Source organism: Oncorhynchus kisutch, linkage group LG14 (genome assembly GCF_002021735.2).
Source record: "Oncorhynchus kisutch isolate 150728-3 linkage group LG14, Okis_V2, whole genome shotgun sequence".
Classification (NCBI taxonomy): Eukaryota; Metazoa; Chordata; class Actinopteri; order Salmoniformes; family Salmonidae; genus Oncorhynchus; species Oncorhynchus kisutch.
This window is the reverse complement of record NC_034187.2, coordinates 53835694-53978717: the sequence shown is the minus strand read 5'-3', so window position 1 is coordinate 53978717 and position 143024 is coordinate 53835694. Positions and strand designations below refer to the sequence as shown.

General features: G+C 42.4%; 8 protein-coding genes and 1 pseudogene across 10 annotated transcripts; 2 read left to right on the top strand and 7 right to left on the bottom strand.

Moving 5' to 3' along the window:
* The first annotated feature begins 3832 nt into the window (after window positions 1-3832).
* On the top strand, window positions 3833-36255 carry si:ch211-250g4.3 (nuclear anchorage protein 1). Its single transcript, XM_031789384.1, is given in 6 exon segments — window positions 3833-4003; window positions 4496-4569; window positions 5014-5262; window positions 8756-14790; window positions 16557-21930; window positions 21933-36255. Coding segments are annotated over 5 exon segments (24540 nt in total). The 5' UTR covers window positions 3833-4003; window positions 4496-4547; the 3' UTR covers window positions 34793-36255.
* A 905-nt stretch (window positions 36256-37160) lies between these two features.
* LOC109903675 (acyl-protein thioesterase 2-like) lies at window positions 37161-51784 on the bottom strand. 2 transcript variants are annotated; one of them, XM_031789311.1, is made up of 10 exons: window positions 51664-51784; window positions 49397-49489; window positions 41914-41945; window positions 41135-41200; window positions 40886-40933; window positions 40271-40341; window positions 40001-40074; window positions 39715-39816; window positions 39299-39475; window positions 37161-39165 (listed from the first exon to the last, which is right to left on the bottom strand). In XM_031789311.1, exons 2-10 carry the CDS (start codon window positions 49472-49474, stop codon window positions 39115-39117), a joined length of 699 nt encoding a protein of 232 aa, XP_031645171.1. In that variant the 5' UTR covers window positions 49475-49489; window positions 51664-51784; the 3' UTR covers window positions 37161-39114. The 2 variants fall into 2 exon arrangements, with proteins under 2 accessions (XP_031645171.1, XP_031645172.1); XM_031789312.1 differs by having other exon boundaries at window positions 51279-51664.
* A 911-nt stretch (window positions 51785-52695) lies between these two features.
* LOC109904465 (PITH domain-containing protein 1-like) lies at window positions 52696-55437 on the bottom strand (annotated as a pseudogene).
* An 8469-nt stretch (window positions 55438-63906) lies between these two features.
* LOC109903676 (elongin-A-like) lies at window positions 63907-79763 on the bottom strand. Its single transcript, XM_020500539.2, has 12 exons — window positions 79615-79763; window positions 78531-78587; window positions 77816-77931; window positions 77156-77688; window positions 76487-76812; window positions 76186-76297; window positions 75807-75962; window positions 75341-75438; window positions 72058-72238; window positions 67680-67809; window positions 66068-66213; window positions 63907-64731 (listed from the first exon to the last, which is right to left on the bottom strand). The coding sequence occupies exons 1-12, from the start codon at window positions 79723-79725 to the stop codon at window positions 64670-64672; spliced, it is 2028 nt and encodes a 675-aa protein (XP_020356128.1). The 5' UTR covers window positions 79726-79763; the 3' UTR covers window positions 63907-64669.
* A 2329-nt stretch (window positions 79764-82092) lies between these two features.
* Window positions 82093-92390, top strand: LOC109903677 (kelch-like protein 31). Its single transcript, XM_020500540.2, has 6 exons — window positions 82093-82253; window positions 86489-86993; window positions 87140-87486; window positions 87847-88146; window positions 88313-88488; window positions 90204-92390. Exons 2-6 carry the CDS (start codon window positions 86549-86551, stop codon window positions 90988-90990), a joined length of 2055 nt encoding a protein of 684 aa, XP_020356129.1. The 5' UTR covers window positions 82093-82253; window positions 86489-86548; the 3' UTR covers window positions 90991-92390.
* A 2702-nt stretch (window positions 92391-95092) lies between these two features.
* LOC109903678 (60S ribosomal protein L11) lies at window positions 95093-97404 on the bottom strand. Its single transcript, XM_031789310.1, has 5 exons — window positions 96519-97404; window positions 96288-96394; window positions 95776-95907; window positions 95541-95651; window positions 95093-95175 (listed from the first exon to the last, which is right to left on the bottom strand). Exons 1-5 carry the CDS (start codon window positions 96640-96642, stop codon window positions 95146-95148), a joined length of 504 nt encoding a protein of 167 aa, XP_031645170.1. The 5' UTR covers window positions 96643-97404; the 3' UTR covers window positions 95093-95145.
* Window positions 97405-103934: 6530 nt separating this feature from the next.
* Window positions 103935-110669, bottom strand: LOC109903121 (cyclic GMP-AMP synthase). Of its 2 annotated transcripts, none has more exons than XM_031789309.1 (7): window positions 110573-110669; window positions 109850-110148; window positions 109324-109556; window positions 105705-105933; window positions 105175-105459; window positions 104929-105028; window positions 103935-104802 (listed from the first exon to the last, which is right to left on the bottom strand). In XM_031789309.1, exons 2-7 carry the CDS (start codon window positions 110142-110144, stop codon window positions 104265-104267), a joined length of 1680 nt encoding a protein of 559 aa, XP_031645169.1. In that variant the 5' UTR covers window positions 110145-110148; window positions 110573-110669; the 3' UTR covers window positions 103935-104264. The 2 variants fall into 2 exon arrangements, with proteins under 2 accessions (XP_031645169.1, XP_020355335.1); XM_020499746.2 differs by having other exon boundaries at window positions 109850-110151; window positions 110573-110660.
* A 605-nt stretch (window positions 110670-111274) lies between these two features.
* LOC109903680 (elongation factor 1-alpha) lies at window positions 111275-115227 on the bottom strand. Its single transcript, XM_020500542.2, has 8 exons — window positions 115042-115227; window positions 114328-114477; window positions 113547-113726; window positions 113140-113436; window positions 112828-112978; window positions 112471-112727; window positions 112064-112298; window positions 111275-111754 (listed from the first exon to the last, which is right to left on the bottom strand). Exons 2-8 carry the CDS (start codon window positions 114469-114471, stop codon window positions 111630-111632), a joined length of 1389 nt encoding a protein of 462 aa, XP_020356131.1. The 5' UTR covers window positions 114472-114477; window positions 115042-115227; the 3' UTR covers window positions 111275-111629.
* Window positions 115228-115380: 153 nt separating this feature from the next.
* LOC109903681 (elongation factor 1-alpha, oocyte form) lies at window positions 115381-119225 on the bottom strand. The gene is made up of 8 exons (XM_020500543.2): window positions 118891-119225; window positions 117961-118121; window positions 117237-117416; window positions 116828-117124; window positions 116576-116726; window positions 116225-116481; window positions 115893-116127; window positions 115381-115792 (listed from the first exon to the last, which is right to left on the bottom strand). The coding sequence occupies exons 2-8, from the start codon at window positions 118102-118104 to the stop codon at window positions 115671-115673; spliced, it is 1386 nt and encodes a 461-aa protein (XP_020356132.1). The 5' UTR covers window positions 118105-118121; window positions 118891-119225; the 3' UTR covers window positions 115381-115670.
* Window positions 119226-143024: the final 23799 nt, after the last annotated feature.

Here is a 143024-nt window from a genome sequence, read left to right as displayed (position 1 = left end):
GCAAAAAAGTATTTAGTCAGCCCCAATTGTGCAAGTTCTCCCACTTAAAAATATGAGAGAGGCCTGTAATTTCATCATAGGTACACTTCAACTATGACAGACAAAATTTGAAAAACAAATCCAGAAAATCACATTGTAGGATTTGTAATGAATTGATTTGCAAATTATGGTGGAAAATAAGTATTTGGTCAATAACAAAAGTTTATCTCAATAATTTGTTATATACCCTTTGTTGGCAATGACAGAGGTCAAATGTTTTCTGTAAGTCTTCACAAGGTTTTCACACACTGTTGCTGTTATTTTGTCCCATTCCTCCATGCAGATCTCCTCTAGAGCAGTGATGTTTTGGGGCTGTTGCTGGGCAACACGGACTTTCAACTCCCTCCAAATATTTTCTATGGGGTTGAGATCTGGAGACTGGTTAGGCCACTCCAGGACCTTGAAAAGCAAAAACAGGTTTAGAAATGTTTGCTAATTTCTATATATATAAATTAGCATAAATTAGCAAACATTTCTAAACCTGTTTTTGCTTTGTAATTATGGGGTATTGTGTGTAGATTGATGAGTGGGGAAAAAAACCCATTTAATACTGTAACGGCGTTCTTCGTTTGTCGAAAGAGAGTCGGACCGAAATGCAGCGTGGTGGTTAATCATGATCTTTAATGAGGAAATGGTGACGATACACGAAATAACTATAATAAATACAAAACAACAAACGGAACGTGAAACCTAATTACAGCCTATCTGGTGAAACTACACAGAGACAGGAACAATCACCCACGAAATACAAAGCGAACTCAGGCTACCTAAATACGGTTCCCAATCAGAGGCAACGAGAAGCACCTGACTGCTGATTGAGAACCGCCTCAGGCAGCCAAGCCTACACTCGACACACCCCTAATCAACCACAATCCCAATGCCTACAAAAAAAAACAATACGACAACACAATAACCCATGTCACACCCTGGCCTGAACAAATAATTAAAGAAAACACAAAATACTAAGACCAAGGCGTGACAAATACATTTTAAAACAAGGCTGTACGTAACGAAATGTGGAAATAGTCAAGAGCTCTGAATTCAAATGCACTGTAAATGTCAATGGAAAACAGCTTATTTAAAGGGACTGTTCGCTGTCATTTCAGAGTTTGATGTGACTGGGTTAGCGTTTGTTAGCTATTCAATTCTAAAATCCCTATTACACTCTGGGGTAGGGATAGAACCCTCACGGTTCTTTGCCTTCACTGGGTATATATAGTGTATATATAGCCTTTTTTAGTAAATGGTCCTTTAATCTTGTCCAAAGAACCCAACGATTATATAGAACCCTAAAAAAAATGGGTAAGCACTTCACGATCAAGGGATACTACAGTGTGGAGTAGAGGATACTACAGAATTCTATGGTAAACTAGTATTTGTGGGTAGTGATTCAGTTAAGTCTGTCCCTTATTTTAATGTCAACCCTGTTACGTGATTGAACTGAAATCTCATTTTAATATGGTGAAACATAAAAAATATATATTTTACAATGAAACATTGAACATCTAATAGTAAAAATAATGTAAAAGCAGGTGAGCTGGTTATACTATTTTCGGCCATTATCTGTTTTTTTTTTGTGGTTGATAACTGAGCAGGTCGAACATAATCCTTTAGATAGACAGGCTAGAATGTTTTAACAATACAAATGTTTTGTGAAGCTTGCATTCAATTGCCGCTTCCTGTTGCACACAAGTTTCCATTCACCCTGTCACAATGGGATTTATGGCTGATTTAAGAATTGTCAACCCTGTTACGTTATATGGCACTTAATCGGCACTTACTATGGTATTTTTTTATTTAACCTCTTTAGATGGGAAAACATCTTTTTTTATGAAGTTGAACATGTGCTTATGAAAAGAATGTTAAAATCCACCCCCCCCCAATCGAATTGGTGGAACGACCCATCACTGGAAGCATTTTCAGGTGTCCTCTATTCAATGATAATAAGTGCTGTCCTTCTGCTGAATACCCTTAACAGCATGGCTCAGCTAGAGCTCCTCTACACATTTGATATTTCAACAGTGATACCTGATGATTGGAGCTGCTTTACACAAGAAAGCAAAAAAGAGACCATGTTTATATGCAGCTTTATTAACTCAATGATAATGAGCTTTCATTGTCTTCTTATATGCCCCCTTTATTTATCCTACAGTTCAGACTTGGTGTACAGGGAGAATACTGTAAGAATGGCCCATTTTCTGAAATCTATATTGTACATTTAGTTACAGTTGAAGTCGGAAGTTTACATACACCTTAGCCAAAGATAATTAAACTCAGTTTTCACAATTCTTGACATTTAATCCTAGTAAAAATCCCTGTCTTAGGTCAGTTAGGATCACCACTTTATTTTAAGAATGTGAAATGTCAGAATAATAGTAGAGAGAATTATTTATTTCCACTTTTATTTATTTATTCACATTCCCAGTGGGTCAGAAGTTTACACACTCAATTAGTATTTGCCTTTAAATTGTTTAACTTGTGTTCAACGTTTCGGGTAGCCTTCCACAAGCATCCTACAACAAGTTGGGTGCATTTTGGCCCATTCATCCTGACAGAGCTGGTGTAACTGAGTCAGGTTTGTAGGCCTCCTTGCTCGCACACTCTTTTTCAGTTCTGCCCACAAATGTTCTATAGGATTGAGGTCAGGGCTTTGTGATGGCCACTCCAATTACCTTGACTGTGTTGTCTTTAAATAATTTTGCCACAACTTTGGAAGTATGCTTGGGGTCATTGTCCATTTAGAAGACCCATTTGCGACCAGGTTTTAACTGATGTCTTGAGATGTTGCTTCAATATATCCACATAATTTCCCTACCTAATGATGCCATCTATTTTGTGAAGTGCACCAGTCCCATCCATAGGTACACCTCTAATTGACTCAAATTATGTAAACAGAAGCTTCTAAAGCCATTAAATAATTTTCTGGAATTTTCCAAGCTGTTTAAAGGCACAGTCAACTTAGTGTATGTAAACTTATGACCCGCTGGAATTGTGATACAGTGAATTATGAGTGAAATAATCTGTCTGTAAACAATTGTTGGAGAAATTACCTGTGTCATGCAGAAAGTTGATGTCCTAACCGACTTGCCAAAACTATAGTTGTTTAACAAGAACTTTGTGCAGTGGTTGAAAAACGAGTTTTAATGACTCCAACCTAAGTGTATGTAAACTTACGACTTCAACTGTATATTGACTACATCCGTCTTAGCTCGTTCATTAATGTCTTAATTGAAATTACAGATATAGCCTCTTATCTGCTCGTCTTCCCCTTATGTCATAGTCAGTACATCGCAATTGTCAGTAGAAACCACATTTTTAAGCAAGTCAGCCATATCAGCTATGTTTTTTTAAAGGCAGCAACTTAGTCTGAATGAACTGTTTTGCTACCAGACAAGTCTCCGCTGATAACCAGGTGTAGCGGTGGTAAGGATTCACTCCATGGTGCTGAAAAGAAAGACAGCTTTATGTATTGCCCTAACAGTTTCTGTGCACCGTTGTTTACCGTTATAGTGCAATTAATTTAATGTTTAGTGTTGTGTTGTGGCTTTGCTGGCATGCCTCTAAAAAAGAAATGATGAGTTTGTCCCACCATTACATTCACATGATTATTTTGCAAGTTCTGGGTTGGGGACTTCGGGTTGTCTGGCACCATGCCAATCAAAGGGCAGAGATGGACCCCACCCTTATCAGAGAGGGCCAGACTAAGGGCAAGGTGCGTATTAAGATATTTTACCACCCCTGCGTTGCCTTCCAACCAATCAAACGGAAGCTCACTTTCTGTTACATTTATCCACCTTCAAATTAAGTGGACACCAATGGTGTGGAAAGAGAGGATATCAAATGTATATGAAACCTCTGCCTATTTGCTTTCTCTACTGATCTGGTATGACTGCAAAACATACACCAACACCACATCGGACAAGTAAACGGAATAAATTCTACTCACAAATCGGTGACTACTAAGGTGAGTTGTTGTTTTAATTGACTCAGATAAGATACTATATACTTTATTGGTACATTCTAGATGGAAAAGTGTCTTCTGCTTTTTCCCCAACTCCTCTGATATGACATACTGTAGATTATCTACCAATACACCAATATATTAAATATTATTTTCTATAAAAAATGTGTACTACAAAAAAAACTGAATCAAAACCTTATAGAGAAAATTCAGGGACATACAGTAGGAGGACAGAAGTGAGAAAGTTGTTCTTTGAAAAAAAGAAACAGTCGAAAACGCCAGGTCTCTAAAGGTGTTATTTTTTGGCATATCAATATGTTTTGTAAATGTGAAATTTGAAACCTATTTCTCATCTTGTCGTGATATTTTTGTGTGAATCATACTTATTTATATATGAGTATACATATTTGGGGTGTATGCACGCGCGCGCGCCTGCCTGCGTGCGTGTTCAAACTGAGTTTGATAACATAAAGCCACCTTATCCATTTCAACCAGGCCAGTGATCTCATGGACAGCAGCCCTCTAAGGAACATTGGAAGAGACAAACATGGCAAAATCAAGAAACCACGGTACAATTTGCGTTCTGCAAAACAGTATATACTCTTTTGCTCTTCAGGATTGAGTTCTTATTATTATTTATATATATATATATATATATATATATAAAATAATTCAGCCATCATTTTCTAGTGAGTGATAAATTATAGTATTATATTATTTTCAATGATTAAAAATGAAACTATAATTCTATTTTGTGACATCTTTCGATATGTGTTTGTGATTAACAGTTCACCCTTGGCATGTGTGTGCATTGAATCATATAATAATGACATCTAGAGCAAGTAAAAATGACAATTTATTCAGTTTGTACTTATCAGGAGTCGCCTGTAACTATAAAAAATTGTATACAATCTTACAAAAATCTTAACCAGTTAGACTTCAAATAAAGCTACATGATAATTAATTAATTAATACATTCAGCAACTCATTGAAATTCATTTATTGAATCCTAGTGGGGGACTTCTTGGAGGAGTTCAGAGAGCAGATCATTGCGCAGGTGAGATTATCTGGGCCTATAGTAGACGCTGTGATCTCACAACATCTTATCCCAGAAGAGCTGGCACACCGCGTCCGTGCAGCCCAGACCACACAAGACCAGATGAGGGCTCTGTTTGAAGCCGTAGAGAGAGAGACACCACAAACCAAACTTGCATTCCATCTGATATTGAGACTGAAAGAGCCTGAACTCATGGACAAGCTAGGTAAGATTAATTCATTTTTAATCTTCGGTCCACTTTATTATAAAATTGTTGGAACATTCTAGGCATGCTCTTCACCATAAATGTATCCGCCATAAAGTTGTTATTAAACGAACAAACAACACTGTTTTTTTTTAAAGAAGACGAGCAAGATTTTGTTGACGGCGGTTTTTAAGTTAATTTCCAGCAATTCTAAACTTTTTATCATGAGGTGTAAAGAAAATATTGCTGTTTTAAAGAATGTTTCTGAAAATTCTGAAATGTTTATACAAATTTCATGCAATTCTACAAATTTTGCCATGGATCAGTGATCTTTTTTGTTGTTGTTGCTGTTTTACAGCTAATCTCCTGCAATTCTACCCATTTTGCCATAGGGTGTAGAGAAATCTTTGCAAATTTAAACAGGGGTTGGAACCGGTTCAGGGAACAAAACCTAAAACCGGAAAATAGTAAACATTTTCGAGGAACGAAACAGAAGCGGGCATGAAAGAGATCTCTAGTGTTCCGGAACAGAAACATTATTTTAAAAGCATAGGAACTGGTTAATAATGTTCCAAGCATTTTTTTTTCAGTCCCTCAAAAAACTAAATCAAAGCCCATAAACAAGCACTCATTCTGTCACTCAGAAACGTCTCCTTCCAGTTTCGGCCTACTCGTTTTCTAGGCTAGCTAAGGATACTATAGTTATCACGTTTCACGTTGGATGTATTACCTACAAAAAGGTAAGACGTGTTTTAAATTCCAGCGTTGCTGGGAACACAAACCTGTTAGCTATCTCTGGTCCAGGGCGTTGATTTAGCCTTAGCGTTGAGCCAACTCTCAGACGTTCAAAGTTCCTCCATATTAGCTGCTCCTCCGTAGGTATCTAGCTAGTATATATAATTATATATATATAATTCAGTGAAGTAATGATAGGCCGACTAATATCGTAAACACATTATAATGCACGTCAAATCATGATGCCCAGCACTTCAAACCAAGCCTCAACCATTCCAGTTACATCTCGCGCCCTACACTTGTCTGTCCATCAAGCATGTTAAGAACTACCTTGCCCGTCCATGGAACGCTGCTCTATCTGCACTGATTAGTGGACTAATAATGAGCTAAATGTAAAAACAATGTCAATTTCACAAATACTGGTTCCTTGTCAGAATGAAATGATAAGGAAAATTATTTTGGTTCCAGCCCCTGGACAATTTCCTGCAATTCTACACATTTTTCCATGACTTATGCCATGTAATATTACATCTGTATTGGAGTGACAAACAAAATCAATGACCTCCCTGGAGGTGGGGGTCCTTGGTCACCTGCCCTGCATGCCTGGTCAGTATTTGGCCATGATTACTACAAGTTTCGATAGCTGGCTAGACTAACTTAGGAATAAAGAAATTGTTAGCTGACATGGCTAATTGAGTAACTGTCAGTGACTGATATAACAAGATAAAAACTTCTCATAAACAACCATATTTCGAAATTGCACCTTATATTCTACTATGCTAACTCTAAATAGTAAGTTGAGACTTCAATATGTCCCCGCCCCAAAAAATAAAGTACATTTTTGCATGTCTACTTTGGGTCACGACCCATACTTTAAAGGAGCTATATGTAGAGTTTTTGAATTGTAACTGCAGAAAATGTCCATAATATATCTGCAGTAATACTGGAAGGATAGTGTGGAGAGGGGAGGGGGGGGGGGCAATGCAAAATCACATTCTAAAATGCAGACTTTCTATTTGACAAGATGGGAAAACTGCACTTTCTCTCTTCCATCGGCATCGCTAAGAGGCGTGGTGGTCATGTCCTCCTCGAGCACAACGAACAATGGCAGCCTGTGGAAAGTGGCCAATGTAGAAATAGTTTCCTGGTTGCAAAAATGTCCTGCTTGCTAAAATTCTACACTCTTCATATACATACATTTCAGTTTATGTGAGAAAACAATACACACTGTTCAATACATACCATCCAAGAAGGCTCAAGGTCATTACCCACTGATAAAATGACGTCAAATCACGTTATATCTACAGTTGCTTTGATTGGACTCAACATCATACTTTCAAAATCTTAGCTAGCTGTTATCATCATGAATCAAGCTAACAATCTACTGGCAAATCCTTTTCAAGCCTTGTCATATGGAGAGAAATTGGACATAAACATACACAACAAGACGGAAATCGCAAATTCAACAATGAGTAGTTTGGAAGGAATCAGTGGCTAACTGCAAGCATTGCAATGCAATCACTAGCCTTAACGGTCTTTTTTCCAAGCTTAAATTATAAACATTCAACATTGGCCATGCTCTCAAATCTGACTTCAGTGAGTTCAAGACAACTGGGAAATCGGGGGAAAAACGCAATCCGACTGGGAAAATACATTTCCAACTCGGAATTGTAAGTCGGGAACTCGGGCCTCTTTCTACAGCCAATACTTGTTTTTTTCCCAGTTCCCAGTTGTCTTGAAAGCATCATAAATCCAGAGAATGCCAGACTTTGATGACAAAGTTTCATGACAAAATTTGTCCACGAAGGACCGTCGCGCAACCTTCCTGTTCAAGTGAGTCCAAAAATGTATTTGTATGCTGCTGCTATAATGATGTAATATGCCAGAGAGATACTGTATGAATACTGTAGCTAAGAAAGTAATACTAAATGTATGTTGTGTAGTAAGCTGATAGTAGCCCATGTGCCTCACCCTAATAATTTGGCCTATTTTCCCCTCTTAATTTCGCCTACTGTTCTGACTTGGTGGTGCACATGTAGTCTAGAACCACTTTTAGAGAAATGTAATCATCGAATATTTTAAGAGCTTTCATTGTCTTCTTTATACCCCCGTTATTTATCCCACGGTTCTGACTTGGTGTACAGGGAGAATGCTATAAGACCAGCCCATGTTCTGAATTCTGTCACTGTACATTTCAAAAGTGCTGAACAAATACTTATATTGACTACATCCGTCCTAGCTCGCTCATTAATGTCTTAATCGATATTGCGTATTGCCTCTTATCCACTTGTCGTCCCCTTATGCCATAGTTTGTACATCTCAATTGTCAGTAGAAACAACATTTGTTTAAGAAAGTCAGCCATATCAGATATGTTTTTTTTAAGGCAGTAAATGAGGCTGAATGAACTGTTTCGCTGCCAGAAAACGCTTGGCTGGTGTAGCAGTGGTAAGGTATTGGGACTCCTGTTGGGGCTCTGCGGTTGGGACAGCTTAAGGCCCTAACAGTTTGTGGGCACTGTTTGCCACCGTTATAGTAGAATTAATGTATTGTTTAGTGTTGTGTTGTGTGTGTGTGTGGGGGGGGGGGCTAGTTGTTGTTGCAATTCATCTAGCTTCCACATGGGTGAGACATTCTGCATGTAGCACCTTTAAGATAGGCTGCTTTAAAGTATGGCCAGGTGTTCTTTATCTGAAAAAGTGCTCACCTTTTTATAAATGCTATGCTCACTGGTTTGCTTTGAGAAAACTCTGATGTATTGCTCTTCCTCACCCACAACAGAGCAGAGACAACGAAACAGTAAGATGACACAGACAGGATTGGATCAAAGGTATGGCGATACCACAACATTAGAGGATAAGACCACACCAAAACTTGGCATACAGACAAAAAAGGAATCTCTTAAGAGACGAAGACAAGAAACAATGCAAGCAATTGAGGAGATTGAAAAACTTTGGGAGGGGTCAAGAAGGGAGAGAAATGAAACTAACTACATGAAAGCAAAGATTAAGCAACAACAAGAGGAAATAGAAAGGCTAATGGCTGAGAAACAAGAGCAAAACACAAAGATGGAGCTGATGAGGATGGAGATCCAGAATGTGAATGAAAAACTGAAACAGAACATGGAGGAAATAAATATAGAGAAAGACGAAATACGACAAATGTGGGCTGATGTCCAAACAGAGAAAGACATTCTGGAGAGAAGACACAATGAGACCATTAACGAGAGACAGAGTTTGGAATTGATCAAGTATGAGACATTGAGAGCAAAAGAGGAGATGGAGCACTGCAAGGAAACAACAAAACAAGAGCAGGAGAAAATGGAACAGATTAAGGCTGACATTCAGGGACAGATAGAGGACATGGAAATAAGAATTGCAGAAACCAATCAAGTGAAAGAAAAAATGGAAGCGATGAAGGCCGATGTACACAGGGAGCAAGGTCAGCTGGAGACAAAAAGAGATGACATTAAAAGACAAAAAGAACAGTTTGAGCAGATTAAATGTGAGATAAACAAAGTAAAAGAAGAGATGGATCGAAGGTGGTATGAAACGGAGAAAGAAGAGCTTGAGCAGAGAGTTAGGATCCAGCATGAGAAAGAGGAACTTGCCAACGTAAAAGCTGAGCTGCAGAGAGCTAAAGAGGAGGTTGATCAAAACAGGGAGAAGACGAAGCAAGAGAAGGACCTGGTCAACAAAATGAAAGCAGAGATTCTTCTAGAAAAGGATTCACTTGAGAAGGACAAACAAGAAACATTACGAAAACAAAAGGAGTTGGAGCAGATCAAGTATGCAATTCAAATGGACAAAGAGGAGATTGAGCAAAACAGAGAGGAAGCAAAGCGAGAGAATGATAAGATGGAACAGAGGGAAGCTGAACTGCAGAGACAAGTGGAAACGATTGAGAGAAACATTGAGGAGACAAAGCAAGAAAATGACAGAATGGAAAACGTAAAAGCAGAGATACAGAGAACGAAAGAAGCACTGGAGAAACAAAAAGATGACACCAGGCGAGTGAAGGAGGAAATGGAGAAAAGAAGGTATGAGACTGTCAAGGAGGAGCTGGAGCAGAGAGCTGAAATACAGAGACAGAGAGAAGAAGTGGAAATGCTCAAGTCTGAAATGCAGAAAGCCAAGGACGTTGAAAAAACAAGAGGAAACCGAGAGAGAGAGGAAGCCAAAAAGTGGAGTGAAGAAGTAAAGCGACAGAGAGATGGGATCAAACAGTTGAGAGCTGAAGTTCAGAAGGAAAAAGACAACGTGGAGAGGAAAAAGCAAGAGACAATGAGAGAGAGACAAGAATTGGAGAGGATTCATTTTGAAACGCTGAGAATGAAAGAGGAGAATGAGCAAAGCAGGGAGATCACAAGAAGAGAAAAGGAGCAAATGGAGCAGATGAAAGCTAATATACAGAGACAGATAGAAGATATAGAAGAACAAGTTACAGAGACAAAACAAGCAAAAGACAAAATGGAAGAAATGAAAGCAGAGATACAGAGACAACGTGAAGATTTGGAGAGTAGAAGGGAAAAGACAGAGAAAGAGCGAGAGCATTATGAAGAGGTTAAGTGTGAGATAATTCAATTGAAAGAGGAAATGGAAAGGAAATGGTGTGAAACAGAGAAAGACGAGGTGGAACAGAGAGCAAGAGCGCAGCAAGAGACGGAAACACTTGAAAGGTTGAAGGAGGAAAAACAGAAAGTGCGAGAGGAAATAGAAAGAAACAAGGTGGAAACGCAACGAGAAAGAGAGAACCTAGAAAAAATTCAAGCCCGTGTGAAAGACGAGAAGAACATTGCAGAGAAAATATCAGAAGAGGCCAAAATAAAGAATGAGGACTTAACGGAAATGGAGCGTAACCTTCAGGAAGAAAGGGAAGAGATCGAGAGGAGCAAGCAAGTCACAAAGCAAGAGAAGGAAGAGATCGTAGAGATGAAGGCTGAACTCCAAAGACAGATGACAGAAATAGAGAACCGTGTGAAGGAGACAAACAGAGCAAAATATGAGGTGGATCAGGCAAAGCTGGTCATACATAAAGTGGAGTCCCAGCTGAAAAAGCAAAGAGATGAGGCTGGAAGAGTAAAAGATGAAATTGAGAAACAGAGATATGAAGCAGTGAAAGAAGAGCTTGAGCAACGAGCTGAAATCCAACGAGAAAGAGAAATGTTGGAGAAAGTAAGAGACGAGATACGGAGAGCCGAAGAAGACTCCGAAGAAACGCAGCTTCGGAGCAAAAGAGGGGACTTACAAAAGAAGATGGATGAAACAAAGCAAGAGAGGGAGATGCTTGAGCAAATTAAAACAGAGGTTTTGTCAGAAAGGGCCATGTTGAAAAGACAAATCCATGAAACTGCAAGAGAAAGAGAGGACTTGGAATTGCTTCGGTGTGAGACCCTGAAGAAAAAGCAGGAGCTTGAGAAAAAGCAGGAGGAAGCTGTCAAGGAAGAGCTTGAACTGAGAGCTGAAATGCAGAGAGATAGAGAGGAGATAGAGAGAACCAAGAAGAAAATAGAGAGGGAGTTAAAACAAAGCAGGGATGCCACAAGTCTAGAGAGAGGCGAAGTGGAACGGATGAAGGTTGAAGTACAGAACCAGCATGAGGAAATGACTAGATCCATTGAGAGGACAAGGCAAGCCAGAGACGTGATGGAACAGATGAAGGATGAAATTCAGAGAGAAAAACAACTTTTGGAGAGAATAAGGGAAGAAACAATAAGAGAGAAAGAACCCTATGAAACGGTCAAGGATGAGCTAAACAGAGTTAAAGAAGAGATGGAAAAACTCTGGGACGAGGTACAGAGGGACGAGCAGGAAGAGAGAGCCAAACTGCATCGAGAAAATGTGGAGCTGAGTAAGAGAATGGAGGAAATTAAGACAGAGATTAACCAGATAGAAACAATTAAATTTGACCTAGAGAGACAGAGAGATGAGATTGAAGCAAGGATGGAGAAGACAAAGAGAGAGATGGACAAGCTGGAACAAACGAAGGCTGAAATACAAAGACAGAAAGAGGACATTGAAAACAAGATGACAGAAACAAAGAGTGAGAAAGAGGAGATGGAAAGGATCAAATCTGAGATACAGAAGCAGAAAGAGGAAATTGAAAACAAAATGCAACAAGCAGAGACAGAAATGGATGAGCTGAAAAGTGTGAGGGAAGATATTCAGAGGCAGAGACAAGAGGTCGAGAACATGATGCAGAAGGCCAAGAGAGAGATTGGAGAGATGGAACTAGTGAAGACTGAGATGCAAAGGAAGAAAAAGGACCTTGAACAGACGATGAGAAAGACTAAGAGGAAAAAGGAAGAAATGGAAAAGATGAAGGATGAAATAGAGAGAGCGGAAGAAGAGATGGAACAAAGAAGGGAAGAGACCAAAAGGGAGAGAGATGCAATTGCACAGGCGAAGGCTGAAATAGAAAGAGCAAAAGAGGAACTGGAGATTCGTCTGGAAGAGGGCTTTAGAGATATTGATGAGAAGGAACAGATGAATGCTGAGATACAGAGATTAATCCAAGAGGTAGAGCGAACCAGAGAAATGGTACGACAAACAAAAGTGGCAATGGAAAACAGGATGGAAGAAAGCAATATGGAGATGGGTGACAAAGACAGAGTGAATGCTGTAATCCAGAGGTTGATTCTAGAGGTGGAACAAACCAGAGAGGTGTTAAGAAGGGTGAAAGAAGAAATGGAACTGAGCAAGGGGGAGTTAAAAGGGGAAAAGGACAAAATCAGACTGATGAAGACGGAGACACAAAAAAGAAAAAAAGAGCTGGAGCAAAGGATGGAGAAGATCATGCGAGAGAGGGATGAGTTAGAACTGGTGAAGTCAAAGATACAGAGACAACGGGAAGAGCTGAAACAGAAGATGGAAGATGGAAAGACTGAGAGTGAAAAGATGGAACAGATGAAAGATGAAATTGAGAAACAGAGATATGAACAACGAGCTGAAATCCAAAGAGAAAGAGAAATGTTGGAGAAAGTAAGAGACCAGATACGGAGAGCCGAAGACAATTCCGAAGAAATACAGTTTCAGAGCGAAAAAGGGGACTTACAAAAGAAGATGGATGAAACAAAGCAAGAGAGGGAGATGCTTGAGCAAATTAAAACAGAGGTTTTGTCAGAAAGGGCCATGTTGAAAAGCCAAATCCATGAAACCGCAAGAGAAAGAGAGGACTTGGAATTGCTTCGGTGTGAAACCCTGAAGAAAAAGCAGGAGCTTGAGAAAAAGCAGGAGGAAGCTGTCAAGGAAGAGCTTGAACTGAGAGCTGAAATGCAGAGAGATAGAGAGGAGATAGAGAGAACCAAGAAGAAAATAGAGAGGGAGTTAAAACAAAGCAGGGATGCCACAAGTCTAGAGAGAGGCGAAGTGGAACGGATGAAGGTTGAAGTACAGAACCAGCATGAGGAAATGACTAGATCCATTGAGAGGACAAGGCAAGCCAGAGACGTGATGGAACAGATGAAGGATGAAATTCAGAGAGAAAAACAACTTTTGGAGAGAATAAGGGAAGAAACAATAAGAGAGAAAGAACCCTATGAAACGGTCAAGGATGAGCTAAACAGAGTTAAAGAAGAGATGGAAAAACTCTGGGACGAGGTACAGAGGGACGAGCAGGAAGAGAGAGCCAAACTGCATCGAGAAAATGTGGAGCTGAGTAAGAGAATGGAGGAAATTAAGACAGAGATTAACCAGATAGAAACAATTAAATTTGACCTAGAGAGACAGAGAGATGAGATTGAAGCAAGGATGGAGAAGACAAAGAGAGAGATGGACAAGCTGGAACAAACGAAGGCTGAAATACAAAGACAGAAAGAGGACATTGAAAACAAGATGACAGAAACAAAGAGTGAGAAAGAGGAGATGGAAAGGATCAAATCTGAGATACAGAAGCAGAAAGAGGAAATTGAAAACAAAATGCAACAAGCAGAGACAGAAATGGATGAGCTGAAAAGTGTGAGGGAAGATATTCAGAGGCAGAGACAAGAGGTCGAGAACATGATGCAGAAGGCCAAGAGAGAGATTGGAGAGATGGAACTAGTGAAGACTGAGATGCAAAGGAAGAAAAAGGACCTTGAACAGATGATGAGAAAGACTAAGAGAAAAAAGGAAGAAATGGAAAAGATGAAGGATGAAATAGAGAGAGCGGAAGAAGAGATGGAACAAAGAAGGGAAGAGACCAAAAGGGAGAGAGATGCAATTGAACAGGCGAAGGCTGAAATAGAAAGAGCAAAAGAGGAACTGGAGTTTCGTCTGGAAGAGGGCTTTAGAGATATTGATGAGAAGGAACAGATGAACGCTGAGATACAGAGATTAATCCAAGAGGTAGAGCGAACCAGAGAAATGGTACGACAAACAAAAGTGGCAATGGAAAACAGGATGGAAGAAAGCAATATGGAGATGGGTGACAAAGACAGAGTGAATGCTGTAATCCAGAGGTTGATTCTAGAGGTGGAACAAACCAGAGAGGTGTTAAGAAGGGTGAAAGAAGAAATGGAACTGAGCAAGGGGGAGTTAAAAGGGGAAAAGGACAAAATCAGACTGATGAAGACGGAGACACAAAAAAGAAAAAAAGAGCTGGAGCAAAGGATGGAGAAGATCATGCGAGAGAGGGATGAGTTAGAACTGGTGAAGTCAAAGATACAGAGACAACGGGAAGAGCTGAAACAGAAGATGGAAGATGGAAAGACTGAGAGTGAAAAGATGGAACAGATGAAAGATGAAATACAGAGAGCGGTTGCAGAGATAGACCTGGCAAGGGAGGAGATACAAAGGGAAAAAAGGAAGATTAAAGAGGACAATGCAAGGAAAGAGAAGGTATGTACCGAATTATTGTGTTGCATATTTTTTACAAGATTTATAGGGCCAACATCCCAAAGATTGGTTGTCAAATTTGTTGTGGAAAAGTCTCTGATTCACACACAAAAATCTCTGATTCATTCACAAAAAATGCAGGCCTGCTAATTACAAGTCCAACCTCAAAATAAATCAGAACAGGAATTGAAGTAAACAGAGTGCCATCAATAAAATATACTGGAAAAAGATATGAACGCAACATGTGAAGTAAAAAACATATTTCTCTCAAATGTTGTTTACATCCCTGTTTGTGAGCATTTATCTTTTGCCAAGTTAATCCAAGAAGTTGATTAAACAGCATGATCATTACATAGGTGCACCTTGTGCTGAGGACAATAAAAGGCCACTCTAAAATGTGCAGTTTTGTCACACAAGACAATGCCACAGATGTCTCAGGATTTGAGGGAGCGTGCAATTGGCATGCTCACTGCACGAGTGTCCATCAGAGTTGTTGCCAGATAATTTAATGTTAATATCTCATACGCTGCATCCAACGTCATTTTAGAGAATTTGGCAGTACATCCAACCGGCCTCACAACTGCAGACCACGTGTAACCACGCCACCACGTGTAATCCGGCTATTCACCTGCGGGTTGGTCGGACAGCCATCCGGACAGCTGATGAAATTGTGGGTTTGCACAACCAAAGAATTTCTGCCCAAATTGTCAGAAACCGCATCAGGGAAGCTAACCTGCGTGCTCGTCATCCTCTCCAGAGTCTTGACTTGACTGCAATTTGGCGTCATAACCAACTTCAGTGTGCAAAGGCTCACCGTTGATGGACACTGGCACGCTGGAGAAGTGTGCTCTTTACGGATTAATCCCGGTTTTAACTGTACCAGGCAGATGGCAGATGGCATTGTGTGGGTGAGCGGTTTGCTGAGGTCAATGTTGTGAACAAAGTGGTCCATGGTGGCGATGGGGTTATGGTATGGGCAGGCAAACACAATTGCATTTTATCGATGGCAATTTGAATGCACAGAGATACCGTGCCAAAATCCTGAGGCCCATTGTCATGCCATTCATCCGCCACCATCACCTCATGTTTCAGCATGATAATGCACGGCCCCATGTTGCAAGGATCTGTAAAAACAAATCCTGGAAGTTGAAAATGTCCCAGTTCTTCCATGGCCTGCATACTCACAAAATATGTCGCCCATTGAAACATGTTTGGGATGCTCTGGATCGACGTGTACGACAGCGTTTTCCAGTTTATGCTAATATCCAGAAACTTTGCACAGCCATTAAATAGGAGTGGGACAACATTCCACAGGCCACAATCAACAGCCTGATCAAGTCTATGTGAAGGAGATGTGTCGCACTGCATGAGGCAAATCGTGGTCACACCAGATACTGCCTGGTTTTCTGATCCACACCCCTACTTTTTTTAAGGTATCTTTGACCAACAGATGCAAATCTGTATTCCCAGTCATGTGAAATCCAAAGATTAGGACCTAATGAATTGATTTAAATTGACTAATTTCCTAATATGAACTGAACTGAAATTGTTGCATGTTGCTTTTATATTTTTGTTCAATGTATATTTCAAAATGAATCAGAGAAGTAACTTTAAGTAACTATGTATATGGAGCTCTCCATCCTCATTACCGTTATCCTCAGGGTGAATGTCAAACTGTGAAATTGATTCATTAAGACATAATGTAGTTTCTATGTAAAGTGCCCAAAAGGCAAGTTTCTATGCTCAAATCAATTTTCTGCTTTGGAAAGGATATGATGGAGTCTATGAAAGCTGAGCTTGACAGACAGACAGAGGGAAAAAACGGAAGGAAAAAAGAAATGCCAATGATGAAGACCACGGTCCAGAGGCCACAGGATGAAACAGAGAAAACCTACCTTGGAGATACGACAACTGAGATACCATTTGAGTCACAAGAGCTAAGAACCGCCATTGAAAAAGAAAGAAGAGACTTGGAACGCAGAGAGAAAATGATTATGAGAGAGAAGTATGACCTGGAAAAGTCAAAAGCCGAGTTTGAGAAGGAAAAGGCAGAGATGGAGAACATGATCACAAAACAACGAGAGGAGGGCAGACAAATTATTGAGGACATAGAAAAGAAAAAAGAAATTCTCGAGCAAATGGATGCAGAGATGCAAAGGAAAAGACTGGTCATTGTAAGGGATATGCAATATAAAACACAAAAGATGCAGGACTTTAAAAAAGCAAAAGATAAATTTAAACAAACGCAAGTTAAATTTAGCAAAGAGAAAATTGAAATGGGAAACATCAAAAAGGCTACCGTGGCGGAAAGAAATAAACTAGCAGTAGAGCAAGCTTACATAGAGAAACGCAAGGAGGAGATGGAAGCTATCCTGGAACTGACAAAGAAGGAGAATGAAGATCTGCTGAACTTAAAAGCTCAAATAGAGGGATGGAAAGAAGACAAAGATGAACGGGGTGAACGCCTGAACAGGGAAAGAAAGGAACTTGAATATCTGAAAAGTAAGATGCAAAAAGAAAAAGAGGATACGATAAGAAACAGGAACATTTCGGAAAAAGAGAAAAAGGACTTGGAGCTGATGAGATCTGAAACGCAGAAAGAAAAGGGGAAGATGGAACAAGAGAAGCTTAAGGTACAAGCTGGGAGAGAAAAGCTTGAACAAATGAAACTGGAGTTACAGAGAAAGTCCAACGACCTAGATATGATCATAGAAGACACAAAGAGGGAGAAAGTCAGTGCATCACAAATTCCTGTCCAAATACAACAACAAAAGAACCAAATTGATTGTTTTGTGGAAGAGACAAAGAGGAGTAAAATCGAAGAAGAATTGATGAGCGCTGAAATAAAAAGACAGAAAGAGGACATAGACAGCAAACAAGACATTCTATCAAAGGAGAGAGAAGATCTGAATAAACTCAGAACAGAGGTAAACAATCAGAGAGAAGAGATTGAAAATATCACGCAAGAGCAAATTAAAGAAACATTTCAAATTAATCAGACAAAGACAGAGATGGAAAAAGAGAGATGTGAGATGGACAGAAAAAAGAAAATGATAGAGCAGAATATGGATGAGCTAGAGCAGAGAAAGTGTGAGATGAGAAAAGTAGAAAACATAATTATCGAACTGAGAAAAGAAGAAGAGAGTATAACGAATGAGATGAACAGGATGAGAAAGAACACAGAGCAGAAAAGTTTTGAAATGCAGAGACGGTCTGAAGACATGAATCAGCTAATGGAAGAGACAAGACGGGAGATGGGGAAGGTTGAAGAACTGGCTATCCAAACTCAAAAAGAAAGAGAAGAAATGGTGGGTTTTATGGAAAAGAACAAACAAAAGCAGAACGAACTGGAACTCATGAATGACAAGATTGAAAGAGAGAAACAAGACATTGAAGAAAGTCGGAATGTGCTAACAAAGGAGAGAGAGGAGCTGGAACAAATGAGGAGTGAGATACAGCAACAGAGAGAGGAGACAGAATCTCACATGGAAGACCAAAGGAAAGAGAAAGAACATTTGGAACAAATGACGACAGACATGAAAAAACAGTTGCTAGAGGTGGATAATGACAAGGAAATGATAGAAAGCTCAATGGGTGAACTGAGAGTGAAAGAGGCAGAAATAGTGAGAGAAAAAGACAACATGGATAACAAGATGGCTAGGCTCAAAGAGGAAGAGGATGGAATGCGGGAAGAAATAGGAAGGAAGATGGACATCTTAAAGAAGGAAAGTTGTGAAATCAAAAGACTTAGAGATGAAATTGACAGTGAAAATGACCAGCTGAATGCAACATTGCTTGAGTTGGAAAAAATGCGTGAAGAACTTGATAGAGAGAAGAAGGAAGTGAAAGACAGGAAGGATGAAACACTGAAAGAGAAAGATCAGTTGGAAGAGAGGCGAGGTAAGATGAGCAAGGAGAAAGAGGAATTGGATATCAGTCTTGAACTGATGAAAAGACAAATGGAAGACTTGACGAACTTGAAGGCTGAAGCAGAAGCACAGACCGAGCCTATGGAAATAGACTGGAAGGAAAAGCTCACGAGGGAAAGACAACAACTTGAAGATGTAAAGGAGGAGATACAGAAGGAAAAAGAAGCCTTTGAGAGAAAGAAGGGATTGACCATGAAAGAAAGAGATGAGTTTGATCTGATGAAGTCTGAAACCCAGGGACAATTGGAGGAAATAGAACAAAACAAACAAGACATTCGTGTGGAGAAGGAAAAGCTGGATCAGATCAAAGCTGAGTTAGAAAGACGGTCTGAAGACGTAAATCAGGTCATGGATGAGACAAGACGGGAGAGGGGGAAGGTTGAAGAACTGGCTATCCAAACTCAAAAAGAAAGAGAAGAAATGGTGGGTTTTATGGAGAAGAACAAACAAAAGCAGAACGAACTGGAACTCATGAATGACAAGATTGAAAGAGAGAAACAAGACATTGAAGAAAGTCAGGATGTGCTAACGAAGGAGAGAGAGGAGCTGGAACAAATGAGGAGTGAGATACAGCAACAGAGAGAGGAGACAGAATCTCACATGGAAGACCAAAGGAAAGAGAAAGAACATTTGGAACAAATGACGACGGACATGAAAAAACAGTTGCTAGAGGTGGATAATGACAAGGAAATGATAGAAAGCTCAATGGGGGAACTGAGAGTGAAAGAGGCAGAAATGGTGAGAGAAAAAGACAACATGGATAACAAGATGGCTAGGCTCAAAGAGGAAGAGGATGGAATGCGGGAAGAAATAGGAAGGAAGATGGACATCTTAAAGAAGGAAAGTTGTGAAATCAAAAGACTTAGAGATGAAATTGACAGTGAAAAGGACCAGCTGAATGCAAAATTGCTTGAGTTGGAAAAAATGCGTGAAGAACTAGATAGAGAGAAGAAGGAAGTGAAAGACAGGAAGGAAGAAACACTGAAAGAGAAAGATCAGTTGGAAGAGAGGCGAGGTAAGATGAGCAAGGAGAAAGAGGAATTGGATATCAGTCTTGAACTGATGAAAAGACAAAGGGAAGACTTGACAAGCTTGAAGGCTGAAGCAGAAGCACAGACCGAGGCTATGGAAAAAGACTGGAAGGAAAAGCTCACGAGGGAAAGACAACAACTTGAAGATGTAAAGGAGGAGATACAGAAGGAAAAAGAAGCCTTTGAGAGAAAGAAGGGATTGACCATGAAAGAAAGAGATGAGTTTGATCTGATGAAGTCTGAAACCCAGGGACAATTGGAGGAAATAGAACAAAACAAACAAGACATTCGTGTGGAGAAGGAAAAGCTGGATCAGATCAAAGCTGAGTTAGAAAGACGGTCTGAAGACGTAAATCAGGTCATGGATGAGACAAGACGGGAGAGGGGGAAGGTTGAAGAACTGGCTATCCAAACTCAAAAAGAAAGAGAAGAAATGGTGGGTTTTATGGAAAAGAACAAACAAAAGCAGAACGAACTGGAACTCATGAATGACAAGATTGAAAGAGAGAAACAAGACATTGAAGAAAGTCGGGATGTGCTAACAAAGGAGAGAGAGGAGCTGGAACAAATGAGGAGTGAGATACAGCAACAGAGAGAGGAGACAGAATCTCACATGGAAGACCAAAGGAAAGAGAAAGAACATTTGGAACAAATGACGACGGACATGAAAAAACAGTTGCTAGAGGTGGATAATGACAAGGAAATGATAGAAAGCTCAATGGGTGAACTGAGAGTGAAAGAGGCAGAAATAGTGAGAGAAAAAGACAACATGGATAACAAGATGGCTAGGCTCAAAGAGGAAGAGGATGGAATGCGGGAAGAAATAGGAAGGAAGATGGACATCTTAAAGAAGGAAAGTTGTGAAATCAAAAGACTTAGAGATGAAATTGACAGTGAAAATGACCAGCTGAATGCAACATTGCTTGAGTTGGAAAAAATGCGTGAAGAACTAGATAGAGAGAAGAAGGAAGTGAAAGACAGGAAGGATGAAACACTGAAAGAGAAAGATCAGTTGGAAGAGAGGCGAGGTAAGATGAGCAAGGAGAAAGAGGAATTGGATATCAGTCTTGAACTGATGAAAAGACAAAGGGAAGACTTGACAAGCTTGAAGGCTGAAGCAGAAGCACAGACCGAGGCTATGGAAAAAGACTGGAAGGAAAAGCTCACGAGGGAAAGACAACAACTTGAAGATGTAAAGGAGGAGATACAGAAGGAAAAAGAAGCCTTTGAGAGAAAGAAGGGATTGACCATGAAAGAAAGAGATGAGTTTGATCTGATGAAGTCTGAAACCCAGGGACAATTGGAGGAAATAGAACAAAACAAACAAGACATTCGTGTGGAGAAGGAAAAGCTGGATCAGATCAAAGCTGAGTTAGAAAGACGGTCTGAAGACGTAAATCAGGTCATGGATGAGACAAGACGGGAGAGGGGGAAGGTTGAAGAACTGGCTATCCAAACTCAAAAAGAAAGAGAAGAAATGGTGGGTTTTATGGAAAAGAACAAACAAAAGCAGAACGAACTGGAACTCATGAATGACAAGATTGAAAGAGAGAAACAAGACATTGAAGAAAGTCGGGATGTGCTAACAAAGGAGAGAGAGGAGCTGGAACAAATGAGGAGTGAGATACAGCAACAGAGAGAGGAGACAGAATCTCACATGGAAGACCAAAGGAAAGAGAAAGAACATTTGGAACAAATGACGACGGACATGAAAAAACAGTTGCTAGAGGTGGATAATGACAAGGAAATGATAGAAAGCTCAATGGGTGAACTGAGAGTGAAAGAGGCAGAAATAGTGAGAGAAAAAGACAACATGGATAACAAGATGGCTAGGCTCAAAGAGGAAGAGGATGGAATGCGGGAAGAAATAGGAAGGAAGATGGACATCTTAAAGAAGGAAAGTTGTGAAATCAAAAGACTTAGAGATGAAATTGACAGTGAAAAGGACCAGCTGAATGCAAAATTGCTTGAGTTGGAAAAAATGCGTGAAGAACTAGATAGAGAGAAGAAGGAAGTGAAAGACAGGAAGGATGAAACACTGAAAGAGAAAGATCAGTTGGAAGAGAGGCGAGGTAAGATGAGCAAGGAGAAAGAGGAATTGGATATCAGTCTTGAACTGATGAAAAGACAAATGGAAGACTTGACAAGCTTGAAGGCTGAAGCAGAAGCACAGACCGAGGCCTATGGAAAATAGACTGGAAGGAAAAGCTCACGAGGGAAAGACAACAACTTGAAGATGTAAAGGAGGAGATACAGAAGGAAAAAGAAGCCTTTGAGAGAAAGAAGGGATTGACCATGAAAGAAAGAGATGAGTTTGATCTGATGAAGTCTGAAACCCAGGGACAATTGGAGGAAATAGAACAAAACAAACAAGACATTCGTGTGGAGAAGGAAAAGCTGGATCAGATCAAAGCTGAGTTAGAAAGACGGTCTGAAGACGTAAATCAGGTCATGGATGAGACAAGACGGGAGAGGGGGAAGGTTGAAGAACTGGCTATCCAAACTCAAAAAGAAAGAGAAGAAATGGTGGGTTTTATGGAAAAGAACAAACAAAAGCAGAACGAACTGGAACTCATGAATGACAAGATTGAAAGAGAGAAACAAGACATTGAAGAAAGTCGGGATGTGCTAACAAAGGAGAGAGAGGAGCTGGAACAAATGAGGAGTGAGATACAGCAACAGAGAGAGGAGACAGAATCTCACATGGAAGACCAAAGGAAAGAGAAAGAACATTTGGAACAAATGACGACGGACATGAAAAAACAGTTGCTAGAGGTGGATAATGACAAGGAAATGATAGAAAGCTCAATGGGTGAACTGAGAGTGAAAGAGGCAGAAATAGTGAGAGAAAAAGACAACATGGATAACAAGATGGCTAGGCTCAAAGAGGAAGAGGATGGAATGCGGGAAGAAATAGGAAGGAAGATGGACATCTTAAAGAAGGAAAGTTGTGAAATCAAAAGACTTAGAGATGAAATTGACAGTGAAAAGGACCAGCTGAATGCAACATTGCTTGAGTTGGAAAAAATGCGTGAAGAACTAGATAGAGAGAAGAAGGAAGTGAAAGACAGGAAGGATGAAACACTGAAAGAGAAAGATCAGTTGGAAGAGAGGCGAGGTAAGATGAGCAAGGTGAAAGAGGAATTGGATATCAGTCTTGAACTGATGAAAAGACAAATGGAAGACTTGACAAGCTTGAAGGCTGAAGCAGAAGCACAGACCGAGCCTATGGAAATAGACTGGAAGGAAAAGCTCACGAGGGAAAGACAACAACTTGAAGATGTAAAGGAGGAGATACAGAAGGAAAAAGAAGCCTTTGAGAGAAAGAAGGGATTGACCATGAAAGAAAGAGATGAGTTTGATCTGATGAAGTCTGAAACCCAGGGACAATTGGAGGAAATAGAACAAAACAAACAAGACATTCGTGTGGAGAAGGAAAAGCTGGATCAGATCAAAGCTGAGTTAGAAAGACGGTCTGAAGACGTAAATCAGGTCATGGATGAGACAAGACGGGAGAGGGGGAAGGTTGAAGAACTGGCTATCCAAACTCAAAAAGAAAGAGAAGAAATGGTGGGTTTTATGGAAAAGAACAAACAAAAGCAGAACGAACTGGAACTCATGAATGACAAGATTGAAAGAGAGAAACAAGACATTGAAGAAAGTCGGGATGTGCTAACAAAGGAGAGAGAGGAGCTGGAACAAATGAGGAGTGAGATACAGCAACAGAGAGAGGAGACAGAATCTCACATGGAAGACCAAAGGAAAGAGAAAGAACATTTGGAACAAATGACGACGGACATGAAAAAACAGTTGCTAGAGGTGGATAATGACAAGGAAATGATAGAAAGCTCAATGGGTGAACTGAGAGTGAAAGAGGCAGAAATAGTGAGAGAAAAAGACAACATGGATAACAAGATGGCTAGGCTCAAAGAGGAAGAGGATGGAATGCGGGAAGAAATAGGAAGGAAGATGGACATCTTAAAGAAGGAAAGTTGTGAAATCAAAAGACTTAGAGATGAAATTGACAGTGAAAAGGACCAGCTGAATGCAAAATTGCTTGAGTTGGAAAAAATGCGCGAAGAACTAGATAGAGAGAAGAAGGAAGTGAAAGACAGGAAGGATGAAACACTGAAAGAGAAAGATCAGTTGGAAGAGAGGCGAGGTAAGATGAGCAAGGTGAAAGAGGAATTGGATATCAGTCTTGAACTGATGAAAAGACAAATGGAAGACTTGACAAGCTTGAAGGCTGAAGCAGAAGCACAGACCGAGCCTATGGAAATAGACTGGAAGGAAAAGCTCACGAGGGAAAGACAACAACTTGAAGATGTAAAGGAGGAGATACAGAAGGAAAAAGAAGCCTTTGAGAGAAAGAAGGGATTGACCATGAAAGAAAGAGATGAGTTTGATCTGATGAAGTCTGAAACCCAGGGACAATTGGAGGAAATAGAACAAAACAAACAAGACATTCGTGTGGAGAAGGAAAAGCTGGATCAGATCAAAGCTGAGTTAGAAAGACGGTCTGAAGACGTAAATCAGGTCATGGATGAGACAAGACGGGAGAGGGGGAAGGTTGAAGAACTGGCTATCCAAACTCAAAAAGAAAGAGAAGGAATGGTGTGTTTTATGGAAAAGAACAAACAAAAGCAGAACGACCTGGAACTCATGAATGACAAGATTGAAAGAGAGAAACAAGACATCGAAGAAAGTCGGGATGTGCTAACAAAGGAGAGAGAGGAGCTGGAACAAATGAGGAGTGAGATACAGCAACAGAGAGAGGAGACAGAATCTCACATGGAAGACCAAAGGAAAGAGAAAGAACGTTTGGAACAAATGACGACGCACATGAAAAAACAGTTGCTAGAGGTGGAAAATGATAAGGAAATGATAGAAAGCTCAATGGGTGAACTGAGAGTGAAAGAGGCAGAAATAGTGAGAGAAAAAGACAACATGGATAACAAGATGGCTAGGCTCAAAGAGGAAGAGGATGGAATGCGGGAAGAAATAGGAAGGAAGATGGACATCTTAAAGAAGGAAAGTTGTGAAATCAAAAGACTTAGAGATGAAATTGACAGTGAAAAGGACCAGCTGAATGCAACATTGCTTGAGTTGGAAAAAATGCGTGAAGAACTTGATAGAGAGAAGAAGGAAGTGAAAGACAGGAAGGATGAAACACTGAAAGAGAAAGATCAGTTGGAAGAGAGGCGAGGTAAGATGAGCAAGGTGAAAGAGGAATTGGATATCAGTCTTGAACTGATGAAAAGACAAATGGAAGACTTGACAAGCTTGAAGGCTGAAGCAGAAGCACAGACCGAGCCTATGGAAAAAGACTGGAAGGAAAAGCTCACGAGGGAAAGACAACAACTTGAAGATGTAAAGGAGGAGATACAGAAGGAAAAAGAAGCCTTTGAGAGAAAGAAGGGATTGACCATGAAAGAAAGAGATGAGTTTGATCTGATGAAGTCTGAAACCCAGGGACAATTGGAGGAAATAGAACAAAACAAACAAGACATTCGTGTGGAGAAGGAAAAGCTGGATCAGATCAAAGCTGAGTTAGAAAGACGGTCTGAAGACGTAAATCAGGTCATGGATGAGACAAGACGGGAGAGGGGGAAGGTTGAAGAACTGGCTATCCAAACTCAAAAAGAAAGAGAAGAAATGGTGGGTTTTATGGAAAAGAACAAACAAAAGCAGAACGAACTGGAACTCATGAATGACAAGATTGAAAGAGAGAAACAAGACATTGAAGAAAGTCGGGATGTGCTAACAAAGGAGAGAGAGGAGCTGGAACAAATGAGGAGTGAGATACAGCAACAGAGAGAGGAGACAGAATCTCACATGGAAGACCAAAGGAAAGAGAAAGAACATTTGGAACAAATGACGACGGACATGAAAAAACAGTTGCTAGAGGTGGATAATGACAAGGAAATGATAGAAAGCTCAATGGGTGAACTGAGAGTGAAAGAGGCAGAAATAGTGAGAGAAAAAGACAACATGGATAACAAGATGGCTAGGCTCAAAGAGGAAGAGGATGGAATGCGGGAAGAAATAGGAAGGAAGATGGACATCTTAAAGAAGGAAAGTTGTGAAATCAAAAGACTTAGAGATGAAATTGACAGTGAAAAGGACCAGCTGAATGCAAAATTGCTTGAGTTGGAAAAAATGCGCGAAGAACTAGATAGAGAGAAGAAGGAAGTGAAAGACAGGAAGGATGAAACACTGAAAGAGAAAGATCAGTTGGAAGAGAGGCGAGGTAAGATGAGCAAGGTGAAAGAGGAATTGGATATCAGTCTTGAACTGATGAAAAGACAAATGGAAGACTTGACAAGCTTGAAGGCTGAAGCAGAAGCACAGACCGAGCCTATGGAAATAGACTGGAAGGAAAAGCTCACGAGGGAAAGACAACAACTTGAAGATGTAAAGGAGGAGATACAGAAGGAAAAAGAAGCCTTTGAGAGAAAGAAGGGATTGACCATGAAAGAAAGAGATGAGTTTGATCTGATGAAGTCTGAAACCCAGGGACAATTGGAGGAAATAGAACAAAACAAACAAGACATTCGTGTGGAGAAGGAAAAGCTGGATCAGATCAAAGCTGAGTTAGAAAGACGGTCTGAAGACGTAAATCAGGTCATGGATGAGACAAGACGGGAGAGGGGGAAGGTTGAAGAACTGGCTATCCAAACTCAAAAAGAAAGAGAAGAAATGGTGGGTTTTATGGAAAAGAACAAACAAAAGCAGAACGAACTGGAACTCATGAATGACAAGATTGAAAGAGAGAAACAAGACATTGAAGAAAGTCGGGATGTGCTAACAAAGGAGAGAGAGGAGCTGGAACAAATGAGGAGTGAGATACAGCAACAGAGAGAGGAGACAGAATCTCACATGGAAGACCAAAGGAAAGAGAAAGAACATTTGGAACAAATGACGACGGACATGAAAAAACAGTTGCTAGAGGTGGATAATGACAAGGAAATGATAGAAAGCTCAATGGGTGAACTGAGAGTGAAAGAGGCAGAAATAGTGAGAGAAAAAGACAACATGGATAACAAGATGGCTAGGCTCAAAGAGGAAGAGGATGGAATGCGGGAAGAAATAGGAAGGAAGATGGACATCTTAAAGAAGGAAAGTTGTGAAATCAAAAGACTTAGAGATGAAATTGACAGTGAAAAGGACCAGCTGAATGCAAAATTGCTTGAGTTGGAAAAAATGCGCGAAGAACTAGATAGAGAGAAGAAGGAAGTGAAAGACAGGAAGGATGAAACACTGAAAGAGAAAGATCAGTTGGAAGAGAGGCGAGGTAAGATGAGCAAGGTGAAAGAGGAATTGGATATCAGTCTTGAACTGATGAAAAGACAAATGGAAGACTTGACAAGCTTGAAGGCTGAAGCAGAAGCACAGACCGAGCCTATGGAAATAGACTGGAAGGAAAAGCTCACGAGGGAAAGACAACAACTTGAAGATGTAAAGGAGATACAGAAGGAAAAAGAAGCCTTTGAGAGAAAGAAGGGATTGACCATGAAAGAAAGAGATGAGTTTGATCTGATGAAGTCTGAAACCCAGGGACAATTGGAGGAAATAGAACAAAACAAACAAGACATTCGTGTGGAGAAGGAAAAGCTGGATCAGATCAAAGCTGAGTTAGAAAGACGGTCTGAAGACGTAAATCAGGTCATGGATGAGACAAGACGGGAGAGGGGGAAGGTTGAAGAACTGGCTATCCAAACTCAAAAAGAAAGAGAAGGAATGGTGGGTTTTATGGAAAAGAACAAACAAAAGCAGAACGAACTGGAACTCATGAATGACAAGATTGAAAGAGAGAAACAAGACATCGAAGAAAGTCGGGATGTGCTAACAAAGGAGAGAGAGGAGCTGGAACAAATGAGGAGTGAGATACAGCAACAGAGAGAGGAGACAGAATCTCACATGGAAGACCAAAGGAAAGAGAAAGAACGTTTGGAACAAATGACGACGCACATGAAAAAACAGTTGCTAGAGGTGGAAAATGATAAGGAAATGATAGAAAGCTCAATGGGTGAACTGAGAGTGAAAGAGGCAGAAATAGTGAGAGAAAAAGACAACATGGATAACAAGATGGCTAGGCTCAAAGAGGAAGAGGATGGAATGCGGGAAGAAATAGGAAGGAAGATGGACATCTTAAAGAAGGAAAGTTGTGAAATCAAAAGACTTAGAGATGAAATTGACAGTGAAAAGGACCAACTGAATGCAACATTGCTTGAGTTGGAAAGAATGCGTGAAGAACTTGATAGAGAGAAGAAGGAAGTGAAAGACAGGAAGGATGAAACACTGAAAGAGAAAGATCAGTTGGAAGAGAGGCGAGGTAAGATGAGCAAGGAGAAAGAGGAATTGGATATCAATCTTGAACTGATGAAAAGACAAAGGGAAGACTTGACAAGCTTGAAGGCTGAAGCAGAAGCACAGACCGAGCCTATGGAAAAAGACTGGAAGGAAAAGCTCACGAGGGAAAGACAACAACTTGAAGATGTAAAGGAGGAGATACAGAAGGAAAAAGAAGCCTTTGAGAGAAAGAAGGGATTGACCACGAAAGAAAGAGATGAGTTTGATCTGATGAAGTCTGAAACCCAGGGACAATTGGAGGAAATAGAACAAAACAAACAAGACATTCGTGTGGAGAAGGAAAAGCTGGATCAGATCAAAGCTGAGTTAGAAAGACGGTCTGAAGACGTAAATCAGGTCATGGATGAGACAAGACGGGAGAGGGGGAAGGTTGAAGAACTGGCTATCCAAACTCAAAAAGAAAGAGAAGGAATGGTGGGTTTTATGGAAAAGAACAAACAAAAGCAGAACGACCTGGAACTCATGAATGACAAGATTGAAAGAGAGAAACAAGACATCGAAGAAAGTCGGGATGTGCTAACAAAGGAGAGAGAGGAGCTGGAACAAATGAGGAGTGAGATACAGCAACAGAGAGAGGAGACAGAATCTCACATGGAAGACCAAAGGAAAGAGAAAGAACGTTTGGAACAAATGACGACGCACATGAAAAAACAGTTGCTAGAGATGGAAAATGATAAGGAAATGATAGAATGCTCAATTGGTGAACTGAGAGTGAAAGAGGCAGAAATTGTGAGAGAAAAAGACAACATGGATAACAAGATGGCTAGGCTCAAAGAGGAAGAGGATGGAATGCGGGAAGAAATAGGAAGGAAGATGGACATCTTAAAGAAGGAAAGTTGTGAAATCAAAAGACTTAGAGATGAAATTGACAGTGAAAAGGACCAACTGAATGCAACATTGCTTGAGTTGGAAAGAATGCGTGAAGAACTTGATAGAGAGAAGAAGGAAGTGAAAGACAGGAAGGATGAAACACTGAAAGAGAAAGATCAGTTGGAAGAGAGGCGAGGTAAGATGAGCAAGGAGAAAGAGGAATTGGATATCAGTCTTGAACTGATGAAAAGACAAAGGGAAGACTTGACAAGCTTGAAGGCTGAAGCAGAAGCACAGACCGAGCCTATGGAAAAAGACTGGAAGGAAAAGCTCACGAGGGAAAGACAACAACTTGAAGATGTAAAGGAGGAGATACAGAAGGAAAAAGAAGCCTTTGAGAGAAAGAAGGGATTGACCACGAAAGAAAGAGATGAGTTTGATCTGATGAAGTCTGAAACCCAGGGACAATTGGAGGAAATAGAACAAAACAAACAAGACATTCGTGTGGAGAAGGAAAAGCTGGATCAGATCAAAGCTGAGTTAGAAAGACGGTCTGAAGACGTAAATCAGGTCATGGATGAGACAAGACGGGAGAGGGGGAAGGTTGAAGAACTGGCTATCCAAACTCAAAAAGAAAGAGAAGGAATGGTGGGTTTTATGGAAAAGAACAAACAAAAGCAGAACGACCTGGAACTCATGAATGACAAGATTGAAAGAGAGAAACAAGACATCGAAGAAAGTCGGGATGTGCTAACAAAGGAGAGAGAGGAGCTGGAACAAATGAGGAGTGAGATACAGCAACAGAGAGAGGAGACAGAATCTCACATGGAAGACCAAAGGAAAGAGAAAGAACGTTTGGAACAAATGACGACGCACATGAAAAAACAGTTGCTAGAGATGGAAAATGATAAGGAAATGATAGAATGCTCAATTGGTGAACTGAGAGTGAAAGAGGCAGAAATTGTGAGAGAAAAAGACAACATGGATAACAAGATGGCTAGGCTCAAAGAGGAAGAGGATGGAATGCGGGAAGAAATAGGAAGGAAGATGGACATCTTAAAGAAGGAAAGTTGTGAAATCAAAAGACTTAGAGATGAAATTGACAGTGAAAAGGACCAGCTGAATGCAACATTGCTTGAGTTGGAAAAAATGCGTGAAGAACTTGATAGAGAGAAGAAGGAAGTGAAAGACAGGAAGGATGAAACACTGAAAGAGAAAGATCAGTTGGAAGAGAGGCGAGGTAAGATGAGCAAGGAGAAAGAGGAATTGGATATCAGTCTTGAACTGATGAAAAGACAAAGGGAAGACTTGACAAGCTTGAAGGCTGAAGCAGAAGCACAGACCGAGCCTATGGAAAAAGACTGGAAGGAAAAGCTCACGAGGGAAAGACAACAACTTGAAGATGTAAAGGAGGAGATACAGAAGGAAAAAGAAGCCTTTGAGAGAAAGAAGGGATTGACCATGAAAGAAAGAGATGAGTTTGATCTGATGAAGTCTGAAACCCAGGGACAATTGGAGGAAATAGAACAACTCCAGAAAGAAAGGGAGGAAATGAAAAGTGTTATTGAAGATATCAAGAGAGCAAAAGCTAATCAGGAAGTGATGGAATCTGAGATTGTGACAAAGAAACGAGAAACAGATAATATCATGGAAATGATCTCAAAAGAAAAAGACAACATGGACAAAATTAAGATTGAAATGGAAAGAGAGAGGGGCGAATTTGAGATCACCAAGGGCAAGATGGTGACGGAGATGGATGAGCTGGGACAGAGAAAAGCTGAGATCGAGAATGATAAATATGAAGCCAAAATGTTGATGGCTGAACTGAAAGAGGAAGAGGAAAGAATGAAGGAAGAAATTTGCAAGATGAAAGACAGTCTCGAGCAGATCAAAGCTGAAATACAACCACAGAGAGAAGACATTGAAAGCAAGATGGAGGAGCTGAATGTCCAAAAGGCTGAGATGGAAAGTGCTATGACCGATATCGACAGACAAAAAAAGGACATGCAAAACCAAAGACAGCAAATTGAACAAGACAAACAAAAGATGATCAAGGAAAAGGATGATCTGGAACAGATCAAGATGGAGTTACAAACACGATCAGATTTCCTGGAAAACCTCATTGAGGAGAGAATGGGGAAGAAGGAGAACATTGAAAGTATGGCTTTCCAGATTCAGAAGGAAAGGGAGGAAGTTGAAAGTATTGTTGAGGATATCAAGACAAGGAAAGCTGATCTGGAATTGATGAAAGCAACGGCTGAAGTAGAGAAGCAAGAAACAGAAAACATCAAGGAAATGATCTCCAGGGAAAAAGACAAACTAGAACAAATGACGATTGAGATTGAAAGAGAGAAGGAAGAAATATATATCACCAAGGGCAAAATTGAAATGGATATGGATGAGCTGGAAAGTAGAAAGGCTGAGGTAGAGAATGGAAAACATCAATCTGAAAAACTGATTGCTGAATTGAAGGAGGAACACCAAAGAATGAGGGAGGATATCAGGAAGATGAAAGAAAACCTAGACACTGAAATACAGCTGAAGAGAGATGATATTGAAAGTAAAATGGAAGAGTTGGATGTCAAAAAGAGAGAGCTGGAAAACATGTGGACTGATATTTACATAGAAAAGGAGGAACTACAAAACCAGAGAAAGGAAATAGAAGAAGACAAACAAAATATACTAGATGAAAAGGGTGGGCTGGAACACATCAAGGCTGATTTACAGATGAAGAGCAAAAAGGAGAATGTTGAGGGCATGGCTGTCCAATTCCAGATGGAAAAGGAGGAAATTCAAAGTGTCATGGTAGAACCTGAGATAAGAAGACAAGTACTGGAATTTACAAAAGTGGAGGTAGAGAAGGAAGAAACAGAGAATATCAAGGACATTGTATTAAAGGATCAGAAATATCTGGAACAAATGAAGATTGAGATGGAAAGAGAAAGAGAAGAAATTGATCATACCAAGATCAAGATAGCAATCGATATGGAAAGGCTGGAAGCGACAAAGGTTGTAATAGAGAGACAACTGAAAGAAGAACAACAACAAATGAGGGAGGATATCGAGAAGATGAAAGACAACCAAGAGCAGATCAATGCTGAAATACAATTACAGCGAGAGGACATTGCAGCCCAAATGGCTGAGTTAAATGTCAAAAAAGCAGAGTTGGAAAACATTCAGGCTGATCTAGACAGACAGAAAGTAGAACATGATGACATGAGAAAATACATATTTGTGGGAAAGAATCAACTGGACGAGAGGAATGCTGCCTTGCAAAAACAAAGGGAGGAGATGGATAAAATCATGGAACCAACAGCTGTGATAAAGGCTGAAGTACAAACACAGACAGAGCCCATGGAAGACAGCTTGGAGGAACAGCTCAAAGGGGACATGGAAGAAGTTGAAGGTCATGACATAGACAAAGAGAAAGAGGACCTGGGACAAACCAACAGGCTGGCAATGATAGAGAGGGAGGAGTTGGAATCCATGAAGTCTGAAATAGGAAAACAAAGACAGGAAATAAAGGAGAACAATCAAAAGATACAGGATGAGAAGGCTGAGATTGAAAAGATCAAGAATGATTTACAGAAACGGTCAGAGAATCTAGACAACCTCGTGGAAGAGACAAAGAGGGAAAAGGAGAATGTTAAGGACAGGGCTGCTCAAATCCAGAAGGGCCAGGAGGGAATGGAACGTGTTATTGAGGATACCAAGACAAAGAGCCCTGAACTGGATATGTTGAAAGCTGAGATAAAGACAGAGAAACAAGAAACATTCAACCTGAAGGACATGACATCAAAGGAGAAACGTGACTTGGAACAAATTAAGGTGAAAATGGAGAAAGAAATACAAGAACTGGAGAACACCAAGGACACGACAGAAATTGATATTAGTCAGCTGGAACAAAGAAGGGTTCAGTTAGAAGGAGAAGAAGATGGAATGAAAAATCTGATGGCTTCACTGAAAGAGGAAGAGCAGAGTATGAAAGAGAATATTGGGAAGATGAAAGAAAATTTAGAGCAGATTAATGCTGAAATACAAGTACAGAGAGATGACATTGCAACACAAATGGAAGAGTTAAATGTCAAGAAAGAAGAGCTGGAAAACATTCAAATGGATATCGACAGACAAATAGAACAGATGGGCAAAACACAAAATGCTATGATCATGGAAAAGAATGAACTGGAAGAGAAGCTTGCTGGTGTGCAAAAACAAACGGAGGAGGTGGAAGCCATCATTGAAATGACAAAGAGGGAGAGGGAGGATGTGACGAGGATAAAGGCTGAAACAGAGGAACAGAAAGATCAAATGGAAGACAACCTGATGGAAACTCTGAAACACGACAGAGAGGAACTTGAACGCCTGAAAGAAACAGAAAGAAAGGAGGAAACTAAGGGCATTAAAGAGAAGACAGGGAGGGAGACGGAGGGGTTAGAACGGGTTAACATAGAGTCCCAGAGAGTGCTGCAAGATCTGGAGAACGTTGTGGAGGAAACCATGGAGAACGAGGGTGCAGAGGAAATGGCTATCCAAATACAAAAGCAAATGGAGGACAATGTGAGAATCATTGAGGAGATGGAGCAAGAGAAGGCACATTTAGAGCTGATGAACGTTAAGATGCAAAGTGAGAGAGAAGAAATATACTCTAACAAGGCCATGATTGAAAGGGAGAAGGATGACCTGCTACAAATGAAATCTATGATTACACGGCAGAGATGCGAAATTGAACAAATTACAGCCGTCTTAAGGGACGAGAGGGACACTCTTGAGCAATTTAAGACTGATATGGAAAGACAGCGACAAGAGATGATGAACAATATGGACTTGGTGGAAAGAGAGAGAGATGAACTGGGAAAGACGAGGTCGGAGATGGATGAGTTGGAACACATGGCAGCTGAAACAGAAAGACCGAAGGAGAAGATGGACAAAAGAAAGGGTGCAGCAATGATGGAGGCGCCTCCGCTGGAGGAAAGAGAAGACAGCGTTCAGAAACAGAGTGTTGAAGTTCTCTTCATCTCAGATACAACACAGACAGAAAAAATAAAGGATGAACCCGAACAAAGCGCGGTTGAGACACTTCAGACACAGGGCGAAACAATGGACTCAGTCAAGAAGGACAGAGATGATCTCGAACAAATGAGAGCAACAGATGAAAGGCTCCCAAAGAGAGATCATTTGGAGAAAATCCGTCAGGAGGCTCAGGCAGAAAAGGAGGAGATTGAGAAGATTAAGCACAGAGTTCATGAGATGAAAGAACATCTAGAGGGAAGACTAGCAGTGATTCAGAGACACGAGTTGGTACAGAGAACAAGGATACAAAGAGAGAAAGAAGAGCTAAAGAAGATGAAGGAAGAGTTGGAGAGAGACAGCCAAGCTCGGCAAACAGAGTGGGACAGAGGCAGGAGGAAACTTCAGGAGAAGGACCAGGAGCTTGAGATGCTAAAAGTGGAGATGTTCCGAGAGATCGAAAGACTGCAGGTTCATATGGAAAAAGAGATGGAGACACTGGAGACAAGTGACAAAGGTGTCCAAACCTCAGACGTGGTATTAACCATAGAAGAAGAGAGAATGTGGTTGATGGAGGACTCAACGACAGAGGAGTACAGTATGCTGGCAGAAATAAGTCAAGAAACAGAGCAAACCACAGTGGATATGACATTCGCCAGTTCATCACTGGAGCTCCAGGGTCAATCAGAGGAGCACACAGTGATAGAGGATTCTCAGATGAGCGTAGTAAGAGCAGAGGCTTCTCCATTCAGCAGGTTGCTACGGTGGCTTTGGCGCTACTGCTGTGGCTGCTGCCGCTGTTGTGACTGCTGCGGAAGGGAGTGTGAAGAAGAAGAGGAGGAGAACATAGTCTAGTCCCAACTATATCAGTGGGGCTTTAAAATAAATGAATTTGCTATGTAAAGGCTGTGTGGGAAAAAATCTGGTTCAGTAATATGAATTGTGAAACAACACCATCAGTTATCATTCATTCAGTTACATCACGTATGATCTCTATTCTACTATGCCCAAGTGAAGTGATAAGAAATCATGTCAAGATGATGTTATGCAATAACCTGATTTATATGCCGTGTAGTAAGGGTTGTGCAGTATTGCAGTGCTATGTATTTACAATGAAGGTGAACTAAGTTTGCACTGAATATTAGATCTAGAGAGAGCAACATGTACCTTTATTTATTTGTTATATTTATAATGAAATATGTATTTCTTATATCTCTTTACAGCTTTTGTTAAAGGTGCACTGGATACTGAATGGACTCTTATCAAGATTTGTCAAAACAAGTTATTTCTATTTACTTTTAGTTTTCTTATTTTTATACACACAGAATTTGCAGTAAACTTAGCGCTATTCTATCATTTTCTCAGGGACAGCTGTTGTTCTTTAAGCCAGTATTTTGTAAGTGTAAAAGCCTTGTAAATTCATTTATAAGCGTGTCATTCTAATGTATTTAATTTGGTTATTTCTGCATCTCTTTCTCTATACATCCACAATTACAACAAACATGTGCTATTATGTTCTCAGATGGGATGAATTCACAGTGCAGTAATGGATACTAGCAGTGACTGAAGAAGTACAAAATACACTTGATTATTTTGATATGAGCAATGGTTCCCTTCATGAACTTCTGTGGGGTCTGGGATTCACTCAGTCAAGCATTTACATTGCAAGGTTGGGTCAATAATCAGCAATGACAGTAACCCAGACACAGTGGGTTAGGTTGGCCTCAGCAGACCTAAACCATTGTTGCCGGAGGCAGCTGAAAGGGGACACTAATAAAGTAGTCATTACCCAGGAAATTACTTATAACCTGTTCCTTGTCGTGAATGGCAAGGAAAGTTACTCAAAGTTGGCACAGGAACTTGGCAGTTCACACTTGCCCCACAACAGTGGTCTATGAGAGCTGAGTTTGAAGTTTTGCAAAAGCTTCATGTCAAAAGAATCAATGCACTATGGGCCGGTTTCCTGGACTTAAAAGGATACTCTATGGAGACTATCCATACTTGAGTTTTTTAGTTCAGGAATAGGTTTAACTAAATGATTTTCTCAAGAATAATTTTGACCCAAAGACTGATGGTGGAGATGCAGGAATAAAAAGCAATTCTCACTCACAATTTGACAGACACTATTAAAAGTGCGAGAATACGCCAATACAAAAAGTACGTTTCTGACATTGGATGGAACATTCATATTCCTGTGGAAAAGCACAGCTGCAATGCCTGGGAAATCGACCAATCACTCATGTACCTGGATACTATTTACCATTGTTGTCAAAGTACTGTTTGCCTGTAACCCAATAAAGACACCATTAATAAATGTGTTCTGTTTCTTTCATCAATCCCTCATACTGGTCCCTCACATCATCATAGCCTATCTGTGAATTTATGCTTCGCATTATCGAATGTAATTAAGCACCCCCATGTCTGGTAAAAGGACTAACAATTGCATCGGTGGCAAGAATGCATCTATGGTAGGCTATCTCCTAGCCTACATATTATATTTTGAGAGATTTGCAGGCAGTGGTTAACTGTATGTGCCTGGTTAACTACAATGCAGTGCTGCAAACAGATGCCATTTCCTGACTTTCTGAACTCACCTCACTCCTCTGGGGTACAGGTCGACTTTTGTTGACACAACTCAAAGGCAAAAAGAAAAAGGACATTCGAGAAGGCGAAGGAGAAACTATTATATAGCTAAATGTCTCAAGAAACATTACGTTTACCTTTCTGATGCCATTACAGTAGTAGATCAGTTCATGCATGTCATTAGGCTACACTTAAGTGACAGACTCCTTTCAAACAGACTCGATCATTTCAATCCCTGAAACATTGATGTTATATGGCTTGTCCTGTTCATTTAGCGTGGTAACTACCACTTAACTTCCCAAATACATACATGTCTTAGTCTGCAACATAGAACTAGAGGACTCAACTTTATATCGGTGCCATTATAGCGTCTGTGATAGCATGGGCAGCGGCCATTGAGGCTGCAACCCATAGGAAGTCCCAACCAATTGGCTACTTTAAAAGGGGTGGAAGCCCTCAATGGCCCTTTGGGCCACTAGAGGCCTCTATCATTCTCTATGGTCTGCACTGCAGAAGTCTGCACAAGAGACGTACACATGCACGCTTTGGATGTCCCCAATTTCTTGAACGATGTGATGCACAGTTCACAGACCAGAATATTACTACCATAACCATTCCACAAAAACACTCAACTCAAATGCACTGTTGTTATTTGAATCATTTATTCCACACATACAGGTGTCTTGGAAAAATAAAATAACCTGAGGGACAAACAGTCGCTCAACATGTTTTAGCCAGTCAAATTAACAGACACAAAGATGAGATGACAAAGTGACCAAACACACTGAGACAAAATGACAGATCAAAATGAGTCACAACCGTAAAACTTCAAACAAAGACAAAGTACAACTCAGGAGAACATATGAGACACTTTATCCAACCTTCTCCCACATGGAATTAGGTGATAGGATGGGACTAGAAGGCAAAAAAAGGGATGGAAGACAAATAAAAGAGAAAGTACAAAATGTAGCCCACTTGTACAAGTGAAAAGTAACAACAGATGTGTTGGGTCAAGGAAGGTGACATGGGGAAAGATGTCATAAGAGACAAATTAGGGAGTAAGAGACATTCATTAAATAGCAGAACAATCAATACAGATTTTTTTATTCTCCAATGTCCACCATTTTAAATGAGGTTTCAGTAACACAGAATAGGTCATCATAAAGAGAGAAAACATTGACAAAAGGAAAAGACAGAACATCTTATTTTAGCACACTAACTCTGTTAAAAGTCATACACCCAAGAGCCACAAGTTGTTCAAGATTAATGCTTTTTAAAAATCACCCTTCAATTAAAAAGGAACAGCTTCTTTCTATCAAAGCCTTCCCAGTGTATAACCATTTTCAGAGTTAACTCTGACCTTTTCACACTTTACTAGTGGGTGCCAGTAAGTTGTCAAATGAGTAAATGGTTTTGTTCGACAGTAAAAATGACCTGTCAGCGTGAGAGCCGAGACTGATTTGTGCTGGACACTAATGGAATGGAACTTGGCTCACTGGTCAAATGCTAGATGCTGAGAGGGAACAGCTAGGAAGAGCTGCAGTCAAGTTGTGTCTACTACACTTTACATCCTGGTCTGGTTCCATCTGGTGTGAGACATGACCAATCTAGGTTTAGCTTTCATTTCTAGGATTTTTTAAAGCCCTAAGCCATTTAAGGTGCATGTATTTCAACATTTTAATCTTTGTCAGTCAATACATTTTTATGAAATCCTGCCAATTCATTTTTGTTATCATTCCCATTCATGTCAAACAAAATCAATCATAAAATGTACACTTTATCCACATCATCAATAGCCCTAAATTGCGGCAAAGAACAGAAGATGGTGGCAAAAGTAATGATCCATAGGTTTCCTTTATTTATTTATTTTAATAATCATGTCAGATATTTGAATCAGCACAAGTAGGGGCACCCAGGAGTAACAGGGGCATCCCATGGGTAGCTGGGGTGTGACCACAACCCCACCAGTGGCCGTGAACCCGTTGGGAACAGCATGCAGAGCAGCGTGGCACCAGAGTCACTCCAGACGGCACCAGTCACTCCAGACGGCACCAGAGTCACTCCAGACGGCACCAGACCTCGGGGCCTGAGGACCAGAACCACAGGCTGCTGAACCTGAGCCAGGCTCTCTGACACCGGGTGGCATCTAGCAACAGGGCCACCTGCACACTAACTGCTTCACTGACTCACTGACACACACAGCATAGGAGGGAAACAGGAGTGGAGGTTGTGAAAGGAGGAGAGAGTGAGAGAAAGAAAGAGGGGACAATGGCGGGTTGGATAAGAGAGAAAATAATCCCAGGGGAATGTACTGTGCGAGTGTGTGATTCTCGCTCAAAAAGGTAAGACTTGTGTGTGCACTTCAGTGTGTTAACAAATGTGCGTTTATAAATGGTGTGTCCAGTATAATGTGCGTTGGTTGGATTTTTATGGAATTTATTGTGTGTATATGATGATGATGATATGTGAAAGTAAGTGTTACTGTGTATGTATGGGGAGGGAGGGGGCAGTGCTCATGGCTGTTTCCAGTGGGAGAATGGCAGGTCAGAGGTGAGAAGTCAGTGTTTAAGGGTCACAGTGGGGTTGAGGTGAGGTCAGATTCGGGGCAACTGTTTCTCAATGAATTCCTTCACTGCTGCCATCTCCTGTAAGATCAAAATAAAGAGGCTTATAAGAAACGGAACACCATGAATACTTCCACACCGATACTCATAGAGAAATATTAACACATATAGAACATTGATACTCATGCATGTTACAACCAAAATCCCCCTTTACCTGAGGACAGGAGCTGTGCATGAGTCCCGGGTAGGTCCGGAAGGTGATTTTCTGAGGGTTGACGATGACCTTGAGCTTCTCGGACGTCATGGCCCCAAACTGCACTGGGATCATGGGGTCCATCTCCCCATGACACTGCAGTATGGGCATGTCTCTGTTCCCACTGGCGCTCGCCGCCTAATGGGAACAACAGACCATTACATCCAAATAATACAAGCAAAAAGTGAAGACCAAGACCAGGTTCTAACACCAAATCACATATTCAGTTCATTCATACCTACACAGCAAAATCATCAAGACAAACAGAGAGTAACTTTTCCAGTTTGGAATCCAGCCCAGTAATAAAAGAAACAGCTCTGTGGAATGTTCAGGGGCCCCGAGAGTACCATACAAACAAGTAAGCTGTGTAGCTGTACCTGTGGGAAACTCTTGTGAAGCGGTAACCAGCAACTGAGAGCGACCACGCCCGCCAATTGCTGCTGACAGGTGAGAGCAGTATACAAGGACAGAGCCCCACCCTGGGAGAAATGGAACAATAGAGGGAAAGAGAGGTAGAATGGGTTGAGAGCTATAGAGATGTTCACATGGTTTACACAGTTTAAACAGCAATGTTGACAAAAAATAAATCACAGAGAATCAGGAACTCGAAAAAGAGGACTTCATTTGCACAACACCTCCATAGCAATTCACATTGACGCTTACCTGAGAGAACCCTCCAAGCAGCACACGATTGGCGGGTATCCCATTCTTTGCCTCATGGTCGATTATGGCCTTGACTGTGGAATAGAGTGAAAACGGAAATTGACCATCTACAGTACATAGTGGGGCTGATAATGTCTAATAATAATTTAGCTAACATGGTTATGTGAATAGGGCTTGGTATGATACCTATATGCATCTACAATGCTATTTTATATATATATATATATATATATATATATATTAGTACTGGTGTCACACTGAATGACTTACTGTTCTCCGCTGCCCTCTTGATGCCAGCCTCGTCCTCTGGAGAATCTGGGCTGAGACCCATCAGGTCAAACCTACAGATCCATGGTCAGTCGATTTAATACGCATCTCATACAGTGACCTCCAAAAGTATTGGCACAGTGAAATGTTTTGTTGTTTTGGCTCTGTACTCAAGCACTTTGGATTTGAAATGATTCAATGTCGATGAGGTGAAAGTGCAGACTGTCAGCTTTAAATGTGGGGTTTTTTCATCCATATCGGATGAACCGCTTAGAAATTACAGCACTTTGTGTATATTTTAGGGGACCAAAAGCTCAAATTCCCTGAGATTAACGCTGACAGTCTGCACTTTAACCTCAATCATTGTATTATTTCAAATCCAAAATGCTGGAGTACAGAGCCAAAACAACAAAAAATATGTCACTGCCCCAATACTTTTGGAGCTCACTGTATATGTTATGTGCCCCTGGTATCCTGGTGTGTGAATCCGTCTTTGAAGGAAATCCTTGTTCAACAAATCTCTTACCAAAAGGAAATATTTTCCCACTGAAGTGTAGGTTAGAGTCAAGCCATTGGCCAATGATATATTTTTCAGATCAGGGCAAACATATGACTCACCATGAGGGCATGGTCATCTTCATATTGAGAGTGACAGGGATTCTGGGCCTGCGGACAAACAAGTGAGTCAATTTAAGTACACATGGGTGGAGGCATACAAAGTGGTTGTATGGAAAGATCAGAGATGAGACACTACCAAATATAAGACTCAACTCTCTTATTACATCCTACTCTGGAAATTGAGACAGAGGCACTTAAAAGCAGAGAAATAAACTTGCCAGAAAATGACAGATAATCATACAGACTTACGCGTGGGGGCAGATATACTTTACATGTGGCAGTTGGATAGCCGTCATGGCATCTGCCCAGCCATGCCTGACAACAGGAAGAAAAAGAGCAAATCAGAGAGAGAACGTTGTACTCTTTACAGATTAGGCTATAAGACAGAACGATTTATACAGAGTATAAAGGCGCCCGCATACTAGGTTTGGTTTCCTCATAGCAGAACTTGGCTAGGCAAAGTGAATGTCTGTGCCTCTCATACTCCCTTAAAAGACTACCGTTTTATTTATTTAAATAAGCTATTTTTACCGTTTGTCCCTCTTGAGACGCCATAGCAACAACATAGTTAGTATACACCATGACCGTATATATGAAGGTGCACACTTGCTCAAAATAGTCTGAATTAATCTAACTGTAATAAATTATCTTGATTTTCACATTTTTGCAGAGGATGTCTTAGTCGCGCAATTTTACATCTAACTAAGATGTTTGGTGCAGTATTTCTCAAGCGAAAACATTTGCATGAAAACTAGTCGTCTGTCGTTGAATGACAAGCAACACTTTAATTGAAGAATCCCGTCCATAGTACCTAATCCTACTAGGAGTAGTACGGTTGATCAATCACTGACAAAGGGGCGCAGACTTCGGCTACTGAACTTCGACTTGCCTCAAGAAAACAAAAAAAAACGTGTGCATGAACAGCCGGGAAAAAACCTGCCGAACACCAAAACGTCTCAAAATGTTGTTATAATATATGCAAAATGTTGACTGGGAAGCATGCAACAGGCTTCAGACAGAAAACTCACCCTGAGTCACCCAAACCATGAAGGAAGATCACCTGTGGTAGATTTGGGGAGATTGTAAAATGGTCAATGGTGCATTACGAACCACAAAGAACACCAATGGCTACTGCACTGTATTGCATATGAACACCATGTACAAGTGAATCAGGCCCAACAACAACAAAGGGCAAATTCCTACTCAGTTGATATTACTGCTTGCCAACGCTAAATCATATTATTTAATCAGAGGCAGCATAAGAGAAAGAAAATGAATTTGGCAAGCCAGATAGAATGTAAGAACATTTAAAAAAATAACATATCTTTTTTTTATTTTATGAATTTTAATTCTGTCAAAATCAAATATGAGCATTCACAAGTGAATTCAATAGAGTTGGTTTTGACCTTACAAGTGCTTACAGACCCAAATAACTGGTGTAATCAGTTTGTTATGCCTTCAAGCTGCAATATTTTAACATAGCACAGTTCTGATAGGGCTGTGCAACCATACCAAATAATTTCCCACAGGGCACAGACGGCAGTTCAACGTTATGTTATTTACATTTGGTTGAATTGTTAACTAACGTCAAATCAAATGTTATTTGTCACATACACATGGTTAGCAGATGTTAATGCGAGTGTAGCGAAATGCTTGTGCTTCTAGTTCTGACCATGCAGTATTATCGAACAAGTAATCTAACCTAACAATTTCACAACAACTACCTTATACACACACAAGTGTAAAGGAATGAATAAGAATATGTACATAAAAATATATGAATGAGCGAATGCCGAACGGCATAGGCAAGATGCAGTAGATGGTATAGAGTACAGAATATACATATGAGATGAGTAGTGTATGTAAACATTATATAAAGTGGCATTGTTTAAAGTGGCTAGTGATACATTTATGTAATAAATGTTTCATTATTAAAGTGGCTAGATATTTGAGTCAGTATGTTGGCAGCAGCAACTTAATGTTAGTGATGGCTGTTTAACAGTCTGATGGCTTTGAGATAGAAGCTGTTTTTCAGTCTCTCGGCCCCCGTTTTGATGCATCTGTACTAGAAGTCGACCGATTAATCGGAATGGCCGAATAATTAGGCAAGTCAGTTAAGAACACATTCTTATTTTCAATGACGGCCTAGGAACGGTGGGTTAACTGCCTCGTTCAGGGGCAGAACGACACATTTTCACCTTGTCAGCTCAGGGGATCCAATCTGGCAACCTTACAGTTAACTAGTCCAACGCAATAACGACCTGCCTCGCTCTCGTTGCACTCCACAAGGAGACTGCCTGTTACGCGAATGCAGTAAGCCAAGGTAAGTTGCTAGCTACCATTAAACATATCTTATAAAAAACAATCCTAATCACTAGTTAACTACACATGGTTGATGATATTACTAGATATTATCTTGCGTGTCCTGCGTTGCATATAATCTGACTGAGCATACAAGTATCTGACTGAGCGGTGGTAGGCAGAAGCAGGCGCCTAAACATTCATTCAAACAGCACTTTCGTGCGTTTTGCCAGAAGCTATTCATTGTGCGTCAAGCATTGCGCTGTTTATGACTTCAAGCCTATCAACTCCCGAGGTGAGGCTGGTGTAACCGAAGTGAAATGGCTAGCTAGTTAGCGCACGCTAATAGCGTTTAAAACATCACTCGCTCTGAGCCTTCTAGTAGTTGCTCTGCATGGGTAACGCTGCTTCGATGGAGGCTGTTGTCGTGTTGCTGGTTCGAGCCCAGGGAGGAGCGAGGAGAGGGACGGAAGCTATACTGTTACACTGGCAATACTAAAGTGCCTATAAGAACATCTAATAGTCAAAGGTTAATGAAATACAAAATGGTATAGAGGGAAATAGTCCTATAATAACTACAACCTAAAACTTCTTACCTGGGAATATTGAAGACTCATGTTAAAAAGGACCACGAGCTTTCATATGTTCTCATGTTCTGTGCAAGGAGCTGAAACATTAGCTTTCTTACATAGCACATATTGCACTTTTACTTTCTTCGCCAACACTTTGTTTTTGCATTATTTAAACCAAATTGAACATGTTTCATTATTTACTGGAGACTAAATTGATTTTATTGATGTATTATATGAAGTTAAAATAAGTGTTCATTCAGTATTGTTGTAATTGTCATTATTACAAATAAAAAATTAAATTATATAAAAACATTTAAAAAAATATATATATTAATAATAAAAAAAATATTTAAAAATAAAAAAAATATTTTTTAATTAAAACAAATAATAATAATAATAATAATAAAAAAATATATATTAATAATAATAATAAAATATATATAAAAATATATATATAAAAATATATATATATATATAAAAAAAATATATATATAAAAAAATATATATATATAAAAATATATATATATTAAAAATAAATAAATAAATAAAATAAAAATTCGACCGATTAATCGGTATCGGCTTTTTTGGTCCTCAATAAATCGGTATCGGCGTTGAAAAATCATAATCGGTCGACCTCTAATTTGTACTGACCTCGCCTTCTGGATGATAGCGAGGTCCTTGATGATCTTTTTGGCCTTCCTGTGACATCGGATGGTGTAGGTGTCCTGGAGGGTAGGTAGTTTGCCCCCGGTGGTGCGTTGTGCAAACTTCACTACCCTCTGGAGAGCCTTACTGTTGTGGGTGGAGCAGTTGCCGTACAAGGTGGTGATACAGCCTGACAGGATGCTCTCGATTGTGCATGTGTAGAAGCTTGTGAGTGCTTTTGGTGACAAGCCGAATTTCTTCAGCCTCCTCAGGTTGAAGAGGCGCCCTTCACCACGCTGTCTGTGTGGGTGGACCATTTCAGTTTGTCCGTGATGTGTACGCCGAGGAATTTAAAACTTGACACTTTCTCCACTACTGTCCCATCGATGTGGATAGGGGGCTGCTCCCTCTGCTGTTTCCTGAAGTCCACGATCATCTCCTTTGTTTTAATGACATTGAGTGTGAGGTTATTTTCCTGACACCACACTCCGATGGCCCTCATCTCCACCCTGTAGGCCATCTCGTCGTTGTTGGTAATCAAGCCTACCACTGTGGTGTTGTCTGCAAACTTGATGATTGAGTTGGAGGCGTGCATGGCCACACAGTCATGGGTGAACAGGGAGTACAGGAGAGGGCTGAGAACGCACCCTTGTGGGGCCCCAGTGTTGAGGATCAGCGGGGTGGAGATGTTACCTACCCTCACCACCTGGGGGCAGCCCGTCAGGAAGTCCAGGACCCAGTTGCACAGGACAGTGTCAAGACCTAGGGTCTCGAGCTTAATGACGAGTTTGGAGGGTACTATGGTGTTAAATGCTGAGCTGTAGTCGATGAACAGCATTCTTACATAGGTATTCCTCTTGTCCAGATGGGTTAGGGCAGTGTGCAGTGTGATTGCGTCATCTGTGGACCTATTGGGGCAGTAAGCAATTTGGAGTGGGTCTAGGGTGTCAGGTAGGGTGGAGGTGATATGGTCCTTGATTTGTCTCTCAAAGCACTTCATGATGACGGAAGTGAGTGCTACGGGGCGATAGTCATTTAGCTCAGTTACCTTCGCTTTCTTGGGAACAGGAACAATGGTGGCCCTCTTGAAGCATGTGGGAACAGCAGACTGGGATAAGGATTGATTGAATATGTCTGTAAACACACCAGCCAGCTGGTCTGCGCATGCTCTGAGGATGCGGCTAGGGATGCCGTCTGGGCCAGCAGCCTTGCGAGGGTTAACACGTTTAAATGTTTTACTCACGTTGGCTGCAGTGAAGGAGAGCCCGCAGGTTTTGGGCCGTGTCAGTGGCACTGTGTTGTCCTCAAAGCGAGCAAAGAAGTTTAGTTTGTCTGGGAGCAACACATCGTGGTCCGCAACGGGGCTGGTTTTCCTTTTGTAGTCCGTGATTGACTGTAGACCCGGCCACATACCTCTCGTGTCTGAGCCGTTGAATTGCGACTCTACTTTGTCTCTATACTGACGCTTAGCTTGTTTGATTGCCTTGCGGAGGAAATAGCTACACTGTTTGTATTCGGTCACCTTGCCCTGATTAAAGGCAGTGGTTCGCACTTTCAGTTTTGCGCGAATGCTGCCATCAATCCACGGTTTCTGGTTGGGGAATGTTTTAATAGATGCTGTGGGTACAACATCACCGATGCACTTGCTAATAAACTCGCTCACCGAATCAGCGTATTCATCAATGTTATTGTCCGACGCTAGACGGAACATATCCCAGTGCACGTGATCGAAGCAATCTTGAAGCGTGGAATCCGATTGGTTGGACCAGCGTTGAACAGACCTGAGCATGGACGCTTCCTGTTTTAGTTTCGGTCTATAAGCTGGGAGCAACAAAATGGAGTTGTGGTCAGATTTACCAAAACGTGGGCGGGAGAGGGCTTTATATGCGTCGCGGAAGTTAGAATAACAATGATCCAGGGTTGCCAGCCCGGGTCGCGCATTCGATATGCTGATAAAATTTGGGGAGCCTTGTTTTCAGATTAGCCTTGTTAAAATCCCCAGCTACAATTGTAAGGAATTCTAGGTCAGGTGAACAAAAGGACTTGAGTTCCTGTATGTTGTTATGATCACACCACATCTTGTTAATCATAAGGCATACACCCCCGCCCTTCTTCTTACCAGAGAGATGATTGTTTCTGTCGGCGCGATGCGTGAAGAAGCCAGGTGGCTGTACCGACTCTGATAACGTATCCAGAGTGATCCATGTTTCCATGAAACAGAGAATGTTACCATCTCTGATGTCTCTCTGGAAGGCAACCCTTGCTCGGATTTCATCTACCTTGTTGTCAAGAGACTGGACATTGGAGAGTAGTACACTCTGGAGAGTATGTGCCCGTCTACGGAGCCTGACCAGAAGACCGCTCTGTCTGCCCCTTCTGCGGCACCATTGTTTTGGGTCGCCGGCTGGGATCCGATCCATTTTCCTGGGGTGGTGGACCAAACAGAGGATCCGCTTCGGAAAAGTCTTATTCCTGGTCGTAATGTTGGTGAGTTGACATTGCTCTTATATCCAATAGTTCCTCCTGTTTGTAATAAAACCTAATATTTCCTGGGGTAACAATGTAAGAAATAACCCAAAACAAAATACTGCATATTTTCCTAGGAACGCGAAGCGAGGCGGCCATCTGTCGGCGCCGGAAGTACAATGTGAAATCAACAACAAAAAAGAACCATGTCATTGGATTTGGGTTAAAAGTTGGGTGAAAAAAGGACTAAATTCCCTTACGTTGAGGACTTTTTGCAAATCCAATCAATCTCCAACATTGATTCAACGTCACCAAATTGATTATTCTTTTTGAAATCACATGGAATAAAATGTTGATTTAAGTACTTTTTGCCCAGTAGGTTCACAGTAGGGCCGGGACGATACCAGTATCACGATACTTGTTGCTGTAAACTAGGGCCGGGACGATACCAGTATCACGATACTTGTTGCTGTAAACTAGGGCCGGGACTATACCAGTATCACGATACTTGTAAAATAGTGTTCGTTGAATTGGAAAACAAATAAATACTTGTCAGTATCTTGGCAAGTAAACAAAATACGAAGCAGATTTAACTTCTTTCGGAAAAAGTCCTACAGTGCCTTGCGAAAGTATTCGGCCCCCTTGAACTTTGCGACCTTTTGCCACATTTCAGGCTTCAAACAAATACATAACTGTATTTTTTTGTGAAGAATCAACAACAAGTGGGACACAATCATGAAGTGGAATGACATTTATTGGATATTTCAAACTTTTTTTAACAAATCAAAAACTTAAAAATTGGGCGTGCAAAATTATTCAGCCCCCTTAAGTTAATACTTTGTAGCGCCACCTTTTCCTGCGATTACAGCTGTATGTCGCTTGGGGTATGTCTCTCAGTTTTGCACATCAAGAGACTGACATTTTTTCCCATTCCTCCTTGCAAAACAGCTCGAGCTCAGTGAGGTTGGATGGAGAGCATTTGTGAACAGCAGTTTTCAGTTCTTTCCACAGATTCTCGATTGGATTCAGGTCTGGACTTTGACTTGGCCATTCTAACACCTGGATATGTTTATTTTTGAACCATTCCATTGTAGATTTTGCTTTATGTTTTGGATCATTGTCTTGTTGGAAGACAAATCTCCATCCCAGTCTCAGGTCTTTTGCAGACTCCATCAGGTTTTCTTCCAGAATGGTCCTGTATTTGGCTCCATCCATCTTCCCATCAATTTTAACCATCTTCCCTGTCCCTGCTGAAGAAAAGCAGGCCCAAACCATGATGCTGCTACCACCATGTTTGACAGTGGGGATGGTGTATTCAGGGTGATGAGCTGTGTTGCTTTTACGCCAAACATAACGTTTTGCATTGTTGCCAAAAAGTTACATTTTGGTTTCATCTGACCAGAGCACCTTCTTCCACCTGTTTGGTGTGTCTCCCAGGTGGCTTGTGGAAAACTTTAAACAACACTTTTTATGGATATCTTTAAGAAATGGCTTTCTTCTTGCCACTCTGCCATAAAGGCCAGATTTGTGCAATATACGACTGATTGTTGTCCTATGGACAGAGTCTCCCACCTCAGCTGTAGATCTCTGCAGTTCATCCAGAGTGATCATGGGCCTCTTGGCTGCATCTCTGATCAGTCTTCTCCTTGTATGAGCTGAAAGTTTAGAGGGACGGCCAGGTCTTGGTAGATTTGCAGTGGTCTGATACTCCTTCCATTTCAATAGTATCGCTTGCACAGTGCTCCTTGGAATGTTTAAAGCTTGGGAAATCTTTTTGTATCCAAATCCGGCTTTAAACTTCTTCACAACAGTATCTCGGACCTGCCTGGTGTGTTCCTTGTTCTTCATGATGCTCTCTGCGCTTTTAACGGACCTCTGAGACTATCACAGTGCAGGTGCATTTATACGGAGACTTGATTACACACAGGTGGATTGTATTTATCATCATTAGTCATTTAGGTCAACATTGGATCATTCAGAGATCCTCACTGAACTTCTGGAGAGAGTTTGCTGCACTGAAAGTAAAGGGGCTGAATAATTTTGCACGCCCAATTTTTCCGTTTTTGATTTGTTAAAAAAGTTTGAAATATCCAATAAATGTCATTCCACTTCATGATTGTGTCCCACTTGTTGTTGATTCTTCACAAAAAAATACAGTTTTATATCTTTATGTCTGAAGCCTGAAATGTGGCAAAAGGTCGCAAAGTTCAAGGGGGCCGAATACTTTCGCAAGGCACTGTAATTTTAGAAAAACATCATTGTCATCATTTATTTATTTTCCAATTCAAAGAACCCAATATTTTACCTACAGCAGGTTTAGCAGAACTAAAGACTTGTTTAAAATTTTTGCAATGGAAAAAAAATACTGCAATACTAGTATCGTCCCAACCCTAGTTTACAGTGCCTCTGAACTACAAATTAGGTTTAGCAAGGCAACTCTTCCACTTCCTTTGATACTTTGCAACAAGTGGGCAAATTTGCTGATGGATGTCATAAGTTACAGTATGGTGTTGGTGTGGTCTCTCACCGCAGCGGTCTCCTTCTCTGTCCCAGACACCGTCACAGCCTCGGCAAGCAGCGGCAGAGACATGTTGTTGCCACACATACACTGTAAGGGGTGCTAGAGAGAGGACGGGGGGGGAAAGGGCATATCAATGACGTTGGCTGGTTAGCAACGCAGCTATTCAGCATAGGGACAGACATGATGACAAAAGAACTGAACATCCCACAGATTATGGCTGCTTTGAACCAAAGAGACAGGCTGAATACTGAGAAGAATCTCTTCAGTCAGCAAGTTTTGAAACTCAACTAAATGTACTCCTCCTAACTGTATTTATGTAATTAACCAAGATGCCAATAGGCTAGGACTGATGCCACTGCCTATCCACTGATAATGGATATCGGCTAGCTAGATCATATTGTTTTCAAAGTCAACTTTTAATACACTCAAAGTCAGGTTGAGTGACATATGACAACAAAAAGATGAGGCGAGCAAGAGAGAAATAAACAATGGGAGGAGAAAATAAACGGAAAAGTAAGGAGGTTTAATCTTCAGGGAGATCATACACAGAGTTAGTTACAATTCCACCCACCTAATGACCGGCAGTTAGTGAAAGCAAAGGGAGAGACAGAAAAGAGCCAAATCAGGGGAATGATAATGACAGGCTCAATAGGGAGAAAGAACAGGGCCGTGCATCACACATCACAATAACTTTCTGAACTGCAGTGACACGCATGCTCATTGTGCCTTTGCCTCATTTCCTTGCGACCGTGTCAGCTATTGCACGCTTTAATAGACCAAACTATACGATTCCCCCAGGCAGGTAGGCCTACAGCACTTGGTCCATTGCTATCCAGAATCCTCGGGACATCCATACCAAATTGAAGTTGACATTTAAAATGGTTAAGGTTAGGTATAAGTTATGGTTACGGTAGGGACGTTCCAAGGACCCCAGATTGCATTAACCAGAGATGTGCTCTCTGATAGGCCTGTTCTGAAGCAATTGGATAGTAGCATCTAGCATCAATGACACAGAGGAGGCTTTGTTCCAGCATGCCAATGTAGTCCTTTGACTTTATACCACCACTTAATGTTAGGCAGACTATAATTGTGTTTGCAAGGCAAACATTCTCAGTCCCTTCAGAGATAACAGAAAGACCACAAATAGCTAATCGGGTGTAAATACACAGATTTCAGTCACCCCTCTCTCCCTCTGTGCAAGGATTCTGCTTGTGATACAAACAATGCCGTCCATGCACGGCTACACCATCACGAGTTCCCATCTGACTTGCATTAAACTGTCTAGGACAAACTAAACGTTGACTGGTTCAGTGGTTGGCGTAAGAAAATGTCCCGCCTTGGCTCTTTATTCACTTGCATTTACAGCAGCTAACGGCTCGATTTCCTCAGTAGTCAAGAGCAATAATTATTGGGATAAAGGCCCTGTAAGGTAAACCCGGTGCATAAATTCTATCCACCTGGCAAGCATCAAGTCATATGCGGCAGTCAGTATAGCAGTCTTTCACCAGCAACACCTGGGTGTATTCATTCCGACGATTATGTTGCAAAACGGTTCTTAAACGGAACAGGGAGGGACCTACCTGAATTTTTCCAATAGAAAAACTAGCTGTAGTTGCAAAACGGAACTGTTTGGACTAATGATTTACACCCCCTAATTTTAAAAGCCAGCTTGGTTATGCAGGCTAGCTAGTTGGTGTGGCTACTTGCAACATAAGTCAGTTATCTTTTTACATGACTTTATTTCAATAATTTGAAGTAGACATGTGTGGCTATACATAGACAACCTGCGATTCAGGTTACGGATATTTTGTTCATTCGCTAGCTAAAGGAAAGGAAGGGGGTGGGGATGAAGAAACAATGGGGCTGAGAAGCAGCTTAGCTCACTAACCCAGTCGTTGAGCGACCCGGTGGGAGAATTCGGGAGAGGATTAGTGCAAAGCCACTAGCTAGATTGTTTCAAACACGGAAAAGCTAGTTAGCTACATCCAAGTTGCCAGTTTAATCCCGTTTAGCGGGCTATAAATCCTCACAATGACTAGTTTAGAAAGCTAACCACACAGCAGCAATCTGTATCGTCTCAGTACACTGCCTTCCGCTGCCATTCGAGCTTGGTTCGATTGACATGTGGCCTAAATTCGACCAGGTATTTGAATATATCGTTTTCCCATGCCCTTGAACCCCAGTGGTAACCGAAGCCCCATGTGGGTTCGGTACGGACGGGGTAAATGATTATTGTAAAACCGCGGCCCGTTAATACAAATTCATACACTCACCAATTGCTGTCCAAGAATATCAACAGAACTTCCGCTACTGGTGTCGAGGGGCGGGGATTCTTCGACGTGATGTCATGATGACGTACAAACCCTTTCTCGAGCTCGCGCTCGCGTTTACCGTACACCCCTCCATCAATTGATAGGCAATATATTCTAGTCCAATTTACACTAACCAAATAAATTATACCAAATGCAAAGAGCATATTTTTACACACATAACAATACTGCCTTTTATTAATCCAAAATCAACATTTCAAATAAATTCTATACAAATAAAAAAATATATTATGTAACGCATCTTTATTCTTCAAATAATTACATTACACACAACAGCCGAAGACATTTTCTATTTCTCAGCCTACGCATACAGCAAATTCCCAACTCCAATATGTCGCACCAAGCCATCACATTCAGCCACTGGCGTTCATAGACCGCAATGTGACACCACATTAATAATGCAATGAAATCATGAGTTAAATAGCTTTTGTGTTTGGTGGATGTCAAAGAAAGCTGTGTGGTATAGTAAGCAACTCACCCCTAAAGTAAGTGTGTGTATATGAGTCTAATCAAATGAAAACCTTATGCTGATCTACTTTGGTTGTGTCAAAATGTCTACATAGTCACATTATTGCCATGCCATTCAGAGCTTGGCTGAAATAATGTGAGTGAGCTCCCACTGCAGGGGACTTGAGTCATTCCAATTTTGCTGAGACAAGTTGTCATATTACAACAAACCACTAGGTGGCAGACAGCGACCAGATATCGTTTTAGATAAAAGCACCGTGATGCTTTATCACAGGGTTACCAGCAACTGACATTAAATGTATTCATTTACCAAACGAAAACGTACTTATTTCAGGCTCCACTCGGTGGTACAATAAGTGTAACTGAGAAAATCCAGATTAGACACTTATGTTCAGTATTAGGCATACCTGACCTCCAATGAGAAAGTTCACCCACCAGGCCTAAGTATCCATCACACTTCCTTTTGACCCATCTCTGTCAATGCAACTATCCCATCCCTCCTTTCTCTCAGGAGATGACATTTGTTTGTGGGATGATGCTGTCGACTTTATGGTCTGCGGGGTTAGCCGACACCTCGTAGTTGCAGATGGTCAGTTCATGCCTATGAGCCTGGGAGGAAGAAAACAGATGAGACAGAGGTGAGGTGTTTTGCCATTTAAAAAAAATGGACAACATATAAGTCAGAGTAAAGCCTGATACATAAGTGAAACAATTCTGGAAATCCTTAGAGCAATAAGAAAAATAAACTCAGCTGAGGCATACACTGTCTGAGCTGTATAAGATCATTTACTGAACGTTGGTCTCATGTTTGTTCTCACCTGGGAGTACTCCCCTCTCAGCCCAATGTAGTAGACCCGTGTGTACTCTGTCCCAAAGTTCCGTGATATGTGACCCGACAAGTGTTTAATGTTGGAAAAACGGGCAATTCTGGAAAGAATGTCAATTTAGGATTGATTCGTTTGGTGTGTTTTAGATTTGGTGGGTACTTAGGCATAATGGTTTTGCTATTTTGTCTCAGAAATAGTCTATGGGTGAGCAATGACCATAAACCCCATTGTTTTCTTGGAAAACAATACTACTTTTAGTACTTTTGCACAGCGGTCTCAGAGCTGGGGGTGTATTCACTATGAACCAAACGAAAGCAAACAGAAGCAAACAGAATTAAATGGGGAGGGACCTACCGGAATATGTCCAATAGAAACTTGTTTTAAAACATTTCCCGTTGTAACCCCATTTGCACAAATTAATACACACCTGTTGACTTGTTGTGAGTAATAACCCTCAAATCTCAAAGAGTTGATACATGCTACACTGGCTCAAGGTGAAACAGTACTCACTCACAGTCTCATTTCAGCAGGATGCGATTCACCGTCTTCACCGGCGATGACGATCCCTTTCAGCTTGACCCTTCCGGTGAACCTGAGAAAAATATGATTTGTGAAAGATAACGCATAAACATAATATGATGAAACAAGTTTAAAGTTAAAATGACAGAATAAGAAAGGGTGAAAAGGGGGTTGAAGGGGGGGGGGGTCTTACGGGATGTTGAACAGGAGCTCTTCATCAGCATCACTCTCAACAAACTGCAGAAGATGGAGACCGTTTCAAGATAATTAATTCAAGATAATTCCAACTGCTCTTAAATGCAAATAAAACTAAATGCATGCTATTCAACCAATCATTGCCCGCACCTGCCCGCCCATCCAGCATCACTACTCTGGACGGTTCTGACTTAGAATACATGGATAACTACAAATACCTAGGTGTCTGGCTAGACTGTAAACTCTCCTTCCAGACTCACATTAAGCATCTCCAATCAAAAATTAAATCTAGAATCGGCTTCCTATTTCGCAACAAAGCTTCCTTCACTTATGCTGCCAAACATACCCTCGTAAAACTGACCATCATACCGATTCTTGACTTCGGCGATGTCATCTATAAAATAGCCTCCAACACTCTACTCAGCAAACTGAATGTAGTCTATCACAGTGCCATCCGTTTTGTCAAAGCCTCATATACTACCCACCACTGCGACCTGTACGCTCTCGTTGGCTGGCCCTCGCATCATACTCGTTGCCAAACCCACTGGCTACAGGTTATCTACAAGTCTCTGCTAGGTAAAGCCCCGCCCTATCTCAGCTCGCTGGTCACCATAGCAGCACCCACCCGTAGCACACGCTCCAGCAGGAATATCTCACTGGTCACCCCCAAAGACAATTCCTCCTTTGGTCGCCTTTCCTTCCAGTTCTCTGCTGCCACTGACTGGAACGAACTGCAAAAATCACTGAAGCTGGAGATTCCCATCTCCCTCACTAGCTTTAAGAACCAGCTGTCAGAGCAGCTCACAGATCACTGCACCTGTTCATAGCAAATCTGTATACAGCCCATCTATCTACCTCATTCCCATACTGTATTTATTTATTTAGCTCCTTTTGCACCACAGTATCTCTACTTGCACATCCATCTTTTGCACATCTACCATTCCAGTGTTTAATTGCCATATTGTAATTACTTCGCCACCATGGCCTATTTATTGCCTTAACTTCCTTATGTACACTCACTGTATATAGGCTTTTTTTCTACTGTATTATTGACTGTATGTTTTGTTCATTCCATGTGTAATGCTTTATGCTTTATTTTGGCCAGGTCGCAGTTGCAAATGAGAACTTGTTCTCAACTAGCTTACCTGGTGAAATAAAAAATAAATAAAAAATAATTAATTCATTAGTATCACATAACAGTTATGATAAAGTTAACCAACAGTGAGTGAGTGACCCTTCATCACATTAGAAAGGTTATAAGAAATTGGCCTTCAATGGAAGAAGAGGACATTTGACTTCATCAATGGAAGAGGTCCAGATCAGCTTTAAGGAAAGGCTCATTGACACTAAAATATTCCACCACCTGTGTACATATTTCGTTCAGTGTACACAATGAGTAAACATGGGTGTTCATTTTTTCAATGTTTGATTTAACGCAGAGCCACGTAATTTTAGTGGGTGATTCATTGATTCTACACCAAAATGGTTCATTTAAGATGATGTACTTACTATACGTTCAATGAGTCGATAACATTACCTTCTCCCTGTCTGTCCGTTGATCCCATGGTTTAAGTACGAGTTTCCCATCGCCTTCTCTTGCTTCGTTGAGGCACTGCAGTTTCTCGATGTCAATGCGCTGATAAAGTGCATACTCCAGGCCCCGTTCCGCTGGCTCGTGCTCGTCTTCACAGCAGCGGTGACCAGACATCGCGGGTACTAACTATATATCGCACTTTAGGGAAATGTAAGTCCTAGCTAGTGATGATACGGGCTGTCTAACTAGCTAAGTTATTTGTTACAGACTGACTTGACTGGTTTCACTTTTCCACAACATTTTTTATTTTTTATTTTATTTTATTATTATTTTTTATTAATAACAAATCAATACATAAAGCACATGAGGGAACACAAGCATACATAGATTACAAACAATAGACAATCGAGCTAGGGGGTACAATATTACAATTACACAAGGACCTTAAGGGACATGCATATACTTACAATTCTAACAGCTTTTTTGTTAGTAGAGCATTTAACTGTCTTAAAATACAGTTCAATTTCTTTTTGTAGGGTACGAAAATGTGGTTTTCTGTTTGTAAATTTACATTTGTGTATATGAAATTTGGCCAAAAGAATAATGAAATTAATGACATAAAAATGATTCCGCTTATTTCTATTGTATGTAAAGAATCCAAACAGTACATCTCTCCACAATAGTGTAAAATCATCATAAATGTGTTCAATTATAAACCTACTGTCTTGCCACAGTTTTCTTACATGCATACAATGCCAAAAAAGATGCACAACTGTTTCTGGGTGGTCATTACAAAAGGAGCAATTTGAGTTGATGTTTTCCTTAAACTTCTTCATATAGTGGTTGGCAGGATAATATTTATGAATACTTTTAAAGGAAACTTCCTTAATTTTGTTAACAAGTAGGTATGTGTGTGGCAACATCCAAACTTTTTTCCAACAGATATTATCAATAAATCCATTTCAATAAGGCATGCCATAAGGTATAGACACAACATCCTGCTGAAACAAGGATCGTATCGCTCTGTTGTTGAATGGACCAAAAGAGAAACAAATCTTTCCTACTGATGAGTCAACAGGGTCAACAGAAGGTAGGCTCTGAGGGTCAGGTCTTGACATGTTTCTGAATAACATAGCAACACCTGAGGGAATGGCATCTAAAACAATTGCAAAATCTTTAGGTGTTACAGGGACCTTGTAAAGTGATAAGAATTCTTTATAACTGAGTAAAAGACCCTCTGCATTTACCAGTTGGCTCACCAATAGGATATTATTTCTGAACCAATATTCTAAAAACAGAGAGGTATTTTTATACAATATATCCCGATTATTCCATATATAATATCTGTGTGGAGAAAAATTGTGTTTATAAATTAAGGACCATGACAAGAAAACCTGCCGATGAAAAGCAGAAAGTTTCACTGGAACTTTGTCAATATTATAATTGCAAAACAACATGAAGTTAAGGCCACCAAAAGTAGAGAAGACATGATGAGGAATAAAATTCCAGATAGAAGTGGGTCTTCTTCGGAATTGTTTTATCCAATTGGTCTTAAAAGTATTATTTAAAGTAGTAAAGTCCAGAAAATTCAGTCCACCATTCTCATAAGTGTTCATTACAACAGTTTTCCTAATGTAATGGGTACGGTTTCTCCAAAGAAAGTTGAAAAGCATCTGGTCTATCTCCTTGCTTATTTTACAGTCAAGATATAAAGATAGAGCACCATATGTTAGTCTAGAGATACCTTCAGCCTTGGTTATTAGGGCTCTACCTTTTAAAGATAAGTCCCTCTGTAGCCATTGATCAAATCAAATCAAATTGTATTGGTTAGCAGATGTTAATGCGAGTGTAGCGAAATGCTTGTGCTTCTAGTTCCGACAATGCAGTAATAACCAACAAGTAATCTAACTAACAATTCCAAAACTACTGTCTTATACACAGTGTAAGGGGATAAAGAATATGTACATAAGGATATATGAATGAGTGATGGTACAGAGCAGCATAGGCAAGATACAGTAGATGGTATCGAGTACAGTATATACATATGAGATGAGTATGTAAACAAAGTGGCATAGTTAAAATGGCTAGTGATACATGTATTACATAAGGATGCAGTCGATGATATAGAGTACAGTATATACGTATGCATATGAGATGAATAATGTAGGGTAAGTAACATTATATAAGGTAGCATTGTTTAAAGTGGCTAGTGATATATTTACATCATTTCCCATCAATTCCCATTATTAAAGTGGCTGGAGTTGAGTCAGTGTCAGTGTCAGTGTGTTGGCAGCAGCCACTCAATGTTAGTAGTGGCTGTTTAACAGTCTGATGGCCTTGAGATAGAAGCTGTTTTTCAGTCTCTCGGTCCCAGCTTTGATGCACCTGTACTGACCTCGCCTTCTGGATGATAGCGGGGTGAACAGGCAGTGGCTCGGGTGGTTGATGTCCTTGATGATCTTTATGGCCTTCCTGTAACATCGTGTGGTGTAGGTGTCCTGGAGGGCAGGTAGTTTGCCCCCGGTGATGCGTTGTGCAGACCTCACTACCCTCTGGAGAGCCTTACGGTTGTGGGCGGAGCAGTTGCCGTACCAGGCGGTGATACAGCCCGCCAGGATGCTCTCGATTGTGCATCTGTAGAAGTTTGTGAGTGCTTTTGGTGACAAGCCGAATTTCTTCAGCCTCCTGAGGTTGAAGAGCCGCTGCTGCGCCTTCTTCACGATGCTGTCTGTGTGAGTGGACCAATTCAGTTTGTCTGTGATGTGTATGCCGAGGAACTTAAAACTCGCTACCCTCTCCACTACTGTTCCATCGATGTGGATAGGGGGGTGTTCCCTTTGCTGTTTCCTGAAGTCCACAATCATCTCCTTAGTTTTGTTGATGTTGAGTGTGAGGTTATTTTCCTGACACCACACTCCGAGGGCCCTCACCTCCTCCCTGTAGGCCATCTCGTCGTTGTTGGTAATCAAGCCTACCACTGTTGTGTCGTCCGCAAACTTGATGATTGAGTTGGAGGCGTGCGTGGCCACGCAGTCGTGGGTGAACAGGGAGTACAGGAGAGGGCTCAGAACGCACCCTTGTGGGGCCCCAGTGTTGAGGATCAGCGGGGTGGAGAAGTTGTTGCCTACCCTCACCACCTGGGGGCGGCCCGTCAGGAAGTCCAGTACCCAGTTGCACAGGGCGGGGTCGAGACCCAGGGTCTCGAGCTTGATGACGAGCTTGGAGGGTACTATGGTGTTGAATGCCGAGCTGTAGTCGATGAACAGCATTCTCACATAGGTATTCCTCTTGTCCAGATGGGTTAGGGCAGTGTGCAGTGTGGTTGAGATTGCATGGACCTATTTGGGCGGTAAGCAAATTGGAGTGGGTCTAGGGTGTCAGGTAGGGTGGAGGTGATATGGTCCTTGACTAGTCTCTCAAAGCACTTCATGATGACAGAAGTGAGTGCTACGGGGCGGTAGTCGTTTAGCTCAGTTACCTTAACTTTCTTGGGAACAGGAACAATGGTGGCCCTCTTGAAGCATGTGGGAACAGCAGACTGGTATAGGGATTGATTGAATATGTCCGTAAACACACCGGCCAGCTTGTCTGCGCATGCTCTGAGGGCGTGGCTGGGGATGCCGTCTGGGCCTGCAGCCTTGCGAGGGTTAACACGTTTAAATGTCTTACTCACCTCGGCTGCAGTGAAGGAGAGTCCGCATGTTTTCGTTGCAGGCAGTGTCAGTGGCACTGTATTGTCCTCAAAGCGGGCAAAAAAGTTATTTAGTCTGCCTGGGAGCAAGACATCCTGGTCCGTGACTGGGCTGGATTTCTTCTTGTAGTCCGTGATTGACTGTAGACCCTGCCACATGCCTCTTGTGTCTGAGCCGCTGAATTGAGATTCTACTTTGTCTCTGTACTGACGCTTAGCTTGTTTGATAGCCTTGCGGAGGGAATAGCTGCACTGTTTGTATTCGGTCATGTTACCAGTCACCTTGCCCTGATTAAAAGCAGTAGTTCGCGCTTTCAGTTTCACGTGAATGCTGCCATCAATCCACGGTTTCTGGTTAGGGAATGTTTTAATCGTTGCTATGGGAACGACATCTTCAACACACGTTCTAATGAACTCGCACACCGAATCAGCCAATTCGTCAATATTGCTATCTGACGCAATACGAAGCATATCCCAGTCCACGTGATGGAAGCAGTCTTGGAGTGTGGAGTCAGCTTGGTCGGACCAGCGTTGGACAGACCTCAGCGTGGGAGCCTCTTGTTTTAGTTTCTGTCTGTAAGCAGGGATCAACAAAATGGAGTCGTGGTCAGCTTTTCCGAAAGGAGTGCGGGGCAGGGCCTTATATGCGTCGCGGAAGTTAGAGTAACAATGATCCAAGGTTTTTCCACCCCTGGTTGCGCAATCGATATGCTGATAAGATTTAGGGAGTCTTGTTTTCAGATTAGCCTTGTTAAAATCCCCAGCTACAATGAATGCAGCCTCCGGATAAATGGATTCCAGTTTGCAAAGAGTCAAATAAAGTTTGTTCAGAGCCATCGATGTGTCTGCTTGGGGGGGATATATACGGCTGTGATTATAATCGAAGAGAATTCTCTTGGTAGATAATGCGGTCTACATTTGATTGTGAGGAATTCTAAATCAGGTGAACAGAAGGATTTGAGTTCCTGTATGTTTCTTTCATCACACCATGTCTCGTTAGCCATAAGGCATACGCCCCCGTATGCCTTCTGGTTTTTTTTAATAAGAGGGTTAAAATTTAGTAAGTCTCTAGACTTCTGATCCTTTGTAATGGTTATGCCTAAATATGTAAGTTCTTCTTTTACTGGAATACCATAATATGAAGGTGTCACACAATCTTTGACAGCTATGAGTTCACATTTATTAATGTTAAGATATAGACCAGACGCTTTGGAAAAGGATTGTATCACATTGATCGATATGGGAATTTGGTTAGCGTCTTTCAGAAAAAGTGTAGTATCGTCAGCCAGCTGGCTTATAATAATTTCTTTACCAGCTATGGAAATACCTTGTACAGGACTATTATTTAAAGAATTTGCAAGAAGTTGGGTGATTAATAAAAACAGGTACGGAGAGATAGGACAACCTTGCCTAATTCCTCTCTTTAACTCAAATCTAGGTGAGGTGCCATATTTCAATTTGATAGAGCTGTTAACATTTGCATAGAGAGTCTTAATAGCCTTACAGAAAAAATCCCCAAAGCCAAGTCTCTCAAGGGAGTGGAAGAGAAACTGATGCTCTACTGTGTCAAATGCTTTATAAAAATCTAAAAATAATATGAAGCTATCCTCAGTTATTAGGTCTGAGTAGTCAAGTACGTCTAATACTAGTCTGACATTGTTAGAAATATGTCTGTTCCTCATGAAGCCAGACTGTGTTTCATCAATGATTGCATCCAGGACTTCTTTAATTCTTTTTGCAAGTAGTGAAGCTAATATCTTATAGTCATTATTAAGAAGACAAATTGGACGCCAGTTATCGATGAGCAGCACTTCTTTTTTAGGTTTAGGTATCAGTGTTATTAACCCCTGACTCATTGTAGGAGGCAGAACATTGTTTTTAATACTCTCTAAAAAGACTTCAAATAGGAAGGGAGCTAGCTACTTGTAAAATTCTGATGTAATTCCATCAACACCTGGTGATTTATTGTTCTTTAGATGTTTGATAGACTCTATAATCTCTTCAACTTTGATGGGTTCATCACACTGTTTAGATTCTATATCCCTGATAGAGTGAACATTATTCAGTGAGTTAAAAAACGTATCTGTGGATTCCTGACAGTACGTAGAGCTATACAATTTTCTGTAAAAATTGCTGCATTATTTAGCGATACATTTTTGGTCATCTGTAATAACACCATCAATGTTTAACTTATGGATAGTGTTATTTTTAGAGTGAAATTTCTCAAGTCTAAAGAAATAGGATGAATTCTGTTCTCCCTCCTCAATCCATTTTTTCCTAGATCTAATAAAGGCTCCTTCTGCTTTTAATTTATATATATTATCCAGTTTATTTTGTAACTCAATTAGTTCCATCTTCTCCTCCCCCAAGAGGTCAGCTGGGGACCTCTGAGAAAGGGAAGTTATCTTAATGATCACCTTTTCCTCCTCAGCTCTTCTGGTCTTAGCAAGATTACTACCATATTTTCTAAGATATTTGGACACCTCAAATTTAAAGAGCTCCCAGTTCTTGCAATAAGATTTTTCTTCACAAGCCCTTTCCCAAAAGTGTGAGAGCAGATCTTTAACCTCAAATGTAACTATATCATTATTTAATAATGAGCTATTTAGCTTCCAGTAGGATGCTCTACCAAGGTTCGTATCAGGGGTAAATATTTTGATATCAATGTAAATAGCCTTATGGTCTGTGAGGGGAGTAGTACAAATATTTGTAGTAACACACTATCAATACATTTGGATATAAGCCAAAAATCTATTCTGGATTGTCTGGAGCCTGTTTTGTTACTCCAAGTGAATGATCTTTCGGCCGGAAACCTCTCTCTCCATATATCAGTAAGATCAAACTTTTCCATAAAAAGTATTAAACCCAAATTCTGATTGGTTGGCCTACCTGGGGGCCATCTATCAGTTGAATTATCTATTGTAATGTTAAAGTCCCCTCCTATCAATAATAACGAATTGGGAAATTTAGATAACCAATGAAGTATATGTTTCTCTATAGATTCAAGCAACTCATCATTCTCATGTTTGGTGTTGTACCCGTAGCAGTTTACAGTAATGAGCGTAATGTCATTGTAACTGATCACAAGACAAATAACGTGACCAAAGGGGTCACATTCCGAGTGTAGAATATTACCACCAAAGGTATTTTTCATTGTAGTGACACCAGCAGAGCGTTCAGATCCATGGGAAAGCCAAATATCGTTGCCCCACTGTGACCTCCAGAAGTTGACATCAGCCAAAATTGAGTGAGACACTTGAAAAAAGCAAAAATCTGTTTGAAATTGTTTAGCAAATAAAAATAAGGCCTTGCGCTTCACACTGTTTCGTAACCCCCTAGCCTTAAGAGATAATATAGACAAAGACAAAACAACAAAGATTATATAAAAGTATAAACTGTAGTAGGATGAGTCAAAGACGTAGGAGCAGTGAACGTAAACGATAAGAAACCGAGATCTGCACCATTTAAGTCAATTTAAAGTGAAAATAGCTTATTCCATAACCTTTGAAATTCAACTCAACTGGAAATTATGTTCAAGACCAAACCAAGGGTTCTTGTAGTAAGAGAGACTAAAAACCCTCTTTAGTGTAATCAGGAACTATTCTGAGAAATAAAACAACAAATAATAATTTAAATAAAAGGGTACCTACTATTTTAAGTACCAATGAAAACTGATCATAAAATAATTGAATAACAAAATGTTTTACTTTTCCACAACATTCAGGAGAGGAAACATTTTAAAATGACACTTATGTTAATAGCCAATCAAGATGGACGTACCTACCCACAACGCCAAAGTGCTCTCTGATTGGCCTGGCCAACACCAATGAACAAGCACAGGTTTCACTAGATTTTTGACCAATGAGTTATAAATCATTTATATATACACTAGAATTACTCATTGATTGGGGACGCTGTGTTGAAGCCACTGTGCCTCCATTTTGGCACTACCCCAACATTGTAAAACATAGTTTGGAAGCTATTGAAATGCATTTATTAAATGTCAATCTACATTCCTTTTTGCGACATTTATTCTATTAGACACCTTAAAGCAGGGGTTTCAAACTCATTCCATGGAGGGCCAAATGTATGCAGGTTTTCGTTATTTCCCGTCAGTTTGTGTCGAATTAAGACTTAGACAACCAGGTGAGGAGAGTTCCTACTCCCTCAATCAAGTACAAGGAAGCAGCGAAAATCCGCAGACACTTGGCCCTCCATGGAGTTTGACACGTGCCTTAATGCATACTTTAAATTATACTAGGTGAGTAAACATAAAAATATATAAATTCTTTAAAAAGTATAACTTTTAGAGATCACTAATGTTACCGTCCCCACTACAACAAAACATTTAATTGAAATACTGTAGAATTCCATTCATTCCTGTGGAGAACTGCTCCTACTGGCTTGGCTTCAAAGCCTCTCAATAGCCAATACATAGCATCTGCAAACCAGGGTTTGTATACATAATTGCTTTATGCACAGTCAGATTGCACAGCCAAAGTCTAAATTAGCTACATAAATTAGCTTTTTGGTCTTGATTTAAGGTCAGGGTTAGGCATAAGGTTGGCAGTGTGGTTAAAGTTCAGTTTAAAATCTAAATTTAAAGATAAATTGTAAAAATGGGCAGGGTTTATGACTTTGTGAGTATACAAAGTAGTGGCAACCCAAGCACACACATGTAAAATCAATAACTGAGCTTAGATCAGTGTCTAGTGGAAAGCTACTCCCATTTGTTTTGCACCCAACATCCATTGCACATTTCTTTCAGTAGTCATTATTACAGTGATACAATATAAAGCTGAACAATGACATTCTCTGTTCTCAGTGTGGGGCATACAGAATATACCCTATTACAACAATTTATTCAGTGCACTATTGCTTGGTTCCATTGCTAGATTTGAGCTGTGTTTTTCAACATCAACACAGACTGAAGAAAATAGACCATTAACATATGAGGGCAAAAAGTCAATTTTATTAAAAATGTCCATATAACATTTATTAAAATCTATTAAAATTACCATTTCATCCACTTCCATTTGAGTCTGGGTTCAGGGTGACCCCGGGGTCCCAGAGTTTAAAATAAATACATACGAGTGAAGCTGCAGGGTCCTATCACTTGCTCTTTACTCTCTCCCTTTTTGTGTTTTCCTCTTCCCGCAGTCACTTCATTCCTCACTCATCACAGTGAACCAGATAAAAGTAGGGATGCACATGTGGTTCAACACTGAACACAGTAGGAAAAGAAAGTGGGAATACACTGGAGTAAAAGGAGGTCTACTCAATTGTATTTAAAAAAAACATGACTGACTGTAACAGCACTATGTAGTTTGATGTCTTAACTTATGAGTACCATAATAAAGAATAATTCTGCCTGTCAGAGTCCCTCTGTAGTGTGATACTGCTTGTATGAACTTGTAACAAATGACTAGTTTCACCTTTGAAATGTTATTTTGTCTGTGTGTGTACAAGTGTGTGTTTGCCAGGGTCAAACTGGGAACAGTTAAAAAAAATAGGACATAATTGTGTGTGTATTTAAGAAATGCTAAAATAATGGAATAAATCTGTGTGTGTGTCTGTGTGTGTACACATGTCTGGTCGGGGTTTGTAGATCTTCCATAATTCATTGAATAAAAAATAAAAAAAGAGCTTAGCTCACTTAGCTCCTTACAATCTCTCTTCCTCTCAATAACTCCATACATTCACCTCTCTCCAACTCTATCGGCGGGAGAATCTGTTCTTGAAAGCTTTGATAGTTTTAGCCATCATGGGGGCGATTTCTACAAGACAAACAGACGTGACATTGTAACAGCAGAAAAGTTAGCCATGCAGACATGTCCTCAACACAGATTAAAGCCAAAATGTTTTAAAACAGAAAAAATATATATATATATAATTTATTTTTTACATGAATGTTGGGTCCAATTGTTTTTGAAAGAAAAGCAAATTTTTGGTCCATTAAAATAACTTCAAATTGATCAGAAATACAGTGTAGACATTGTTAATGTTGTAAATGACTACTGTAGCTGGAAACGGCAGGTTTTTAATGGAATATCTACATAGGCGTACAGAGGCCCATTATTAGCAACCATCACTCCTGTGTTCCAATGGCACGTTGTGTTAGCTAATCCAAGTTTATCATTTTAAAAGGCTAATTGATCATTAGAAAACCATTTTGCAATTATGTTAGCACAGCTGAAAACTGTTGTTCTGATTAAAGAAGCAATAAAACTGGCCTTCTTTAGACTAGTTGAGTATCTGAAGCATCATTTGTGGGTTGGATTACAGGCTCAAAATGTCCAGAAACAAATAACTTTCTTCTGAAACTCAATCGTCTATTCTTGTTCTGGGAAATTAAGGCTATTCCATGTGAGAAATTGCCAAGAAACTGAAGATCTCATACAACACTGTGTACTACTCCCTTCACAGAACAGCGCAAACTGCCTCTAACCAGAATAGAAATAGGAGTGGGAGGCCCCGGTGCACCACTGAGCAAGAGGACAAAGTACATTTTTCTGTCTAGTTTGAGAAACAGACAGCTCACAAGTCCTCAACTGGCAGCTTCATTAAACAGCACCCACAAAACACCAGTCTCAACAGCAACAGTGAAGAGGCGACCCCGGGATGCTGGCCTTCTAGGCAGAGTTGCAAAGAAAAAGCATTATCTCAGACTGGCCAATAAAAAGAAAAGATTAAGATGAGCAAAATAGCACAGACACTGGACAGAAGAACTTGGCCTAGAAGGCCAGCATCCCAGAGTCACCTCTTCACTGTTGAGACGGGTGTTTTGCGGGTACTATTTAATGAAGCTGCCAGTTGAGGACTTGTGAGGCGTCTGTTTCTCAAACTAGACACTCTAATGTACGTGTCCTCTTGCTCAGTAGTGCACCAGGGCCTCCCACTCCTCTTTCTACAGTTTTTGCTGTTCTGTGAAGGAAGTAGTCATCTACAACATTAACAAATGTCTACACTGTATTTCTGATACATTTTGTTATTTTAAAATGGACAAAAACTGTGCTTTTCTTTCAAAAACAAGGACATTTCTAAGTGACCCCAAACGTTTGAACGTTAGCGTACATTTCTGCACCCATTTTCTCACACACACACGATACTCACTTTTGACCTGTGGCTTGTTGTCTCTTGCGCTGGGGCAACCCCCACCGCTGGGGCCTGAGGAGCGAGAGGTCTCAGGGGGACTGTCGTGAGAGGAGGAGAGGCTGGGCTCAGCCAAGTGAGAGCTATAAGACATGGCTGGCCTTATTCTGAAAAAAAAAAAAAAAAAACAGGAAGGATGATCCAATCAGTGTACAGGAATATACAAAACAGTATAGTTTCATAATAGTATGTTTTCAAGCCTGGGGGGCATTATAAGCATCATCTACATCACTTAATAGTTCTCAAAATCAACATTTCAAGAAAGTTTCTATTTGCTCTTCTTTACTCATGTAGTCTAGCTGCTATATCCTCAACCTGTCGTCAGATTGAACAACTGTCTCGCTTTCTTTTCCTGTCAAGCTTTCACAATGTCTCTGAAGCTTGCCGTCTCCCTGCATGTTCGGGAACGGCCAGAAAACGTCAGAATGTCTGCCTCTATTCCATTTCATCCTCCAGTGTGTTGAAACTTTATGATATCTTATGACTACTCATTCATTCTTCAAAACAGGACATATTTTCCATCACATTTTGGATACAAATATGCTGAAGTGCATATTATCTTAAGTTAGCACTCAGCCAAGCATTTCTGTGTATATGAAAATGTAAGTGCCAGCATATCAGAATGTTTGATGGTGGTGGAGAGATTAAAGGAATTCTGGAATGTTTGTATGTGCTCTTCTCTTTCAGCCTCTCCATCCTCACCCTGACACCAGATTGAACACTGGGAAATCTTTCGCTTTAGTCTCTTGCTTTTCCTGTTTAACATATAGTCCTCTGGCTACTCTGGCATCCCTGAAGCTGTGTGTCCTCCTGCAAGTTCAGAACAGCCAGAAAATGTCAGGGGGAGTTTAAGCATTTTATTTAAATGTAAGGAATCGTAATCCCTGTGTGAACTTGATAACCTTTATAACTTCCCATGATGACGTTGCAACAATTCACATAGAATCATAACGGTCGGCCTCCCGAGTGGCACAGCGGTCTAAGGCACTGCAGTGCAGAGGCGTCACTACAGCCCCGGGTTCAATCCCGGGCTGTATCACAACCGGCCATGATCGGGAGTCCCATAGGGCGGCAGACAATTGGCCCAGCGTCGTTAGGCGAGGGTGTGGTCGGGGGGCTTTACTTGGCTCATCGCGATCTAGCGACTCCTTGTGGCAGGCCGAGCGCCTACAGGCTGACCTCGGTTGTCAGTTGAACTGTGTTTCCTCCGACACATTGGTGCAGCTGGCTTCCGGGTTAAGCGGGCGGGTGTTAAGAAGCACGGTTTGGTGGGTCATGTTTCTGAGGACGCATGACTCGACCTTCGCCTCCCGACCCAGTTGGGGAGTTGCAGATATGAGACAAGATAAAAAATTGGGGTGAAAATCATAACGGTAAACTTGTTGATGAAAATATGATCTAGTGAACCTTTGAGAATAAGTTTAAGAGTCTGAATTACATGTTGGCATACAAAGTTACCATTCAGCCAATCATATCTTCAGATAAGGAAATATAAGTAGGAAAAAATAAACACGGAAGTGCATGCAGTACTATGCAGTGTTTGATAGTGGTATGCACACTAGTGTCCACATACTTGATCGGAGCAGCAGCTGCGGTGGAGCTGGCAGTGGAGGTGCTTGTGGTGCCAAACTTCTCCTGTCGCCGGCGGACATCACGTGGAGGTTTTGCGACCGAGTTCACGAATGCCATTTTAACCTGTCGACCTGCGAGGAAAACACACACACACACACACACACACACACACACACACACACACACACACACACACACACACACACACACACACACACACACACACACACTACCAGTTAAAGAATAATATCTAAGACATCAAAACTATGAAATAACACATATGGAATCATGTAGTAACCAAACAACAAATCAAAATATATTTTATATTCTTCAAAGTAGCCACCCTTTGCCTTTGACAGCTTTGCACAACTTTTCTCAACCCGCTTCACCTGGAATCCTATTCCAACAGTCTGGAAGGAGTACCCACATTTGCTAAGCACTTGTTGGCTGCTTTTCCTTCACTCTGCGGTCCAACTCATCCCAAATCATCTCAATTGGGTTGAGGTCGTGCGATTGTGGAGGACAGGTCATCTGATGTAGCACTCAATCACTCTCCTTCTTGGTCAAATAGCCCTTACACAACCTGGAGGAGTGTTGGGTCATTGTCCTGTTGAAAAACAAATGATATCCAATCTGGTTTGCACTTAGTGGGACTGGCGTATCACTGCAGAATGCTGGCGTAGCCATGCTGGTTAAGTGTGCCTTGAATTCTAAATAAATCACAGACAGTGTTACCAGCAAAACATCTCCACACCATCACAACTCCTCCTCCATACTTCACGGACGGAACCACACATGTGGAGATCAAAGGTTATGTATGTAACCACGGTTATGTGAGCTATATGGATTACTCCAATTTATTGGTATTACTCCGCGGCGGAGGGATACATCCGAGGTGAGGATTTACAGATCTACTCCCGTGTACACGTGTCACGGCTGGAGTCCGCCACTATATATAGACCCCATGGCTGCGACACATGTTCTCCAAATAATTTTTGAAGCACCTCTAGCACTGTCGAGGATTGGAGTGATCCATATAGCTCACGTATAACCTTCGTTATGTTTCACTCTATTGGATCACTCCAATACATTAGTATACCCGTACCAGATTTAGCTGGTGGTAGAGGGAACTGGCCAGCCAGCACCGAAATCCCAGCGCAGGACCGAGATGCAGGGGCCGCCAATGTGGAAGGGAGGGTCTCGGCACAGTCCCTGGAAGGGGAGGCGACGCCCATGACTGCTGAACCAACCGCAGAGGGAGGTGCCACATTTAGCCGATAGAACCTAGCAAAGGTGCAAGAGGAAGCCGAGCTGGCTGCAGCACAGAAAGCATGAGGGGCACTCCTCTCAGTAGAGCCCAGGACGCAGCCACACCTCGTGTTGAATGTGCCACCACAGATCCCAGCACTGGCCTGCCAGTCAAGGCGGTATGCTGTGGTAATCGTGTACACGATCCAGTGAGAGAGCCTCTGCTTTGAGAGCCCGGCCCCCAGGACTCTCTCACCATAGCAGACAAAAAAGCTGGTCTGTTGTTCTCACTGACCGTGTCCACTCCACATAGGCAGCCAGTGCCAGGGCAAAGCATGCCAGAGTGAGGCCGTAGGCATATAAAAGGGATGTTCACATGCCTGTCTGATAGAACCTTCGGGAGGAATGAAGGGTTGGGGCTGAGAGATAAACTCCTCCCACCAGGGTCCATCTGGTAGCACTCAGAACTTACCGAAAGAGCATGGAGCTCACCCACCCTCATCATGGAAGTAATCGCTACCAAGAAAAACACCTTCATAGAGAGGTTTTACAGGGAGGCAGACTCCCAACGGGTCAAAAGGCGGCTTTGCCAAAGCTGCCAAGACCACATCCAGATCCCAGCTCGGCATTGAGCGGGTCCTAGCTGGACGCAGGCAACGAACCCACTTCATAAGCCTGGAGACCAAGGGATGGCGCCCCACTGGCCTGTCCATCCACCCCACATTGCAGGCAAATACCTTCTCAGTGTAGAGGCTGCAAAGCCCTCATCCAAGCGAGACTGCAGGTATTGGAGGACACTCTGCACCCCACATGAGGCACAACCTCAATAACAGTGCGCCAAAAGCAGAACAACCACCAGCGCAACTGGCATGCCGCGGTTGTAGCCAGTGCCCTTGCGCTCTGCATGGTGTTCATTACACCCTCCTGTAACCCTTATGTGGACCATTGGTGCCGTTCAGTGGCCAAGTCAACAGACTGAGGCGGTGGGGTCTCGGATACCCCAGAGTTCCCCCACGGCCGCTTCTCCCGGGTCCAAGGCGACGGTCCGTCTGCCTTGGACCTATGGCCTGAGGTGGCAGCATGAACCGCCTCAGGGTCTCCCAATCCCTACGAACCTTATCGGTCTGTTCCAGAATGTCAAATGTCAGCACTGGGGTGATGGGGAGAGTGGCACTGGGAGAGTGGCTCTGGAGAGCAGCTGGCAGACGGGATTGGGCCAGCCAGAGATGGCAACAGGAGGTAACCACTTGCGCCATGGCCCGTCTGTTGGCACGGGCCACATCCCTCCTGGAGCAGGGAAATCAGGCAAGACACCTCCATCGCTTCCCAGAGGAGCTCCTTTGTGCCCTTCTGCAGCCGGGGCAACAGAGTATGCAGGTAGGCAGGCGGCCAAGAAAGCAGAGGGATCCATGTGTGGCTTTCAAGACTGCATCAAAGACTCTGGGGGGGTCCCGGCTTCAGTCGCAGGTTCCGTCCTATAATCTCCCGGTGCAGGAGGACCATGGCAGCTATCATGGTGTCTTTGATCGGGTACTCCCAGAGGCCAAATGACTCTGTGCCTGCAAACATAACTCCATGGTCCAGTCTCTGCTGCAACACCTCGCAGAACTCAGCAGAGATGGAGAGTCATCACTATCCACTAGTTTGATGTCCAGTGCAGTGGCTACCCGAGTGAGTAGGTTCCTCATAGCCTCTCGAGCCGCCTGGGGTAATGAATCCCCGCTGCCGGCTTCTGGTGGCCTGTCAGCCCCGCCTGCCAGCATCGTCCCCCAGGAACAGCTTATCAACCTCCTGACGCAGGACGGAATCGTATGCATACGGAATCGTAGTGTAATGCTAACGAAACAAGTACGACTAACCACGGGCGGAAGATACAGATCAAATGAGTGCAGCGAGTGGAGGACTTCCATGAAAGATATTACACTTACAAGTGACTTACCAGAGCAAACCGCAGAAAGTTTGTACCTCAAACCACACGGACATCCACCGAGAAAATGAAAGAGAACGTGTGTCGCGGCCACGGGGTCTATATATAGGGGCGGACCCCAGCCGTGATACAGGTGTACACAGGAGTAAATCTGCAAATCCTCACCTCGGATGTATCCCTCCGCCGCAGAGTGATACCAATATAATGGAGTGATCCAATATAGTGAAACATCACATCCGTTCACCTACTCTGCGTCTCACAAAGACACAGAGGTTAGAACAAAAAATCTCAAAATCGGGACACAGACCAAAGGACAGATTTCCACCGGTCTCATGTCCATTGCTCGTATTTCTTGGCCCAATCAAGTCTCTTCTTATTATTGGTGTCCTTTAGTAGTGGTTTCTTTGCAGTAATTTAACCATGAAGGCCTGATTAACGCAATCTCCTCTGAACTGTTGATGTTGATGTGTCTGTTACTTGAATTCTGTCAAGCATTTATTTGGGCTACAATTTCTGAGGCAGATAACTCTAATGAACTTATCCTCTGTAGCAGAGGTAACTCTGGGTCTTCCTTTCCTGTGGCAGTCCTCATGTAAGCCAGTTTCATCATAGCGCTTGATGGTTTTTGCGACTGCACCTGAAGAAACTTTCTGGATTGACTGACCTTCATGTCTTAAAGTAATGATGGACTGTTGTTTCTCTTTGCTTATTTGAGCTGTTCTTGCCATAATATGGACTTGGCCTTTTACCAATTAGGGCTATCTTCTGTATTCCACCCCTACTGATAGGCTCAAACCCATTAAGAAGGAAAGAAATTCCACAAATTAACAAGGCACACCTGTTAATTGAAATGCATTCCATGTGACTACCTCATGAAGCTGGTTGAGGGAATGCCAAGTGTACAAAGCTATCAGAGGAAAAGGGTGGCTACTTTGAAAATTCTCAAATATATTTAGATTTGTTTAACACTTTTTTGGTTACTACATGACTCCATATGTGTTATTTAATAGTTTTGATGTAGAAAATGGTAAAAATAAAATAAAAACCCTGGAATGAGTAGGTGTGTCCAAACCTTTGACTGGTACTGTATATGCACATATGCTCACTCAAAATAAACACCCTCAGTACACTTTCATGGATGAAATAACTCCTAGTAATAAGTACTGTATAGTAGGATCCAGTTCATAGATAGGACATAGAAAACCTTTAGGCTTGTTGGCATGGGCCGAGCTGATGTTTTGGGTGAGCTTGCGCAGGCGCTCCTCCCGCTCGTCGTGTTTCCGCAGGTACATCTCCCGCCATGATTCGTACTCTTGGGGCGTCTCACGCTTGAAGTCACGCTGGCAGTGGCGTTGCCAAAGCTCATCAGAGTCCTCCATAAAACACTGAGAGGAAAATTTGGGGTTAAAATTATAAAATACAATACAATTTACAAGAGTGTTGACACGAAATACAGTGCCTTCAGAAAGTATTCATATCCCTTGAATTATTCTACATTTTGTTGTGTTAGAGCCTGAATTCAAAATTGATTGAATATATATTTTATTTTTTCCACTCACCCATCTACCCATTTTTTTTTTTTTAAGTTAGATACATGTTTAATAACGAAGAAAAAACGAACAATACAAAAACAACAAACGGAACATGAAATCACCCATCTACCCATACCCAATGTGACGACCCTCCCACTCTGTCTGCCGAATTCTCTCTCTTTGCTCTTGTTTTCCTTAATAGGATGTCAGTGGGCGGAGCCGGGAGGGTCGTCAGTGAAGTGGGACACACCTGGGTTCGGGTGTGTCCCAGCATAAATGCACCTCGTTCCCCATTCATTGAGGAGACTCTCTCCATGCAGACACAGATTTTGGTTTTTAGCGTTGGCAACACCCATCATTATCACATTTATGCACGCAACCACTCACACCATTGTTAATTATATTTAGTGTACTTTTGTTAATAAATATTTTGTTATTCTTTATCTCCAGGTTGTCTCACGTTTTGTTACGCACTTTTGTTACGCCGTTTGTGACAAGTGGGGGCTCGTCCGGGATCATAAGGTTGGTTCCTAGACATTTTGGAGTATAGCACTTTATTGTATTATGAAGGACTAATACTAGTGTCGTTTGGCTTGCTAGTATGTGTGTTGTTTGGGAGAAAATGTGGAATTAATGTTAAAATCTGTAGGGGCATTGTTTGCATCTTTTGTTACAGCTTGTTTTGAGTTGTAATGTTTGGTGGCCAGTACTAGTTGCCTTTGTTTGTTTGGTAAACTTGCCACTGCGGTGGATAGTTTGTGCTGCGTTGGAGAAAGTACATTGGTTAGTTTCCTGGCCCCTGCCAAGGCTGGAGACTTGTTCTACTCGCTGTTGGTTAATCGGTCTGAGGTGAGTACAATCGGCTGTGTACCTCAGTGGGAGATTTGGGAGGGTAGTGACACAAGCTACCCGGAGCACTAGCCTTTTTAACTCTGTTAGGCTTAGCGACATGTTTCACTTTGGAATAGGTTGGGCATGCTTATTGTGTTGTGTCTAGACTGGGCAGTTGTCTCGGGGGCACATCCGTGGCTTGGGACTCTGCCAGCGTGGCTTATTTCCTTGCCAGTGGGCTACAGTGCCTAACTACCCACTGCAAATCCACATGAAGATTAGGGTTGAGTTACTGTAGGTTTTGGGGAAGCTCCATATCTCATCTCTTCTGTGATGCCCAGTATGATTGTCATTTCTCTGTGGTCTGGTGTGTTCAGCAGAGGGGAAGAGCGAGATTATTTGTATTTCCTTCTTGCGATTATGGTGTCTTATGTAGATGAGTTCATTCGCTTTTCATCAGAGGAACTGTTAGAATTATGTACTAAAGAACAGCTGAAGGTTGCTGACCACTACAAGGTTGAAATTGGTGATAAACGTCTAAAACTCTTAGGTTAATCTGATGGAGAGTGGTATTCTTGATGTTACCACTGGGGCAGCCTCTGCTGAGGAATCTCCGTCTCCCTGTAACGTCACAATGGCCACGCCATCGGTTAGTCCTAGTAGTATTATTTTTGAACAGCAGAAACCTGCTTCTGTTACAGCTAGAGAATGATTGTGTAAAATATGAAAATGAATTGGAATTTAAAGGTTTGAGTGTGCTAAAAATCAAGCTGCAACAAGAGCGGCTAGAGCTGGTTAGGGAAGGAACTCAGGGTAGAGTTTGCTCTGGGTGACCCAGATGTACCTAGGGGTCGCTCCTCTTTTGGTCATGCCCCGGACACATTTGATGTTGCATTCCATCTCAATGTGCGGCACATCCGGGGGACTAATGTCGTTGCGCTACAGGTCGGTAGTCATTTAGGCAGGCTACCGCAGTCTTCTTGGGCACAGGGACTATGGTGGTCTGATTATAACCTGTTATTACAGACTCAGACAGGTTGAAAATATCAGTGAAGACACTTGCCAGTTGGTCAGCGCATGTACACGTCTTGGTAATCTGTCTGGCCCGAGGGCCTTGTGAATGTTGACCTGTTGAAAGGTCTCACTCACATCGGCTGCGGAGAGTGTGATCACAGTCATCCGGAACAGGTGGTCTCCTGCATGTTTCAGTGTTTGCCTCGAAGCAAGCATAGAATTAGTTTAGCTCGTATGGTAGGCTCGCGTCGCTGTGCTGCTCTTTGTAGTCTAATGGTTTTGCAAGCCCTGCCACATCCGTCAGAGCCGGTGTAGTACGATTCGATCTTAGGTCTGTATTGACGCTTTGCCTGTTTGAAGGTTCATCAGAGGGCATAGCGTGATTTCTTACAAGCCTCCGGGTTATATTCCCACTCCTTGAAAGTGGCAGCTCTACCCTTTAGCTCAGATGATGCCTGTAATCCATGGCTTCTGGTTGGTATGTACACTGTTTTATTGACTGAGTCACTGGCGCTTCCTGCTTTTATTTCTTAGACAAATGCATCAACTCAGTTTCACAATTCCTGACATTGAATCCTAGTAAAAATTCCCTGTCTCAGGTCAGTTAGGATCAACAATTTTTTTTAAAGAATGTGAAATGTCAGAACAATAGTACAAATTTTATTTCAGATTCCAGTGGGTTAGAAGTTTACATACAAAATTGAAAAGGCAATGCTACCAAATACTGAGTAACTTGGGTGAATTTTGGTTTATTTGTCACGCTTTTTTAGTTCTGCCCACAAATGTTCTATAGGATTAGGTCAGGGCTTTGATGGCCACTCCAATACCTTGACTTTGTTGTCCTTAAGCCATTTTGCCACAACTTTGAAAGTATGCTTGGGGTCATTGTCCATTTGGCAGACCCATTTACAACCAAGCTTTAACTTCCTGAGATGTTGCTTCAATATATCCAAAATGTTCCTATTTTGTGAAGTGCACCAGTCCCTCCTATTGACTCAATTAGCCTATAAGAAGCCATTATTTGCAGGAATTTTCCAAGTTCTTTAAAGGCACAACTGACCATTTCATACCGCCTGTGGGTTCGTGCATTCATACTTGTGTGTCTGTTACCTGATTGCACTGCTCAATGCGGTAAAGCTGTTCTGGGGTGCATCGCTCTAGTACTGGTTCCAGTATCTCAAAAGGCACGCCTCCCACCTCATCAATTGCTGGACAAACATACAGTATCTCATTATACAATGACATAATCGGCAGGGTGTCAAGGTAAGATAAACAATGATAGTGTGATTTGAAAATTGTGGCAGGAACACATTTCCTGGGAGTGTAATGTTAACTAAGAGCAACACGTGACGTTCTGGTTTTAATGATTGAGTGTGTACAAGTGGATCAAAGTTGGCCAGCAGCCATAAGAAACCACACAATTAAGTGTGTGTTTGAACAATACACCATTATAAATGAGGTAAATTGTCTTTGCCTTCTGGGAAATGTTAGGTGTAGGACATTAACATGTACATAATGTGATAAGACACTGAAATAAAACATGGCATTCACAGTGTCACTAGGAGACAACACTCACAGTCAATGTTGTTTTGTAGCACCCTGATGCACTGCTCGTACAGACTCATCATCTTGGGCAGATAAGACGTCTTTGAACCCGAGTAGACAGTCATTTTAGAGTTAAAGCGTCTCCCAGTGAAGCCGGTGTCCTCCTCAGCGTCATTTGACACAGGACCTGCCGGAAAGAGGGGAAAAGTTAAGCATGACAAATTGCTGACAATCAGAACTAACTGGTTTAGGCCTAGAGAGTAATACATATTTACCCAAATTAAGTCCAGACCAACACATACAAATTCTACTACCAATATCCACGCTATCATAACACAATGTATTGGGGAATGCAATCTGTTGTACAGTATTATGGATATTGGGAACTCACACACAGTTTTTTTAAGTACCTTTACGCCGCTGAGGGGACAATGGTGTGAGATCAATGGAAGGCAGAGGTCTGTAGTAAGGCTGGATGGCCGGCAGAGGGATATCAGGCAGTGTGGACACAACCTCGACCACCTGGGGTAAAAGAGGAAGAGGTCAGTCAAGAAGCTGGGAAAATCAGGGTCAGGGCAACTGGTTAATAAATACATACACGATCGGAAGGACTTACTGTCCAGCACCAAAAAAATTGACAGCAAATATAACATTCTCCAATTGAACATACGCATGATAGAGTGAGGAAAAGTTCAGTGAAAGTCTTCTTACCCTCCTGCGTTTCTCAGGCACCGGGGCCGTTGGGGTCTGGGCTGGATCAGCCCTCTTGCTGCGGTTCCCGTTTGCCTTGCTGGGCTTGGACTCCTTGGAGGAGGAAGGGGCAGCAGGCGAAGGCTGGACAGGAGGACGAGGTGTGTGGTGGTGGTGGGAGGAGGGCCGACTGCTGCTGCCGGGCTTCTTCTTCTTCTTAGTGGGCGTAGGGGCGTCATATGTGAGGAAGGATTCAAACGACACGGTGGGGGTATCAAATGCCTCTTCTGCCTGCTCCTCAGGTGTCTGGGCTAATATAGGAGAGTCCCTAGGCTCACGTGACCTCCCTAAAGAGTAAGGAGAACAGGGAAGGTTGTTATGGGATGTATATTTTTATTTGGGGGGGTAGACGTGTGTGAGACAACCCACATCTTTAAGGGTCAAATTAATGGGGAAATGCTAACAATCACTACTATCATCACCTATTTTAATCACCCATAGCAGTACTGTTACAGAGTTCTGATGAAAAACACCATGGGTCACCATATCCACAATACAGTAAAGTTTGAGATTGAAAGTGGCATCTATGGAATAGGATGTCATTTGAGAACCAGCCTCTCTGTAAATGTCACAATGACACAGAAGTCACAGCGAACTTCTCTCAGCAAACTCACTCGGCAGCACACTCACCTTCACTTCCCCCTCTCTTGTCCTTCTTGCTCTCATGCTGCGTGGAGTGCCGACTGTGCTTGGAGGCCTTGCCACTGTGCTGCGGTTCCTTTCCCACGCTGCTCTTCTTCCCTTCGCCACCACGGCTGCTCGCCTGGGCGTGACGTTGCCGTCTCTCCTCACCCCGGTCGCCGTGGGAACCGTGATGCTCCCTCCCAGGCTCTTTTTGCGGTTTGGCGTGTCGGACCTCTTTGCGAGGGGGGCTGGGCGCGGGCTCTGGCTCTTCCTCTGTGGGGCTCTCGTAGCCTTCTGACTGGTACCCCCCTCGTTGGCCACCGTGGCCAACCTGTGGGGGGCTGTAGTGGTGCTGAGGGGGGGAGGGGGAGTAGTTTGTGCGGTAGCCTCTTTCCTCCTCCTCCTCCTCTTCGTCGTCCTCCTCTACATGAGGCGGCGGCTCCTCCGGGGATAGTTCCCGGACACGTTCGCGCCTCCCGTCCTTTCCCTCGGAGCTGTGAGGGTGCGCGTGTGTCCGTACATCCTTCGCGTTGCCGGGTCTGTGAGGAAGAAGAAAAACATTAAAGCTACACTTCAGTAGAATCCAGATGAAAATACGCTCGATGATGAAGAAAATGAAGACGAAGAATCAGAAGAAATCCCCAAATCCCCTCAGTAATAACGTACCTTTCAGCAGACGGGGTGGGAACCAGTTTCTTCCACTTGGCCACAAGGCTCTTCGCAAGATCTCCAGCAAGATCATGTTTCCGGAACGAATTCACAGTTTTTCCTACTCCAGTTTCCTGCACCGGAGAGAACAAAAATATAAGCGGGACACAGATAGTAGTAGGGTGTCCTCCTCATCAGTACATTATGTTTTGACACTAGTGTCATTGAGAGAAACATGGGTGGTTTGTATAGATTCAGGAGCTCTAATGGTTAAGTGAGCAGGCCAGCACTCTTAGTATTGCACATAAAATGGGCAATAATGCTAATGTGGCCTATGGTAAAAGGAAGTGAGCATGCTCTGAAGGTTGCTTGACAATATTAAAAGGCACATCAACTCCTATAGGGAAACTGGCTACACAGGGCCACATCATCCGGTTGCATAACCAAAGACTGTATTTGGCTTCCTCTTCTAAAGAACACTTTGCAGTGACTGAGGAACTAGAGCGCAATGCAATCAATGTGGGGCTTTGAGACTAAAGAAAGAGATACTATCAAAATCGTGACATGAGCATTTTTACATTTGTCATTTAGCAGACGCTCTTATCCAGAGCAACTTACAGTAGTGAGCGTGCACTGATTTATAAAAATACAAATTAGAACCCACTATCTGGCGTTGCAAGCACCATGCTCTACCAACAGCCACACAGGACCATGCATTATTTCAAAATCTTACCACAAGGATATCCACAGTCATAGGCAGCTCCCCCAGCCTTTTGAGGTTCTTCAGGAGCTAAATAGTGCAAATACAGAAGATTTACACTGTGCTCACTACATCCTTGGTACTGATTGACCTAACTAGCCTGATTGAGAAAAACAGAACAGTCTGCAAAGTGCACAAAATTCAGGTATGCCAAAAGGGAGGACATAGCTGGTTAAAGGTAATGGTCAGGTGAATTCAAGGCTGCTGAGCATTGAATGAATGAAAACATAGCGACTTAACAATATTTACAAAATCACAGCATTGATGACATGGGTATACTGTGTGAAAGCGTACGCTAGCGTTATCTGTGTAAAAGTGTAGGCCTACTGGTAGTTGACTTTGTAGGCTATATGTGACAAACTGTGTCGTACTTTGAGGATGTATTTGAGTCAGAAATTGACAAATGGGCCCGAATTGCGCACTGTCATGGCTCATCAAGATGTGTCCGTTGTCGTGGCCTATGGGGGTTGTGAGGTAGGCTAGTTACGCATATCCGGAGAGGGGGTTGTGTTTACTAAAGTCGATCAGCTGATAAAAATCCACCCCGACACGGCAGTGTGTGCAGGGATTGCGTTGTTCAATGAGACACAATCAGGAAACTGCCGACATCACAATAACGCAGCACAACCCAAATGTATTGTTGTTGCCCTTCAAATTTGGACTGGTCCATGAGTGAAGTGCAACAATCTACCAACAAGGCCCGTGCTGATGTTGCTGTCACTCGATCGTGGAGCTTATACAATCGGTGTCGTTTCTTGAACACTAGCTAGATGGCTACATTATTAGCATTTGAAAGTGGCAATGTCCGTTGGCTCCAACGCATAAAGAACAGTTCTGCGGACTTGGCAGGTAGCTCGGGGACTCGGTTAAACTTAACATGAACTATGGTTAAGAAACACAGTTAGTTGGCTAAGTTACGCATCGTGATCTTAGAAAAATCAGTCGCTAGCGACATTCGCGGAACTACCTGCCACGCGACAATATTTGAAAACATTCTAGCGAGCCGAAGCCATCCGCTACAGCCTTGCCATTTCATTCTGGGCCTTACGACTATTACCTTGCGAGGCTCTAGGTTTTCGGAGAGCCGAGACTGAAGTCTCTCCACCACTTCCAACAGCTCCTCCGCCATGTTTAGTGCTGGTGTCCTGTGACCCGGAAGCTGCTTCATTACAGCAGAAATGGGTCCGCGCTGTCCTATCCGCTGCTTCAGTCAGCCTGCAGTTGACATGGAGATTGACGGAACTACGCAATAAAACAGCTGACAAAGGATAAACCTGTTTGACGATGAAAGGTCCAATGCAGACGTTTTAAAAAACATTTTTTATCTCAATGTAAAATCATTTCTGGGTAACAATTAAGTACCTTACTGTGATTGAGTTAAATTAAAATGGTCAAAAAGAAAAAAATATCCCTTTGAGTCCGGAACCAGAACCCCCCGACACAGTGGCCCATTAATGTGTTGTCTGCAGCATTTGGTCACATGACAGCTCGATCAGCGGTTTGATTTGATTTACCAGCATGTCAACACAGCCAGGATCATAGTCTAACGTATTTCGTAGAATTTTGGTGTATTTCCCCCTGCATGTTTGCGTTTAGTTCGTTCAGTTTCCCAAATATGTCTGTTACATAGCCACATTTTATTTTGTTATACAGAAAGTCAACAAAGTATTTTTTGTTTGTTTCACAGACATTGTGATTGACAGCAGTTTCTCTCTCAATTATTTTTCCCCCCAACACTCCCCCTCGATAACCACCAAGCCTCAGTGTGCAATATAACATTGTCATGCTCTGATCCCATATCTCCACATAGTTTTGCCAACAGGCGTGCGCGATTTAGGTTACAATCGAAGTTACGTGCTGCATATCCCCCGAGTTGGGCGCTCAGCTCTTTTGCCGCCAGTTGCTGAGAGGGTGTATCATACAGTGCGTCCACATAGCAGAGGGAGACACATTCATAACTAGAGTACAGAGGCTTTCTGCCGTCCCTTAATAGATGTAGCCCCATCTGTACAATAGCCCACCATTCGATCTCATGGAACCTGTTTTTCGTCAATATAGCCACGCAGCACACTGAATATCCCCTGCTTCATTTCATGCTTGGGAATCGTGAGACAGAACAATGTTTACTTGTGAATAGCATGCCCCAAGAAAACAAAAGTCAATGCATGGGCATCTCGGCCCTCACAGCTAATAGAGCATAGTGTGGGGAGTTTGAGTCTTTCAGTCAGTTTCCTCTTGATAGTTAGCGATAGCATAAATTCTTAGTTTCACAGTGTTATCTGACAAAGGTATTGATGTGAGTTTCTCTGCCTCCCCACACTTTTTTTCACATATTAATTGTGGCTGGTAATATCAAAGTATCTGGAATAGGTTTGGGGTTTCATAGCATAGCAGGCTTACACATTCACGGTGGGAATGATTCAAGTACAACGGTCAAGTTCGGCCCTTCCCACGATCTAAGGGGCTCTCTGGTTGAATTTGAACTTTTAAAGTGAAATAATTTTCATTTAGATTTTTTATGTTAACCACATTATAATGATTTTGAGAGACAAAGTCAGCATTTTCAGGGTGGCAGGTAGCCCAACAGTTAAGAGCGTTCGCCCAGTAACCCCCGAGCCCACTAGGTTAAAACTCTGTCTATGTGCCCTTGAACAAGGCACTTAACACTAATTGTTCATCTAAGTCACTCTGTATAAGATCGTCTACTATAATGTTACATTCTTTTCCGGATTTTGGACATTCTCCCACGACCCCATGTTCCTGGGAACCACTGTTTTACACTAAAGGGGATTATCATCATTTTCACAGTTTCACAGCGTTATTCCAACCTCATAATATTGAAATATATATAAAACACAGGAGAATTACGTATTTACTGCACTGGGCCTTTAATATCCTTTTTGACCTCAATGATATTGGTGATAATATACTGATATGGCCCTATATAAATGTTACATCTTACAGTTTTTATCATATATTTTTGCCATCATTAGTTATTGCCTTTACAATACTGGTATTCAGATGCTAATGTATTAATAATCAATACAATTATGTTGTTGTCAGTATCATAGTGCATGCCTCCTTTCTTGTTGATAGAATCTCTACAACATCCGGTGCATCAACAACCCCATCAAGTTTATCCACTACTTTGTTAAAATAGCACCAGAGGCCCTTCCTGATGCGTGCACACACACACACACACACACACACACACACACACACACACACACACACACACACACACACACACACACACACACACACACACACACACACACACACACACACACACACACATACACACACACACACACAACACAGAGAGATAGACTGTGAGACAACAGAAACTTGAGCACAGCATATTGGCATAGTCTGCTCAGCCTAGTGGCTGAAGGGGGTGGATGGCAGAGGGCTGGCCACATATCGAGTATTTTTGGTGGGGAGGGAGGGGGTGCCTGCATTTGGAGTTGTAGGTGGTGTGAGCTGGAAATTAGGGAGGGAGGTGGTCTCATTTCATAGACTTGGTTGGACCCCGACTCGCTCAAACACTGAACCACAGTGCACTGAAAGACTGACAGAGGACGGAGGGACAGAGGAAGAGAGAGCAACCTGTGAGAGAAAATCAACAAAGTGAAAGAAATCCAAGAAACAAAGAAAGAAAAGGAAGAAGAGAGAGGAAAGTGGGTGGAGAGACAGGTAAAGCATATTGACTGTATTTTTCTAGAACTATTTGCATGATTCTTCGACTCATGATTTATCCAACTTGATGAGATAGCCTATCCTAATCATAAAGCATTTTTATATATATATTAAGTAGTATGTTGACATTAGAAGTTGCAATGCTGCGCTCTTGTATTTCACCAGAACCTTACAACTTAACCATTGCCAATAATACAAACTACAAGTGTGCAGACATTGGCATGAAAGACATACCCAAATAAGAACCTTTTCAAACATTTCATCACCTAAAATAATGGATGTAATCACATTGACTATAGCATCAATTACACACTATGTAGAATCTGAAGTTGCATTTTATTTCACTCACACTCACAAACAGTTCATGTGAGGCCAAGTTGATAGCAGGATGCATACGAGCTATAGCCTCAAAGGCACAGTGTTGCTCAGAATCTATAAATAATCTCTGGAGATAGGCAAAGGAATTCTGACACTGGGGGAGGTGGGAGTCGGACGCATGATGGCATTGTGTACCGCACAGAGTTCTGGGCTTTGAGATTTTATTTAACCAGGCAAGACACTTAAGAACAAATTCATATTTACAATGACGGCCTACCCCGGCCAAACCCTAACCCGGAGGACACTGGGCCAAATGTGCGCCGCAGAATAGGACTCCAAATCACGTCCGGTTGTGATACAGCCCAGGATCGAACCAGGGTCTGCAGTGACACCTCTAGCACTGAGATGCAGTGCCTTAGGCCGCTGCGCCACTCAGGAGCCCAATTTTGGATCATTCTTTCAGGCTTTGTTTTTGTTTTGTCACGGTGTCACCTACTCAGCTACCTCTACCACGTTCCAATATCTTTCCTGTCGATTTTGATCCATCTCTGCTATTTTCCTTATGTTCATGCCCCCTTTTCATTTCTGTCCTCCTTTTTCTTTAGCTTCATAAGATGTTCTGTCTGTTCCTAGCCTATCCCATAAGATGTTCTGTCTGTTCCTAGCCTATCCCATAAGATGTTCTGTCTGTTCCTAGCCTATCCCATAAGATGTTCTGTCTGTTCCTAGCCTATCCCATAAGATGTTCTGTCTGTTCCTAGCCTATCCCATATGATGTTTTTCATAGGATCTGGTAGTTCATCTTTCCTTCACATTATTGTCCTGTTTTCCTACCAACTCTGACCCTCATCATCCTCGACAAAGACATATTTTCCGTAGGGAGGTTATGGCACACTCAATCAATCACATTTATTTATAAGGCCCTTTTTACATCAGCAGATGTCACAAAGTGCTATACAGAAACCCAGGCTAAACCCCAAAACAGCAACCAATGAAAATGTACACCACTACCTCCCAACATTAAGCTCTGCCTCAGACCTCAACTAGCTTACATAATTTTTTGCACAAAGATTCACATGCATACTATATTAGATTCTCTGCCTCTCTCACTCCCCTCCTACTCATTCTCTCTGAACTTGATGTTTTCAAATATCCCCGGTCAGTGCAGTGGATGATGCAAATATCCCCGGTCAGTGCAGTGGATGATGCTTGTGACTGGGCTGTGTTCCCCCCCATATGGAGAGGGGGACAGGACAGCAGCTGTTGTCGGTGTCATATGAGAGAGAGCTGACACTGGGAGATAGTTAGTTACATGCCAAAGGGCGGGTGTGAGTAGCCACCTAGTTGGATGTCGCAACACACCGCAAAAGAGATGAAACAGCAGTGACCAGTGATGTACTGTACCTCTAATAATATCTTGTGACAGACTTGCCAAAATCGAGTAGATGGCCAGAGGCCACCGCTTACTCAAGATTTGTTCTGGGTGCCAAAATTATAAACTACCATTACTGACCTATAGCTGGTCTGCACCAGAGATTCCACTGGGCACAGACATCCACGTTGGTTCCAGTGTGTGCCCAGTGGGATGATAACTATCGGAATGATGGGGGAAAGTGATCCCTGACAGTTTGACCTAAATTGTTGCCTAAATTGTTGCCTAAATTGTTGTCTAAATTGTTGTCTTGAGAAGTGCAAGTGAAGATAAGCATCCACTGAAACGTCAACAACACAAGTAGAGGCTGCTTATGTAAGAAAGAACCTGATATTTCTGAGACCACTTTCTTAAAACTTCTCCGCTGGTGGGCAAGAACCTGACCACCAAAGGAAGACATTTGCAAAGGTCTTAGAATATTCAGCAAGGTTCTAGAAATGTAGCTAACAATGTGACATGATTACATCAAATGAAAATAACCTTCACATAGCACATTAACCCTCACAAATATCTGTAACAACGGTTGGTGGGAGTCACAGCTGCTGTGTCATCTCCCATACTGGACGCCCCATGGCAAATAGACACAACAATAGAACAACATCAGACTTCATCACAGGAACCAGAAATAGCAGCACATCTATTTATTCAATGAAATTACTATCTCTTAAAACGGGTACGTCATATATTGAGGAGATGTACACCCCTTTGATAGGTCAAGGATGATTGGTGACCCATATCCACTGCTTCTGTAGGTGATCTGTAAACAACAGTCTGGACATAAATAACCTTGGCTGAGGGTCAATCTCCAACAGGATCTCCATGTATGTATTTTACATAGCACACGTGGTGGAAAGCACCTGCACTCTGACATGTTGTTTACTCTGACTTTGGCCATGGAAAGGTATAACGTTTACCGAGAACATCAGCAGCACGGAGTGAAAAATCTCCATGGTTTTTGAGAGAGAAACAAATGTCCTTTCACACAAAACATATACATATTATCTCCTTTCTTGCCACTTCATTTTTTTATGAATCTGCAGAGGAATATCACAAGGTAAAAAAAAAAAAGCATGTTGAATTTCTGTTTCTATTTGTACATGTCAAAACAGACATGAAGCAAAATGAGACTCTTTGCCAGAGTAGAACACCCAGGGGTCAATTCCATTACAACAAATGACCGTGAAATACTTACGAGTCCTTTCCCAACAATGCAGAGTTAAAAATAAGAACAATTTAAATAATAACAGGAGGATTAAAATAAACAAGAATGAGGCTATATACAGGGAGGAACAGTACCAGATCAATGTGCAGAGGTACTTGAGGTAGATATTTACACGAAGGCAGGGTAAAGGGACTAGGCATCAGGATAGATAATAAGAGTAAAAAAAGAACAGAGTAGCAGCAGTATTTTTCAGGTTTTGGTCCTCTGTTGATGATAATGACACTGTACCCTTGTAATCAAAGGGTTAGTCATGATTAGGTTGTCCCACTATGATCATTTTAATTTGTATTTTATATCTATAAAGGCCACAGTCCCAGCTTGTCCTTCTGTGTTTATTTACAAAGTGATAAGCACTGAATTAAAGTAATTTAGGTATAGTGTGTCAAATCACTGGGAGGATATGATGAGGGGCAGGTATGGGGTGTGGAACCAGAGAGGTGGTTTACTGGGTAGTAATCCAAAGCTATACTCGCTTTGCCCTTAGTGTATTTTTAGGTGACATGAGCGCGCCTGTGTATCTGTAATTGAAGTTGCCATGGATGTTGAGCTAGTGAGATGTGTGTATTTTTCCAAGTATGTGTTACAAGTGTGTGCTTAGTTTGTCGTAATGATTGAGACACTTTGAAACTTGAATAACCAGTATGTGTATAAGCAACGTTTATACTTAATTTCTCATTTAAAACTAAGAGACTATACAGGATCATACTGTATATTTTTCAAGTGTCCTTCTAAAACTCCCTTCAAGTTTCTCACATTTTTATATAGGACCATTTAAAACATGAATAAGATTCACAGTTTTTCTGTTGCTGAAATATAGTGGGAGTCTGTATTTGAGTATGAATACAAGCACCTGTGTGTCTGGCTGCTATAAACCATAAACCTGACCCGAAGCACCCTCAGAAACCTGCAGCTGTCAATCACACACCCCTCTTTTTTTAGACTCTGTCTGTGATAGAGAGCGAGATAAAGAGTTTTTGTCGTTACTTTGTTGCCATGGCCTTTTTCTCTGATGTTGTGGTACTTAGTACTTCTCTTTTTCAGGTCCTGTGTGCTGTCGCACTGAAACTGACCAACCCCACCTACACACCGGTGTCTGTCAATCTGTTCCCCTTCTGTTAGCAGTAGAGAACACATAGCTAGTCCAACAGTCACTCAGTGTTTCAGTGGTTGTTTATCAATGAAGAAAGTCCACCTTACCACACTCAGTAAAAAATCTGCTTTGTCAATTTGTTGATTAGTTGGTCTGTCCTCATCCCTCAGTGCTTCAGTCAGAACTCGAGAGCCAAAATCTTTAACCCAACTGTTAAAGTAGCTGTCGCCATGGCCCCCAAGAGGAAGGTCAATCGTACAAAGGAGATTGCCATGGAGCCAGTTGTCACCCAGGTGAGCACTGTTACTACTCAGATGACAGGAGGAGGAGTGGTGGTGGTGGAGGGTGTGAAGAAGATCGAGGAGATGGCTGCACTGGATATCGTGCAGCTCAACCACCTCAACCTCCCCCTGCCCCCTCCCATCATCAAGCCCGGAGAAAAGGGCCTGGGCCTGGGCTGTGAAGTGACCCGCCCCCTCCACGGCAACGCCCTGCTGGAGGAGCTGAGCCGCATGCGCCAGGAGCGCTTCCTCACCGATCTGGAGCTGGCCTGTAAGACCAAGGCCTTTGACGTGCACAAGCTGGTCATTTCTTCCGTCAGCCAGTACTTCCGGGAGATCCTGGCCAAGGACCCCGGAATGAAGCGTCTAGAGCTGTCGTCGCTCTCCCCCCTCGGTAAGTTTCAAACTTAACCGCCTAGCATCTATAGCTGACATTTATTAAAGGCAGGAACAGTCTTGTTTGGAAACGTATCTGTCAAAGTCCACATGAATAGACAAAAATACATGCATAAAGCGATGATGTTTTCCACTTATTCTCAGGCCTGGCCAACGTGATCACCTTCGCCTACCTGGGCCGCGTCCACATGTCCCTGTACACCATCGGCTGCACTGTGTCCGCCGCTGCCACCCTCCAGATCCCCCAGCTGCTCCAGATGTGCATGGACTTCCTGCTGGCCGAGATGAACGTGCAGACGTGCGTGTACGTGTGGAACATCGGCGCCGCCTACGGCCTGATTCCCGTGCGCGATGCGGCCCGCCGCTTTGTGCTGGAGAACTTTGTCGCGTTCACCGAGACGCCCCTGTTCAACCAGCTGACCCTGGAACAGATCACAGCCTTCCTCCAGGAGGACAGCCTGCTGCTGCCATCTGAAGTCACCGCCTTCCAGGTCAGCTCCGCTCACCTTGCTACTTCCTACTTTTCTGCATGTAATAACTGACTTGGGATCAGGTCTCCTCATTCCCTACCCCCAACTACAGCCATTTTGAGCGAAACCTAAATCAATCCTCAGACCAGCTGTTAAGGACATGATATAGCCACATGACCCTAGTACACAGACACTTGCCAGGCTATTTGACATCCTACTGTGAATAGAAATACTCAGTCAGTATAACTCTCTGTATGTATGGTTATTAATACACAATACCAGTAGGAATGAGAGACATAGCAAGGAAGCAGAGAGGGAGCGGTATTTATAAGCCGAATCGAATAGGATTCTAAGTATATTTCTGGTTTCATTCAACCACAGTTGGCCATGAAGTGGCTGGACTTCGACCCCAAGCGCCAGGTGCACGCCGCCGAGCTGCTGTCCCACGTGCGCTTCGAGACCATTCCTGCCAGCGAGCTGGTCAGCGAGATCCAGCCAGTGGCGAGGATGATGATGGACCCTCACTGCCACCGCCTGCTAGTGGATGCCATGAACTACCACCTGCTGCCCCACCAACAGAACACGCTGCAGTCTCGTCGCACGCAGGTGCGTGGAGGACAGGCCACCCTGCTGACTGTTGGGGGGCGTCCCTCCATCACCGAGCGGGCACTGAGCAGAGTGGTGAGTGTGGCGGATCTTGTGGTGGGCTAAACATTAGGCAGAGGTCAAAGACATGATGAAGAAGTTAACCAACATTTTAGAATACTACTGTTTCACCAATCACCATGATTCAACCGTATTATCCGAAATGAGAAGTGCTACGTTGTTGACGTTGGTTCCCTTCCAGGTGCTGTGGAGAGATCCACGCGAGGGTGCGGCCACCTGGCGCCACCTGTCCCAGCTGCCCGCTAAGAGCTTCAACCAGTGTGTGGCTGTGATGGACGGCTTTCTGTACGTGGCAGGAGGAGAGGACCAGAACGATGCACGCAACCAGGCCAAGCACGCTGTCAGCACCCTCAGCAGGTACATGGATATCCTGTATAACAACAGCAAAAAAAGAAACGTCCTCTCACTGTCAGCTGCGTTTATTTTCAGCAAACTTAACATGTGTAAATATTTGTATGAACGTAAGATTCAACAACTGAGACATAAACTGAACAAGTGCCACAGACACGTGACTAGCAGAAATGGAATAACTTGAAATGGAATAACAGAAATTGAGCAATGTGTCCCTGAACAAAGGGGGGGGGGGGGTCAAAAGTAACGGTCAGTATCTGGTGTGGCCACCAGCTGCATTAAGTACTGCAGTGCATCTCCTCCTCATGGACTGCACCAGATTTGCCAGTTCTTGCTGTGAGATGTTACCCCACTCTTCCACCAAGGCACCTGCAAGTTCCCTGACATTTCTGGGGGGAATGGCCCTAGCAATCACCCTCCGATCCAACAGGTCCCAGACGTGCTCAATGGGACTGAGATCCAGGCTCTTCGCCGGCCATGGCAGAACACTGACATTTCTGTCTTGCAGGAAATCACGCACAGAATGAGCAGTATGGCTGGTGGCATTGTCATGCTGGAGGGTCATCTCAGGATGAGCCTGCAGGAAGGGTACCACATGAGGGAGGAGGATGTCTTCCCTGTAACGCACAGCGTTGAGATTGCCTGCAATGACAAGCTCAGTCCGATGATGCTGTGACACACAGCCCCAGACCATGACGGACCCTCCACCTCCAAATCGATTCCGCTCCAGATTACAGGCCTCGGTGTAACGCTCATTCCTTCGACGATAAACAAAAATCTGACCATCACCCCTGGTGAGACAAAACCGCGACTCGTCAGTGAAGAGCATTTTTGCCAGTCCTGTCTGGTCCAGTGACGATGGGTTTGTGCCCATAGGCAACGTTGTTGCCGGTGATATCTGGTGAAGACCTGCCTTATAACAGGCCTACAAGCCCTCAGTCCAGCCTCTCTCAGGCTATTGCGGACAGTCTGAGCACTGATGGAGGGATTGTGCGTTCCTGGTGTAACTCGGGCAGTTGTTGTTGCCATCCTCTATCTGTCCCACAGGTGTGATGTTCGGATGTACCGATCCTGTGCAGATGTTGTTACACGTGGTCTGCCACTGCGTTGACGATCAGCTGTCTGTTCTGTCTCCTTGTAGCGCTGTCTTAGGCATCTCACAATACGGACATTGCAATTTATTGCCCTGGCCACATCTGCAGTCCTCATGCCTCCGTGCAGCATGCCCAAGGCACATTCACACAGATGAGCAGGGACCCAGGCATCTTTCTTTTGGTGTTTTTCAGAGACAGTAGAAAGGCCTCTTTAGTGTCCTAGTTTTCATAACTGTGACCTTAATTGCCTACCGTCTGTAAGCTGTTAATGTCTTAACGACCGTTCCACAGGTGCACGTTCATTAATTGTTTATGGTTCATTGAACAAGCATGGGAAACAGTGTTCAAACCCTTTACAAAGAAGATCTGTGAAGCTATTTCGATTTTTACGAATTATCTTTGAAAGACAGGGTCCAGAAAAAGGAACGTTTCTTTTTTTGCTGAGTTTATGTAATTAGCAAACACCCACACATGAGAAAAGTCACTGACTAGGTCCAGACCTTAACATACAGTAAATATTATAAGGCAGCAAAGCACACTTGAGTGTTCATTGATTATGTGTAGATTTCATTTCAATTTAGACAACTTCATATTCTGACTCATCACTGTTTATCTCTTCCTCCTCAGGTACGACCCTCGCTTCAACACCTGGCTGCATCTGGCTAGCATGCGCCAGCGCCGCACCCACTTCAGCCTGGTAGCCACCGGTGGGCGCCTGTACGCTGTTGGCGGCCGCAACGTGGAGGGCCTGCTGGCTACCATCGAGAGCTACCTGCCTTCCTCCAACATCTGGCAGCTCAAGACGCCCATGGAGATGCCACGCTGCTGCCACGCCAGTGCCGTGCTGCCCTCCGGAGACATCCTGGTGACCGGCGGCTACATCAACTGCGCCTACTCGCGCTCGGTGGCCTGCTACAACATTGAGACGGACACCTGGAGTGAGAAGGCCAGCCTGGAGACCCCCCGAGGCTGGCACTGCTCCTCCACCCTGGGAGGGAAGGTGTACGTGGTGGGTGGTAGCCAGCTGGGCCCCAGCGGAGACCGCATGGACGTCCTGTCCATGGAGGTGTTCTCCCCAGAGAACGGTGAGTGGAGCCGGGCCTCCCCCCTGCCCCTGGGCGTGAGCACGGCAGGCCTGTCGCCCCTCGGGGAACAGCTGTACCTGCTGGGTGGCTGGAACGAGGCCGAGAAGCTCTACAAGGCGGCCGTGCAGAAGTACACCCCGGCAACTGACAGCTGGTCCATGGAGGAGAATCTGCCCGAGGCCACTGTGGGCGTGTCCTGCTGCACCCTGACCCTCCCACCCCGCCACACCCCCCGCAGGCAACAGCACCGCAACACCCCAACAACCAAAGAGGAGCAGCAACTGCCACAGAGAGAGAGCAGTGTGGCCCCACAGTCCATCACTGCCTAAGAGCGAGATTTAAACAAATTAAATAAAAGAGAGAGGAAGATGGAAGGGAGGAGTGATAGAGGTGGAGGAGAGAAGAGAGCTGTAGATAGAGGAACAGAGCAGTAAAGAAAGGAAAATTAAAGATGGAAGGCAGAGTGAATTAACTCCTATACTGGTATGACAACAGCACATTAGGGAGTTCAATGGAATGGGGCCTATGTGGTTGTTGAATGTGAATATGACTGTAAATTAAATCAATTTGCAGTATGTGTACAATATGTATTGCAGTTAGTAAGGTGGAACATCACAGTCGTTACGACTGTGGTGATTACGTGTGTGTGTTTTTGTGTGTGTGTGAACATCCTGGAGTGAATGATAGTGTCTGGGTGTTCTAAATTAAGTCATACAATCTTATGACAAATATTGCAATATGATTTTCAGCAAAACGTTAATCATTTCTCATTTAAAAGAAACAGCGAATATATGTATTTATAATACTATATATATAACAGTACTGTAAAGTATGCTTGTCTGAAGTAGTTTAGCTCAGAAAAGTTTTATTATACATAATTGAATTTTTTAAAAGTGCAATGAAGTGAGAGTTGCAGTGACTGCTGAAGTATAGGTGGACAAGGTTAGAGGTCAAAATAACATGATTACAATGTCACCCACTGACGAACACAGGTAGAGAATGTCTGTCAGGGCGATAGCCCAGCAAACTGTGACCCTGACCTATTCGCAGGCCTCAGAATTTCCACCTACCAGAAACAAAACAGCAGACCTTTGATTCGGAAATTAAATGGGTGACCATTTAGAGATTTGGCTCAGGTCATGTTTTGTATTTAGGCCATGGGTTCCAGCTCACCTGTGTTTGTTATAGAGTTTGTCGACCTCCATCTCCATCCACTAGGGTAGCCTAGTGGTTAGAGCGTTGGACTAGTAACCAAAAGGTTGCAAGTTCATATCCCTGAGCTGACAAGGTACAAATCTGTTGTTCTGCCCCTGAACAGGCAGTTTACCCACTGTTCCTAGGCAGTCATTGAAAACAAGAATTAGTTCTTAACTGACTTGCCTAGTTAAATAAAGGTAAATAAAGCTACTAGGAATCAGTAAAACTCCCATAGATGAGAACCTGCCTAGCAAAAATAGGGGTCAAGTAAATGAGGACTCAACTATGTAATTGGATGCTTATTTGATTGGAGGAATCACTCTGTATTCATCTTACTGAGAGTTGCTGGCACAGGGTAAGTGTGCGTTGGTGCTTTTGGCATTTACATAAGCAGCCCAATTCATGTCTTTGACCAATTAGTAGAAAAATATCTGAAAAGGGCTACCTGTGTAAACAGCCAGTCTGTCCAGACAAGCAATTCCAGAGGCAACGTAACCCTGGTGTTTCACTGAATAAAGCCAAACTGACCTAAGGGGATCTTTTTTATTTCACCTTTATTTAACCAGGTAGGCTAGTTGAGAACAAGTTCTCATTTGCAACTGTGAACAAAAGAACAAAAGAAAAAAGTCTATATACAGTGAGTGCAAATGAGGTAAGTTAAGGAAATAAATAGGCCACGGTGGCGAAGTAATTACAATATAGCAATTAAACACTGGAATGGTAGATCGGCAGAAGATGAATGTGCAGGTAGAGATACTGTGCAAAGGAGCAAAAAAATAAAAATACCATTATGGGGATGAGGTAGGTAGATGGGCTGTTGACAGATAGGCTAAGTACAGGTGCAGTGATCTGTAAACTACTCTGACAGCTGGTGCTTAAAGCTAGTGAGGGAGATGTGAGTCTCCAGCTTCAGAGATTATTGCAATTCGTTCCAGTCATGGGCAGCAGAGAACTGGAAGGAAAGACGACCAAAGGAGGAATTGGCTTTGGGGGTGACCAGTGATATATACAGTGCCTTGCGAAAGTATTCGGCCCCCTTGAACTTTGCGACCTTTTGCCACATTTCAGGCTTCAAACATAAAGATATAAAACTGTATTTTTTTGTGAAGAATCAACAAGTGGGACACAATCATGAAGTGGAACGACATTTATTGGATATTTCAAACTTTTTTAACAAATCAAAAACTGAAAAATTGGGCGTGCAAAATTATTCAGCCCCCTTAAGTTAATACTTTGTAGCGCCACCTTTTGCTGCGATTACAGCTGTAAGTCGCTTGGGGTATGTCTCTATCAATTTTGCACTTCGAGAGACTGACATTTTTTCCCATTCCTCCTTGCAAAACAGCTCGAGCTCAGTGAGGTTGGATGGAGAGCATTTTTGAACAGCAGTTTTCAGTTCTTTCCACAGATTCTCGATTGGATTCAGGTCTGGACTTTGACATTCTAACACCTGGATATGTTTATTTTTGAACCATTCCATTGTAGATTTTTCTTTATGTTTTGGATCATTGTCTTGTTGGAAGACAAATCTCCGTTCCAGTCTCAGGTCTTTTGCAGACTCCATCAGGTTTTCTTCCAGAATGGTCCTGTATTTGGCTCCATCCATCTTCCCATCAATTTTAACCATCTTCCCTGTCCCTGCTGAAGAAAAGCAGGCCCAAACCATGATGCTGCCACCACCATGTTTGACAGTGGGGATGGTGTGTTCCACTTTTTATGGATATCTTTAAGAAATGGCTTTCTTCTTGCCACTCTTCCATAAAGGCCAGATTTGTGCAATCTACGACTGATTGTTGTCCTATGGACAGAGTCTCCCACCTCAGCTGTAGATCTCTGCAGTTCATCCAGAGTGATCATGGGCCTCTTGGCTGCATCTCTGATCAGTCTTCTCCTTGTATGAGCTGAAAGTTTAGAGGGACGGCCAGGTCTTGGTAGATTTGCAGTGGTCTGATACTCCTTCCATTTCAATAATATCGCTTGCACAGTGCTCCTTGGGATGTTTAAAGCTTGGGAAATCTTGTATCCAAATCCGGCTTTAAACTTCTTCACAACAGTATCTCAGACCTGCCTGGTGTGTTCCTTGTTCTTCATGATGCTCTCTGCGCTTTTAACGGACCTCAGACTATCACAGTGCAGGTGCATTTATACGGAGACTTGATTACACACACAGTGATTAAACACAAGTTTTAAATATCCAATAAATGTCGTTCCACTTCATGATTGTGTCCCACTTGTTGATTCGTCACAAAAAAATAGTTTTAGATCTTTATGTTTGAAGCCTGAAATGTGGCAAAAGGTCGCAAAGTTCAAGGGGGCCGAATACTTTCGCAAGGCACTGTACCTGCTGTAGCGTGTGCTACGAGAGGGTGCTGCTATGGTGACCAGTGAGCCGAGATAAGGAGGGGCTTTACCTAGCAGAGACTTGTAGATAACCTGTAGCCAGTGGGTTTGGCGTCAAGTATGAAGCGAGGGCCAAACAACGAGAGCGTACAGGTCGCAATGGTGGGTAGTGTATGGGGCTTTGGTGGATCGGTTTATTTCAAACCTCAGAGGTAACTTGTGGTCACATTGTCCAGGAAACGATTTCTGCATTGTTTATTGCCACTTTCTCTAAAATGGCATGAAATAGCTGCATTTGGAAGCATAAAATCCTCCATGCCTGCACCAACTCGTCTCCGACACCCTCCCAAGGCATTCTGAAGAGCTAGGAGACAGCTGCTTAAATTCGTGATTTCAAGAGCCATGTGACATCCAAAAATAGTATCCGACAAACTCAATTCACCCAGACTACTCATTTTAAGAGCGAATACTGCCATCATGTGCCAGAATAATGAAACACCAAGTATTACATACACAAACCGTTCAATACAACTGGCTGCACTCAGGAAAGTACACCTCGGGCAAATCACTCAAAATCAAATAGCATGATGGAGACAATGTTTCTGATTTTATATTAATTTCCCCTTTAATAGCTTCTTATGGTATAATTACAATTTGAGCTTCAGAGGCAAAAGCTTCTCAACAGACCACTAGTATTCTGATTGAGAGCAGACGAAGAGAACATACTAACATGTGCTTTTAAGGAGCAACCTCCATTCTTTCCAGAATCTAAACCTATTAGCACAGTCTGTCCTTTGAGTCATGTTACTGCCAACAGTTTCCTATTATGCAGAATTATAAATGTGGATTACTCCAACATAAAATTCGTCTCACTTCAATGACCACAGAACCAAACACGGGTATTTTTCCATTTTATTATAGTTATAAACAAGGTCAACGATGGTTCTTTACTTCCCGGGGAGGATGATACCGTCATACTAAAGAAAAGAAAAAAAGAGGAAAAAATTAGATGCTTAGCAAGGAAGTCTACTCAAGCTGCACACAAAAGAAAAGCCATCAATTTTATATTACACAGGTAATTCAGCCTTACTATACAATATGAGTCAGAGTTCTTACCAACAGCATTCAAGTAGCAGAAGGCAATCATACTTGCATGGGGGCACTGAGTGCAGGCTTTTATTTCAGCCAAACAGTAACCGCCAATTCAAAATGATCAAAGTCAACATTGAAGACCAAATTGTTGATTAGTAGACTCAGGAGTGCGTTACTGCTTAATTGGCAACACACAGCAAATAATCTGCAGGTATGACTGCCCACCCTGATTAAGAGAACCCACACAAACCTTCTGCTGGAACCAGCGCATGGCTTCCTCTTTGCGGATGCGGTGCCTGAAACCAATGCGGCCCGTTTTCTGCTTCTTGTCAGCAATGCTGAAACCGGGTCTGCCCAGGACCTGAAAACAAAGAGTGAAAGAAAGAGTGTGGTTCAGATTAGAAGACATGTAAAACCCTATCGTATCCCAACTGGCAGGTAAAATCAACTTTTAAAATAATTCTAAAATATGTGAAGCCACTCACGACGTAGAAGTCCAGTCCGTAGATACCGATGCTGGGGTCGTACTTTATTCCCAGATCAATGTGTTCCTGGATGCCAAAGCCAAAGTTGCCGGTGTCAGAGAAGTTGTTCTTCCTCAACTCGTACTCACGCACCTTTGGAAGAAACGAGGTATTCCATTTAGCAGGGGCAACATGTTGCAACATTAGGCAATATGCTTAAATACATTGCGAATGTGGACCATGGTCAAAGTTGACACCTTGCCAAATCAAAATCACCATTGGCTGAGGATGAACACAAGTGATTCAACTTAACCATAAGTATTACGGAACTCTAGGAAAATACAAATAGGAGTAAATGTTACGACTAAACTAAGCCCTACCCTAAAGGGTGTCAGAAAGAAACATTCCCTTGGCAAATTAATGGTGATTAAGAGTTTTGCATAGTCAACAAACCCACATCCCAAAACACTCATGCAGTGGTTACAATAAATAGGTGTAGTAAATGGACAGTGTATAAAATATTGAAAACTCACCTTGAGTCCCTTTTCCAGGATCTCCTCAGCCTTAGCTCCACGGACGGTACAGTGGACAGCAATCTTTTCATTTCTGCGGATGCCGAACGATCGCACAGTGTAGCGGGCTGAGGGGTACAGGGGGAGGAAGACTTCAGCACAAACATTTTCCACTAACATGTCAATCAACAGGGTAACCATCAAACACACAGCCACAGATGATCATAAACAAAACAGGCATAGGATACCTACCCTTGGAGAAGACAGGGGTCTGGCCTGTGAGCTGCTCAAGCACCTTAGCAGCACGGGTCAGTCTGTCACCACTCTCCCCAACACAGATGTTCATACAAAGCTTGCGGATGCGAAGCTCACGCATGGGGTTCTCCTTTTTCTCGCTCTGTTCCTGTTGAAATCAAACGTTGGCATTAGGTGGCTGGGAGGGTAACAGTTAGGTTTCGTTCGTATGTTTCGCTAGCTACATCAGTTGTCCGCTATGCAGCCAGGCTGGATAGCTAGCTAGTTGCCAACATAGCAACATGTCGATATTAACTAGCTATTAAATCCTGGTCAATGTCAACAGATACCCAACTGGCGGTCTTTAGGCCGTTTCCAAGCAGCCACACATGTTTACACTGACAAATATATTCAAAAACGTGATTCAATGTGTTTAACTTCCTGGTTAAATAACCAGATTCCTGCCAACAGGACATGCCGGTGCATATCATATGGCTTATCGTCGGCTGCTACGAGCCACCTTGCTAAGGTATCATGTTTACAATGTTGCAGTCAATTGTACAATTTCGTGAATGTTCATATTTTCACTGGTCGCATGTTAACGTTCATCCGATGTCGCGTCAACTGTAACAAAGTACTGAGAAACCTATTCGGAGAAACCTCGACTTCAACAGCCATGTCACTTTCCCCAAATTACGCTTCAATTAAAAGCAAGGACGCATATTTTGTGCGTAATACAACTTTGTTTCAATAGTGCACATTAACCTACTCATATCTGGTTATAAAAACAATGGGTTTTTGGCCGTATAACGCTGATGATTGTGGATTTAAAAGGTAACCCGCGAAATCTTGCCTCCTTACACGTAAAACCTGCACTCACCGCCATGTTTGATCACTTGAAGAGGACGACACATTTCCGGGCCAGCGCATTTATAGGGAAGTGTTTAACTAAATGAGCCCTACGTAAAATCACGCATTTGAAGAAAGGTTCCATAGGCGCACAAATTCAATAATAATGTACAGTAAAACAGTATATATCATTATTCAATTGCGCTTATATAAGACTGTTTAGATTCAAGAACACAATAAAATTGTTTATTTAAAGCAAAATTACAAGTGGAAAATTTCAGCCCTATTTTTTTGTTATTTTGGCATTAATTAATATGTGTCACATATCAGTTTTCAAACAATGTAAAAAATAAAAATAATAATTGAGTTAATAAAGCTGCATGCAAACGTGGTCTCTTTTTTGGACTAAGGCTGCTCCAAAATGCAGGTGTTTCTGCCTAGCTCAGTGCTTTCTGTGGTGGTGGGGCAGAAGTGGAAAATATGGAGCTTAGGGGTTGGTAATGTCCTCTAGTCGCGCCGTGATTGGCTCAGTGTACTGTCACTCATGGGGACACTACGTCACCACAAAATCTAAGGGGACAGCTCGAAAATTCAAGCCCTTGGGTGCTGCCTAGAGTTACATTAGAAGTGTCAACATCATACTTTCTAAATCTTAGCTAGCAAGCTAGACAAGCAGTCATCATCTTGAATCACATCTACAATCTACTGGAAAATCCTTTTCAATCCTTGTTTTATGAAGATAAATTATAGATAAATGTATTGATGCTCATCTGCCATTGGACATAAACATTACACAACAAGTTTGAAATCGCAAATTCAACAATGAGTGGTTTGGAAGGAATCAGTGGCTAGCTGCAAGCATTGCAAGCAATCACTAGCCTGCTATTCAGTGGAGTGGGTGTGTGGTCCAAGTCTGGGTTTAAGAGTCTCTTTACCAAGCTTAAAAGGATAAACATTCATGCTGTCAATCCAGCATTACTTCTGCCATGTTAAAAACAACTGGAAACTCAGAACTGGAAAATCTCAGACTTCAACTTAGCCTACTGTTCTGACTTTGTGGTGCACATGTAGCCTCAAATCAAATGTTATTGGTCACATACACATATTTAGCAGATGTTATTGCGGGTGTAGCGAAATGCTTGTGTTCCTAGCTCCAACAGTGCAGTAGTATCTAACAGTGCTGTAGTATCTAAAACAATTCACAACAATACACACAAATCTAAAAGTAAAATAATGGAATTAAGAAATATATAAATATTAAATTGAGCAATGTCGGAGTGGCATTCATTACAGTAGAATAGAATACAGTATATACATATGAGATGAGTAAAGCAGTATGTAAACATTATTTGAACATTATTAAAGTGACTAGTGTTCCATTATTAAGTGGCCAGTAGCCTATTTTAGAGAAATGTAAGCACTGAATATTATAAAACCTTTCATTGTCTGCTTACAGTGCATTCAGAAAATGTATTAAATAGTTTTTTTCTCATCAATCTACACACAATACCCCATAATGACAAAGCAAAAACACTTTTTTAGAAATATTTGCAAATGTATTCAAAATAAAAAATGGAAAAACCTGTTTTCGTTTTGTCATTATGGGGTATTGATGAGGACAATTAAAAACAAAATACATTTTAGAAGAAGGCTGTAACGTAACAAAATGTGAAAAAAGGGAAGGGGTCTGAATACAATTTCAGAATGCACTCTATATACCCCCATTATTTATCCTACAGTTCTGACTTGGTGTACAGGGAGAATAATGTAAGAACGGCCCATGTTCTGAATTCTGTTGCTGTACGTTTCTAAAGTGCTGAAGAAATAGTTATATTGACTACGTCCGTCCTCGTTAATGTCTTAATTGAAATGACAGATTGCCCCGTGTCGGCTCGTCGTCCCCTTATATAGTCTGTACATCTCAATTGTCAGTAGAAACTACATTTTTAAGAAAGTCACCCATATTAGCTATGTTTTTTTTAAAGGAAGTAAATTAGGCTGAATGAACTGTTTCGCTGCCCGACAAGACTCCGCTGATAGCCAGATGTAATAGTGGTAAAGGTTTCACTCCATGGTGGTGAAAAGAAAGCTCTGCTGTTGGGATAGCTTTATTTAAACAGTTTGTGGGCACTGTTTGTCACCGTTATAGTACAATTCATGTATTGTTTAGTGTTGTGTTGTTGCTTTGCTGGCATGCGTTTATTTTTTTTTTGCCCCACTAAGATTTACATGCTAACATCGCCACTGCAGATCACACTTTAGTTTTTGTTGTCCTAGGCTACCTGGTTAAAATGCTTCCTCGCTAGCCTAACTTCCTTTCATGGGCAACAACGCAACAGGCTAGGCCAGGGGCACAATGTATGAATTTATGGTTAGATCAGAATCACCATTATAATCATTGGCCAGTACAGAGAATTAAGTAAAACCACAAGTCCAAATCCCTATCTCCATCCATGGCTAATTTAAGAAAGGGATCATTTTAGCATGCTAGCTAGCCACCGGAGGACAACAACACAAGAAGATGCAACAAGTTTTTTCTGTAAATGATGTTTGGCTTGTGATTGGTGTAGAGCCAAATCCAAACTGGCTTCCCTTGACACTTTGTTTTGGTGCGCCGGGACCATATACAGTTGAGCTTAATCAGTTTAGCTCAACGCTGATTGGCTATTATGTTATAAAAAATATATAAAGGGAAGTCAAACACTCTCTGGTTTCCCTTGCATTCAATGCTATGGGCTGCAACAATGTCATACTCTTTCTGACCAGACAGTATCAGATAGATGGCCTACAGATACAGAGGGGCACTGTTTTGCTCGCTCTGATGTTTTCTCTGGTAAAATACATTTAGCCTCTTGCGAATTGGAGGAAAATAATGAAACACAGAGATGAATGATTTAAAAAAAATATATATTTCTTGGTAAAAGAATTTGAGAAGCTTGGCTGCCCTTGGCATCCATGAATGAATGCACGCCACTGAAAATAAATGGTGGGGAAATGATTGGAACCATTATTGGAACCATTTCCAGACCAACAACTTATAGCACAGTAAGGAAACAAGGATTCAATTTACACACAACATATTATAAAATATAAGATCATACATGCAGGACAAGTGATACTTAATCATGTTTATTTAAGTACAAGTACGAAGAAAGTATGAAAATGTATGCACTACTGTAAGTCGCTCTGGATAAGAGCGTCTGTTAAATGACTAAAATGTAAATGTACATTGGGAGTAGTAGTTAACAATACATTGCATAGCTACTATACTCGTGGTAATCTGCATAACTGTCAGTGCATTCGGAAAGTATTCAGAGCCTTTGACATTTTCCACAATTTGTTACATTACAGCCTTATTCTAAAATTTGTAGAAAATTTGGTTCATCTTTTTTTTCTGAATTCAAAAATCGAATACAATTTTATTTGTCACATGCGCCGAACATAACAGGTGTAGACCTTACCATGAAATGCTTACCTACAAGCCTTTAACCAACAATGTCGTTTTAAGAAAATAGAGTTAAGAAAAGATTGACTAAATAAGATCAGAGAAAAATGTATTATAACACAATAATAATGAGGCTATATACAGGGGGTACAGGGTCAATGTGCAGAGGTACAGGTTAGTCAAGGTCATTTGCACATGTAGGTAGGGGTAAAGTGACAATGCATAGATAATAAACAGCGAGTAGCAGCAGTGTAAAAACAAAGGGGGGGGGGGTCAATGCAAATAGTCTGGGTGGCCATTTGATTAATTGTTCAGCAGTCTTATGGCTTGAGGTTAGAAGCTGTTAAGGAACCGTTTGGACCTAAACTTGGAGAGAACAGTCTATGACTTGGGTGACTGGAGTCTTTGACAATTTTTTGGAACTTCCTCTGACACCCCCTAGTATATAGGTCCTGGATGGCAGGAACCTTGGCCCCAGTAATGTATGGCGCCGTATGCACTACCCTCTGCAGTACCTTATGGTCGGATACCGAGCAGTTGCCATACCAGGCGGTGTTGCAACCGGTCAGGATGCTCTCGATGGACAACTGTGGAACTTTTTGATGGTCTGGGGACCCTTGCCAAATCTTTTCAATCTCTTGAGAGCGAAAAGGCATTGTCGTGGTCTCTTCACCACTTTCTTGGTGTATTTGGAACATGATAGTTTGTTGGTGATGTGAACACCAAGGAAATTGAAGTTCTCAACCTACTCCACTACAGCCCCGTCGATGTGGATGGGGGCCTGTTCAGCCCTCCTTTTCCTGTCGTCCACGATCATCTCCTTTGTCTTGCTCATATTGAGAGTTTGTTGTCCTGTCACCACACTGCCAGGTCTCTGACCTCCTCCCTATAGGCTGTCTCATCGTTATCGGTGATCAGGCCTACCACTGTTGTGTGGTCAGCAAACTTAAAGATGTGTTGGAGTCGTGCTTGGCCACACAGTCGTGGTTGAACAGGGAGTACAGGAGAGGACTAAGCACGCACCCCTGAGGGTCCCCCCGTGTTGAGGATCAGCGTGGCAAATGTGTTGTTGCCTACCCTTACAGCTTGGAGGCGGCCTGTCAGGAAGTCCAGGATCCAGTTGCAGAGGGAGGTGTTATGTCCCAGGGTCCTTAGCTTGGTGATGAGCTTGTGGGCACTACAGTGGTGAATGCTGAGCTGTAGTCAATGAACAGCATTCTCACATAGGTATTAATTTTGTCCAGGTGGAATAGGGCAGTGTGGAGTGCGATTGAGATTAAGTCATCTGTGGATCTGTTGGGGCGGTATGCAAATTGGAGTGGGTCTAGGGTTTCCAGGATGATGGTGTTGATGTGAGCCATGACCAGCTTTTCAAAGCACTTCATGGTTACCGATGTGAGTGCTATGGGGCAGTAGTCATTTAGGCAGGTTACCTTCGCTTTCTTGTGCACAGGAACTATGGCGGTCTGCTTGAAACATGTAGGTACTACAGACTCAGTCAGGGAGAGATTGAAAATATCAGTGAAGACACTTGCCAGTTGGTCCGCGCACGCTCTAAGTACACGTCCTGGTAACCCATCTGGCCCTGTGGCCTTGTAAATGTTGACCTGTTTAAAGGTCTTGCTCACACAGTCATCTGGAACAGCTGGTGCTCTCATGCATGCTTCAGTGTTGCTTTCCTCAAAGCGAGCATAACAGGCATTTAGACTGTCTGGTAGGCTCGCATCACTGGGCAGCTTGCGGCTAAGTTTCCCTTTGTAGTCCGTAATAGTTTGCAAGCCCTGCCACATCTGACGAGCATCAGAGCCGGTGAAGTAGGATCCAATCTTAGTTCTGTATTGACACTTTGCCTGTTTGATGGTTCATCTGAGTGCATAGCAGGATTTCTTATAAGCGTCCGGATTAGTGTCCCGCTCCTTGAAAGCTCTAGTCTTTAGATTGGTCGGTACTTAAGTATTCAGACCCTTTACTCAGTACTTTCTTGAAGCACCTTTGACAGCGATTACAGCCTCAAGTCTTCTTGGGTATGACACTACTAGCTGGGCACAACGGTCTTTGGAGAGTTTCTCCCAGATCCTCTCAAGCTCTGTCAGGTTGGATGGGGAGCTTCGCTGCACAGCTATTTTCAGGTCTCTGTGCAGATGTTAGATCGGGTTCAAGTCCGGGCTCTGGCTGGGCCACTCAAGGACCTTCAGAGACTTGTCCCAAATCCACTCCAGCTTTTTCTTGGTTGTGTGCTCAGGGTCGTTGTCCTGTTGGAAGCTGAACCTTGGCCACAGTCAGGTCCTGAGCGCTCTGGAGCAGGTTTTCATCAAGCATCTCATTGTATTTTGCTCTGTTGATCTTTCCCTCAATCCTGACTAGTCACCCAGTCTCTGGTGCTGAAAAACATCCCCACAGCATGATACTGCCACCACTATGCTCTCCCGTAGGGAAGGGACCAAGTTATCTTCCAGATGTGACACTTGGCATTCAGGCCAAAGAGTTCAATCTTGGTTTCATCAGACCAGAGAATCATGTGCCTTCTACTGAAGAGTGGCTTCCATCTGGCCACTCTACCATAAAGGCTTGATTGGGGCAGTGCTGCAGAGATGGTTTTCCTTCTGGAAGGTTCTCCCATCGCCACAGTGGAACTCTGGAGTTCTGTCGGAGTGACCATCGGGTTATTGGTCACCTCCCTGACCAAGGCCCTTCTCCCCCGATTGCTCAGTTTGGCCTGGCGACCAGCTCTAGGAAGAGTCTTGGTGGTTCCAAACTACTTCCATTTAAGAATGATGGAGGCCACTGTGTTCTTGGAGACCTTCAAAGCTGCAGACATTATTTTTTTTTGGTTCCTGTCTCGGTGCTCCTTGGACAATTCTTTTGACCTCATGGCTTGGTTTTTGCTCTAACATGCACTGTCAACTGTGGGACCTTATATAAACAGGTGTGTTACTTTCCAAATCATGTCCAATCAACTGAATTTACCACAGGTGGACTCCAATCAAGTTGTAGAAACATATAAAGGATGATCAATGGAAACAGGATGCTCCTGAGCTCAATTTCGAGAATCATAACAAAAGGTCCGAATACTTATGTAAATAAGGTATTTCTGTTTGTTATTTTTTTATACATTTCTAAAAACCTGTTTTCGCTTCGTCATTGTGGGGTATTGTGTGTAGATTAATGAGGAACAGTTTAGAATAAGGCTGCAGCATAAAAAAAATTGGAAAAAGGAAGGGGTCTGAATAATTCCCGAATGCAGTGTATATACAAATACAACATTTGTACTTTTGGGCTAAATGTTTCATTGTGTTTGTCTAGAGCAAAGACATGATTTAGAGAGAAATACAAATCTGGAATCCTATCCTATGTTGTACTGTTTCAAAATGGCATACCATTTTCTACAGCTGCATGTCATTTTACCACCATCTGCTGTAGATAGACTGTCTCTGCCACCTTCCTACCACCGATGGGCAGGACAGACACCTCTACAGGAGGTAACAAACATAGACAAGAACCATAACCAAAGCCACAATTTTGAACATTTGCTCAAAGGATTTCATCTCAACAACTTGGGGTGGCAGGATAACAGGATACTGGATAACAGGAGTCTGCTGTACAACAGGGGAAAGCTGGGGCTGGGAGTCACTGTGGGAGTGTACTGCCAGTGGTGGGGCAGGAGCCGGGGGCATTAAAAGGGGAAGCCCCTGTCTCCTCTGCTCCTCCAGAGCCTGAATCAGAAACACCAAAGCTTTGCGCGGGAAGGTTGGTGGGGCAAAGAGGTTGGAGGTGGGGACAAAGAAGTGGGGGAGCAGACCACTGCTTGCGTGGCCCTCCAGGGCCCTTAGGAGGTGCATGAAGCAGGCAGGCAGCTGACGGGGCGTCCACAGGGAGTCCTGGGCCCTGATCGAGAGGGTGTGTAGGAAGGCTGTCTTCCCGTGGTAGGAGCACAGAGCATCCAGCTCTTGAGGGTAGCGTTGCTTCAGTCCCTCGATCAGGCACTTAAGGAGCTTGAAGCACTGCTTACTAAAGGAGAGGAGGAGAGAAAGAGAGGTTCATAATATCGATCACTTCACATAAAGGTGTTTGTTCAGTATTAGGGCTAAATGAGTCACAGGTGATAGTAAACGGTGTTGTAGAGTGAATTCTGACCGACAGCACTTGGTGGCAGAGGTCTCACAGCAGGTCCTCTTGTTCCCATGAGTCTTGATCAGTTCCTTTTCTATGTGAGAAAAGGAAATCCTCCAACTCTCTGCAGGAGACAAAGCAGCAACATTTCAATCAAAGGGATATTATCATTCACATTCAGTGTATCAATCATGTATCAGTCACAAAAACTATACACATCCAGAGTCCTGCACCTCTGGCTCTGGCACAAAACAACAATGTTCCGCACACCTTTAGCTGCCTCACTAAGGTTTCGTCCCGGGGGTTTCTTGGGCACAAAGAAGCAAGTTTGGTGGGTGAGAGAGCGCCGGGTCTTCTTCCCCAGCCAGTTGTCCACATCTGGGCCGGCGCGGGCAGCCAGAGGCCAGCCCTGTGAGGAGGGCACTTCCAGGGCGGGCACCACATCCACAGAAAGTAGTTCCTGTTTCCCATTATCCACCTCCAACAGGGAAAGGGTCACCGCTGGTGAGTTTGGACGCTTCCTATTCACAACCCAACGCCAGCTATTTCCAGGCACTGGTGATCAAAGAACACACAAAAGCATACAGGCAACGTCATGTCATATTTAGACAAAACAATGCCCCAGGTGGTTGGAGATGTGGACTACGACCACTGACCTCAAAGGCTCAAATAATCATATTGACCACTCAACAACATAGCATCTACAGACAAACCAATTGGACAAGATATAGTATGGGTATGTTAGCATTTGTATGACTGCATTCGTATACTCTCAGGTGAATATAGACCAGTTACCACACCTCTGTAGGTGCTGATGAACTTGCGGACCAGACGGTGCATTTCATTTATGATCTTGCTGGCTGAGATGGTGAGCCCATCGTCCAAAAGGAAAGACCGTATGTGGGAACGGGTTGATCGGGATAGGGCGACTTCGTAGAAGAGGCCGTGGTATTGGTCCAGCTCAGTCATTTTGAGGCGGGAAGGAGACTGGAGCTTCAGCATCATGTCAAACTCATTTGGGTTGAGTATCTGTTGGCACACAATGGCAATAAGTACAATTTACTATTTATATACTATTTAGTTTAATTCACAGGATTATAATAAAAGTAAAGTATACTCACTGAATGCAAAGGGCAGGTTTGACTGACCCAGACGAACTCACAAACAGCAACACTTGACATTCAACACAAGAAGAACAAGGACCTCCATGTTTGCATGTCATACTACAGTTGAAGTCGGAAATTTACATACACTTAGATTGGAGTCATTAAAACTCGTTTTTCAACCACTCCACAAATTTCTTCTTAACAAACTATAGTTTTGGCAAGTCGGTTAGGACTTTGTGCATGACACAAGTCATTTTTCCAAAAATTGTTTACAGACAGATTATTTCACTTATAATTCACTGTATCACAATTCCAGTGGGTCAGAGGTTTACATAAACTATGTTGACTTTGCCTTTAAACAGCTTGGAAAATTCCCCCAAATTATGTCTTGGCTGTAGAAGCTTCTGATAGGCTAATTGACATCATTTGAGCCAATTGGAGGTGTACCTGTGGATGTATTTCAAGGCCTACCTTCAAACTCAGTGCCTCTTTGCTTGAGATCATGGGAAAATCAAAAGAAATCACCCAAGACCTCAGAAAAAAATGTAGACCTCCACAAGTCTGGTTCATCCTTGGGAGCAATTTCCAAATGCCTGAAGGTACCACGTTCATCAGTACAAACAATAGTACGCAAGTATAAACACCATGGGACCACAGCAGTCATACCGCTCAGGAAGGAGACGCGGTCTGTCTCCTAGAGATGAACGTACTTTGGTGCGAAAAGTGCAATTCAATCGCAGAACAACAGCAAAGGACCTTGTGAATATGCTGGAGGAAACAGGTACAAAAGTTTTTTTTAAAGAAGCGTCCTCTCACTGTCAACTGTGTTTATTTTCAGCAAACTTAACATGTATAAATATTTGTATGAACCTAAGATTCAACAACTGAGACATAAACTGAAAAAGTTCCAGACATGTAACTAACAGAAATTGAGCAATGTGTCCCTGAACAAAGGGGGGGTCAAAATCAAGCTGCAGTGCATCTCCTCCTCATGGACTGCACCAGATTTGCCAGTTCTTGCTGTGAGATGTTACCCAACTCTTCCACCAAGGCACCTGCAAGTTCCCTGACATTTCTGGGGGGAATGGCCCTAGCAATCACCCTCCGATCCAACAGGTCCCAGACGTGCTCAATGGGATTGAGATCCAGGCTCTTCGCTGGCCATGGCAGAACACTGACATTTCTGTCTTGCAGGAAATCACACACAGAACGAGCAGTATGGCTGGTGGCATTGTCATGCTGGAGGGTCATCTCAGGATGAGCCTGCTGGAAGGGTACCACATGAGGGAGGAGGATGTCTTCCCTGTAATGCACAGCGTTGAGATTGCCTGCAATGACAACAAGCTCAGTCCGATGATGCTACGATACACCACCCCAGACCATGACGGATCCTCCACCTCCAAATCGATCCCGCTCCAGAGTACAGGCCTCGGTGTAACGCTCATTCCTTCGACGATAAACGCAAATCTGACCATCACCCCTGGTGAGACAAAACAGCGACTCATCAGTGAAGAGCACTTTTTGCCAGTCCTGTCTGGTCCAGCGACGGTGGGTTTGTGCCCATAGGCAACGTTGTTGCCGGTGATGTCTGGTGAGGACCTGCCTTACAACAGGCCTACAAGCCCTCAGTCCAGCCTCTCTCAGGCTATTGCGGACAGTCTGAGCCCTGATGGAGGGATTGTGTGTTCCTGGTGTAACTCGAGCAGTTGTTGTTGCCATCCTGTATCTGTCCCGCAGGTGTGATGTTCGGATGTACCGATCCTGTGCAGGTGTTACAAGTGGTCTGCCACTGCAAGGATGATCAGCTGTCCGTACTGCCTACCTGTAGTGCTGTCTTAGGCGTCTAACAGTACGGCCATTGCAATTTATTTCCCTGGCCACATCTGCAGTCCTCATGCCTCCTTGCAGCATGCCTAAGGCACATTCACGCAGATGAGCAGGGAACCTGGGCATCTTTCTTCTTGTGTTTTTCAGAGTCAGTAGAAAGGCATCTTTAGTGTCCTACGTTTTCATAACTGTGACCTTAATTGCCTACCGTCTGTAAGCTGTTAGTGTCTTAACGACCGTTCCACAGGTGCATGTTAATTTTTTTTTATGGTTCATTGAACAAGCATGGGAGACCGTGTTTAATCCCTTTACAATGAAGATCTGAAGTTATTTGGATTTTTACTAATTATTTTTGAAAGAAAGGGTCCTGAAAAAGGGACGTTTCTTATTTTGCTGAGTTTATAGCCACAGTAAAACGAGTTCCATCGATATATCCTGAAAGGCCGCTCAGCAAGGAAGAAGCCACTGCTCCAAAACGGACACAAAAAAGCCAGACTACGGTTTGCAACTGCATATGGGGACAAAGATCATACTTTTTTGAGAAATGTCCTGTGGTCTGATGGAACAAAAATAGAACTGTTTGGCCATAATGACCATTGTTATGTTTGGAGGAAAAAGGGGGAGGCTTGCAAGCCAAAGAACACCATCCCAACCGTGAAGCACAGGGGTGGCAGCATCATGGTGTGTGGGTGCTTTGCTGCAGGAGGGACTGGTGCACTTCACAAAATAGATGGCATCATGAGGTAGGAAAATGATGTGGATATATTGAAGCAACATCGCAAATGGGTCTTCCAAATGGACAATGACCCCAATCATACTTCCAAAGGTGTGGCAAAATGGCTTAAGAACAACAAAGTCAAGGTATTGGCCATCACAAAGCCCTGACCTCAATCCTATAGAAAAGTTGTGGACAGAACTGAAAAAGAGTGTCTGAGCAAGGAGGCCTACAAACCTGACTCTGTTACACCAGCTCTGTCAGGAGGAATGGGCCAAAATTCACCCAACTTATTGTGGGAAGCTTGTGGAAGGCTCCACAAAAACGTTTGACCCAGGTTAAACAATTTAAAGGCAATTTTTACTAGGATTAAATGTCAGGAATTGTGAAAAACTGAGTTTAAATGTATTTGGCTAAGGTGTATGTAAACTTCTGACTTCAACTGTATATGTTTGGGGGTGAGGATTTGTTTTTGCTGTATGTTTGTGGAAAGAATTTGATGACAGACAGTAAATATTCCTATCAGTGTTAAGGTGGGGCATTGGTGAGGGTGTAAGAGATTTACCGGTAATGCAGGACAGGCAGCCATATTGCAGTATTGGCTCATCGAAACTGCCTAATCAGTCACTCAGGGTTAATGTTAATCCATATTTTTTTAAACACACCTTAAGTGGAAATGTGGATAATTTCCTGTTGGGTTATTCTCTTGTGTTCATGTGTTTTAAATGAGCTGCCAGCCAGAGACATATCCTGTCTCATGGTGTGAGTTACCTTGACCATCTCGTAGTATGAACCACTGCTGAGCACAGAGGCTGACTGGAAGTAGGGCTGCTCGTCACTGTTCTTGAGGAAGACCAGCAGGCTTTCCCGAAGATGGTTGACCAGGTCCACAGCCCACTGGCGGTCACTCTGGCGGAGCTTAAGGTCCTGGGCCCGAAGCCTGATCCAACGGGCCAGCTCTGGGGAGATAGGGGCCAGCTCGTCCCCTGGTTTGGGGATCTCGGCTGTGGGCAGATTGATGTATTGGCTGGACTGTCTCAGATGAGCATAGTATTGAAGCATGAATGGTGTAAATTTCAACCTGTTTTACAGGATTATACACACATGAACTTCATCTACAAAACATCTTTCTGTCTCAGAGGCAAAAACTCACTCAACTCAGAATGTCAATTCTAGCTAGATTAATGAATGTAACATGTTACTGATTGTCTTAGCATCTTTGACATACACTGATACACACATCAGATGAGGACAATCAACAATAGCATTGAAGCGAGGAGGTCTAACATGCTATTACCTGCCAGGTGTGGTCTCTGCCTAGGGAGGTGTGAGGTGAGTGTGGCTGGGGTACTGGCATTTCCATCATCCTGACCCAGCAATGCCCCAGTCTGAGAGTCCTCTATAGGGCTACCTCCATCTCCGTCCAGAAACCCACCCTCCTCTGCCTCTCTGCCCAGGCTAGGTTGGAGGTCGATGGGGGTGGATGGGGTCCTTCTGAGTGGTGGAGTTGTCTGGTGCTCTCCAGAGGGTGTGGATGGAACTGAGCTCTGTCTCCTGGAGGATGATCCCCTCTGAGGTGTGCTTCTGTTCATCTTTCTACTTTGATCAACGCACACAAACACAAATCAATTCAGAGAAACTATATCTGCAAGTATGACATAAATATAATTTGAATATCCTCTTCCTTCTAGGTTGAATGTATATGGGATAGGACTGCTCAACAATAAAAAAAACTACCTCTCAACCTTTTGTGGGTGCTTATAAACATAGCACCACAGAGATCATAATAAATTACTAAATTTGATGTAATTTTAGTACAATGAAAGTAATGCTGAGGTCCTGCCATGAGGAATTAACATAATTGTTGTTTCCAAGACCTTACCCGAACCACAATGACCCCAGCCCAGGCTACATGTTACTCAAGACAACCTGGCTTGTGACATTTTACTCATAATCCCAGACCGATTGTTAAATAATAATTCAACCATTGTGAAATGTTACACGGGTTGTGAAGATTTACCTGCTATTGCCGTCTTTGTCACAAATATCAGCTTGGTAGGGTGACGGACTGAGACGTCGCTATTGCTCTTCTCCGTGTCGGCTCACTTACTGTGCTCCTTCTCTCTGTGACAGCATATCCCCGTTTCCTGCCACTATTCCCATTTTCGCTTTCTATTTCCCAAGTATGATGTCACATTATAAATGAAAGATAAAAGAGCATTGCCCCTCCTTTGTCTTTTTAGCAGTGGATGACGGGTCGCACATATGTATTCCAGGTGACGGGTTGATACTGAACGTAAAACTGTAAGAGAGGTTTTCACCAGAGAATTGTATAGGTACCGTCATACAAATATGATGCTCTACTAGGTTCGTGAAAGCTTGCCATTTTGTGCGAAAGCTTTAATATTAAGAGAGAAAAAAACCCACTGGCAATTAGTTTATCTTTCAGTAACAACTCCATAATTTAACAGTAGCCGAAATTTACTGATGTACAATTTCCTACAGGGCAGACACTTTTCTGAAAGTATGCATCTACAGTATTGACATGTTTAGCAACAGCACTTACATTTCTGAAGTAACTCAAAGGAGAAAACCCGAGGCAGTGAATCATATCTATCGAATATTCCCCAAAGAAATTGATAGGTATTATTTTCTGTTTGTAGTCAATATTGTAAACCAATGGAACGTTTTCAGCAAATCAATCCAAAATCTGACAACTAGCTCAATGTTTCACAGCAACAGAAATCAGACTTTATTTTCATATTCTAACACAACATATAATTTCATGATAGATACCAGTATGTATCCAACAGTAACTGATTCAGCGTTTGGCTTATGAGAAACAAGAAACAGCAGCGTTTGGCAGTTAATGTTCATGTTTTTTTATTTTTGGTTTTATCATAATTTCCCCTAAAGCATTATTCTTCGAACATTTGCTTTCCTTTCCTGCGAAAACTTTTGCGATGGGTTTTTATTAGCATTAGCCAGTCCTTGAGTAGAGAGCTCAGGTTCTGAGACACTGCAGGATGGGATGCCGGTGACACGCCTTGTTGTTGCTGGATGTCTGGAGCAGGAATTCATTTGGCTTTGGTGGCCTTAATGGCAGACTTGGTCACCTTGCCAGTGCTGGCAGCCTTCTTGTCAACGGCCTTGATGACACCAACGGCAACGGTCTGTCTCATGTCGCGCACGGCAAAACGACCTGCAACAGTTAAGAGAAATGGTTACTGGACGGGTCTGAACAATTTTTTGTGTGGTTTTGCTAAATGGAGTGTCAGCATATTCCAGAAGTCATTGAAGTTCCTACTTCACTGTTTTTGTAAGTGACATTGTAAGGTTGAGACGAGTAAGATCTCTTCACCATCTTACAAGCAATGCAACAGTAAATGTGTGGAGAATTCTTTCAACACCAAAAGGCTGCATTACCCAGATGTCTCCTATACAGTTATGGGAACCCTCACGTAACACTTAACCCATAATCGTCATCATTAGGCGTTCGTGTCTGACTCACCAAGGGGAGGGTAGGCGGCGAAGCTCTCCACACACATGGGCTTTCCTGGCACCATGACAATGATGGCGGCGTCTCCAGATTTCAGGGCTTTGGGGTTGTCCTCAAGCTTCTTGCCGGAACGACGGTCGATCTTCTCCTTGAGCTCGCTGAACTTGCAGGCGATGTGAGCGGTGTGGCAATCCAGCACGGGGGCATAGCCCTGGGAGATGGTGCCCGGGTGGTTCAGGATGATGACCTGAAGATTGGGGTAAAGTTTGGGTAAGGATGGGCTGGACATGGCAAAAAATGTGTTTATGAAAGTGCTAATTTATGGCCAGAAACGAGATATGTAGTAAAGTAGACTTAGAATATTAGTATTTTGTATTATCTTTCCAAAAACTACATTGAAAATCAGTTCCATCTCTCACCTGAGCTGTGAAGTTGCCGGCCTCCATTGGGGGGTCATTCTTGCTGTCTCCAGCCACGTTGCCACGACGGATATCCTTGACGGATACGTTCTTGACGTTGAAGCCGACATTGTCACCGGGTAGAGCCGCTTCCAGGGTCTCGTGATGCATCTCCACAGACTTCACCTCAGTGGTGACATTAGCGGGGGCGAAGGTGACGATCATACCGGCCTTCAGGGTGCCAGTCTCCACACGGCCCACGGGTACTGTTCCAATACCTGATGGGAAACAAGTATTTAACCACAAGACACATACCCATTCATGTCTAAAGAAAATAACCAGTACATTCAAACATATTGATCTATGACTGGTTCTTACCGCCGATTTTGTAGACATCCTGCAGGGGCAGACGGAGGGGCTTGTCAGTGGGGCGGGAGGGGGCCAGGATAGAGTCCAGAGCCTCCAGAAGGGTCACGCCGCTAGCGCCACCCTCCTTACGTTCGACCTTCCATCCCTTGAACCAGCCCATCTGCAATGGCCAACAGAAGAAACAAGATCAAAATTACACAGACTTACTTACCTATCAGAGTTAATCCTACTATAAAGTTCCAGCTCTAATAATTTACGCATATAACCACCTAGACCTACACTGCTGTGGTTTAGTGTACCGTGTGTGGATGGGCTACTCACGTTGGGGCTAGCCTCCAGCATGTTGTCCCCATGCCACCCAGAGATGGGCACAAAGGCAACAGTGGCAGGGTTGTAGCCAATCTTCTTGATGTAGGTGCTGACCTCCTTCTGGATCTCCTCAAACCGTTTCTGGCTGTAGGGGGGCTCAGTAGAGTCCATCTTGTTGACGCCAACAATGAGCTGCTTCACTCCCAGAGTGTAGGCGAGGAGAGCGTGCTCACGGGTCTGGCCGTTCTTGGAGATACCAGCCTCAAACTCACCCACACCACCGGCAACAATCAGCACAGCGCAATCAGCCTGAGAAGATGAAGTCATAGATATTGACACTCCAAACCTTGTGGTAAAATGCCACTACTGATAGATTCTTTCAGTTAGGAAACAGATTGGACATTAAAGCTCATCTTTACCTGAGAGGTACCAGTGATCATGTTCTTGATAAAGTCTCTGTGTCCAGGGGCATCAATGATTGTGACGTAGTACTTGGCGGTCTCGAACTTCCACAGGGAAATGTCAATGGTGATACCACGCTCCCGCTCAGCCTTCAGCTTGTCCAGCACCCAGGCATACTTGAAAGAGCCCTTGCCCATCTACACACGCAAAGAAAAGTTTGCTTTTATTGCACTTAAGATGTCTACACAGTTCAAATCGATCCAATTACACCTACTACAAAGGTCTGATCATTTTGTACTAATTTGTCAGTTAATGAAATGCAAACACAAATTAAGAATTTAATCTATTTACAACAGTATTACTCGTGAATTGCAAATTGACGATCCATCCCAACAAATTACTCCAGAAATGTCTGCCTAATCAGATAAACTTCTGCTAGCTGAGCAATAAATCTGTCCCATTAAAAATCCATATTTGTCTTGACTAAAGTTACTTGTCACTCAATCCCATTTGCCAACATTCATTTGTTCGAATGTTCCAATACTCATCATAATGCACTGACAAAACAGATTAGATTTAAATAAGATTTTAATCAGTTTAACATTAATATATGCCATTTGCAATTAGTGCATAATGGCCACAACTGACAATTACATTTGGTACAGTAGATGGCGCTCGTGTCAAAGCAATCACTTGAAGGATTTTCTCTTCTAACCACACCCGTTATAGAACGTCGCAATTCATAGCAACATTAACCAACTCAAAATTCCTAGAAAATGCCTGGGCTCCCAAACATACCTCAGCGGCTTCCTTCTCGAACTTTTCAATGGTTCTCTTGTCAATGCCTCCGCATTTGTAGATCAGATGACCTGTGGTGGTTGACTTTCCGGAGTCGACATGGCCAATGACCACAATGTTGATGTGGATCTTTTCCTTTCCCATGATTTACTGATGAAAAGGAGACCGACATAACTACCGATGTACAATTTTATTTACACAAAATACACATATGGCCGACATGGCTGCAGTAGACATTAATGGTGAAATCAAGTGATGAATTCGACAGATTGCCGATAGGCGCCCCTGACTCATGCACCATGTGCTATCCACAAATATTCCCCTCCCACCGCCCTCCATGTTCAGTCATAAGACTAGCAAGCCGGCCATGTTGAGGCAAATCAACGACACCCGCTTTGTGGCCGTGAAGGCAGTCGTGCACAGCCGACTACTCAAAATTATATCTAGGCTATATTACAGCAATTGTTAAACTTCGTTACCCATGAACGAAATTAAATTACCCACTAAACTTGAAGTGGTCTGCAACGAGACTGACCCCAAATTTTAAAAAGCAGTTAGTCATCTGGTACAAATCAGACCGGTCCTAAAATCATGCGCCCCAAAAGAGGCTGCCACACTTTCATAACCATGCTGCAATTTAAGTGTAGCAATATTGCGGTAATTAGTGTAGCTACATAACAATTACATCCTGAAATGAGCATTTTCTTCACTAACCTGAAACAATACAGATAACGGGTATTCCTGCTTTAGACCGGAGAAAAAGGACAGAATATGAGCCCACATCTCTTTTTATACCGGTGTAGTGGGAGGCGGGCGCTACAGCCCTGGTGTCACGAGAAATAAAGTGCCATTGGTTATGCCAGTGTACCCCCACCTAGGTGATTGGCTGGCAAAAACCATCACTGGGCACAGCCTAGCAGCAGTCAGGGATAGCTTGTGTCAAAACAGCTGCAAAGACCAAGTTAGATACAGTGCTGCACTTGTTCTACCCTATGGCACAGCTCCCACTCAACTACAACAAGAACAAGGATTAAGGAAAACGACAGAGCAAGCTTTTTGGTCAAGACATTTGAAGACCTTTATTAGTTACCAGCAGCTTTCTTCCAATTTAATTGTGGCATCAAACAGGTGTAGTTCTCAACCATTAACTCAAATATAACTGAAAGAGGCACTGTCAGTCATGTGACCGTGTATCTGCATTGGGTTCTTTTCCTGCGAAAACTTTTACGATGGGTTTTAATCAGCATTAACCAGTCCTTAAGTATAGAGCTCAGGTTTCGAGATTCCGCAGGATGTAGGGCTGCAGACCCCACCACCCGAGGGACATCCTGTGGGAGGAGAATTCACTTTTTACCAGCCTTAACGGCAGATTTGGTGACCTTGCCGCTGGAGGCAGCCTTCTTGTCGACGGCCTTGATGACACCAACAGCAACAGTCTGCCTCATGTCACGCACAGCGAAACGACCTGAGGGAAAGCGAAAATTAGGAACGAGGCCTTTTCCAAGCATAGAAGACCTTTTAAAAAGGAACCATGTCTTTGGTAGGCGGGTTTGTGGATTACTTACCAAGAGGAGGGTATTCCTGGAAGCTCTCCACACACATGGGCTTGCCGGGGATCATGTCAACGATGGCAGCGTCTCCAGACTTCAGGAACTTGGGGGCATCCTCAAGTTTCTTGCCGGAACGACGGTCAATCTTCTCCTTGAGTTCGCTGAACTTGCAGGCGATGTGAGCAGTGTGGCAATCCAGTACAGGGGCATAGCCCTGGGAGATCTGGCCAGGGTGGTTCAGGATGATGACCTGTAAAAACAAGACATGGTCGATTAGAGCATGAAAACAATTAAATTGTCAAGGGAAGAAAGCTCACCCACCCAACCATTTTAAACAGCATGCCTACCTGAGCGGTGAAGGTGCCGGCCTCCATTGGGGGGTCATTTTTGCTGTCTCCAGCCACGTTGCCACGACGGATATCCTTGACGGACACATTCTTGACGTTGAAGCCAACATTGTCACCGGGCATGGCCGATTCCAGGGTCTCGTGATGCATCTCCACAGACTTTACCTCAGTGGTGACATTAGCGGGGGCGAAGGTAACGATCATACCGGCCTTCAGGGTGCCAGTCTCCACACGGCCCACGGGTACTGTTCCAATACCTGATGGGAAACCAGGGAAGAATAGATTAACGATCAAGAGCAGAAGCAAGTACACAGTCTGTATACAAACATGAAGTCTAGGACGAGTTCTTACCGCCGATTTTGTAGACATCCTGGAGGGGCAGACGAAGGGGCTTGTCAGTGGGGCGGGAGGGGGGCAGAATTGAGTCCAGGGCCTCCAGCAGAGTCACACCGTTGGCGTTACCATCCTTACGTTCGACCTTCCATCCCTTGAACCAGCCCATCTAGAATAGGAAAATGTCTGTTTATGTACAAAGCATGACATATGCATGTGACAGGGTGAGACTTTCAATGTAGTAAAATGCACTGAGGATAGGCTACTCACATTGGCGCTGGCTTCCAGCATGTTGTCCCCATGCCAACCAGAGATGGGCACAAAGGCGACAGTGGCAGGGTTGTAGCCAATCTTCTTGATGTAGGTGGTGACCTCCTTCTGGATCTCCTCAAACCGTTTCTGGCTGTAGGGGGGCTCAGTAGAGTCCATCTTGTTGACTCCAACAATGAGCTGTTTCACTCCCAGAGTGTAGGCGAGGAGAGCGTGCTCACGGGTCTGGCCGTTCTTGGAGATACCAGCCTCAAACTCACCCACACCACCGGCAACAACCAGCACGGCGCAATCAGCCTGGGGGGAGGGGGGAACAAGTCATGTCAGCCCAACACACTTGTTCATCTATCACCTTAGTTGGTCAGGTTTACAGTATATTCTGATTGCACTGGGGGCCCCCCCCAATTACCTGAGAGGTACCAGTGATCATGTTCTTGATGAAATCTCTGTGTCCAGGGGCATCAATGATTGTGACGTAGTACCTGCCGGTCTCAAACTTCCACAGAGAAATGTCAATGGTGATACCACGCTCCCTCTCAGCCTTCAGCTTGTCCAGCACCCAGGCATACTTGAAAGAGCCCTTGCCCATCTAAAATTAGATGAAAGGCACATTATGTTCAATAAATCATTCTACCGGTGAAGTAATGTAACACAGCAAAAAAATGTATAGTGAGCAAGTAGCTCATTTAGGGTTAGGCCTAGATTGGATTTGGGAAACACGGCCCAAATCATATGCATAATTTAACAGATCCTGATGTATGCAATATCACAAATGTGGAGAATGCTTTACACCAATGTTGCCTAGATGGGATAGCTTTTGTCCGTAGCAGGTTATGAGACGTATGTCAAGGTTAGGGAAAGGGTTAAGTAAAAAAAAATGTATACATGTACTTTAGATGTAAATGTAAACTATCCCTCCTAGCCATGACCGCTATAAAGTCCTCAGCCGCCATTACACAAAGTGCATCGTCATTATCCGACACTAGGCCTGCGCAAGCACCGTCCCACATGCGCGCACTCGTTACCCACACCCTGCCGGCTTCACTAGTTAAAAAAAAAAATGCCGTGGTCGCCATCTTTGATCCAAAGTAATGTAACCAGAACAGAACGCTTCAACTAGAAAAACCGCTTACCTCAGCTGCTTCCTTCTCGAACTTTTCAATGGTTCTCTTGTCAATGCCTCCGCACTTGTAGATCAGATGGCCTGTGGTGGTTGACTTGCCGGAGTCGACATGGCCAATGACCACGATGTTAATGTGGATCTTTTCCTTTCCCATGGTTGCTTAATTCGTTTCTGAAATAAAATTTGCAGATATACCACTTAATAACAATGAACATTGACGTTAGTGTAACAATTTGCTTGGGGAACAAGGCTGCAGCATTAAAACACCCGGTCACTCAGACTATGTATTCGAACGTTTATGTCGATGGACCATCAAATCACTGTCCACATCCCATTAAAATTACATCAAAATAAAAATACAAATAGTTCTGTCAGCTGACTTCGTCGTTAAACTCGTCCGGAAAAGGGTGAGTGAGTTACGATCACGTACGGTTAGGCCTCAGTCGGCCATGGGCCAAAAGCGACACGTGTTGCTTCCAGGCCACGTCGTATAGAGTTACAGAAAGAACTCCAAATATCCAGAAGGAATTTATCCCTACTAGACAAGTCGCCTGGGTTTACGTGCAGTTGTTCAGATCATGGAAGACATTCCATTTAGCTACCTACTCATCCTCACAGGACACGGCTTTAGTATCCTTTGTCCCCCCCCCCCCAGTTCCCCCTCCCCCAATTGAAAACGTTTTTTCCCCCCCGGCAAAATATATCTTGAAGTTCACTTAAACCAAATCATCACTTTATAAGGTAACTTAAAGAGTAACGTTAAAACATCCCCCTACACCATCCAAGTCACTTTAAATTTAACCATTGTCCTCACAATTAAATACTATCTGAAATAGCTTACGTTTTCGCAATGTGTCTAACAAGTTATAAAAATCAACGTGCTAACATGTTAGGCCTGTTTTTGAAACCACTAGAGGCTAAATAAGATAAACGCGCTTACCGGTGTTACTGTGCGCTCACTCGACCACTGCTGATGCCCCTACCCAGGTAACAAAAAGAGAAAGAATACTGGTTGAGTTTGAGTTTTTATACACTGGGAGGTGGCTAGACTGGGTTGTGTCCCCGCTTCCCTTCCCCCTCCCTACTCGAACCCTCAAATCACACACAATTCAGCGAAAAACTATGCCCGTCTGTCGTGGTACGTCATGATGTTTGAAATCTTTTCCCGTTTTGAACGAAATCCTTTCTGATTCAATCAAAGGGCCTAAAAACAATATAGCTAGGTAATTTATAAATTGACTAAATAACCACATGTGGTCAAGTACACTCTTTATTGGCACGAGAAAAAAATGACCAGAGACTCATTGAATAACTCAACTGACAAGAGTTTAATTCAAATCTGAAAGTAGATTACCCCACTGTATATTGAGTTGGATTAGATATCTCAACAAACCAATCCCCATTGTCTCATAACCCTGAGTGAGATTATTAAAACCTGCTTTCTGGAAATGAAATTACATTATTTCATCAATTTGGTTTCAACATGAGTACATAGCATTTACAATTGTCATATCATATTTTTTATTTAGTCAGTTTACTCTAGACCTATATATATACAGTTTTCTCAATTGACTATAAACTGTCTTGGATTATTACTTTAGGAGCAGGCTACACTAGACACAAAGGAAATGCCTGGTATTGATTCTAGGTGACCCAATCAGTATAACAAGAGTATTCAAATTCAGAGATTTGCACTCAAACAGTGCACTGAGAAGGGAGACCCAGACTCATTGTTTCAATGACCTGGAAGGCACCTTCACCACATCTCACACACATTCAGGTTCAAAAGAGGTTCCGACCAGGCTAAGGTGAGTGAATACAGTGATCAATACGTGTGAGGGAGTCCTGATAGATTCTCCATTCACATTGTAATGCTGAGTGCTTTCTCATAATGATCATATCAATCAAATTCTCCAATAAATATAATAAATTGCATGCTAAAACTCTCCTTGCTGTAGGCCTATGTGTTGCCCACCCAGTCCAAAAACAATGTTAAATTCAATAACACTGCATCACAGTTGGGTGATGTAACTGTGATTGCAGTTCTACATTCTACATTTCCTTTTCCCCATACCTTAGTCAGTGACTGTGCTTTATGACAAATAGTGATAAAAAATGACTCTGCATGTTTGTTTTTTTCAAAATTTCAGTCACTCTGTTTCAAAAGAACAGTCAACAACAATGTAAACATTGATGTATCTCATCTCCAGTATCACAAAGATGTGATGATGTGCATATTGCTATTCCCCAATATATGATCAATATATTCTATAGAGCCTATTCCAAAGGATGCTGTGGAAGTCCATTCTGTGTTTTGGGTGCTGTGGAGAGGTCAGACTCAGGGCCTTTCAGTCTCCTTGCTGTCCCCATCACTGTTGAATTCCCGATATAGGACAGCTGGCATCCCTTGGCACGGCGACGGCTCTCCCCGACTATCTCTTCCTCTCTCAGTTCAGGTAACAGCCACTGAGAAAGCAGCTGCTGCTTTCAATCAGCTCACAGTGCAGTGAGTGGGGGGGGGGAGCGGGTGAGAGAGAGAAAGAGAGAGATGGGGAGAAAGTGAGTGCGAGAGTGAAGGATTCTCGCAAACCGTGCCACAGAGAGTGGGTGAATAATAATAATACATTTTATTTAAAGCGCTTTTCACGACACCCAAAGTCACTTTACACAAGACAATCAGCAAGATAAAAAGCTATAAAATCACACATTAAAATAAGCAAGTATGTGAAAGTCCACTAAACATAAGGATAGACTAACCATGGAGAACACTAACATGATGGCAGACTAACCAAGGAAGTGAATTAGACAGAGGAGAAAAGCTAAGACAACAGAGAATCCGGGTAAGCCTGTGTGAAGGGGTGTGTCTTATGTGAGGACTTGAATATGTGTATGGATTGTGAGGTTCTGACATGGAGAGGGAGGGAGTTCCAGAGTTGGGGAGGAGGCCGGTGTCAGAGTAAGGCAGCGGATAGGTGGGAGTGTTGGGGTGCAGGAGGTCAGTATGAATGCTGCTGCAACTGCACTGTGTCCGAGGAAGAGGGGAGATATGGAATGGGAAGCCAGGAGAGGTTAAAAAAAAAGAGGGGGAAGCAAAGGAGAATAGAGGCGGAGAGGCATTGGCCAAGAACAGGTTTTCAGGAGGCCAGAATTATTTATTTTTTTACCCCAGTTTAAAAATGACTATCCCAGAGAAGAAATTAGATATCAACATTGATCTTAAGGTTTATCCAGGGCAAACTAATAGGCTTACAATTCAGCGTGTCAGACGCCTTCCTCAGAGCTTCAGAGACTTCTGGAGGGTCTGTTAAAAAGTGTTGGCATGATACATCGTAAAAATAGGACAAATGGTTTATTCTATAAAAGTTTCCCCATGACATTATATTGGCCCACATATTCGGCTGGGTTTTATTTTGGAAAAATTGTTAAAGCACTTATCATAAATACACGAAACACAGGAAATGTGCCCTGGTTGTCTCTAATCCCCAAAGATTATACAGTACTGAATCTTCCTTTTAGAATGAGGAAGGAGCTAGTATAGTAAAAAGGCCAACAAGTAAAGGGTGGGTGCAGCACTAACACCAGAAGATCAGGCAAATGTAACTGAACTACATAACTCTTTACAAAAGGGCTATTTGATGAAGCTACAGCCTTGGGTTGTCTTGCTGACGTCCAATACCACCCAAACTTGTATAATTAAACCATTGCTAAACCACACCCAACAATGTTATGAAAAGATATTCTCTCGGGTTCCTAGATACAGTCCTGTTTTGAATAAGGAAGCAGTGACCAAAAAAGCATGCTGCTTTAACATGTGACATAACAGTTATGATAAAAATATGACAAATAACATATTCATATGTTGTATTATGAATATTTAGTTAAGTTTAAGAGCAGGTGTGACTGATAATCAGGGACTAGGAGAAAATGATGCTGTAATAGAAGTCCTCCAGTGATTTTTGAACTTTTCCTATTGGAAATCAATTTCCCAAGTATAAATACATTGAAATACACACACTAAAGGGTAAAAAATACATATTTTTTGCAAAATAGTGTTTTTTTAGATACAACTACAAACTTCAAGAAGTAGGGCATTCAAGGAGTTGGTTTGATGGGAAGTCGTGTTGTCATCGGCCTTCCCCCTTGCTTGAGGAACAATAGGGGAGCAATAGAGAACAAAAGAGGTGCTATGTCATGATTTACCTGGATCAGCTGTTGCGATTTGCCTTTGTTAAATGAGGTGAAACGAAGACTGGAGTGCCACTTTAACGACTGGGTTTACGCCAAATAGATTACTTTTAGCTACTGTCATTTTGTCTTAGGGCCTCACTAAACTGACACTAAAATGAAAAGTTTTGCCTTATTTGATGTACAAATACATCATGTTGTATTTGTACATCATGTACATCAGATTGACAAGGCAGATAACGGTTTAATTGGGGCAGAACCCTACTTTAACTGTTCCCTACAGCAAAAAAAACTGAAGTTGCCTGTAAGTCCAGTTACTAGTACAGCAGACTCAGAGAGAGAGAGGGAAATTAGTTTTACTGAGGGCTGAGCATTCCAAGTGGCCAGCAGAAGTGCTAGAGAGGTGGAGCGCAGAAATTGGCAAAGACCCAAGTTGAGTTCAAGCACTTAAAGTGACATCCATATAATGAACACGTACACAAACACAGTTACCCACACACCGACACACACACGCGCACGCACGCACGCACGCACGCACGCACGCACGCGCACACACACACACACACACACACACACACACACACACACACACACACACACACACACACACACACACACACACACACACACACACACAGAGAGAGAAGCACACACACACACACAGAAACACACACACTGAAGAGCAGTGGATAACTTACAGTTTTTGACAATCACTTTGGCACTATTTTCAGAACCTTGTGGTCATTTTTCAAAACTCTAGACACAAAACTCAAAACGGTCATCACTTGTAACACAGGCTGTCCAATGTTCAAAACATTGCATTGTTAATTCATATCTTTAAAGAAACCTTGCACTTGCAGAATCATTGGTTCAAATAAATAATTTATCATGAAATAACATAGGAACATTCATTTAGATCACCCACACACAAGATACCAATAGTTTCACTGTGTAGTTGTTCGTACAATCATTAAATATTGTAGTACAAAATATGTGATACATGTAAATACATCAATGTAAAAGGACTAGTAGAGAGAATACTACAGACACAGTGGAATCATTGAACAAAATATGAAATGTATTGATGAAATACAATAAAATCACAACATAGGTTTCTTTGAATCAAAGCAAAAATAATTAGCTACAAAAAAAGAAAAAACTACAGTAAAACATCAACTGCAGTGTTCCTCACCTGGCTTACTGTAAAAAGCAAAACAAAAGATTGATTCCTGTCCTATATTTCCATCAACTCTGTCTTGTGGATTTGGCCACAGGTTCTCATCCACATCACAATGGATGTTTTCATTAGACAAACATCCTGGGAAGAATCTTCGGGTGAATCCAGGCCTGACACTGGTCTGCCGTGATGTCATTGCATGCGTCATCCATGGACTGGAGAAGGGTGGCTTGTTCGTGAGGGCGCCTATCATATACAGTGGGGAGAACAAGTTTTTGATACACTGCCGATTTTGCAGGTTTTCCTACTTACAAAGCATGTTGAGGTCTGTAATTTTTTTAATCATAGGTACACTGCAACTGTGAGAGACGGAACCTAAAACAAAAATCCAGAAAATCACATTGTATGATTTTTAAGTAATTAATTTGCATTTTATTGCAAGACATAAGTATTTGATCACCTACCAACCAGTAAGAATTCCGGCTCTCACAGACCTGTTAGATTTTCTTTAAGAAGCCCTCCTGTTCTCCACTCATTACCTGTATTAACTGCACCTGTTTGAACTCGTTACCTGTATAAAAGACACCTGTCCACACACTCAATCAAACAAACAGACTCCAACCTCTCCACAATGGCCAAGACTCGAGGGCTGTGTAAGGACATCAGGGATAAAATTGTAGACCTGCAAAAGGCTGGGATGGGCTACAGGACAATAGGCAAGTAGCTTGGTGAGAAGGCAACAACTGTTGGCGCAATTACTAGAACATGGAAGAAGTTCAAGATGACGGTCAATCACCCTCGGTCTGGGGCTCCATGCAAGATCTCACCTCATGAGGAAGGTGAGGGATCAGGCCGGAAGTACATGGCAGGACCTGGTCAATGACCTGAAGAGAGCTGGGACCACAGTCTCAAAGAAAACCATTAGTAACACACTATGCCGTCATGGATTAAAATCCTGCAGCGCACGCAAGGTCCCCCTGCTCAAGCCAGCGCATGTCCAGGCCCGTCTGAAGTTTTCTAATGACCATCTGGATGATCCCGAGGAGGAATGGGAGAAGGTCATGTCGTCTGATGAGACAAAAATAGAGCTTTTTGGTCTAAACTCCACACCGTGTTTGGAGGAGGAAGAAGAATGAGTACAACCCCAAGAACACCTTCCCAACCGTGAAGCATGGAGGTGGAAACATCATTCTTTGGGGATGCTTTTCTGCAAAGGGGACAGGACGACTGCACCGTATTGAGGGGAGGATGGATGGGGCCATGTATCGCGAGATCTTGGCCAACAACCTCCTTCCCTCAGTAAGAGCATTGAAGATGGGTCGTGGCTGGGTCTTCCAGCATGACAACGACCCGAAACACACAGCCAGGGCAACTATAGAGTGGCTCCGTAAGAAGCATCTCAAGGTCCTGGAATGGCCTAGCCAGTCTCCAGACCTGAACTCAATAGAAAATCTTTGGAGGGAGCTGAAAGTCCGTATTGCCCAGCGACAGCCCCAAAACCTGAAGGATCTGGAGAAGGTCTGTACGGAGGAGTGGGCCAAAATCCCTGTAGTAATGTGTGCAAACCTGGTCAAGAACTACAGGAAACGTATGATCTCTGTAATTGCAAACAAAGGTTTCTGTACCAAATATTAAGTTCTGTTTTTCTGATGTATCAAATACTTATGTCATGCATTAAAATGTAAATTAATGACTTAAAAATCATACAATGTGATTTTCTGGATTTTAGTTTTTGATTCCGTCTCTCGCAGTTGAAGTGTACCTATGATAACAATTACAGACCTCTACATGCTTTGTAAGTAGGAAAACCTGCAAAATCAGCAGTGTATCAAATACTTGTTCTCCCCACTGTACCTTCCACCTCCATATGGAGAAAAATTCCTCAATCGGGTTTTAGGAAAGGAGAGTATGGGGGTAAGTACAGGGTAGTAAATTGTGGATGGGCCTGAAACCATGCTTACCCCATTTGAGCATGGTGGAACCTGACATTATCCCACACAATGACATAGGTCATGCCATCAGCTCTACAGACCTGATTTAGCTCATCAAGGAAGGTTACATTCGAACAGCGAATCATGTGGCTGCCTGCAACTCAATATATAGAGCATATAGAGTAGAGAGCTTAAGATGTTTTTTGACCAAACTTTGACCGTGGTATGATTGTTGATGCCGCACATGGTAATTCCAGCATCTCAGAAACAGCTGCCTTCCTGGGATTTTTATACACTACAGTCTCTAGAGATTACAGAGAATGGTGCGATAAACAAAACACATTCAGTAAGCAGCAGTTCTGTGGGCAAAACACCTTGTTAATGAGAGAGGTCAGAGGAGAATGTCCAGACACATTCAAGCAAACAGAAAGGCCACAAATGCTCAAATAACAGCTGTTTAAAACAGTGGTGTACAGAATGGCATCTCTTAACGTACAACACCGTAAATAATTCAGGCTGTTGTGGAGGCAAAAGGGGGTCCTACCCAGTACTAGATGGGTGTACCTAATAAAGTGGCCGGTGAGTGTACAGTAATATCAAATCTGAAACCATGGTCTAGAAAAGTGGTACATGGGACCACAGAAACATCGTCTGATAAAGAATGATGATGAAATTGGATGATGTGCAGTTGTATCAATTGATAGTTAGATCATTGTAATGAAATGAATAGACAGTCATTTCAGATGTAATGTGCGAATTTCATTTTGAAATGGTAATACTTTGATGTTAAGTTGTGTCATTTTGAACAGGTGATTTTAGTTCAATGAACAAATTATCTTAGCTTTAAGTGTATTGTATCCAAGCAAATGGAAAAAGTGCTCGAGATTTGAAAAACGTGCATTTTGATCATTGGTTGTGAGTTTTATGTCTAGTGTTGAAAAATGACATAAAGGTTCCGAAATTAGTGCCAAAGTGATTGTCAAAAACTGTAACTGAGGGAGATTGGAGGCGGTTGAAGGGAATAACTGCAGCTGTCCATGTGGCTGGCTAGACAACCCATACACCCCTTCCCATTCCTAGGCACATAGTTGCGCTCACCAATTAGTCAGGATGTCCCTGAGTGGCTCACACCAGCATATAAATATCACACAACCGGTGTTCCCTATCGGGTGCCACTGTAGATGACAAACGCATGACTTTCAGGCCGCCTCACACACAGGCAACACTATTATAAGTCAGCGCTGAAGTTATGATTTGATTTAATGTCAGTAGCACGCACACACAGCGACAACAAACGACAGCTGAGGTCTTACTGCACACACTAACTCAGGAAGAGCAAGTGGATGGTGTCTGGCAGAGTGTCACTGAGGATGTCATGGTGCAGGCTGTCAGCTAATAGCTGTGCCCTCTGCAGAGTTCCTGCTCATAGTGCAGGGTTGAACCTTCTCTTCCAGATGACTAAGCAGGCAGTTAAGATTGTGACTGCTAGCAAGAGTCTTGTTATCTTAGTGTGGCCTATTAAGCAATAGATAGTATAGATTCCAACCTTAATGGTAGGGAAACATTAGTCATGCAGTGACATAAGACTGGGGCGTAAAAATAGGGGGAAATAGTCTCAGCATAGAATGTCAGTGAAGTAACAATTATGTTCTTCATATAGCCTACTGACAAAGCCATACACTTAAAGTATTGATATCTGAAATATATGTGTGAGGTATACACATGCACATTTTACCTTCATGGGGTCGAATTGCTAATGCAAATAGAATATTTTGCAAGGCAGTGCCCTCCTGTCAATTCATTGGGCTTCATTGGCATGGGAAACATGTTTACATTGCCAAAGCCAGTGAAAAAGATAAACAAAAGTGAAATAAACAGTAATAAATTCCACTCAGAATCAATCAAAAGGAATAGAGACATTTCAAATGTTTTATTATGGCTATAGACAGTGTTGTAACAATGTGCAAATAGTTAAAGTAAGAGGAAAAGGAAAATAAATAAAAATATATATGGGTTGTACAGTTGAAGTCGGAAGTCTACATACGCTTAGGTTTGAGTCATTAAAACTCGTTTGTCAACCACTCCACAAATTTCTTCTTAACAAACGATAATTTTGGAAAGTCAGTTAGGACATCTACTTTGTGCATGACACAAGTAATGTTTCAAATTATTGTTTACAGACAGATTATTTCACTAATAATTCACTGTATCACAATTCCAGTGGTTCAGAAGTTTACATACACTAAGTTGACTGTGCCTTTAAACAGCTTGGAAAATTCCAGAAAATGATGTCATGGCTTTAGAAGCTTCTGATAGGCGAATTGACATCCTTTGAGTCAATTGGAGGTGTACCTGTGGATGTATTTCAAGGCTTACTTTCAAACTCAGTGCCTCTTTGCTTGACATCATGGGAAAATCAAAATAAATCAGCCAAGACCTCGGAAAAGAATTTGTAGACCTCCACAAGTCTGGTACATCCTTGGGAGCAATTTCCAAATGCCCGACGGTAACAAGTTCATATGTACAAACAATAATACGCAAGTATAAACACCATGGGACCACGCAGCCGTCATACCGCTCAGGAAGGAGACACGTTCTGTCTCCTAGAGATGAACGTACTTGGGTCAAAAAGTGAAAATCAATCCCAGAACAACAGCAAAGGACCTTGTGAAGATGCTGGAGGAAACAGGTACAAAAGTATCTGTATCCACAGTAAAACGAGTCCTATATCAATATAACCTGAAAGGCCGCTCAGCAAGGAGGAAGCCACTGCTCCAAAACCTCAATAAAAAAGCCAGACTACGGTTTGCAACTCCACATGGGGACAAAGATGGAACTTTTTGGAGTAATGTCCACTGGTCTGATGAAACAAAAATAGTACTGTTTGACCATGATTATGTTTGGAGAAAAAAGGGGGAGGCTTGCAAGCCGAAGAACACCAACCCAACCGTGAAGCACGGGGGTGGCAGCATCATGTTGTAGGGGTGATTTGCTGCAGGAGGGACTGGTGCACTTCACAAAATAGATGGCATCATGAGGTAGGAAAATTATGTGGATATATTGAAGCAACAACCAAAGTTGTCCTTAAGCCATTTTCCACAACAAAGTCAAGGTATTGGAGTGGCCATCACAAAGACGTAATCCTACAGAAAATTTGTGAGCAGAACGGAAAAGGCGTGTGCGATCAAGGAGGCTTACAAACCTGACTCAGTTACACCAGCTCTGTCATGAGGAATGGGCCAAAATTCACCCAACTTATTGTGGAAAGCTTGAGGAAGGCTGTCCAAAACATTTAACCCAAGTTAAACAATTTAAAGGCAATATTACCAAATACTAATTGAGTGTATGTAAACTTCTGACCCACTGGGAATGTGACGAAATAAATAAAAGCTGAAATTAATAATTCTCTCTACTATTATTCTGACATTTCACATTCTTAAAATAAAGTGGTGATCCTAACTGACCTAAGACAGGGAATTTTTACTGGGATTAAATGTCAGGAATTGTGAGAAACTGAGTTTAAATCTATTTGGCTAAGGTGTATGTAAACTTACGACTTCAACTGTCGACTAGTCTTCCTGTCCCTGCCACTGAAAAACATCCCCACAGCATGATGCTGACACCACGATGCTTCACAGTGACCATCAGGTCATTGCATGGTGTTGGTGAAGCATGGTGGTGGCAGCATCATGCTGTGGGGACGTTTTTCAACGGCAGGGACAGGGAAACTAGATGAACGGAGCAAAGTACAGGGAGATCCTTGATGAAAACCTGCTACAAAGTGCTCAGGACCTCAGACTGGGGAGAAGGTTCACCTTCCAACAGGACAACGAACCTAAGCGCACAGCCAAGATAGCGCAGGAGTGGCTTCGGAACAAGTCTCTGAATGTCCTTGACTGGCCCAGCAAGAGCCCAGACTTGAACTCGATCGAACATCTCTGGAGAGACCTGACGCTCCCCATTCAACCTGACAGAGCTTGAGTGGATGTGCAGAGAAGAATGGGAGAAACTCCCCAAATACAGGTGTGCCAAGCTTGTACAATCATACCCAAGAAGATTCAAGGCTGTAATCGCTGCCAAAGGTGCTTCAACAAAGTACTTAATAAAGGGTCTTTAATACTTATGTAAATGTGATATTTCAGTTTTCTATTTTTAATAAATTAGCAAACATTTCTAAAAACTTGTTTTTGCTTTGTCATTGTGGAATATTGTGTGTAGATTGATGAGGGGGAAAAAACGATTTAATACATTTTAAAATAAGTTTGTAACGTAACAAAATGTGGAAAAAGTGAAGGGGCCTGGATACTTTCTGAATGCACCGTACATGTAGGTAGGGGTAGAAGTGACTAGGCAATCAGGATAGATAATAAACAGAGTAGCAGCAGCGTGTGAAAAGCGTGAAAGTGTGTCTATGTGTGTGTGTGTGTGTGGCATCAATATGCATGTGTGTGTGAGCATATGTAGTGTGTGTGTGTTGGAGTGTCAGTGTAGTATGTGTGAGTGAGTGTGTCGGCAGAGTCCAGTGAGTATGCCTACCGTAGAGCCAGCGCAAGAGAGTCCGCAAAAAAAGTGGGTCAATGCAAATTGTCCCTGTAGCCATTTGATTAACTACTCAGCAGTCTAATGGCTTGGGGGTAGAAGCTGTTCAGGAGCCTTTTGGTCCCAGACTTGGTGCTCTGGTACCCCTTGGGCGGAGTAAATCCGGCCAAGCTTCGCCTCTTCCTCTCTGCCCAAATGTAAAACGAGGCCAAATTAGGAAGTGCAGTCACCCTTTAAGTTATTACTGATTATGTCCATGTATCCATTTGACTGTAGTGAGAATCCGGATTTATACAGGTTTTATAAGTGACAGCCAGGTCACAGAACAGTTAGGCCTACTCAAAGGAACTATTTTGGAAATAAATTAAGTTGTTGTGTCAGAGCACGAATGACACATTTTCCCCACTGACTTTGTGTCTGCAGACACATCAGAATGATCTAAAAAGGTATGGGCGGTGGGTGGTGTAGGGTCTACAGGTTTGTGTAGTCAGAGAGGAAGAGGCGAAGCGAGAGGGTTTTTACTCCGCCCAAAATCTGTCCACAAATGAACAAAAATAAGACCCCTAAGGGAGGAATTTTTGTATGGAGGTCAATCAGTGTCATGGTTGAATGAATAAAATAGGCAATTGAGAAGATGTTAGGAGAGGCTTGTTGATCGAGTAGATGTTTCGTAATGGTTAGGTTGTCACAAACGCAAGTTGACATACGTGGCATTTCGGCAACTTTGAAAAAATATACTTTGTATTGGAGTTGTGCTTGTTGGTCACCCTCGTATCTGCCCTCTCATTGGCTACCATTGTACCACCTGATCTCGCCTTTTTCCGCATGCCTTCCATCTTTGAGGACACGGAATTTCCATTGTTAGAACAGTCACTCGAGTATCTTGTCAATATAATATAAAATCTGTGGCAATAACGTTTCTATGCAGTGACGCAAATGAATAGCTTACGCAAGTTGACTTCTTATTATAGCTCAATGACGTTTACGCACAACCGGGCCAGGCAATGTACATCCGGATCATTCGCAAAATCTGAGGCAAGCGACTGACACACAGAAATAGAAACGTCTTTATTCATTGCCCTCTTGTGGGAGTTTTAGCAACTGTCGCAATCTCAAAATGTTCCTATTTCTTAATTTGTTATTATTTATTGCAACAATAATAACAATATTACAAATCAATATGGTGACATTCCTGTGAATGCAATGAAAAAATAAAACGACCCCCCCAACCAATTTAAAAAAACATAAGAATTCAGGGCATCATTTATATGTGACAAAGCAATGAGACATTAACAGACATTCAGAGACGTGACTTCTAATAATGACTTCTAATCATTTTTCCAACTTTTTAAGTTTTATAAAATTGTAACAGTTTTATGAAAAACAAACTACAAAATAAGGCATTTTTCCACCCCATTTACATTTGTGAATATAATATTTTGCCAAGAGAATAATAATGTTAATGAAATAGTTATGTTCGGAATTACAAGGATAAGCATAATGCCATTTAACATCAAAGGTAAACATAGGTAATTCTGGAGATTTTATACACAACCATTCATGAATTTCAAGCTATAGTTTACTAGAATGGCGGCATGAAAAAATAAATGCTCTATAGATTCTGAATCAGAGGAACAAAAAACTAAAGACATTTTGTCAAAATTGAACCTTTTGTTCAAGAAATTATTAACAGGGTAGATAGAAGAAACATATTTAAAAATTAGTTTCTTTAACTTTTGGGAAGGCTGGACAATTAAAGGTAAAAAGTTGTCGCTTTTGACCATAGCACGGGTTGGTCACTTCCATAGAAATATATTTAATTATAATCAACAAAAATTACTTAATTGACTGCCAATTGTATCCACTTCTTGTTCAATTTTTTGTCCAAAAGGCTCAAGTCATTAAAAGTGGGAACAACCTCATAATATAGCAAAGTGTCCTTAATAAGTTTAAGTAAAGGAACTGGATTTGCTTTGCAAACCTTAATATACTCTGAGTAATATTAACCTGAAATTTACCAATATACTCATCAAACGGCAGAAACTCCCCAGTGTTGTCTAACAAATCACATACAAAATGAATACCCGTGTCAAACCAAATGCCTTTGAAAATGGATTTCCTAATAATTTTAACAACTCTATTCCAAATCAATGTTTTATGGGGGGGATGCTTGAATATCATTTTCCAGATTTTTTTTTTTTACTGGTGAAACTTTGGAAGGTCAAAATGGTAGTTGCTATCAGGGATTCCTGGGACGTCCCAACTCTGACGTCACCCCATTGATGTTGACGTTTAAAATGGTTAGGTTTGCGTTAGATTAAAGGTTCTGTTAGAAGTTAAGGTTCAGAGTAGCTACGTCCCAAGAATAGCACTAACCATCTCAAAATTACGCACACAATTGAATTTGGAAAGACAGAGGCCTTGCTGCCCACCTTCAACATGTATAATTGATTGATTGCCCAAATTTTAATCTATTTATTTTAGCATGTGCAGTCAGAGTCCTATTTAGTTTGGTGTTTATTTTTGTCTCAAACATGGTTTATTTTGGAGATTAAAATAGTATTATTATTGTTAGTCAAAAGTAAGATAAAACACCTTTTATTTCACATGCGTAACATTCGTGCTTTAACCTACATTTTGTTCACTCGTTTTGGTTACACATTACATACAGTCAGTACTTGTTTGTAAATGTAATGCAAACAACGACCACATAACTTCACTCATCGTCAAACTCTGTAGCCTATACTTATATATTCATGAAGCTTTGCCAAGCTGATATGCTGCAGTCATGTTGAGGTAGTAGGTCACTTGTTTTTGTATGTCGATTAAAATGCCTGTCTTCATAGTTCGTGTGCCATAGTCCTTCGGTGTGGGCTTTTACACATGCTGCAAACTTGGGGATTTTGGAAAGTGTCCTGCTACTAGTTTTTTTTAATCGAAATTACCTCAAGAGTTCTGTTCCTACATTTAGTCCTAGCCCCCTGACAATTCTTTATTAGGTCGTCACCTAATTTGCATAATTGGCCATGTGCATGTAATTGTGAAGGAAGCTGCAGGAGAGAGGAATAACTTCATGGGAGAGACAAAAAGTGAGTAAAAACAACCAAAATATGTTTAGAACTACAAATGAGCAAGCTGCAGAGAGTGGCACACACAGCGAATAAGAACCAGATATTTGAGGCCATACTCCTCCTCCTTCAGCACTTTATGGACCCCATTGTTAATCTCCGTCATAACAGAGGCATTGTCAGTCCCTATCCCCAGGAGTTTCTCTTATTTAAGACAACACTTCTCGAGGAAAGCCACAACAGCACCGGCTATAGATTTGGCATCTCCTCCCTCAAACTCAACAAACCCCAGAAATGTTGATACAAATGTCTGCTTGGTGTCACTAAAGTACCTTTATTACAACCCCCAGGTACTTAGAAAAACTTACATCCGTGGACTAATCGAGCAGGATGCTGAAACGCTGGTCACCCACATCTGTGACCAACTTCTTCAGAAAGTATGGCGCTAGAACACCATTAATCATTTCTGGGCACTTTGACCTGTGCATTTTGAAGTGGGTAGCAGCAGTGGAATCTGAGAAAGCAGCTCTACATGCTTCTCCATTGTGATCACAGGCCAGCATGGAACCGTGTTCAGCGATAGCTAATGCCATCGCATTTTTTGCAGAGTAAATTTTTTAAACCATAAATGGCAGCTTGTTTTGGGTGGAACTGTTATAAGGCTTTGCCTTTTGAGTATGTTTTTGAGTTGTCATGTGTTTTTTTTACATAACTAGGTTTGGTGTATAAATCAGCCTTACAATACAGGCAGTATGCCCATGTATCATCTCCAATAAACGGCTTCAACCAGCCTTTGAATTCAGGGTTTGATTCCCACTCCTTTCTGTATTTTTGAGTGTACAGTTTAGACTGAGACATGATGAGCTAGCCAGCTAGATGTTTAGCTTATGTCACAGAGAGGCACACACACAGTGGACAAGGTGAGTATGTGACTTGAGGCTGTTTGAGTCAAATGCAGTGATTTATTTTTGTGCAGTGATTTATTTACGACAAAGAACATTTTATATTTACATCCGCCCTGAATATCAGCCAGCGGCGTCTTCCCGCATGCGCAATTCATTTTCAGTCTGGACGCGGAGGGGTGAACATCTCCTGCTTTGACTGCAGCTGGGAGGGACTGCTGCGCAAGAACTGGGCCGCCTGTGAGTGCTTTGGGACGCTAGATGGGTCTGAATACTCGCTAAATATAGCGATAAAGTCACTAAGTTGGCAATACTGTTGGCAGGGCGGGGATCCGGACCGGGCTCCGACTTTATAGTTCCTATTTGCATCACATACACTACATGACCAGAAGTATGTGGACACCAGCTCGTCGAACATCTCATTCCAAAATCATGGCCATTAATATGGAGTTGGTCCCCCTTTGTATCTATAACAGCCTCCACTCTTCTGGGAAGCCTCCACTAGATATTGGAAAATTACTATGGGACTTGCTTCTATTCAGCCACAAGAGCATTAGTGAGGTCAGGCACTGATGTTGGGTGATTAGGCCTGGCTCTCAGTCAGCATTCCAATTTATGCAAGGTTTTCGAGGAGGTTGAGGTCAGGGCTCTGTGCAGGCCAGTCAAGTTCTTCCACACCAATCTCTACAATAATTTCTGTATGGACCTCGCTTTGTGCATGGGGGCATTGTCATGCTGAAACAGGAAAGGGCTTCCCCAAACACAATCACAAAGTTGAAAGCACAAAATCATCTACAATGACATTGTATGCTGTAGCGTTAAGATCTCCCTTCATCTCCCCATGAAAAACAGCCCAAGACCATTATTCTTCCTCCACCAAACTTTACAGTTGGCACTATGCATTGGGGCAGGTAGCACTCTCCAGGCATCCGCCAAACCCAGATTCGTCCGTCGGACTGCCAGATGGTGAAGCGTAATTCATCACTCCAGAGAAAGCATTTCCACTGCTCCAGAGACCAATGGCTGCAAGCTTTACATCACTCCAGCCGACACTTGGCATTGCGCATGTTGATCTTAGACTTGTGTGAGACTGCTCGGCCATGGAAACCCATATAATAAAGCTCCCAACGAACAGTACTTGTGCTTACGTTGCTTCCACAGGCAGTTTGGAACTCTATAGTGAGTGTTGCAACCGAGGAGACGATTTTTACGCGCTGCGCGCTTCAGCACTCAGGCGTCCCGTTCTGTGAGCTTGTGTGGCCTACCACTTCGAGTCTGAGCCGTTGCTGCTCCTAAACTTTTCCACTTTACGATAACAGCACTTACAGTTGACTGGGGCAGCTCTCGCAGTACAGACATTTTATGAACTGACTTGTTGGAAAGGTGGCATCCTATGACGGTGGCACGTTGAAAGTCACTGAGCTCTTCAGTAAGGCCATTCAGCTACCAATGTTTGTCTATGGAGATTGCATGGCTGTGTGCTCGATTTTATACATGTGGCTAAATTAGCCGAATTCACTGATTTGTCCACATACTTTTGTATATATAATGTAATTTGCCCGAAGCTCTGATGCTAGCTTCAGGATAAACTCTCTCCTGGTATATCGCTAGGGTTGCCAACTTTTTCACAACCAAATAAGGGACAAAAAGTGGCGTGCCAGTGCACAGTGCCACGGCGGTGTGGGTATGGTGTTGTCGTGTCTTTACTATCATTAAATTAATCTTTGATAACTAAAAGTCTTCTCTGTAATTAGTATTATGCGATTAAACTGATTAATCATGTAACTGTAATTAACTAGGAAGTCAGGGCACCAAGGAAAATATTCAGATTAAAGTTATAATTTCCTCATATAACTTTTCAGATATTTTCATATCTGATCAATTAGTCTTCTTAATTAATGAATTATTTACTTTACCTCACCTTAGTCGCATTCCAAACGTCGTAAATTGTTGGTTATCTGCACGAACCCAGTCTTTACTATGAGTCATCCATACATCAATTGCCTTAAATAATTGATTTATGTGTGTGTCGGACATGTATGATGCGCACATGTATAGCGTGAAGGGGGGGCTCCAAGCGGTAGCCAATGACCGTCTTCTACAAATTCCTGTACTTGATGGCAGATGGTGGCAGCTCCCATCGGCGTTTGTCAATCTTTCCAACCAAGGCGGTTTTCTTATGCAGTAACTTATTTGCCAGTTCATGAGAAGTGGTCACATTTATTCCTTAGCCTCCTTTTTAAAATGTTTCTCCTAAAATGACATACCAAATCTAACTGCCTGTAGCTCAGGCCCTGAATGAAGCAAGGATATGCATATTCTTGGTACCATTTGAAAGGAAACACTTTTAAGTTTGTGGAAATGTGAATTGAATGTAGGAGGATATAAACACAATAGATCTCTACCACTTTCTACCACTGTCAATTAAAATGCAAGAGAATGGTCCCAGTTCTAGCCATCACTCTGGTTGTAATTTTGATGGTGTCCACAAGATGACAGCAGTGGATGTGCAAAGTTTTAGACAGATAACTTGAAGTATGAGCAAACTACATTACATTTAGTGTGAAGTCACACAGGTACATTTGGGTAAATCACATTTGGGCAAATCACATTGGCATTCATATAACATTTTTCTGCAAGAATATCATCAAATCTGTATACTTGGACTTTGATTTAGCTTTTCCATTATTAGTAGCCATATTATAAGTTCAACATTTGCAAAACAACCAGTTTTCATAACTTCATAACTCTGAATATTCTTCTACTTTTCGTCCAAAAGGAAAAAGGCATGCTATTGCAAAAGGTTAGCACCTACATTTGGCAAAAGAGACAGGGTTTCAGGATACTCCCGTAAAGCTCACCTCATTGGCTATCTAGCTAACTTTGTTTGACCACGATTGGTGCTTATTTGACAAAGATGCAGTCGATCAAATGAAGACCGTCTGCGTCATCAGCATGCCATGAAGGCGTCACTCTCTGACCAAATTTGGTGTACTATAGGATATATGACACCCCTAATGATATAGTGAAGTCTGGTCACATCCTAGGATCTCTGAGGAATACATTTTCACAGATTCCTTTCTTTGCAAATTGAACGAGTGGAAATACAAAATTGATCGTGCACCTTTTAAGGATATGAAAAACAAAAACCGACACTTCATGTTATCTCTGGGACCCTTTGGATGATAAATCAGAGCAAGAGTTCAGAGGTGAATTTATCAAACCTTTCGAGGTGAAAAGTGTTTTGTTGTTAGGAGCTCTCCTCAAACAATAGCATGGAATTTTTTCGCAGTAATAGCTACTGTAAATTGGACAGTGCAGTTATATTAACAAGAATTTAAGCTTTCAGCCGATATAAGACACTTATATGTACCAACATTTGTTGTTTCTCTAAAATATGTGATGGTGACATAAGGCAGAGCATGATTTACAACTGTCCCATTAACAGGACGCCAATCCCTAAGAAGTTTTAATCAAGACAAGGTTCCATCAGCTTCAGCACCACACTGGCACTGTCCAGTTGTCTGGCTGTCATCCACTTTCCCCAATTCGGGGAAACCATTCACGATGTATTTGGAGTCAGCATCCACTGCCAGCCAGAACTTGATTCCATAACGGTCCAGCTTGTTTCTCATGAAATATGAGAAAACGCACTACGAATCCACAGCAACCTTCCGTCCTGGATTGTAGCAGGCGATGCTATTTTTGAAAAAACTGTTCCAAACAGAAATGTCATTTTTGATACTTTGACTCTTTATTTCTTTGTGGTCCAATCATAAATATTGCATGATATCTCTAAATCTGTTCCTTGACATTGTTTGCCTAAAAAAGATGACCCCCATGGGTCATTCCAAAAGCTCTCCATCTTCATGCAATTGCCTCCGAAAGCCCCACTAACGTACAGTAGTGCAATGAAGGCATGAACCTCATCCAAAGACATGTCCAATGAACTGTCATCAGTGCATCAACATGTCAACAGTCAATGGAAGGCGCTGAGTGGGCTGCTGTCTATGTCCTTTTTGCATGCTCTTTTGTCCCTGGAGTGGCCATGAAAACATGTTGAGTTGCCTACTGGCCTACTGACTCTCCAATGGTGTTTAACCTTTGCCAAAGGGAGCCATCTTTGCCAGTCTCCTGCACCCCATTTTCAAATCAAATCAAATTGTATTAGTCACATGCACCGAATACAACCTTACAGTGAAATGCTTACTGACGAGACTCCAACAATGTAGTTAAAAAAAAATACGGATAAGAATAAGAAATAAAAATAACAAGTAATTAAAGAGCAGTAGTAAAATAACAATAGCGAGACTATATACAGGGGGGTACTAGTACAGAGTCAATGTGCAGGGACACCGGTTAGTTGAGGTAATACAGTGGGCAAAAAAGTATTTAGTCAGCCACCAATTGTGCAAGTTCTCCAACTTAAAAAGATGAGAGAGGCCTGTAATTTTCATCATAGGTACACTTAAACTATGACAGACAAAATTAGAAAAATATCCAGAAAATCACATTGTAGTATTTTTAATGAATCTATTTGCAAATTATGGTGGAAAATAAGTATTTGGTCATCTACAAACAAGCAAGATTTCTGTCTATCACAGACCTGTAACTTCTTTAAGAGGGTCCTCTGTCCTCCACTCGTTACCTGTATTAATGGCACCTGTTTGAACTTGTTATCAGTATAAAAGACACCTGTCCACAACCTCAAACAGTCACACTCCAAACTCCACTATGGCCAAGACCAAAGAGCTGTCAAAGGACACCAGAAACAGAATTGTAGACCTGCACCAGGCTGGGAAGACTGAATCTGCAATAGGTAAGCAGCTTGGTTTGAAGAAATCAACTGTGGGAGCAATTATTAGGAAATGGAAGACATACAAGATCACTGATAATCTCCCTCGATCTGGGGCTCCACGCAAGATCTCACCCCGTGGGGTCAAAATGATCACAAGAACGGTGAGCAGAAATCCCAGAACCACACGGGGGGACCTAGTGAATGACCTGCAGAGAGCTGGGACCAAAGTAACAAAGCCTACCATCAGTAACACACTACGCCGCCAGGGACTCAAATCCTCCAGTGCCAGACGTGTCCCCCTGCTTAAGCCAGTACATGTCCAGGCCCGTCTGAAGTTTGCTAGAGAGCATTTGGATGATCCAGAAGGAGATTGGGAGAATGTCATATGGTCAGATGAAACCAAAATATAACTTTTTGGAAAAAACTCAACTCGTCGTGTTTGGAGGACAAAGAATGCTGAGTTGCATCCAAAGAACACCATACCTACTGTGAAGCATGGGGGTGGAAACATCACGCTTTGGGGTTTTTCTGCAAAGGGACCAGGACGACTGATCCGTGTAAAGGAAAGAATGAATGGGCCCATGTATCGTGAGATTTTGAGTGAAAACCTCCTTCCATCAGCAAGGGCATTGAAGATGAAACGTGGCTGGGTCTTTCAGCATGACAATGATCCCAAACACACCGCCCGGGCAACGAAAGAGTGGCTTCGTAAGAAGCATTTCAAGGTCCTGGAGTGGCCTAGCCAGTCTCCAGATCTCAACCCCATAGAAAATCTTTGGAGGGAGTTGAAAGCCCGTGTTGCCCAGCTACAGCCCCAAAACATCACTGCTCTAGAGGAGATCTGCATGGAGGAATGGGCCAAAATACCAGCAACAGTGTGTGAAAACCTTGTGAAGACTTACAGAAAATGTTTGACCTCTGTCATTGTCAACAAAGGGTATATAACAAAGTATTGAGAAACTTTTGTTATTGACCAAATACTTATTTTCCACCATAATTTGCAAATAAATTCATTAAAAGTCCTACAATGTGATTTTCTGGATTTTTTTTCTCATTTTGTCTGTCATAGTTGAAGTGTACCTATGATGAAAATTACAGGCCTCTCTCATCTTTTTAAGTGGGAGAACTTGCACAATTGGTGGCTGACTAAATACTTTTTTTGCCCCACTGTATGTAAATGTAGGTAGAGAGTTAAAGTGACAATGCATAGATGATAACAACAGAGAGTTGAAATGGGGGGGGGGGTATGAAAATAGTCTGAGTAGCCATTTGATTAGGTGTTCAGGAGTCTTATGGCTTTGGGGTAGAAGCTGTTTCGAAGCCTCTTGGACCTAGACTTGGCGCTCCGGTACTGCTTGCCGTGCGGTAGCAGAGAGAACAGTCTATGACTAGGGTGGCTGAAGTCTTTGACAATTTTTAGGGACTTCCTCGGACACTGCCTGGTATAGAGGTCCTGGACGGCAGGAAGCTTGGCTCCAGTGATGTACTGGGCCGTTCGCACTACCATCTGTAGTGCCTTGCGGTCGGAGCCTGAGAAGTTGCCATACCAGGCAGTGATGTAACCAGTCAGGATGCTCTCGATGGTTCGGCTGTAGAACCTTTAGAGAATCTGAGGACCCATGCCAAATCTTTTCAGTCTCGAGGGGGAATAGGTTTTGTCGAGCCCTCTTCACGACTGTCTCGGTGTGCTTGGACCATGTTAGTTTGTTGATGATGTGCACACCAAGGAACTTGAAGCTCTCAACCTGCTCCACTGCAGCCTTGTCGATGAGAATGGGACGTGCTCGGTCCTCTTTTTCCTGTAGTCCACAATGATCTCTTTTGTCTTCATCACGTTGAGGGGGCGGTTGTTTTCTTGGCACCCCACGGCCAGGTCTCTGGCCTCCAGGTCTCTGATTGATGAGCTTTGAGGGCACTATGGTGTTGAACGCTGAGCTGTAGTCAATGACTAGCATTCTCACATAGGTGTTCCTTTTGTCCAGGTGGGAAAGGGCAGTGTGGAGTGCAATAGAGATTGCATCATCTGTGGATCTGTTGGGGCGGTATGCAAATTGGAGTGGGTCTAGGGTTTCTGGGATAATGGTGTTGATGTGACTCATGACCAGCCTTTCAAAGCACTTCATGGCTACAGACGTGAGTGCTACAGATCGGTAGTTGTTTAGGCAGTTTACCTTATTGTTCTTGGGCACAGGCACTACGATGGTCTGCTTAAAACATGCTGGTATTACAGACTCGGACAGGGAGAGGTTGAAAATGTCAGTGAAGACACTTGCCAGTTGGTCAGCGCATGCTTGCAGTACACGTCCTGGTAATCTGTCTGGCCCTAGGGCCTTGTGAATGTTGACCTGTTTAAAGGTCTTACTCACATCGGCTTGATCACAAAATCTTTCAGAACAGCTGGTGTTCTCATACATGTTTCAATGTTATTTGCCTCAAAGTGAGCATAGAAGTAGTTTAGCTCATCTGGTAGGTTCGTGTCACTGGGCAGCTCACGGCTGTGCTTCCCTTTGTAATGTGTAATGGTTTGCAAACCCCTGTGACACCCCTGTTTTGCTAGCACAGACTGGCAAAGCATCAATACAGGGCTACACCGGTGTAGTACGATTCGATTTTAGTCCTGTATTGACGCTTTGCCTGTTTGATGGTTCGTCGGAGGGCATAGCAGGATTTCTTATAAGCTTCCGGGTTAGAGTCCCGCACCTTGAAAGCGGCAGCTCTAGCCTTTAGCTCAGTGCGGATGTTGCCTGTAATCCATGGCTTCTGGTTGGGTTATGTACGTACGGTCACTGTGGGGACGACGTCATCGATGCACTTATTGATGAGCCCAATGACTGATGTGGTGTACTCCTCAATACCATTGGAGAAATCCTGGAACATATTCCAGTCTGTGCTCACAAAACAGTCTGTAGCTCAGCATCTGCTTCATCTGAGCACTTTTTTTTGTTGACAGAGTCACTGGTGCTTCCTGCTTTAATTTTTGCGTGTAAGCAGGAATCGGGAGGATAGAATTATGTTCAGATTTGCCAAATGGAGGGCGAGGGAGAGCTTTGTATACGTCTCTGTGTGTGGAGTAAAGGTGGTCCAGAGTTTTTTTCCCCCTCTGGTTGCACATTTAACATGCTGATAGAAATTTGGTAAAATGTATTTAAGTTTCCCTGCATTAAAGTCCCCGGCTACTAGGAGCGCCGTCGTTTTCTTGTTTGATTATGGCGGAATACAGCTCATTCAATGCTGTCTTAGTGCCAGCCTCTGACTGTGGTGGTATCTAAACAGCTATGAAAAATACAGATGAAAACTCTAGGTAGGTAGTGTGGTCTGTTTATCATGAGATACTCTACCTCGGGCAAGCAATAGCTCGAGACATCCTTAGATATCGTGCACCAGCTGTTATTTACAGAAATACATAGTCCGCCGCCCCCTTGTCTTACCAGACAACTTGAAAACTTGAAAACATCCGGGTTGGACATTAAATGGAATCAGGTTATGAGCTTAAATTTCAAAATAAAAGTCCAAGTTTGACAGAATATAAATGTGAATGAAAATGTAATCATGCATTTAGAATAAAGTTGCCACAAATATAATTCTTCAAAAGTACAAAAATGACAACACAAAAATTGACTATGCGAACATTTTGGTACATTATTTAAAGTTAAACCAGTGGACTACTTAACAAATCAATGTGAATATTCCTAACAGAAATAAATCAGTGAAATCAAAATGGTGTGCTATTTCTATTTCGCAGATTTTTTTCTGTTATGAATATTCACATTGATTTCTTTTTACATAACACTTACAGAGAATATAACAATGTTCTTGCATGAATGTACATTTCCCAACAAAACATTCTTACATTAATGTACATTTCCCAAATTCACAATTTGGGTGTCCACATTTCTTTTGTGCAGTAATGTTCTTGAGGGCACAGTGCATATCATAGTGGGGGTAAAATAAGTTTCATTTGATGGTTTGTTCATTTCAATTGTTCAAGTTCTGGAAGTCAATCTGTCTATCATTCAATTCAAGATATTCAAGGAACAAATGGTTTGGGGCAGTAATTGTTACATAGCCTATAATTAGAAATGTTCTAGTCTGTTGGCTATGAAACCTGGGAAGAGCACAGGTATTTTATCAAATGTGGTAGATAAAAGTATAAGAGCACTTAAAAGTGATCAATGAAAAATTAATCTAGTTTATTAAGAGTTGCCTGTGTATTTCCTCTTAAGGATCGGACCCTTTTTTTTCTATTTTTATGCCTTAAATGACATACCCAAATCTAACTTCCTGTAGCTTAGGACCTGAAGCAAGGATATGCATACGCTTGATACCATTTCAAAGGAAACACTTTGAAGTTTGTGGAAAAGTGAAATTAATGTAGGAGAATACAATACATTAGATCTGGTATAAGATAATATAAACAAAAAAACAAGCATTTTCTATTTCTATCTATTTTTGTTTTGTTCCATATACTTTGAAA

Excerpts from the sequence above, each read along its gene's own strand:
- LOC109903676 (XM_020500539.2), bottom strand. The coding sequence starts at position 79,725 with ATGAAGCAGCTTCCGGGTCACAGGACACCAGCACTAAACATGGCGGAG. Across the intron at positions 78,588-79,614 it reads AAAACCTAGAGCCTCGCAAG|CTCCTGAAGAACCTCAAAAG; the intron begins GTAATAGTCGTA and ends TGCACTATTTAG. Across the intron at positions 75,439-75,806 it reads GCTACAAAACAACATTGACT|CAATTGATGAGGTGGGAGGC; the intron begins GTGAGTGTTGTC and ends ATGTTTGTCCAG.
- LOC109903675 (XM_031789311.1), bottom strand. The coding sequence starts at position 49,474 with ATGTGTGGCAACAACATGTCTCTGCCGCTGCTTGCCGAGGCTGTGACG. Across the intron at positions 41,201-41,913 it reads CATGGTTTGGGTGACTCAGG|GCATGGCTGGGCAGATGCCA; the intron begins GTGAGTTTTCTG and ends TCCTGTTGTCAG. Across the intron at positions 39,166-39,298 it reads TGCACAGCTCCTGTCCTCAG|GAGATGGCAGCAGTGAAGGA; the intron begins GTAAAGGGGGAT and ends TTGATCTTACAG.
- LOC109903677 (XM_020500540.2), top strand. The coding sequence starts at position 86,549 with ATGGCCCCCAAGAGGAAGGTCAATCGTACAAAGGAGATTGCCATGGAG. Across the intron at positions 88,147-88,312 it reads AGCGGGCACTGAGCAGAGTG|GTGCTGTGGAGAGATCCACG; the intron begins GTGAGTGTGGCG and ends GTTCCCTTCCAG. Across the intron at positions 88,489-90,203 it reads GCTGTCAGCACCCTCAGCAG|GTACGACCCTCGCTTCAACA; the intron begins GTACATGGATAT and ends CTTCCTCCTCAG.
- LOC109903681 (XM_020500543.2), bottom strand. The coding sequence starts at position 118,104 with ATGGGAAAGGAAAAGATCCACATTAACATCGTGGTCATTGGCCATGTC. Across the intron at positions 116,482-116,575 it reads GGATGTCTACAAAATCGGCG|GTATTGGAACAGTACCCGTG; the intron begins GTAAGAACTCGT and ends GTTTCCCATCAG. Across the intron at positions 116,128-116,224 it reads CCGGCACCTTCACCGCTCAG|GTCATCATCCTGAACCACCC; the intron begins GTAGGCATGCTG and ends TTGTTTTTACAG.
- LOC109903121 (XM_031789309.1), bottom strand. The coding sequence starts at position 110,144 with ATGAACAGAAGCACACCTCAGAGGGGATCATCCTCCAGGAGACAGAGC. Across the intron at positions 109,557-109,849 it reads GCAGAGACCACACCTGGCAG|CCGAGATCCCCAAACCAGGG; the intron begins GTAATAGCATGT and ends ATCTGCCCACAG. Across the intron at positions 105,029-105,174 it reads CCTTAGTGAGGCAGCTAAAG|AGAGTTGGAGGATTTCCTTT; the intron begins GTGTGCGGAACA and ends TGTCTCCTGCAG.
- LOC109903680 (XM_020500542.2), bottom strand. The coding sequence starts at position 114,471 with ATGGGAAAGGAAAAGATCCACATCAACATTGTGGTCATTGGCCATGTC. Across the intron at positions 113,727-114,327 it reads TCGAGAAGGAAGCCGCTGAG|ATGGGCAAGGGCTCTTTCAA; the intron begins GTATGTTTGGGA and ends TTGCGTGTGTAG. Across the intron at positions 112,299-112,470 it reads CCGGCAACTTCACAGCTCAG|GTCATCATCCTGAACCACCC; the intron begins GTGAGAGATGGA and ends CCCAATCTTCAG.
- LOC109903678 (XM_031789310.1), bottom strand. The coding sequence starts at position 96,642 with ATGCGTGAGCTTCGCATCCGCAAGCTTTGTATGAACATCTGTGTTGGG. Across the intron at positions 96,395-96,518 it reads GACCCCTGTCTTCTCCAAGG|CCCGCTACACTGTGCGATCG; the intron begins GTAGGTATCCTA and ends TGTACCCCTCAG. Across the intron at positions 95,652-95,775 it reads ACGGACTGGACTTCTACGTC|GTCCTGGGCAGACCCGGTTT; the intron begins GTGAGTGGCTTC and ends CTTTGTTTTCAG.